General features: G+C 31.7%; 2 protein-coding genes across 2 annotated transcripts; both read left to right on the forward strand.

The window, feature by feature from the left end:
• Positions 1–22,413: 22,413 nt before the first annotated feature.
• LOC129611546 (sensory neuron membrane protein 2) lies at positions 22,414–109,507 on the forward strand. Its single transcript, XM_055524740.1, has 9 exons — positions 22,414–22,511; positions 33,666–33,823; positions 33,884–34,031; positions 34,089–34,226; positions 34,511–34,768; positions 34,826–35,264; positions 99,784–99,902; positions 108,970–109,095; positions 109,261–109,507. Exons 1-9 carry the CDS (start codon positions 22,440–22,442, stop codon positions 109,501–109,503), a joined length of 1,701 nt encoding a protein of 566 aa, XP_055380715.1. The 5' UTR covers positions 22,414–22,439; the 3' UTR covers positions 109,504–109,507.
• Positions 74,235–77,907, forward strand: LOC129611545 (uncharacterized). Its single transcript, XM_055524739.1, has one exon. It carries the CDS (start codon positions 74,508–74,510, stop codon positions 77,808–77,810), a length of 3,303 nt encoding a protein of 1,100 aa, XP_055380714.1. The 5' UTR covers positions 74,235–74,507; the 3' UTR covers positions 77,811–77,907.
• Positions 109,508–144,179: the final 34,672 nt, after the last annotated feature.

Genomic DNA, 144,179 nt, shown 5'->3' on the forward strand with positions numbered 1-144,179 from the left:
TGAATATTTTAACTCAAATTTTATATCTAATTTCTTGCAAAACTTATCCCAATTAGTTTAGTGATAGAGAAACCGCCTGCAAACGTTATCTCCAATAATTTGAGCTGCCATATCAAATTTCAAACCAATAGAATTGTGTTCACTGTCATATGGTATTGTTGTTTGACTATTATTAACATTCAGTGAATTTATCCTAGTTTCTGCGAAAACTAAATCTAAATAGGCTCCAGATCTTGGAATTGTTGGCAACTCTGAATAATAAAGTCTACATTTATACACTATTTTATTTAAATTTTACCACCTATTTAATCTTGTTCCCTTCTATCTATATTTGCATTGCGCCAAGAAGAATGCTTGGCATTCAAATCACCAGTGATAATTTAGAAATTATTCAAATCATTTAAGTTAAGTGTTGAAAATAAATTTTCAAATTCATCATTAAATCGATCATCAGAACCATTTGGAACGTATACCGATATAATAAAAATTGTTTTTTTTTACATTATTTCATGCTACGATACTGTTATCGATTTCTTTAATGTTTTTAATAGCAGCAACGGCACTGCTTGGAGATGCTTGTACAAAAATCATGGTACAATAATATTTTGTTCAGCTGATCTTTTAGTTGTTAATCAGGCATCGTCACAATTATAATTTTTATTAATACGTTGTAACACCAATGTTATCTTTTTTTCTTCTTTAGGTGTATATGTGTAATAATGAACATATGTAATAATATGCTATCTGTGCTTGAAATATGTTTTTATAGTCTGAGATGGATTTGGTGTAAATCAGAACATGGTTATTATTACGTTCTTTAACGAGAAAATTATTAATTTTAAGATTATTTTTATTGAGTTTTTCAAATAGAATACATCGCCATTATATAAATTTATGGGTGGCATTTTACCTAAACTTTTAGATTCTGTAAAATTATTTGTATTATTTACATTATTTTGCGTTTTTGTGTTTTTATTGTTATTACAAAAAGAATTACTGGAATTTTTATCATAGCAACTACAAGTGGGTTTAATTCTTCTTTCTTTATTTTTTTTTTTAAGTTTAACATAGTTGATAAAAGATTCTTTATCGTTCTTTGTTTCACTCACATTATTATTGGTTACTAGGTTTTGGGAAAAATATTTCAGTTGATTCTGATTGCATTTCTGCAATCAGAATTGACTTAATATTATGTTTTTGTTTAAATGAATTTGTAATCTATTTTTTTTTAATAAAAATTTAACAATATTAATTATGCCGTTGAAATTACTTGTACACAAGGCGACTGTTCAAGCTCGACAGAGAGAAGACAAATTATATATGTACGTATGTATGTACTTAAAATTACATTTTTATTGTTCGAGCGAAAAACTCTTAAATGATAAATTCTAATATATACATACATAATATGTACATTCATATATTTGAATAAAATTATTATTTTGTTTTTGTCTAAACAGTTTTTGTTTTACCGAATAAATATTTATTTCTGCACTTTCACCTTCATAATTTAGTAAATATGTGTTTAGGCTACGCAGTACCTTGAATTTGCCTTTATAATTCTTTATTTTATTCATATTTCGTACATCACTTCAAAAACCATGCTATTTTACATTGTATATATATAACCCTATTTCTGAGGTATCAAAAAATACGGGTACTTCTAGAAGGGCTAGAGTTATGAGACTAAACGCATTAGATAGGATTTTGCGAGAAGGGCCCCAGAAAAAGCAAGTATTTCACCCACCTTCACCCCGTTCCAAGATGCTTTGTGACCACTTTTTACAAAATGGTACCACATCTTATGGGTATAGTTTTTATTTATTTTTGGTAGTAAAAATATTGTATTCAAATTAATTTTTGGAAGTGTGAGTTATAACAAAAAGTGAACAATTTCTTAAGAAAATTGTTAGAGTCAAAAAAATCTACATTGTTTTATAACAAGTATGTACGTACGCATTTAGCTATGTATTCTTGGCGATCTGCTGCAAAATGTATTGGTAAGCAAAACATAAGTGTATATTCAATTTCTTGACAATATATTTTTAAGACAAAATTTTATAAGAAAATGTTATTCTATTGCATCAAACTTTTAAAAATAGGGTATTTTTAAAACAATTTTTAATTTGATTTGTAAGCGTAAAGCTTTTTTAACTTCGTTTTTAGTAAAAACAAAAAAAAAATAAAATTATGAAAAAAAAAGTTTATCTGACAAATTGCATTTTTCAGGGTTTGAGTCAGACCTTATATTCCAGATATTATTAGTATTATCTAATTATACATTTACGCATTTTTATTCGCATGCATTATAGATTCGAAATACATTCGTGCGTGGTAATTCTCTATTAAAATTTTAATAGAGAATTTTTTTTATGCGAATACAGTAATTGATCGCTTAAAGCGCTTATTATAATTGGTAATTTATGATTTTATGCGACAAACTCAAAACGAAGTTCTAAAATAAATTATACAAAAGATATTAGATCTCAAAGGAACTAATTATTTTGTTAATTATGTATGTGATTATTTTTAAGAAGTTTTCTTTTTTTAAGTTTTATATTATTATTTATTAAAACAAAAACATATCTTTATGAATATTACGGGTGTGTTTTTAAAGAAAAAAATCTGATGTGATCAGCACATAACCGACCGCATTGTATATTGTCTAGTTAAGTGAAATGGTTACAGAATATTATAAAAATGTCTTTTAAATGCTTCTTTCCAATTTTTAAGACATTAGTAACCTTATAGTTAACATACCTAGAAAAATGTAAATTTGGCTCTTAGTAGAGTTTCGCTTTGTACTACCCGAATTCCCTGAAATGCTCGCCAGTTAACCAGAACTCAAATATTAAATTTCAAGAAATTCCATCAATTCATTCCGTCGATATGGTGAAAAATGTAAAATCGGCCCGCAAATCAGTTTTCAAGCCCTGATCTTTCCAAAAAATTTACATGTTCATTGTTTTAATACGGCGAATTCAAGTATTAAATTTCAATGAAATCGGTCAATTATTTCTCTTTATACACGCAAAAATGTATATTTGGCCCGGAGTAAACGTCCAGTTGCTGTTGCCTGATTTCTTCCAAAACCTAGGAATTTTTGAGGACGGTCGAGAAAAGCTTATATATGAAATTTCAAGTAAATCGGTTGAATACTTTCTTCAAAATGTTCAAAAATGTAAAACAGGCCCGCTAAAAAGTGGAGTTCCCGAGGCCTGATATATACCAAAAGTTTATTAATCCGTGCCATTGACTTACATATAAAATTTCATCAAAATCGGTTCAGCCGAACTTGAGACACACGCGTGCACACACAGACCGACAGACCGACAGGTAACTGCTAAAAATAGCTTACTTACACTTCCCTACTATGGAGAAGTGCATTCCCACCAAACACTCGATATGTAAAACTTGTTGCCATCACATAACCTTTGTATGTAATTAAGACATAATTATTTAAACGTCAATAAAGTTCGTTAGCTAGCTCAGTAATTAGCTGTAACTGATTTTGGTCACTGGTTTTAATGTACATATTATACTGTTTTATAATTTATATTCCAAATGAAGTGCGTCCAATGAAACGCTTATACACACATAACTTCAAGCATTTAAATGTGCAATTACGATAAGAAGAGTAATCGCTTTTTTTAATACTTTTCCAAAAAAAATTGAAAAAAGCTCTTATTAGTTTTAGTCTTTCCGTCCGTCCGTCTGTCTGTAGGTGTGGTGTTTACAAAACTTCTGCACCCTTAAAGATAGAAAACTGAAGTCTCATATGTACATACATACTTTCTAGAAACTTGTTTCCGTAGAAGAAAATTTTTACGCCTCCCCCCACCTTAATGTTTATTGTTAGTGTGTTTTATCCGTTTAAAAACAAAATTTTTGACGTCGTTTTTTTTTACCCCAGGTTGTAGAAGTCTGAAATTTAAATAGCTCTCACACAACTAAAAAATAGTTCATTTCGTTAGAAGAAAATTTTTATCCACTTCCAGCTCTTCTCAAGTTATCGCCTCTAAAAATTTGTAAAATTTGAATTTTTGACATCTAATATTTCCGTAACTTTGAGCTTTTTCAAATTTCTATAAATGCAGAAAGATAGCGATAAATTCCATGCCGCTAAAAATATAATTATTTTTCTTAACTCACCTTATCAACCCCTAAAATCGAGAAGTACGTTAACACTTCTTTAATTCTTTTTTTTTTTTTCAAACATTGCATAAATTACTTATTCTAAATGTATGCAATATTAGAAATATATTCGTATGTAAATGAAACTAATTTTAATAATGTAAATAATAATGTTATACATATGCTCCTCCTAGGAGCGAAGTAGGATAAAAAAAAAATTAATAATATAATCAAAAGCACGGATTGTTTTTAAAAGCGGTATTTTCACTTGTTGAAGGGAAAAGTGCTACATTTCAAACAATTTGTTTGACCCAACTTTATTTTTAGCGCTTTTCCAAAAAATTTTTGAAAAAAAGTGCTTACTAGTTTCACTCTGTCCGTCCGACTGTCCGTCCGTCCTCCGTCCGTCCGTCCGTCCGTCCGTACGTGTGTCTGTTTACAAAACTTCTACACCCTTGAAGATAAAAAGCTGCAATTTTATATGTACATAGATTTTTACTAGAAACTTATTTCCGTCGAATAAAATTTACCTATCTCACCCCCTCTAAAAGTTATACCCCATATAAACAAAAGCAAAAAAATAGTACCTAGCTTCTTCTATCGCGGTATACCATTTCTAACCTTAAAAAAAAACAAAATGGCGGTTAAAATTTACCGTTATCTAAAATCCGTTTTTTACAAATTTTTGATGCCGTTTTTCTTCTACACCGTACGTTGCAGCAGACTGAAATTTTAGCAGCTCTTAGATATTCATAAATAGTTTATTTCGCTAGATATTCATAAATAGTTTACTTTTTCCCATATCCACCCCCTCTCAAGTTATCTCCTCTAGAAATTTGTAAAATATGAATATTTGGCACCTTATATTTGCGAAACCATAATCTTTTTCAAATTTCTATAAACACTAAACGGTAAATTCCGTGTAATTATAAATATAATTATTTATTCTAATAATTCCGTGTATTAAAAAATATAATTATTTTTCTTAACTCACACAATTAACCCTTAAAATCGAGCATCATGTGAACCCTTCTTTAAATTTATTTTCGCTTTAATTCAGACTGCATAAATCGTTCATCCTAAATGTATGCAATCCTAGAAATAGTTGCGTACATGAATGAAGATAATTTTAATAGTGTCGTAGGTATACATAGACTATATTAATTAAAAGCATTTTTTTCATTTGTTGAAGGGAAAAGTGCTACAATACAAACCATTGATTTGACCCAACTTAATTTATAATTCTATGTATACATCCAGTAAATAAAAATATGTGTCCAAATATGATATAGAAATCCAAATATGATATAGAAATCTAATATCTTATAAAAATCTAATCTACGTTAATATAAAACAAGACCTCAAACTCCCGATACAAAAAAATGTAGGCAATTCGTTTTGTGATTTTTTTGATAATTGCATAAATTTTCAACATCCGAAAGTTTTATTATTCAAAAGCAAAATTTTAAAACAAAACATAAAGCACAATTAAAAAGTGAAAACAGCACATATGTATGTATGTATGTTTATGTTTAAAAAAGACATAATTAGTCGCACCCATTTTTACCATTTCTTTTACATAAGTGACCGTTAAATCAAAATTACTAAATTGAAATTTCAAAATCACAAAAAATTGGTATTTAGTTTAAAAATAAGTCTTGTATAATAAAGAAAGCCTACAAAAAAAAATAACGCTATTAGGAATATTGAAAATTTTATTTAATTAAAGTTCGGTGGTGCGCTTTATTTTAATTACTTTTTTTATAATTTAAAGAATGTATATACATATAAACTTTTAATATTTACGATATAAAATTTATACACATAAACAAATACATTAATTTTTTTTTTTGATTAAAATTCTAATTGAGATTTATTACCAAAATAATTACATTTTGAATCGAAATTAAGAAAAAATCACGATTGGATGGGTAAAATAATACTTTCTGGCAACTCATATCAATTATCATTAAATAACTAAATATCGCATTTATATGAAAAAAAATGTGAAAAATGTGAACAAATATAACTTAACATAATAAAATTATTATGAATGTAATTAAAAATTAAGTAAATATTTATATGTATGTATGTATACATACTGAGTTTCTGTATCTTTATTAATCAATGTATTAATCAAGCTAATTAGTGCTTATATAACTGAAGAAAGAATCGTTTATTATTTTTTTAATTGAAATCAATTTAAAATTGTTTAAAAAAATAATCAAAAGATATAACATAACTAAAAAGCTACATTTATGTAACGTATGTATATTGTGCTAAATTACTTTAAGGAATAAAATAAAAAAATTATTTATATGTACGTATGTATGTACGATATTTTGAAAAAGCGCCATATACTTAAAAAGTAATTTTTATATTTAAAAATTAATTTAAACTTTTAATAAACTTCAATAAAATCCATTATAGAATTTTTATTATTAAACACTTTGTTTTAGTTAATTTAGTTACAAAGCGCTGTATATAAAGTTATTTTATTAAATATCTGGAACACTGCTAATCCAAAATTATAATGGTTAATTGTGTAATTTTGACCAGTATAATAGGATTTATCGCTACAATAATTGGTTCATTGCTTGGATGGTATATTTTTCCAATGATGGTTAGAAAAAAAGTCACAGAGGTAACAACCATTTCATTATTATGAATTTAACTTTGTGCTCTATATATCAAGCCTATTTAAGTTTTATTGTTAGTGTGTTGGTGTTCTATGAGTTTCTGTATAAATAAAGTAGTCGTGTGTGCTTGCATTGCAAGCCTCGCAAGCATTATATTCGTAGTTTTAAAATTGTGCTCCATTCTGTGTAAGATATTTTAAGTTTACTTTTTTTCTTCAAAAACACACTTAATATAAGAAAAAAAATAAATTAAATAATCTATTAAAAATAAATACCCCATTCGCAACTATTATCGCATACTACCCCATTCGCAACTATTATCGCATACTACATATTGATTTTTAATGGTAAAGTCTTTTTTTTCTTTTTAAATAAGAAGAAAATAAAATTACCAATAAAAAAAAAAGTTCATTTGACAATTGGCATCTTTCAGATTTTGAGCCTGAGATTACATGCATAGAAATCGTACACTATCGCATTACCCACAATATTGTTAGTAATAACTAATTATACATTCACGTCATTTATTCGTATGTATTATAAAATCTAAATACCAATTTACATGAATTATTTTATGCGTCTGCAGTAATTCCTTTGTTAAAAGGCTTATTGCGAGGTTCTAAAATAAATAACTCTAAAAATATTGGATCTTAAATCGAAAACTTCATTTGTTTAGTTCTGTACTTTTTTGTAATAATTTTTAAGAGATTTTCTGATTTTAAGATTTATGTTATTATTTATTAGGACCCCCGGTGGATTGGGTCACGAAATATCCGCAGTAGGGTATGTTTGTGGTAAGAGTTCATTAAAATCCAGTAGAAATCCAGACACGACGGACTCACAATGAGTGGCTCTCTAGTCTGCGACTGACCCCTGAGGGACGGCAGGAATTATATGTGCTGCCTTGCACGAGGGAATTATTCTCAAACACTAGGAGAAGAAAACTCCGAAATAAAACAAAACAAATGCAATGAACAAAACACATGGATTGTATACCCCACGTGGTAATCAAGTAATACTGGAAAATCCACATTCTTCGGAGGCTGGTCCCATGGATTCGGGGAGAGACCACTCATATCATAGTAGATTATAGTATCGAGGACCATGCGATCACCCCCATTGGTGATTGCTGACAAAAATAGTAGAGTTAACTCTGAGAAAAAATCTAATAAGTCTGCAGAAGACAAAAAAATGAAAACTCAAAACGGTAATATGAGCCGGCATCTTATACAGGAGAGTAAATTGGAGAATAATCGAATTAGAGAGTCTTTGTAAGGTGCTACAAAACGTGATTTGCATATTACAGCCATAGAATGTAGATTCAAAAAAACTAATAAAATCTGCATCAACAGAAAAGATGAACAAAGATGCGGAAATTATTGTATATGAAGCCGAACCGGCTAGTGAAACTGACTGGATCCTAAAACAGAATAATGCAAAGAAGCGAAAAATGGAAAAATCTCCTTAAATAAATTTAGAGAACACAGGAAAAAAATAATGAAACCAGTCCTAAAATGAAGGCTGAAAATTAACAAAGAAGCACAAGCCCCCTTCGGTTATTGAGCAATATTAAAAACTACTCTCACATAGTTAAGATACTAAAAGAAGAAAAAAAAACGTTAGGGTCAACATGGTAAATAATGACCAATTAAAAGTAAATGTGGAGAATGAAAATGATTGCAGATTGCTAACAATAGCTATAAATTAGGCCAGACTGGAGCGGCACACGTATGAGAATAACTTGCAAGGCCAGTTAAAGTTATGGCTGGAAACCTTCATCCATCGCGTGAGCCAGAGGATATAAAGAAGGAGCTCATTAAAACAGCCTTTAAATGTCTAGATGTTGTAAATAAAATCAAAAGGAAAAAAGAAAATGGAAAATATATTTCAGTAAAAATTTCCGTTATTAAAAAAATTTATGTTATCTTTTGACCATTTAACCAAAATCTATAAAACAGGAAACTTACAGCACATGAGAGTAAGAATTGAAGCTCTTAGATGCGGCGAGTCGATTCCGCAATACAAAAGATGCCAGAGATTTGGACACACACAAAAGTTTTGCCAAAAGAGGCTAAATGTGTAAAATGTGCTGGTAAACATTTGACAGCAGAGTGCAACAAGAAGGATAATTTTCAGCCCAAATGTGCGAACTGTAATGAAGCACACCCTACTACCTATCGGGATTGTTTGATTGCAAATGAATTTCCAAAAAGAAGATTAAAAAAGAATAAAACCATCAAAATCAAGTTAAATTTAATGAGGAAAGAGCTGCAGAAATTGCCAGAATAACAACACCTAGCAAAGTGTTAAAGGGAGTATAATATTCACAGGCGCTTCAAAGCAAAATAGAATATAAGAATAATAAGGAACCTGAGAACAAAACCCTACAAACGAAAAGAACTGACGCAGACATTATGCAAATGATGCATAGTATGTTGATTAGAATTGACGAGATCTCATTAAAAGATTATTAAACATGGAAAATAGATACACTGAGGAGTATACCGGGACACCAAAGAAATTAAGAAAAGATGTACGTAAATGAGGTACGTATAGTAACTTGGAATGCTAATGGCGTTCTTAATAAGAAACAAGAGTTAGAGATTTTTCTCTAAACGAGAAATAAAGATATTTCTTTGCTGTAGGAGGCTTATTTGACATATTATACGGGCCTTAAAATAAAAGGTTACGATTGCTAGAAAGCGGTATATCTAGGGAATCAGCCAAGAGAAGTTCATGCTATACTAATAAAAGAATGTATAGAACAAAATGAAGAATTCAAGATATAAACAGCTGAAATTCAGCTTATTTCGATAAAAATTAAATCGACTAAACAGGACTTTAGTGTTGGTGCTGTATACTGTCCACCAAATTGCACCATTAAGAAGAATACTTTTAAAGATCTCCTGTACAAACATGGGCATAGATATCTAATAGGAGGTGACTATAATGCCAATTATACAGATTAGGGTTCTAGAATCACCTCAATTACAGGTAGAGAGCTAAGAAAAGCTGTTCAAGAACTAGGTTGTTACTATCACTCCACTGGCACTTCTACTTATTGGCCTACTGACACTAACAAGATTCCTGATGTTATTGACTTTTTTTAACCAAAAAAATATCAGAAAACTTTCTAGGCCTTGATGATAATTATGATTTTAATTCAGTTTACTCTGTTTTTATATTAAAACTAAGTGAAAAAATAACTAGAACATTTTGGAATATAAGAAATAAACCCACTTTGACAAATGCCACTATAGATTGAGCGAGCTTTAAATACGAAATAATAAACATTATTGACGTAAATATCAATATACAATCAATGGAACAATTAGATTTTGATTTGGAAGGATTTCTTAAAATCACACAAAAAGCTGCATGGAACAATCCAAAAATGTCAAAGTACAAACCGTCAGCAAATAGCTATATTACAAAGGCGGCAAAGAGCAAAAAGAGGCTGAATTAGCAATCTCCGCCGGTGATGAAAGTAAATAGCAATTGGGCGAAGAGCAATATAAAGAAAGCCGAATTATTTGCTGATCACTTAAAAAGCATATTCACACCAAACGGAATAATATCAGATTTGAGCTTAATAAAGTCTATGGCAAATGAGGTAAGCATTATAGCTCGGCTTACTCAAGTAGAAATTGCGCAAGAGATAAGATCACTGAAGTTGAAAAACTCGCCAGGTTTTGATCTTATTAATGCGGAAGTATTCTTAGAGCTACCAGACGATTCATTGGTTTTGGGTATGTTCCTTGTGGCTTGGAAAGTCGCGTGGATCCGGAAATCCTTGAGGGAAACAAAGTCTTACAGGCACATTTCACTATTACTAGTGATACCTAAGCTTTTTGAAAAACTGCTGTTAAGGAGATTGAAGCCAATAATAGAAGGTAGGGGCCTTATACAAAACCATCAATTTGGATTTAGAAGAAACCATTCTACAATAGACCAGGTCCATAGAGTAACGAATATTATAGAAAAAAGCTTGAAAAATAAAGAAATCTGCTTTTCTATATTTCTAGACGTAACACAGGCATTCGACAAGGTATAGCACAAAGGTCTTATATTTAAGTTAGGGCGAATGATACCATCGCCATTTATAGCAATTTTAGAATCTTACTTAGCTGATAGATTATTTAGAATTAAATAAGACGCTGAATACTCCACGCTAAGAGAAATAAGAGCACGTATGCCTCAAGGCAGTATATTGGCCTCAACGTTGTACTTGTTTTACACGAGTGATTTAGCACAAATAGAAAATGTTACGGTAACCACATTTGCTGACGATACTGCTATAATGGCAGTAGGATCGAACATTGACGATTCGACAAAAAAATTACAGGAGGCAAGAAACAAAATAAGCTAGTGGACTAAAAATTAAAAAATGAAGTTGAATGAAGAAAAATCGGTGCACATAAACTTCACCAATTAGAAAATAGTAAATTCACCTGAAATGAACTTACATGGAACGAACTTGGCAATCCATAACTCAGAAAAATACCCAGGTATAACTTAAGATATCAAGCTAAGGTATAGAATTAGAAAATAAATATAGAGAAAATTATTGGCTCCTAGGTCGTAAGTCCAATTTGGCAATTGATAATAAGATAGTGATTTGTAAGATAGTGTCTACACGCATTCAACTGTGGGGTTGTGCGAAGAAGACTCACATTAAGAAAATTTAAACCTTTCAGAACAAAGTTCTACGGTCCATAGTATATACGTAACGGTGACATCCACAAGGACCTAGCGACTGCTTTGGTTGTAGATGAAATTAGAGGCTATGCTACAAAGCATAGGGCTCGTCTAGAACAGCATGTAAATATGGAAGAAGCTCAGCTGCTAGACAATGGCGTTATGACAGAAAGACTTAAGCGAACAAGACTTTTCGATTTAACACAAAATACTAATTGTCTTATGGAAGGTATTTAATTCCTGTACAAAAAACCAAGTTGATCTGTAGGACCAGTTTTATCCGTACAAAGTTTAGGTGATTTTTTAGGGTAGGAGTCACGCTCTCCCACTGCTAGAGAAAAAAGGCAGTTAGCGCCGTCCTTCTTCGTCTTTAAAGATTTTTTCATTCAATATTAGGAAAAAACATATCTATATGTATACTACTGCTTTTTGAAGAAAAATAAAGTTGGGTCAAACTAATGGTTTGTACTGTAGCACTTTTTCCTCCAACAACTGAAAATACTGCTTTTCAATACAGCCTATTTATACATACCACCCTATTAAAATTATTTTCATTCATAAACGAAACTATTTCTAGGATTGCATGTTATTTAGGATGAACGATTTATGCAGTCTTTGAAATAAAACAAAAATTAATTTAAAGAAGGGTTAACATAATGCTCGATTTTAAGGATTAATTGTGTGAGTTAAGAAAAATAATTATATTTTTTAATGTCATGAAATTTACTGTGAAATTTGAAAAAGCTTGCGGTTTCGGAAATATAAGGCATCAAAAATTCAAATTTTACAAATTTCAAGATTCTAAAAGCTGCTAAAATTTCTATAACTTGGGGTCTAGAAGAAAAACGCCTTAAAAAATGTGGAAAAAACGGATATTAGATAACGGTAAATTTGAACGGTAAATTTATTTTTTTTAAGTTTAACTATAGTGTGCCGCGATAGGAAAAGCAAGCCACTGCCTTTCTGCGTCAGAAAAATTTGAAAAATGAAAAATTTCACTGTAACAAATAGTTAAAAAATGGCACTTTTAGGGTTTTGTGGGATACAACTTTTAGAGGTGGGGAGATAAGGAAAAAATTTTGTTCTACGGAAATAAGTTTCTATTAAAGATCTATGCACATATAAAATTTCAGTTTTCTGTCTTCAAGGGTGTTGAAGTTTTGTAAACATGTCCACGGACAAACGAACAGACGGGCAGAGTGAAACTATAAGCACTTTTTTTCAAAAATATTTTGGGAAAGTGCTAAAAAGTAAACTTAAAATATTTCACTCACACAGAATGGAACATAAATTCAAAACTACAGATGTAATTGATAAGCAATGCACGCACACACGACTAGCCTTTTCATAATATATAAGCAAGAACAGGGGTATGTAATTCCGGAATGAAAATTCCAGTTTTCCATTGGAAAAAAACGAAAAAGAACCAATGTACATCAAAAAAGAATTTATCAGTTGAAAAACTGGAACAATTTGACGTTTATTGTTTATCAATATTTTACCCAATTTTATTTTTTATTTAATACAAAACTGCAAGAGACATCATTTTTAGTTATTTTAATTTTTTTAAAATCAGTCAGACCCTTGATAAAGTTTTAACCAGAAGCAGTATTGTTTAAATAAAACTTTATTTTCACTTGTTTTGATCTACATTATATAAACTTTTACATTATTAATTTTTTCTTAGTTTTAGCCATGTCAGCTTTTATCTTATAAATCATATAGTTTTGTTACAAAATTTTGGATTAACAATTTTTTTAATTCGTAAATTTAACATTTAAACAATTTAACAAATTTAAAAAAAAAAACTAATATATATGACATGTATTGTAAACTTATATACTAAACTTACATACTAAATCTTACAACTATTTTATAATCTAAATTATTATTAAATTTAAACTTTTATTTGTAAATTTTTTAATTAGATATCATTCACAAATTATGTTGTACATCATTCACAAATTATGTTATCCGGTTTTGGCAACTTATGTTTACCTACATTGCCTAAACCTAATATTATTCTGTTGGAAGAATTTCTTAAATTAAAGTAAAGCAACTATGTGGTGCAAAATTTCAATTTTAGAAATATATGGCAAATTTAATTCCATTCGCAAACATTTGTTTTGTATTATTATTTGACCACGCTGGACAAGCATATGTCAATAAAGAACGAACATAACTTTTATATATTTTTAATTTGTTCTCGGAGCTTACACTATTATGCTTTACCATTAGAGGATATAACATTCTCAAAGCAGTGTTGGCTTTTTGTATATTGTAACCAGAACAAGTATTTACCCACAGTCAACTTTATGTCGGATTTGCAAAGGTTAAATGGAGTACTAATGTCAACAGTGACAGTAATTGATAATTTTTTGCAACGAAAATTAATCAAAGACAATGAAAAAGTTTTTACGCTTAATGTAGTGTGCGAACAAGTTTTATAAATCATTTAATACCTTTTCATGTTCGTATATTAATTTCATTATAATTTTTTAAAAAAACAATTAGCATCAGAATTTCATTCATACTGAAATAACTTTATATGATATGTAATGTACTTTATATGATGACGAATATGTCTGACCTATAACTGTATACATAACTGCCAAGTTCCATAAATCTAAGTTTATTATTTTCGCGAATATTTAAAATTAGTTTTTGGAGTTGTATGGCAGCTACCCCAACATGTCAAGCCATTCCATAAAACTTCTAAGATATGTGTTACTTATAATTTGACACATGACTGCCAAATCTCATAAATCTATCTTTACTATTTGTCCGAATATTTAAAATGAGGTTTAAAAATTGTATGGGAACTACCTGAACCTGTCAAGCTATTACATAAAAACTTCGGGAATATTTTTGACCTATAATTGGACACATGACTGCTAAATTTCGAATTCTGAACGCAGAATTTCGCGCTCAGCAAGAATATATATGCATATCTATACCGGAGACAACTTCTTAAAGTGGTTACAAACTCCAAACCAAAGTTAATATACACTGAAAATAAAGAGTATGTAATTTTTGAAGGAACGCTACCAGTTAAAATATAATCTGTTAATTTTCCTAAGAAAAATCCTTCCATTAAAAAAATTTAGTTGAATTTGGTGAAAACAATGGAAGTTTTTCCTTAACAACGTAACTGAGTGCAAAACGACAAAAAATGGTAGTCCTTTAAATACATCCGTTGAAAGGCATAAATCATTAAAAAACAGTAAAATGTATTTTTGAACTGTCGTTTTCATTTAATACGACCAAATCAATGGAAGAAATGCTTTAACATGTTAAAGGAAAATAACAAACTTTAAGCTGTTAAGTGTGTCTGTTGAAAAAGTTAATTCTAATTAAAAAAGTATCTTTAAAATAAATAGCTTTTTGTTGCATGTTTTTATTAAATTGAACTCTTATGTTATTAATATTTTATTTCATTTAACATATTATTCAAATATATATTTACATAGTATACTTATTAAAACAGGCTTATGAATAATCGCTAACTGAAATTTCTTAATTAAGCAAGAACAAAAGTTCTCCAAATTGTAACAAGAACTTAATCGACTCTAATTTTCTAATGTAAATATTGTAAAAATATTTGGAGGTGTTTTTCATTTTAGATTTTCTATCTCGTTCCAAATTTATTTCGAAAAGAAAAATTTTTAGAAAATTCAAACATTTTCACGTTCATTTAGATATTGAATGTTCATGAAAAAATTTGAAAACAATATCCAACAGTAAGGCTGTTGATTTCGTTCTTCTATGTTGTCAATATAAGAATAATACATAAATAATATATAGATGAATTTAGAATTCAGGCAAAAATTTTTATTTAGGCCACAAAATGCAAGGTTGAATTTGTTTTTTTATCATGTTTTTTTATTAGATGGATTATCGATCAATTTAAAAGGCGTATTGACTAGCCCACCGATGTTTTTTCACTGATAAATTAGACGATATTAGAACGGATGTTTTTTAAATTGGATGTACTTATGTACATACGTACATATTGTATAGCTCGGGTATAACTCAGTTAAGTTTTCTACTTAAATAAAAAAAAAGTGTTTTTATATCCAAATTCACATTTTCTTCAATTCGTAAACCGGTTTTTTTCAAGAATTTATAAGCCGGGTTTTTCAAGAATCTGAAGAATAGCGGTTTCAAATTTTTTAAGAAGTGCAGTAAAGAAATATTTTGTAGTTTTTAAAGAAAATATTATTTAAAATGTCATTTGAAGTTAGAACCGGCTATTGGTTTTACGGATTTATTTTTATGTAAAGGACATAGTTCGCTAATTGTAATGTAACGAAACTTTTTTTTAGTTTCATATGCAGTGGCGAAGTATCTAACTTAATGTTATTTCTGTGTAGTGCTAAACAGAAGAAATAAATATATCTGTGTCATTCTACACAAACGTTCTTATTTGATATCCCCGAATAATTTTAGTAAAAAAAATAAAAATTTTTTAATTTTTTAAACTTCCTTAACTTGCTAACGGGGAAAAAAATATTTTTTATTGCTTTAATAAAAATTTTGTGATAAGTTACGATTTTGTCATTAGCGTGGCTGTCGCCAAGCCTGCTACATCAAATGAACATTTAAAAATTCGTTATTTTAAATTTTATTGTTGATTTCTAATAATTTCCAATGAAATCAGAATTGAACAAGTTTCTATGAGAGTATGCCGCATTTACAATGCTCTTTTTGTTTTTAGTTCAATTTTTGCTTTTCTAAATATATGTGAGCTAGAAGCGGTTTGTAAAAAATTAAAAAATGAAATTCAGTATCTCAGAGAGGAAAATAATAAGCTAAAATTGGAATCCAGCAATGTAAATACAATCAAAGAAATAAATACGGAAAAGGTTGCGACAAACAAAGTGTAATACTGCACAGACGAGGAGGATCTTGCTCGGGAAACCTTTTGGATTCCTAAAAGAAAAATCAAAAAGCGAGCAGCAGATATGCCACCTGAAATCATTCCTTAGTACAAGGTGAGCAAAATAAAAAAATGTGTGCAGATAATTGCACTACAAGAAAGATCAAACCCCGTCCTGTTATATTAAGCAATGTGGGGGAATATCCAAAAATAAGGAAAATGTTAAAAGAAACCAAAATTGACTTTAGCGGCAGCATGATGAATAATAACCAATTTAAAATCAATTTTTATCAAGAACAAGATTACAGAGAATTAAGAAAAAAAATAAATTAAACTAAAGTAGAATGGCATACCTACGAAAATAAAATTACAAGACCCATCAAGCTGATGGCTAGAGGCTTGCATCCTTTGTGCCAACCTGAAGATGTTAAAAATGAGCTAAAAGAGAGGGGCTTTAAAAGTATTGAAGTCTTTAATAAAATTAGAAAGCAGACTAGAGAGAACAAGATCACTATGATCCGACTTCCCCTATTTATGTTAATTTTTGAAAATTCGGAGGACATAAATAAAATTTATAAAATAGATGTACTTCAGCACGTGAAGATTAAAATTGAGTCACTAAGAAGGGATAATTTAGTTATGCAGAAAGTGCAGAAAATGTCAGAGATATGGGCACACACAGAGGTTTTGCCAGAATCTAGCTCAATGTGTCAACTGTGCTAGTCCTTATTTAATGATAAATTGTGGTAAGCAGAAAATCGAATGTTCAAAGTGTGCAAATTGCTCTGGGAGACATATTCTGAATTACAGGGGTTGTATAGTTGCAAAAGAATTACAAAAAAGGAAAAATATTACATTAAGTAAAAGAGTGCAGGAAATACAATATGCCCAAATGGCGAGGGGTGAAACATATAACCATACCAAAGAACGAAGAGATTGACTACCTCAAAAACCTTCACAAAGCAATACAAATATAATGCAAATGATGCGAAATATGATGAAAACTATGAACGAAATCTCATTTAGATTGAACAGATTAGAAGACAAGGATGATAATGTATATGTATGTACGCCAAAAACAACAAAAAATTATGGACGAAGATAAAATAAGAATTGCGACGTGGAACGCAAATGGCGTTCTGAATAAAAAGCGCATATTGGAAATATTCCTAAAGACCCAAGATATTGATATATATTTAGTAACGGAGACACATTTAAAACAGCAAACAAATATAAAAATAAATGGTTACATGGAATATAAAGCGGCGCATCCTAATAATGAATCAAAAGATGGTTGTTTTATTTTGATAAGGAATAATGTAAAACATAATGAAATAACTGAAGTAGAAAGAGACGATAGCCAATTTGTTGGTGTACGAATAGAGTCTTATAAACAAAATTTCGATGTTGGTGTACTTTACTGTCCTCCAGGACGTGTTATAAAGAGTGGTTCGTTCAAAGATCAGCTGAATCTCCTTAAAGAAAGGTTTATTATGGGAGGTGACTATAATGCCAAAAATATTGGTTGGGGCTCTAGATTGACATCAAAAAGAGGTAGAGAACTAACAAAAGCTACTAAAGAAATTGATTGTCACTACCAATCCACTAGTAGACGAACATATTGGCCAAGTGATAGAAATAAGATACTAGATCTGCTAGACTTCTTTATTGTTAAGAAAATCTCCCCAAATTTCATTAGTTTAGAAGCTAACTATGATTTGGATTCGGATCATTCTGCAGTTATATTAAACTTAACTGAGACACTTACCAAGAAACAAAATAAGCCAATGTCGATTAATAAATGCACTGACTGGACTAGTTTTGGGGAAAAGAGTTATTTTTAGTTGTTTTTTTTTTTGTTTTTTTTTTTTACAGAGAGGAAGGGTGAAAAGTCTCGAAAGGCGCTGTCAGATGAAAAGCAGTAGTGTGGAACTTCAATCCACTAAAAAACACCCTCCTCCAAATAAATTATAAAACTAGTCGGAAACAACTAACCATTAATTTTGCTCCAACCTTTTTAGGTCTCTTACGTTTAAGTTTCCTAACAAATTTAACTTAATGGAAATTTCTTCATGCAACTGCAGAACAGATGGATGACGTAATCAAAGGAACGAGTTAAAGGCAGAAAAATTAATTAAAACATTTTTTTCCTCGAACTGGACTCGAACCAGTGACCTACCGGTTTCTAGGCGGGCGCTCTACCAACTGAGCTACAGAGGCATGAAGAAATTGCCGAAGAAATGTTCTCTACATTGCTTTATACTGTAATCCAAATGATTACTAAGTATTTTGTTTACATTTGATTGCTATGATTGTATATACATGATGATACTATTGAAACACAATAACAAGAACATACAACTTTCCTAACAAATAAGTTTGATTGTCAACCAATCGAGCAGCCTCGATTTTGACATGATTGAATAAACGAATTTTATGATTGGCTGCTTGCTTTTTAATTTCGTCTGTGACACTTAGGATCGTGAGACCACCTGTGTATATCGGCATTACGGACATATCGGCATTACGGGCATTTACAATGTCCCGTAATACCTTATTTTGAAATCTTTGAATAGATTGGGTGTGAGTCTGCGCAGCGCAGCCCCATAACTGGATACCGTAAGCCCAGATAGGCTCAAATATTTGATTATATATCCTATATACAAATGTTATATCTGCCTCAAATATAAAACACTATTCTGGCTACATATATGTGCTGGCGATACTGCAATTATGGCAGTAGCATCAAATATTGGCGACGCCACAAGAAAGTTGCAGCAGGCAAGCAATAGTTTTGATGTTTGGACCAAGAAATGGAAAATAAATATAATATTCTGCAACAGTTTCACTTAACTAGACAATATACAATGCGGTCGGTTATGTGCTGATCACATCAGATTTTTTATAATATGGTATTTCAGCAGAGCTTCATATTAAACATACCATTCATGTTGGTATGCAACACTTGTATGCAGAAGATTTTCACAATTCAACAGGTTTTCAGTTACTGGCACTTAAAGTCACTCTCGACTGATTTATTTACTTTTTGAAATTGTAAGTATAACGCCGTGCCTATTCCAGATAGACTTGTTATTAAGTATTAATTGAAAAGCTTAAAACAAGAATTTTCTCATGAATACATTGATTGTAGTCTGTTTATATTTCAGAATCACATGACGTTTAAATTCAATAATTTTGAAATTCAAATTTTCATTTTTAAAAAATGTTAATTTTTTTAGGTGGTGTTACAATTTAATTTTTAGGGATGTGCAATCTAGTAACTTAAAGGTACTTATGAATACTCGTTGATTCACACTCGTTACTTTTTACTCGTTAATAGGTACTTGTAAAAAAATTATTTCAAGACTCTGTAATGAAGCTTAGTATCTTAGGAATCAGAAATCAGACAAACCTGATTTAAAAAATGTACTCCTGGAAGATGATAATGAACATCAATTTGTGAAAAAAAATTAAAACTGAAGCCGCTTGACTCTCACTTCTTGGGACTATTTTAATTTTTTGTAGTTTTTTTAGTTTCTATTACAAGTTTCTATTACAAACCTATGGTTTCCAAGATATAATTTTTTACTAAGAGAATATTGAAGTATTTACATATATTATATATATTTTAATAATTTATACTTACATATATTGATAATTCATAGTATTTAAGAGTAAAAAAAATTCAATAATTCTCTTCACTTATATATAAGTGCAATATTTTAATGCAATTAACATCATAATGTAATTTAAACAACAAAAATAATACTAGTTAGTACTTGGCACATGACTTGACAACATGTTAGACTATTTTTGTTCTACGAGGAACCAGTTACTTTGAATCCTTGAAGTAACGACTATTGAAAAAAAGAGTAGTTAGTATTCGTACATCACTAATAATGTGGTATATAATTCATTTTCCTACTTGATTCGTTTTTGTAGTTGTTGAGACGAATAAAGTACTACGAATGACATTTTGTACCAAATTTTTTGCTCTTCAAAGACGTCAAAAAATGTACAACTAATGTGTAACAAAAAATGTTGTGCTTTTGTTACAAAGCAGCTTGGCAAGTGGTGAAGGGAGTAGAGGCAAAGGGGCGGGGTGAAGGGGGTAGGCTGATAATTCTTGCTTTTCTGGAACCCTAGAGGCAAAACACTACTTAATGAATTTTCTCCGATGTCTCTAGCCCTCCTAGAAGTACCCGTACTTTTTGACACCTGAGACCTAAATGTATTAAATAAATTATGCAGCATTTCATTTTACTTTTATTTAACACTTTTCCAAAAAATTTTTGAAAAAAAGTGCTTATTAGTTTCACTCGTCCGTCCGTCTGTTCTTGTGACTGCTTACAAAACTTCTACACCCTTGAAGATAGAAAGCTGAAACTTTATATGTACATACATCTTTACATCAATCTGATATCTATCATACATCTATCTGACCATTAGTGCAGTGGTTATGGCACCGGCCCTTTAACCGAAGGGTCTCGGGTTCAAACCCCGGTCAGGTCACTATAAAAATTATATTCAATATTATATAACTTAATATGCAATACTAATAAATATTACACAAGAAATTTTCAAATATTCATAATATGCGATACTAAAAAGACTAAATAAGCAGTAAAATATTAATAAGCTGAAATATGTAATATAAATAAAAAAAAAAAACTACGGTAGGCTAGTCACCTACCTAGCTAACTCTCTATGACCATAGAAACTAGGACATGATAGATATTATGCACTAGCCCTATACTCCTTATAGGAGTGAAGAAGGAAAAATAACAAAAAAAAAAACATCTTTGCTAGAAACTTACTTCCGTAGAACAAAATTTTTACCTGTTTCGCCCTTCTGAAAGTTATACCCCCCAAAAACTCTAAAAATGCCATTTTCAGCTATTTATTGTAGTAGAACCATATGCATTTTTTAAATTTTGCAAACGCAGAAAAGCAGTGGGTTGCTTTTTCTATCGCGGCATATAAATTTTTGATGTCATTTTTCTCTTAAACCCCAGGTTGTAAAAGTCTAAAATTTTAACAGCTTTTAGACATTAATAAAGAGTTTACTTCGTTAGAAGAAAATTTTTTCCACCTCCATCCCCTCTAAAGTTATTGCCTCTTGAAATTTGTAAAATTTGAATATTTGGCACCTTAGATTTGCAAAACCGCACGCTTTTTCAAATTTCTATAAACGCGGAAAGAGAAAGTCAAATTCCATGTCATTAAGAAATATAATTAGTTTTCTTAACTCACACAATTAATCCTTAAAACCGAGCATTATGTTAACCCCTCTTTAAATTAAATTTTGATTTATTTCAAAGACTGCATAAATCATTCATCCCAAATATATGCAATCCTAGAAAAAATTTCGTACATCAATGAAAATAATTTTAATAGCGTGTTAGGAAAAGTGCTACAATACAAACCATTGGTTTGAGCCAACTTTATTTGGACATCACATAAATTTGACATAAAACTCATAACATTCGCTTGGTTATTAAACAACATTTTTTCAATTCAATATAATTAGTAGATATTACAAATTTATATTTAATTCAAAGTTTTTTTAAAAACAAATGCAAAACATAGTAGTAGAAATTCATAATAATTATGTAATTTTGAAATTCATTCAAAATTTTTTGTTATTAAACGAAAAAATATTGGTATACATATCTCAATATAAAACTATGTATGTTTTTGTTTTTTTTGTTCTTGCTTTTTACCTATACCATTATAGTATATAGAAGAAGTAATACATTATAATAATGTGTTTGTTTGTTTGGTGAGGGAGCGACAACTCAGCATAAATAAAATTTTGCATATATGAAACAATTTAATTATATTGCGTGTGAACGAGTGTTGAAAGAGCGCAAACATAATAAAAATCTTGATTTGTGATATAATTACACGTGTGCGAGTGTTGATAGGGAGCAATCTCAGGCAAATAAAAATATTGTTTTATAAAATAATTATATGTATACACACGAGTGTTGATCTTACACATTTTAGACAATATAAATTATGTGTACCTTTTTAATTTTGCATATTTTTTTTATTTTTGCGTATCATGTGTATTATATGTATGTTAAATGAGACGATTTCCCTTATGTATATGTACGATTGAATATATGCAGCTGTATGAAATATTAATCAATGTAAAGGTATGTACGAATTTATTATAGCATGTATATAAAAGGTAAAATTAATAATTTTAATTCTGATGATTAATATCATTCAAAAAACTAATTTATGCGTCCGTATTTTTAGTTTACTTTTTTCTTCAAAACACGTCTGTAATACATGTGTTTTTTCCTAATATTTTGCAAGATAAAACTTAAAATAAGAAAAGCTCTTAAAAATAATTACGAAAAAGTACATAATTAAACAAATAATTCGTTCCTTTGAGATCTAATATCTTTTGAGTAGTTTATTTTAGTTTGCGTTGATTCGTATGGTGGTGGGGATATGGAAATCAAACGATGATGACCCGTAATTTAGCTTAGCTTTGTCTTACGATGTCAACGGGTGCGTCAACGAAGGCTAACTTAGATACGCTGTAAACGTAAGTTTGCAATAGTACACGTACCTTAAATTAACAAATCCTGTTTAACATGTGGTTTGAGCAATAATTTTCGCATTTACACCAATGTATACTGTTATGAACTTTGTGAATAAAATGCATACAAAAAAGTTTACACGGTTACGTTAAATAATATCTACATACACATTGTGTTGTTAACCATTATAACAATATCATAAAAATTACACATATGCCAATAATTTATTACCAATCACATGAGATTTTTTTTTTTCTCAACAAAAAAAAATCTGATGTGAGCACACATAACCTACCGCAATATGTATTGTATAGTTCAGTGAAAGTGTTATATATAAAGTTCAGAATATTATAAAAATGCCTGTTAAATACTTCTTTTTATCCAATTTTTAGGCCATTAGTAAGCTTATTGTTAACATACCTACAAAAATGTAAATTCGGCTCTTAGTATAGTTTCGCTTTGTGCTACCCGAACTCCCAAAAATGCTCGCCAGTAACAGCCAGAATTCAAATATCAAATTTCAAAAAATTCCATCAATTCGTTCCGTAGATATGGTGAAAAATGTAAAATCGGTCCTCTGATCAGTTTCCGAGCTCTGATATTTCCAAAAAAAAATTATAGATTTATTATTTTAATACGAAGAATTTAAATATTAAATTTCAACGAAATCGGTTAGTTATTTCTCGCAAAATGATTATTTATATACGCAAAAATGTATATTTGGCCCCTAGTAAACGTCCAGTTGCTGACACCTAATTTCTTCCAAAAGTTAAGAGGTTTCGCGGACGGTTGAGCGAAGCCTATATATGAAATTTTAAGCAAATCGGCTGAATATTTTATTTAAAATGGTCAAAAATGTAAAACAGGTTTGCTAAAAAGTGCAGTTCCTGAGGCCTGATATATCCCAAAAAATTGATCAATCTGTGCCATAGTCAAAATAAACTTGCATATAAAATTTCATCAAAATCGGTTCAGCCGAACTTGAGATACACGCGTGCACACTCAGTTGATTTACACTTCCCTACTATAGAAAAGTACGTTCCCACCGAAAACTTGATATGCAAAATTTGTGGCCATCACATAATCTACCTATTGTATTCACAATACGGTTGGTAATTATGTTACGAGTACATATTGAATAAAATTTATTGTATGAAAGATGAACAATAGAAACCTTACCAATATTTTTCGTTTCAAAAAATATTGCTATTTTAAAATGGTAGCTCTAATTGTCTTAAATAAATTGAATATTTCATGATAATTAACATACATACAAGAAATTGAATTACATGTTATGAAAGATTTAATCAAGTAAATGTAGTAAAAAGGAGATTAAAATGTAAACGAAACTATCATATAATTTATGTAGATGTAATGATTATCATTTTGAATTCGTTTATTGAGAATTATTTACATTTCTTTATATTTTTATACCCGTACGAACTTATGTCCGAAGGGTATACTAAATTTGCCTTACCGTTTGTAACGCTAAGAAATAATGGTCTGAGATATAGACTCGAGTATATGTTGTTGATTAGCGTCGAATTCTGAGTAGGTTTAGCTTTGTCTGTCCGTCCGACGATAACTCAAAAACTAATTGAGTTAAGTTTACAAAATTTCCACAAATGATTTATTATAGTTAGTGCCAGAACCCTATTTAAATTGATTTTGATCGTGGTACTGGTTTAGGCCATACAATTTCCAAATTTATTTGACTATATCTCAGAAACTGTGAAAGCCATGCTGCCATGCAACTTCAAATGTTATTTGTCAATATCTCAGAAACTACAAAAACTGTGATATTGAAATTTCACACGAACGAATGTATTAGTAGGGGCAATGTGTTTGATAAAAATCGTTGAAGTTGCCTGGCTTCTTCTGGTAGCTGCCGTGCAAGTTCCATAGTAGTTTGGGCATATCTTAGAAAATAACATAAATTAAGAGCTTGGTCGTCTAACACGCTATTTTACTTGCATGTGAGAAGAAAGTGAGTAAATATCATATATTTATATGATGTAATTCTCGTGTGAGCAAAATTATTTTGCATGGCGTATCTCGTTTTCTCTAAAATGTATACAAAATTTATTCATTTTGTTTTTGAAAGTGAGACATTCAGTTGATAATTTAAGGAAAAATGTAAAAATCCACTTGAAAAAATAAGTAACCTTATTGGAAAAATGAAATGCGCATTAAACTGAGATTTATTATTTGAAAGTCAATAAAAAGTGAGTAAAAAAACGAGATACTTGATTAGGGTGTTAACATAGTGATATAAGTTTGATATCGAAAACATCTTTTTTAGTATTCTTAAGTTCATTTCAAAAAAGTTTTGAAAAATGAATTATTTTTTAGATTTTTCAATTACGAGCATTGTTAAGATTTGCAGACAAATTCCATTTTCTCACATGAAATTCAAAAATGGTTTTAAAAAATTTTGGAATTAGGGAAAATTCGCAAGAACTATTTTCCAAAATATTTAAATATTAAAAAAAAAATAATTTAATTTACCGTTTATTTCTATCATAAGCATAAATAGTTTTAGTTACGGCCAGTTTTGTGTGCCTACAAGTATTGCTTGCGTTTTTAAGATTATATAATATTGCATTCTGTAGGGTTTGCAATATTACCTATTCGGAAAATTTAATGTTATATGGATTTTTTTATTGTTTTACAATGCCATAATCTTTTGTCCTTTATTTCAAGTATTTGCCCCTAAACGTACATTCAAATGTCGCCAAGTATACATACGTACATAATATGAATAATATGATTTGAATACAAAATGCTCTTATTTTTTCAACAGACATACTTAAGTGAAAAAATGTGTGCTCTTGTTACTGATAAACAAACGTAGTTACAGTTTATTTAGACAAATTGAATTTTGTGTTATTATTATAAACGGTTACGTTTTTTGATATGAATTATTCAGTTTTTAACAAAACTCAGAATATGAGATTTTTGAAATGTAAATTTCAGTGGATTTTCTGTTCTCAAATTTATATGGAAATAGAAGAATTTCAAATATAATTTGGCTACTTTATTTATGACAGTCATATTGCTATTATCACAAATCATAATACACTAACTATTCCACAAAAAGTTTGTTATAGAAAAAGCTCGATATAATTCCAGTTCGATTTTTAATTCCATTGCCTCACTTTATATCATTTAAACCTTATAACTGCATACAAATAAAAAGCATAAATGCATACTTATGTAATAAAGCAAATATTTTTTTTATGCCATCATCTGTAACCCTGTCATATTACAATAATATGATGGAATAATCCTTTTTCATACCCCAGAAATATATATATATGTACATATCGTCACCTAAATATTAATTTGGTCCATACGCCATTGATCTGATTTCGAGAAAAACGACTTTAAAGTTTGAGATTAAATAGAAAAAAATATGCGTGCTGGAATTTTAAAGGGTATTCTGCTAACTTAAAAGTTCTTGAAGATTTTCTGAAGTCCTAATTTTTAATTTTAGTCTACATCCGCTATTTTTGAAGCTTTTTGTAGGAGGTGCACTAAAACGGAGTGGATATGGATAATTTTAACAGACTTAAATAATACATAAGGTTAATATTTATTTTTTTTTAATGATTTATACTTATATTTGAATCCCTTGTAGGAGTCGTCTGCGGTATAAGGATGTAAGTATATTCTTGCTCAGCGTAATGTTCTGCGTTGATTCAAACTTGTCCGTCCGTTCGTCAGACTGAATCGTTTTAACTGTTGCAGTTTCTTATTTTTTTTAAATAAAGCAATTAATTATAATTTTCTTGCTAATTTTTCACGATTTTTAAAGTCAACCTACTAAATTCTATATACCAAATAAAAAAAACAATCTTCTTTCTTTAAGAGCTTTTGTATTCCTTGAAACATTCTTAAATATAATTTTCATGTATAACAGCAATAACGTCTGTCCGTCCGTCCGTCTGTCCGTCCGTTCGTTCGTCCGCCCGTCCGTCCGTCCGTCTGTCCGTGTGTCTGTTTACAAAACTTCTACACTATCTTCTTAGATCTTTACTAGAAACTCATTTCTGTAGGAGAAAATTTTTACGTATCTCCCCTCCTCTAGAAGTTATAACCCCCCAAAATCCTAAACCTGGCTTGCTTCTTCTATCGCGGCATACTAAAGTCAAACTTTAGAAAAACGAAATGGCCGTTTAAATTTACCATCATCTAAAATCCGTTTTTTGAAAAAAATTTTTGATGTCGTTTTTCTTCTAGACTCCAGGTTGTAGGAGTCTGAAATTTCAGCAGCTTTTAGACATTAATAAATACTTAATTTTGTTAGATAATTTTTTTCCAACTCCACCCCCTCTCAAGTTATCGCCCCTTGAAATTTGTAAAATATGAATTTTTGACGCCTTGTATTTTCGAAACCGCAAGTTTTTTCAAATTTCCATGAACGCGAAATTTCTATAAACGCAAACGCAAATTATTTTTTAACTCACGTAATTAACTCTTAAAAACAAGCATTAAGTTAACCCCTCTTTATATTAATTTTTGCTTTATTTCAAAGACTGTATAAATCGCTCATCCTAAATATATGCAATCCTAGAAATAGTTTCGTACATGAATGAAAATAATTTTAATTGTGTGGTAGGTACACGTAGACTGTATTTAAAAGCAGTATTTTCACTTGTTTAAGAGTAAAGTGCTACAATACAAGCCATTGGTTTGACCCAACTTTATTTATTTTCTCTTTGGAAATTAAATTTGCTGTTGTAGTTTTAGGAGTGTTTAAAAAAATATTTTTGGAGTAGTCAATGCTTTTTTTTTGTAGCTATCTTATGTAAAGAGACAACCTTACAATCAATTTCCTGAAGTGAAATTTTATATTGAAGAGGTGTGTTGTTAGATTCAGTGTCTTTTTCGTACAAAATCGCTTTTATTTTTAAAAAAGCGAAATTAACTATATTTTAAAGTGTTACCATTTTAGTAGATTTCAAAATCCGTTGGCTTCATTTATATTATTGATAATTTACACTTTTTGTAATGCACTCTTTTTAATAAACGAATCAAATGAAGAGTACTATAAACTTCCACATTTTTTAAATAACGATCGATTGAGGAATGTACACAATCAACCATCTGTGTATTGGAGTGCCCAGGTTAAGAAAACTTTTGAATTATGCATTCCAAGTTAGATGTTACCCCCACAAATATTTTAATCGCCGTTGTGTTACTCTTATTACGATTTTGTGGTATGCAAGAATCGCTTCATAAAATAATTATTTTTACAAAAGGAAAGTCTTTACAAGGTTCATTTAAAATTCTTATCAAAGCATTTGTAATGTCGTTACCTGAACGACCACTATTAGCTTCTGTCCATATAGCGCAATATGTAATATTTTCTTTATCTGGAATTATAATAGTTCCCTTTAAATTGTAAACGTTAAGCTTACGTTTATAATAGAATACAGATGCGTTTCCCTTGGGCAAACCGAAAACTTTATGCATATCGTAACATATAACGCATGTATTGGGATCTATGTTACTTCTATGATCAGCTTCTCTCAGCTTTGCAGATTATTTTTTCTTGCTGATGTCTTTCATGTAATTGGTTTTCTTCTTCAGAAGCGTTGGTTTTATTTCGAAATATAAAACTTTTATCACATATATCCTTTCTAGCTTGTGGAAAGCGATATGTCATGTGTCCAATTATTGGTCAGATATATTTGTGAAGTTTTGGTTGAATTGCTTGACAGGTTCGTGTAGCTCCCATACAAGTCCAAAAGTTTATTTTAAATGTTTGGAAAAATAATAAAATCAGATTAACGAATTTTAGCAGTTGTGTGTACAATTATAGATCAGGTATATTTGTGAAGGTTTAGTGGAGTTGCTTGACAGGTTCAGGTACCTGTCATGCAATACCAAAAGCTAAAATTTTAAATATTTGGAAAAATAATAAAATCCGATTCATGAAACTTGGCAGTCGTGTGTCCAATTATAGGTCAGATATATCCGCGAAGTTTCTATAGAATGGTTTCACAAGTTTGAGTAATTGCTACACAACAACGAAAGGTGTAGGGTATAATTCAATCGGTTTATACCGACTGAAACGTTTTTACTTGTTTTAAATTAATTTTTGCTTTATTTCAAAAACTGCATAAATCGTTCATCCTAAATATATGCAATCTTAGAATTAGTTTCGTGTATGAATTAAAATAATTTTAATAGTGTGGTAGGTATACATAGATTGTTTTTAAAAGCAATATTTTCACTTGTTGAAGCTACAATACAAACCATTGATTTAACCCAACTTTATTTTATAAGAAGTTTTGAAATAGATTTATGTCGTATAAAGATTAAAATTGTTTCTTATTTGAGCAAAACTATTACAAGTTTTCAAAAATTTTATTTACAAAACAGAAATATTATCTCCGAAAAGGTTTAGGACCGCTTTAATAATGGGTTTTTTTGCTTTTGAGGCTTATCATTTTAAAACACGTTTTTATTATATTATAGTAGAGCACAGTAATTGGGACTAAATGTTAATTATATTCATTATATTTTTACTAAAGGCCTTTGTTCAAATAGCTATATTCAAATAACTATGTTCAAAAATATTGAAACAATATCCAGACATGAGGGCATGTGGTATCTACATCCATAAATAATTAATTTAATGAAAGTTAAAATTAGATTAGATAATCAGTCGTGGATTCACAAAGTATGATATCATTATAATTTAATCTGTAGGATTCGAAAATATGATATAATTAGATATGTAGTATCAGACATTCAAAATATATCAAGGCCTGGACACTCCTTTTTTGCAAATATATTCCTGTTTCCATATTGTAAAAAAAATGTTTTCGCTGTAGAGTTCGTGTTCCTTATTGTATTTCAAAAGCTTTCGGCGATGTAGTAAATTTCAAATTGTTTGGAAACCCATCTGAATACGCCCAAAAAAAGCGGAGTGCGCCTTGGAAAATTTCCCAATGATTTTAATAAATTTCAAAATTTTCTTTTACTTGACCGACAAAATCCTTCTGACAAATTCGTTATTGCATTTTTTGCAATTTTTTTTTCCAGTAAACCTATACTTAACTATAAATAATTTGAATTTAAATATCACTAACAATTAATTTTAGGAAATGGCAACCTAATTTTGAAATTTTATAAATTTCAAAAATGACAAATCACGAATAAACATTTAATGCGTTATGACATTACGTTAAAGATTGCGTTCCGTATTATTTTTTGAAATTATGCATTATTTTGGCCATCTAAGAAAGACGCTTAAAAGGTTTAAAAACTGTTTTTTTTAGAACATGGAAGACAGCCTATATGTTAATATTGCAAATGTATTTTTAGCAAAATGACACTTCTGAATCCTTTTTTTTTTTAAGATATAATTTTTGCCTATTTTCATTTTGAGTTTTCTATAAAAAATATTTATTAAAACCTAATTATTTTTATATTAAAATGTAAATTATGGTTTTTTGAGAACATAATGAAAAATTCAAACTTCAACTCGAAATCTTAAATATGTATAATTTTAATTAAATCAATTTTTGAGTTTCTGCCGCAATTTAATTGAGCCAACAAATGATGTGAAGCAACAAGTGTGAGAGAATTGAGCGCAAAAAATTATGATACATTGATGAAAAAAAATTGTGCTATATATACATATGTACATATATCTACAAGAAATAAAATAAATTTGATAAAAATTTGATCAGATTTTAAGTTCCAATTTAAGTTTGAAATTAGATTTGATTTTAAATTTTAAAGCATTATAAAATTAGAAAATGCTATGATTATTTTTTTCACACAATTTTGATTCGAAAATGAGCCGTTTCCAGTTGTCCTCTTTCATACATAGGAACATAATTAAAATATTATAGCGAAACCGTCTGAAGTTTTTAATAGCCTGATCATGCGTCTCACTTTTTTATTCACTTTTTATTCACTTTCAAATCAGAATTCGCAGTCATTTCTAATGGATATTTCTAAAGTGAAACACTTTTCCAATAAGATTACTCATTTTTTCTCAATTCAATTTTAGCATTTTTTCTCAAATTAACGACTGAACGTCTTACTATCAAAAACAAAATGAATAAATTTTTTATGCATTTTAGAAAAAAACGAGGTACGCAATACCAAATAATTCTTCTCACTCGAAAATTACATTACACAATATATGATATGAATATATGATATGATATTCCTCACTTTCTTCTTATTTTCCGAGTAAAATAACGAGATAGACGATCGGTCCCTAAATTTAATTACGAGAAATTTTAGGTAAATTAATGAACTAAGCTTACTACCACTGCCAACATAAGAAAAATGCATCATATCCCTCTGCAATGTGGTATGGAAAGAATAATATTATTTTTTTATATTAAATAATATTATATATGTATTTTTTTTATCTTCTAATATAACTAAACTTACATACATTCCTAAAAAGAATTATATAGATTTTTAACAAAAAAGGATATGTTATGGAATAACGTAATTTATAGAATTGTGAAGCATGCAAATATAATTAAAACACACACAGATAAATATGAAAAACATACATAAATACATGTGAATATATAAGTAATAATACATAATTAGCAAATTAATTAATGTCAAACGTACATATGCTTTCTGAAATTTTTGTATATATGTATACAAAAAACAACTTAAAACTTCAAAAAAAATTAGTCATCTTTTTTTCTCGTAGCATTAATTGAAATCTTAAAAAAATGAACAGGGTTTGGTAAATTTTTTTGAATTTAATGGAAAATAAAAGTTTAGTTCATTTGTTACTAATAAAGTGATCGTAAATCGACTACTAAATGAAAAGAAAAAGGTGTTTAATTCAACTTTATGATCAAAGTCGCCCTTGTTTCGTCAAAATGGCGCAGTTCTGGTAGAGTTTAAAAATAACGAGAAAAAATAGAGTTGACCTTGTCAACTCTGTGATACCCGTACGAATTTGTTATCCTATGTGCGAATAAATAAGCCATAACTGACTATGGTACAGACTATGACTTTAAGTTGCCGTATTACCATATTAATTTATGGAAAATTTCAGTACTGTATTTTTTAAAATACTGTGTGTACCACACTACTATTGAAGTTGTATGGCAGCTACCAGAAAGAGCCAAGAAATTTTAACGAATTTTGTCAAGCACATCGGCCCTACTAATATATTCGCTTGTGTAAAATATCAATATTACAGCTTTTATAGTTTCTGAGATACAGCCAAATAACTTTTGAAGTTATATGGCAGCTACCCGAACCGGTACCCCGATCATGTTCAATTTAAATAAGGTTCTGGCACTTACTACAATAAATCATTTGTGAAAATTTGGTGAACTGAGCTCAATTAGTTTTTGAGTTATCGTTGGGACGGACGGACGGACAGACAAAGCTAAATCAACTCAGAATTCGACGCTGATCAAAAACATACACTTGAGTTTATATCTAAGACTGTTATATCTCAGCGTTACAAACGGTAAGGCAAATTTAGTATACCCTTCGAACATACGTTCGTACGGGTATAAATGTGGAAAAAGATTGAATTTTAAATGTTTTTAAATAAAAATTAAAAAAAAATTAGATTAATGAAGTTAAAAAGAGCTTTTATATCTTCAATAAGAATACGATTAAATTCGTCAGCTGTGAATTGTCACTTCCTTTTAGAGTTCATATCTGTATTTCTCTCAGCTGTGGTTCAAACACAGCTTTAAGGATATTTTTTATGCTTAACTTAAGGTCCAATATCATTTCATAAAAAAGTTTAAATATGTAGCAGTTCTGTCAGTTTGTCAAAACCAATTTTAAATAAAATGGATAATAAAAATTATATTACTGAAAGCTTACAAAAAAAAAAAAAAATAAAAAAAATAAAAATAAATTATATATTAAGAAATAACGAATCTACTGCTAAGCTATTATACAAAAAATAGAGCACAAGAAATATAAGCTACGCTTGTATGTTTTTTTCTGAACCGCACTGCTAGATCTTTCCTTACCTTACGAATTTATACGGATATTATACTGGTGTACCAATTAAAATCCATATATAGCCATCCCAACGATAGCCGTTGTAGTCAATCAGTGAGTAATGATTTGAAATGAACTTGAGTTTTAAAACAAAAAACTTAAAAATATTGCACTTTTTCACGCTCCACTGTTTTGCTTTAGGACCTCTAGGAATCTTCATGAATAGTATATTTAGCATGAACATAGTAAAGTTCCGCAAGGACCGAGCTACATCTGTCATAATTAAACGTTCAATCCTATTCCTACGCATATAAACTTTGATAACCTGTTTTGATATCGCTCTCATGCATCAGCATTATGTATACTAAACAAGAAAAGTAAAATAGAATACGATAAACTGTCACGCTGTATTTTTTTTTTGGTTGACAACATTTTATCGCACACTTCACATATGATATCAAAAGCAAACGAACATATTATGAATATGCACGTATTTTTATTATCAATACTCGTATGCACATCAAAATCGTTTTCAGTTTAAATACAAATACGTATGTTTTTTTTATTTTTAAATAATCGTCTACTTCTCAGAATATAAAATAGAAGCGGATATATGTATGTGTGCAACACATACGTATATATGTTAATACTTATAATATGTTAATACGAATTCATATTTTTTATCGAAAAATATTTATAAGCTAAAAAAAAACTTATATAGAATTAGAGAAAAATATTTATAATCAAAAAAAAAACTTATATCGATATATATTTTTTTATATCTTCCAGAGCCTGCTAATAAGAAATGGAAGCGAACAATTCAAACGATTTGTTGAAACTCCTCAACCTCTTTCTTTTAAAGTTTATATATTTAACATAACGAATCCGGATGAAGTACAACAAGGTGCTATTCCGACCGTTAGTGAAATTGGTCCTTACGTGTATAGGTATTACATATTTATTTTATGTGTAAGAAATTTCCTAATAAATACTAATTTTTTATATAGGCAATACAGGCGTAAAATAATAAAAGAGTTCTCCAAAGACAACACTACAGTTACTTACGTTCAACAACAATTTTACATTTTTGATAAAGTTGCTTCCTTACCTTACTCTGAAACCGATAATGTAACTGTGGTCAATATGCATATGAATGTAAATTTAATTGGCTTAAGAAAAATTTGCGTTTAAATATTAATTTTAAATCCACAGGCATTTTTACAGGCGTTTGAAAGTGAAGCGAAAGACACCTTCCAAATATTTTTCATGAAAATTAATAAAACCCTAGAGAGGACACCTGGCGTCAGGCTAATAAAAAGAGTAGTACAAGGATTTCGCGGCAAACGGAAAGTAATTTTATTCAAATTTAAAAATTTTAGCATAGAAATTATGTGATCTAAATATTAGAAGTTGCAATTAATTAAAACAAAAATATTCTAACTAAACTTAGTCAGAATTTGCTTTATTAATTTGCGGAAATAAATTTAAAGAAAGATAATAATTCGCCAAAGAACTTTTTTTAGAATTTTTACTCCATCACTATTTCTTATGCAAACTCTTATATTAGATCAATATAGAAATGTATCAATTTTTCTTCACTATTAATATAAGATAATTTTTTTCATTTTCAATAGACTTTACTACATTCTCCCAAGGACCCCGCACTAGCTATTTTAATGAGACACATCAACGCCAATATTAAAGACATATTCAATAATCCAAAATCAATGTTCCTTACTACTTCTGTTAATGAGTACTTATTTGAAGGAGTAAAATTTTGTATTAATCCTACGGGTTTAGCACGGGCGATTTGTAATCAAATAAAAGAATATGGATCTAAAACCATACGAACCATGGAAGATGGAAGCTTATCATTTTCATATTTTCATCATGTAAGTGAAAACTAGTTTTCTGTAATATCCGTACGTAATTAAATTTAATATTTGAAGAAAAATCAAACTGAGAAAGCTTTGATTGAAGTAAATACTGGAATTGAAAACATAGAGAACATAATGAAAATTAAAAAATGGAATGCAAAAAGTTATCTAAATACATGGCTTAATGTCGTGTCCAATGAAACAATGAAACCTTCAATCTGTAATATGATAAATGGTACCGACGCATCTTTATTCGCCCCTTTTCATAAAAAAGGCGATTCGATGTACATCTTCAGTTCCGACATATGCAGATCTGTGCAGTTATTTTACGAACAAAATGTTATGTATTCAGGAATACCGGGCTTTAGATATTCAATTGGTGCAAATTTCGTCAATGATATAGGACCGGAATATTCTAACGAATGTTTTTGTATTGATAAGCTTCCAAATCTTTTCAAAAGATCGAATGGATGTTTATATTCTGGTGCTTTGGATTTGACGCATTGTATGAGTAAGTAATTTTTTTAGTTGACGCATTTAGTTTTCAACTGTATTACTAATTAAGATTATTGTATTTATTGATAAGTATTTTTGTTCTTTAATAGCTTCCGTATAGGAAAAATTCAGGTTTTTTTTAAAAAACATATTTGAAAACGCAGAAAAAAATCATATTAAATATAATTCAATATAATACAGTACAAATATAGATATAAATTCGTATAGCTTATTTGTTAGATTACGAGTTAGGCTTTGAAAATCGTGATCTGAGGTTAGGCCTTATAATTCCGAGAAATTTATATCTTAACACTTTGTAAGCGTGATAATGTTTTGTATCAGGAGATATGTAGGTTTGAATTCGTTAAGAAACTAAATAAATACCAAATTCGTTAAGAAACTAAGTACCAAATGTGGTGAGTTAGCTGGTAATATATATAAAATAATATAAGAAACCGCTATTATAACAATATCATATCATATAATATACCCTTATTAGACTATTTTCTTGAATTGTCAAAAGAATACACAATAAATGTACGCTTTTTTCCAAACCATGTATTTGATAAATTAGATAGATATTTTTTTATATTACACACCGACAACCGATGAAATAAAGCCCTCATATTTTTTTCTTATTGAAAACATTTTTAAAATAGAAAAATAAAACTGTAGGAATACAATAAAAAAAATCTGATGTGGTCAGCACATAACCGACCGTATTGTGTATTGTCTAGTTAAATGAAAGTGTTACAGAATATTGTAAAAATGTCTGTTAAATACTTCTTCCCAATTTTTAAGACATTAGTAAGCTTATAGTTAACATACCTAGAAAAATGTAAATTCGGCTCTTAGTAGAGTTTCGCTTTGTGCTACATACTCGAATTCCCTGAAATGCTCGCCAGTTAGTTGCGGTAACAACCAGAACTCAAATATCAAATTTCAAGAAATTCCATCAATTCCTTCCGTAGATATGGTGAAAAATGTAAAATCGGCCCGCAGATCAGTTTTCGAGCCCTGATCTTTCCAAAAAATGTACATATTCATTGTTTTAATACGAGGAATTCAAATATTAAAGTTCAATGAAATCGGTTGATTATTTCTCTTTATATACACAAAAATGTATATTTGGCCCATAGTAAACGTCCAGTTGCTGATGCCTGATTTGTTCCAAAAGTTAGGAATTTTCGCGGACGGTTCAGCAAAGCTCAAATATGTAATTTCAAGTAAATTGGTTCAACATTTTCTTTAAAATGGTGAAAAATGTAAAATCGGCCCACAAATCAGTTTTCGAGCCCTGATCTTTCCAAAAAATTTATATGTTCATTGCTTTAATATGAGGAATTCATATATTAAATTTCAATGAAATCGGTTGATTATTTCTCTTTATATACGCAAAAATGTATATTTGGCCCGTAGTAAATGTCTAGTTGCCGACACCTGATTTCTTCCAAAACGTAGGAATTTTCGCGGACGGTCGAGCTGAGCTTATATATAAAATTTCAAGTAAATCGGTTGAATATCTTCTTCAAAATGTTCAAAAATGTAAAACAGGCCCGCTAAAAAGTGCAGTTCCCGAGGCCTGATATATACCAAAAGTTGATGGATCCGTGCCATGGTGGAAATAAACTTACATATAAAATTTCATCAAAATCGGTTCAGCCGAACTTGAGATACACGCGTGCACACACAGACCTACAATACCATTGGTTTGACTAACTATTTGATGTATACTTTTAATACAACTTGTCAAAAAATTGAAAAATTTTAAGTTTAAAGCTTATTCATAAGACAAAGTTTATTAGTTTTTGCTAAGTTATCTGGATTAAATGGAGAACAAGTGTGTTCATACTATCTTCTCTATTGCAAAATTATTGGGGTATTTTTCATTACAAAATATTAGAACAAAAAGTGATATCAATACCAAAGATGATCTTTTAGCAGTTTTTTCTCATTTTCCGATTTCTAAGTTTCTCTAATACTTTTCAAGAGTTTGTGTTGTATGTTTGCTTATTTAATTTTTTTATTATTAGTGAGTATGTAATAATGCCATACATGTATATCGATATAATGTGATGCCAATAGACCTATATGGAATTAGTTGACAATATGAAATCGTACATCATACATATGTATATTTGGTTAAGTTCTTTATTCTTGTATTCTTGCTTCTTATATTTTTTAGCATTTTTCCAAAAAATTTTTGAAAAAATGTGCTTATTAGTTTCACTCTGTCCGTCCGTCCGTCTGTCCGTGTGTCTGTTTACAAAACTTCTACACGCTTGAAGATAGAAAGCTAAAATTTTGTGTGTACATAGATCTTTACTAGATTTCCGTAGAACAAAATTTTTAGCTATCTCCCCCTCTCTAGAAGTTATACCCCCCCAAAACCCTAAAAATGCCACTTTTAACTATTTGTTGCAATGAAACATAAGTATTTTTGAAATTTTTCAAACGCAGAAAGGCAGCGACTTGGTTCCCCTAGCGCAGTATACTATAGTTAAACTTTAGAAAAACAAAATGGCCGTTCAAATTTACCGTCATCTAAAGTCTTTTTTTTTTCAAATTTTTGATTTCGTTTTCTTCTAGACCCAGCCTGTAGAAACTTGAAATTTTAGGGGCTGTTAGACATTAATAAATAGTTCATTTCGTTGGAAAAAAATTTTTTTCCATCTCCACCCCCTCTCAAGTTATCGCTTCTTGAAATTTGTAAAATTTGAATTTTTGACACCTTATATTTCCGAAACAGCAAGCTTTTTCAAATTTCTATAAACACAAAAAGCTAACGGTAAATTCCATGGCATTAAAAAATATAATTATTTTTCTTAACTCACACAATTAACCCTTAAAATCGAATATTATATTAACCCCTATTATATTAATTTTTCCTTTATTTCAAAGACTGCATGTATGCATCATCCTAAATATATGCAATCCTAGAAATAGTTTTGTATATGAATGAAAATAATTTTAATAGTGTGATAGGTATACATAGACTGTATTTAAAAGCAGACTTTTCACTTGTTGAAGGGAAAAGTGCTACAATACAAACCAGTGGTTTGACCCAACTTTATTATTTTTGCTTTTATTCATCATTAAAGAAAAGAAATCGAATGAGATTCTTTCTGACTCGGTTTTTTCTTAAATAAACCTTACAGGAGTAAGCAAAAAACACATAATTTTCATAACTCTTAGTAGTCATAAGTGGTTTTTATTTTTCTTGCTTTTTTCTTTCTCCAATAATAACATTATTATGCAAACTTACATATTTCCCGATCAGAATGCATGGTAGACTTAACACAATATCTAAATAAATAATTTTGAGAGAAATATCGATCTGTCTGTCGGTCTGTGTATGCGTGTATCTCAATTTCGGCTGAACTGATATTGAAATAATTTTGCATGTGATCTTATTTTAGCTATGTTACAAATTGATCTACTTTTGAAATGTATCAGACCTGGGGAACTGGGCCTCTTCTCTGGTCAATTTTATATTTTTATTCATATAAAGAGCAATAATCAACCAATTTTTTTAAAATTTAATATTTGAATTCTTGCTGTTGCCGAAACTCACTGGTAAACTTTTCAGGGAATTCGGATGGCAGAGCGCAAAAGTGTGCATGTTAACTCTTTTTCTGAGCATGTTAACTAAAAGTTTACTTTCTTGAAATTGGAAAGAAGTGTTTAGAAGGCGTCTTTAAATCTTCCATAATACTTTCGCTCAACCAGGCATAGCAAATGTTTCCCAAAAGTGTCTCTGATGTAGCGCAAAAAAGTGGTAAATTTTTTTGAGATGGTGCAAAAAAGTGCTTAATTTTCAAATTCTGAATCAAAGATTAAGTTTTCAGTCTTTTTATATCAATTAGAGACCTAGATAAAGCGAACGTGAGATGTGTTTGTTAAGCGCTCTAATTTTTTTTGTAGATTGTGTTTTCAACTAAAACCGAAGAACATCGAACGTGTTGTCTATTACCTTCATTCTCTTGAAAAAAATGAGAACATATCAGTTACTCACAAAAAAAATTTCAGTTTAGTGGTTGCTCTCAAACCAAATGAAATCATGTTGCATAGTAAATTTCATATTCGTTTTTTTGTAATTTTTTATAATTTTTATTTTTGAAGTTTTTAATTCAAAACAGTTAAATAAAAAAAAAAGAGAAATAATTTTTTGTATAGGAGATTCATAAAATGCTCCATAACTCAGATATCAAAATAGATGACAATGATGAAGACGAAGAAAAAGTATTATTATTTAAACCCAGAAAGTCTGTTAATGAAATAAACGACGCTGATTTTAAAGAACGAATTTTTTTGTAAAAATGTTTTACAGAAAATAATTTTAAAGACGCCGCAATGTACTCTAAAATGTATGTTTTAAAAACTTTTGGAAACAAAATGTTAATATCGATACAACAAATGTCACTATAGATAAATAAAACATTTTATGAGAGTTGTATTATTTTGGGATGTTTGAAATTCCCCAAAATGCGTATGTGTTGGGCTAAAGCTACGCGAATTGATTGTCAAGAGACAGATTCATTCAACTAACAAGTAAAATTCATTTCGCAGATACCAGCAAACCCGATAACCCAGATACCAGCAAATTTTGAAGAATCCAGACAACTCCCCAAACCAAAAATTTTTTTTGTGCGATTTATGTTATTTTGGTACGAAAGTACATAAGTACACCAATACGAAAAGGTTTATTTAATAAAAATATTAATGTTATGAATTAAAAATTCATATTCAAGACTTTTTCTAATTTTCTCTTATTAACAAAATATTTTTCCATAATTAAGAATGTGTAAATAAATCTTATGCTTAAAAAACCATGTGAAAAAATCCAAAATAAAATATACATTACCTTTATTGATTTACTTTTATTGAAGCTATATGTAAAAAAATTTTGAAAAAAGAAAATTTGATCGAAAAAACCATTAAAATTTATTTCAAGAGAACATTCTTATTTAAAGTCGTTTTTCTCGATCAATTTTTTTACATAATTTTTAAAAGTCTGTACGCGTATAAATCTAATTTTTTGTTTTGATTTTGTTTCTAATTTTTCTTTTATATACTTACACATGTACAGTCAGTCAAAAAATTTTCATACATTCATGTTTTACCTTCAAGTCCCAAAAAATTAATTTTTTGAGTTAATTTTTAAAAATAAATCTAAGCAATAGTTTCTTTTGGATGTTTACAAAAAAGTTTATATCAAATTAAAAAATCTGATGTGGTCAGCACATAACCGACCACAATGTGTATTGTCTAGTTAAGTGAAAGTGTTACAAAATATTATAAAAATGTTTTTTAAATACTTCTTTCCAATTTTTAGGACATTAGTAAGCTTATAGTTAACATACCTAGAAAAATGTAAATTCGGCTCTTAGTAGAGTTTCGCTTTGTGCTACTCAAATTCCCTGAAATGCTCGCCAGTTAGTTTCGGTAACAACCAGAACTCAAATATCAAATTTCAAGAAATTCCATCAATTCGTTCGGTAGATATGGTGAAAAATGTAAAATCGGCCCGCAGATCAATTTTCGAGCCCTTATCTTCCCAAAAAAATATGTTATTGTTTTAATATGTTCATTTTATATGTTCATTGTTTTAATACGAAGAATTTAAATATTAAATTTCAATGAAATCGGTCGATTATTTTTCTTTATATACGCAAAAATGTATTTGGTCCGTAGTAAATGGTAAATTCTTAAACGTCAAATTTTACAAAATCTGAGTTGTCTGAGTTTACGGATACTCTACTACGTTTTTACTCTCAGTCAAAGTTTAAATTCTTAAACGTTAAAAAAAAGTCAATTAAGCGTCAAAATTGTAGATTTTTTTTTTACATGCAGACAGTCTGACGTAGTAATTCAGTAAATAAATTTGATGTGTTGAGTGACTATCATTACGTTAAAAATAATATAAAAAATATTTTTATTGTTAATTTTTAATATGTAAGTATAAAATTATTTTAAATCTAAAAAAAAATTTTTTTTTGTTTTGACGTTTACGGATGATCAAAATTCAAAGTCAATTACGGGTAAAAAGTTTACTAGATTTCTGTCCGTAAAAGTTTTAGTTTCAGACAGTTTGCAGACTAAAATCAAAATTTTGACGTTAAAGAATTTGCGGTAACGTCCAGTTTCTGACGTCTGATTTCTTCCAAAAGTTAGGAAGTTTCGCGGACGGTCGAGTTGAGCTTATATATGAAATTTCAAGTAAATCAGTTAAATATTTTCTTCAAAATATTGAAAAATGAAAACAGGCCCAGTTCCCGAGGCCTGATATATCCCAAAAGTCAATCCCAATATATCCCAATTGATCAATCCGTGCCATTGTGGAAATAAACTTACAAATAAAATTTCATCAAAATCGGTTCAGCAGACTTGAGATACACACGTACACACACAGTCCGGCACAGCGATAGACCGACAGGTTGCTAAAAATAGTTTATTTACACTTCCCTATTATGGAGAAGTGCATTCCCACCAAAAACTGGATGTGCAAAATTTGTTGCCATCACATAACCTACAATATACAATAGACACAATACGGTCGGTAAAAATGTTGGTACGAAATATTGAGATCTCCGCATTAAACAGAATTTTAAGCATAATTTTTAATGAAAAAAGTTTTCATGCAGTCATGGTATTTCAATAATTCAGACGATTCTGAGTTGTTAAAAAAATTTTCTTTTATTAGTATTCAACAATCATTCTATTATTGTGTTACCAGCGTATTTTTGTCTTGGTAAAATTAACGTTATAAAAAATACGAAACGGAACAGCAACTATTAAGCCACGAAATGGTCGACCAAAAATATTCACGTAAAAAGCGAGTTACTGTTAATATGGTAAAAAAAGAACCAAAAATTTTAACTCTTTCTATTCAGCAAAAAATGAAAGATTTAGCAGAGAAGAACTGCAATCTTCAAACAATTGGAAATATTTTACAAAATGCTGGTTTTAATTAACATTCGCCTAGAAAAAAAAGCTTTCGTGTGAAATATCAATAAAACAAAACGGCTTAAATTTGCTTAAGAGCACTGAAATAAATCGAATGATATTTGGAATAACGTAATTTTTAGTGATGAAAGTAAGTATTATATTTTTGGTAGTGATGGTCATTCAAAAGTGTGGCGAAAACGAAAATAAAAAAAACATTTTGGCAAAAACAAAACACGGTGACGATAATGTGATTGTATGAGGATGTATGAAAGCTGCTGGAATTGGTAACCTGGTTTTTGTTGACAGTATTCTGGACAAAGATGGGTATTTAAAAATTTTGAGAAATAATATAATATAAAAAAATGGGTTTTAATGTGCGATCATTCATGTTTCAACAAGTTAATGAGCCTAAACCTTGTGCGAAAATTATTAAAAAATGGCTAATTTTCAATGTGCCAAAGCATTTACCCCCACACCTGATCTAAACCCGATAGAAAATTTGTGGGGTTTATCGGAACAGTGTATTAGAAAACATGAAATTACGTCAGCAACATCGCTTAAGGGAATTCCTTTAAACGAATGGACAAATATAACACCTCAAGAGACTTGCAATTGATTGGTGATATGAAAAATCGTTTAAATACTGTAACAGCAGTAAAAGGCAACTCAACAAAATATTAATAACAATTTTTTACTAACTTTTTTTTGCAATAACGTGAATAATAAAATTACTGTATGAATAGTTTTTTGAGGTTATTTTTTGTTAATTTTTAGCACTTTTCCAAAAAAATTTTTGAAAAAAGTGCTTATTAGTTTCACTCTGTCCGTCCGTCCGTCCGTGGAAACTTTTTTCGTTTACAAAACTTCTACACCCTTGAAGATAGAAAGCTGAAATTTCATATGTACATAGATCTTCACTAGAAACTTATTTCCGTAGAACAAAATTTTTACCTATCTCCCCCCTCTAGAAGTTATACCCCCCCGAAACCCTAAAAATGGCCTTTTTGAACTATTTGTTACAATGAAACCATAAGCATTTTTGAAATTTTTCAAACGCAGAAAGGCAGTGGCTTGCTTCCCCTAGCGCGGTATACTATAGTTAAACTTTAGAAAAACAAAATGGCCGTTCAAATTTACCGTTATCTAAAGGTCTTTTTTTCCAAATTTTTGATCTCGTTTTTCTTCTAGATTCTAGTCTGTAGAAGATTGAAATTTTAGGGGCTTGTAGACCTTAATAAATAGTTTATTTCGTTAGAAAAAAATTTTTTTCCATCTCCACCCCCTCTCAAGTTATCGCCTCTTGAAATTCGTAAAATTTGAATTTTTGACACCTTATATTTCCGAAACCGCAAGTTTTTTCAAATTTTTATAAACGCAAAAAGCTAACGGTAAATTCCGTGAAATTAAAAAATATAATTATTTTTCTTAACTCACACAATTAAACCTTAAAATAGAGCATTATGTTAACCCTTTTTTATATTAATTTTTGTTTCTTTCAAAGACTGCATATATGCGTCATCTTAAATATATGCAATTCTAGAAATAGTTTTGTATATGAATGAAAATAATTTTAATAGTTTGATAGGTATACATAGACTGTATTTAAAAGCAGAATTTTCCCTTGTTGAAGGGAAAAGTGCTACAATACAAACCATTGGTTTGACCCAACTTTATTTGTTTTGATTTAAATTTTTGGCTAAATTATACTTTAAATCATTTTTTGTTATAACTTAGTACAGAAAATAGTTGTAAAAAATAAAATACAAAAATTTAATTGAATATTTTTAACGGTTTCAGATCTAAAACAAAAAATATACAGAATCATTTAATGTATGAAAACGTGTATAAAAAATTGCATTTTTAATGAGAAGTACACTTCTTGACAAAATACATAACGTAACATTGAAACTACATTTTGATTTTTTTTATCTCATAAAATTTTTAAAAATCAAAAAATTTTTTTGTCAAAATTTTAACGTTGAGTGCAAAAAAAAAAAGCAATCTCTCTTAAATAGTGCCAAAGTGCACAGTAGTGCAAATTACATTTTTAAAATTAATTTTAGGGTTGGATAGTGCTGGAAATGCACCGAAAAGTGTTAATTTGGTATCACTGTATATGTCAATATAAATTTCGTGAAAATGATTTTTTTAGATAGCTTAATGTGTAAATTATTTCTTCCTATCAACACAAATACATTTGAATGTGTATCTGGATTCGTATATGTATATGAAAATGGATTCTTATATGTATACGTATTGAATATGTGAAAACTATTGAACTTCTGTTGTTTTGGTTTTTTGGCACTTGTTATTTTTATTAAAATGAGCTCAGGCTCATTTTAATAATTGACTTCAGGTCAATTTATGAAATTTTAATACAAACGAGAAAAAATAGTGTTATAAATATGCTGTATCTGACTATGGGGCTGGCCATGACTTTAAGTTGGCGTATTACCATATTAATTTATGAAAAATTTCAGTACTGTGCTTTCAAAATTTCCTAAGATATGGCCAAACTAATACTGAAGTTATGCAGCAGTTACCACAAAGAGTTAAGGAATTTCAACGATTTTTGTCATCCATAACAGCCCTAACACTTGTTTTCACGAAAATATGTTATGGCTTCAATAATTTCTAAGATAATGTCAAATAACTTTTGGAGTTTTGTGGCAGCTATCATAAGCGCTCATTAGAGCTATCATTTTCCCGTATTTTATTTTTTAAGATTTCAGTATTTCAGAACATTTACTAGAAGAAGCAAAGCAATTTCAACGACTTTTATGATGCACATTTGTCCTAATAATATATTCGCTTGTACTAAATTTCAATACCACAGCTCTTCTAGTTTCTGAGATATAGCCAAATAACTTTTGAAGTTGTATGGTAGCTCCTAGAAGGAGCTAAGCAATCTCAACAACTTTTATCAAGCACATTGGCTCTAATAATATATTTGCTCTGCGAAATTTCAATACAACTTTTATAGTTTCTGGAATATACCCAAATAAATTTGGAAGTTGTGTCTTGAAGCGGCCTCTAGGGTTGGGTGTTTTCATTTCTTATCTGGTTCTTTCCAATACTTCTTCGTACATGTTGAGGTCTATTTTGTGAATCAGTTTGTAGGTTCCATCTAGAATTTATGCTATTCCTTCCTTTATGGTTGCTTTCGGTGATTCGTGTTTATAAATTTGCAGGGCTTTTGTTGCTGCCAATAACCAGAGCTAAAAGCTGAAAACAAAAAATTTGGTTAGGTGATTGCGGGTGAATTTTTTATGTGAGTTTTGTGAATTCTTTTCCCCAATTCGGTGGTAATGGTAACCCCATTATTTCTTGTTACTTGGTCTTTTTTCAATAGTGGTTTGCTGTTATCTTTGATTTGTTTATTGGCTACGTAAATTATTTCTCCAGGATAATATTCTTTGGGTGTTTGCCTTTTGCTCGCTTCCCTGTCCATTTTCTTTTTTGGATTTTTTTGAATTTTGGCTGTAATACTTTTCTTTGAAAGTCGTGTAGGTTTTGATAGTTGAAACGTTGTGTTCTTCCAAAAAAGATTCATATTTTTTCTTTGTAACAGAATGTATTCAGTTGTTATATCTGTTGACTGACATGCTTATGATTTATTTCAACGATATTTCTCTGTATTCTAGTTTCAAACACCTTGCCGTTTCCTCGATGGTTGATTGTAATCTTTCTATGGCCCCATTTACTTCACTTTTTTGAGTTGGAATCAAGTATATTTCGATTCCCAGGGTTCTTAGATAGTCTTTGATGATTGGACTGGTAAAACTTGGCTCATTGTCCATAACTTTCATTTTTGGCACTGTAAAATAGTGAAGGATCTTTGTCAGTTTTTGTCTTAGATGTATTGCAGACCTGTCTTTGATTTGAAAAATTTAACAAATTTTGAAAATTTGTCAATACAGGTGATAAACTTTTCTCCCTTGATTTGTATTAAATCAATGTTTACAATTGATGCTGGATATGTTGAAATGGGTGTCTCTTTGAGTTGAGGTTTGCTCAGGTGTCGATCATATTTGTTGGTGTGGCAGACTTCACACTTGTCGGTGTATTTTTTTACTAGACTTCCCATACTAGGAAAATAGTATTTTTCTAATATTTGTTCCTCGTTTTCCTTCCAATTACGACGGGCTCTCCTATTTACATCTTCCATTATTTTTAGCTTGTTTTCTTCCGGGCGAATGTTCTCTACAATTCTTTAAGTAATCCTTACTTTATAATACCGGAAATGCTCTCGATATACTTCTTGCAATATTTGTATATAGATCTCTGGAATTTTGATTCCAGTGATTGTTGAGAAGCTTATGTAATGTGTGTTGAAATTCGGATGCAGTTCTTCATAAGCTATGTTTCCATTTCTTACGCTAATTATTATTTGATTTCTGAATGAGTTTATAGGCCCTTCGCTGTGAGGTATCAGATCTGAGCTGTTTTCTTTGGCACTATGAGCCGTATCCGTCGATAAAGAGTCCTGAGGTTCGTTGTTTTCATCTACAGTATCCGCTGAGGAACTTCTTGTGTCTTCATAACTTAAAATGTTTACTTTGTTTTTAATCTGTATAATGCATCGGCCACCTTATTGGTACATTCAGGCTTGTAAAATATTTCATAATTGTATTCTTCGAGGCGGGCCTTCCAATCTTCCGATATCGACTTGAGACAAAGCGGCTCCTATTGCTTGGTTTGAAGCGTCTATTGTCAAGTTGAATGTTTTGTCGAAGTCGGGAAATATTAGAAAATCGGATGATGAGAGAACTTCCTTTAGGTCATTAAACGCTTTTAGCTCTTCTTGGCCCATTTTTATCTTTACCTTCTTTGATTGATTTGCTCTTATTTGAATGTTTTCTCCTCTATTAAGGTTTTGTGAGAAGCCTTGCAAATTGAGCAAATTCATTTATAAATCGCCTGTAATATGAAGCTAATCCAGAATAAGAAAAGACTTCAACTCTTTCAAATTTTCGGCTAATTTAATACTTATTATCGCCTTCACCTTTTTGAGGTCTGTTTTAATCCCTTTAAATTATGTAACCGAGGAACTCCGTTTGTTCTTTAAGAAATTCCGTTTTATCCGGCTTCACTCTTAAGTTGGCCTTCAGGAGCTTATCGTATACTTTTTCCACGTTTTTGAGATGTTCGTCTTCATTGTTACCACCAAATATAATTACATCATCGATATATATGTAACAAATTTTACCGATGTATTCCTCTAAGGCATCATCCACCATTCTTTGAAAAATTGTAGGCGCATGCTTAAGACCAAATGGAAGTCTTAAGAATTCATACTTGCCATTTAAAGTCGAAAAAGCAGTTTTCGGTATGTCACTGGTTTTCATCCTTATCTGATAGAATCCACGTGTTAGGTCGATTGTAATATAATATTTCGATTTGCCAAGGCTTGCTATTGTTGCGCTAATGTCTGGAATGAGATAAGTGTCAGCCACAGTAACCGCATTCAACTTTTTGAAATCTATAACCAGTCTGTATATGGGCTCGTCGGTTGCAGTTTTAATCTTCGCTTCTGCAGCTGTGTTAATTTCTTGGTTATTTATCGGTCGGAAGAGTTCAGAATACCTCTCTGTAAGTTGTTTTAATTTGATTTTAGTTTCTTGATTCAGGTGTTCACCTTTAGCAGTTATGTTGTTTACTTGCGATGATTACATTTCTTTTACAGGAATTTTTTGTTTGGATAAAGTAAATGATTTTTTCGGTCGATCTTTGCCTTTACTTCTTTTAATGTATCATCTCCTATGATTCCGTCGAAGCTTTTCAACGAATCTACTTATTTTGATGTTTGAATGCGTTCGGTGCTTGTTCAATCTACTTATTTTGAACAGGAATTGCGTTCGGTGGTAGTTCGGCTTTGATAAAATTTTTGTTAGCACCCAAATCTATAAGGAATTTGAGTATTTTTTGGCCTCTGGTTTTATATTCTAAGTATGGTAAGCTGTTACAGAAACTGTTGTCGTAAAATTTAATTGTTGTTCTTCATATTCTCCCCCTTGATATTTAAATTCATCGAAGTCTTCGCACTTTTGAATAAAGTCTTCGTATTCTTGTTGCTCTTCCTTCGGTTGCAGATTGTGCAGATTTTGATGCTCAATCGCTGTCCTGTTGATGTAGTTAGCATTTCTTGACATTATTGACCTCTCTACATCCATTCGTACGGGTGGCTTGGGATTATCGTTCAATTTGGCTTGGTTTTGTGGAAATCTATTCGGTGGATACCCATTGCTTCTGAATGTATTATGCTGATATTGGTAGTTTGTTAACGGTGGTTGATATCTTTTTGGAGTTTTAAATATTGCTTTATTTTTCGATAGCTGATTTACAAGAGAAACAATTACGTTGTTGGAATGTTTGGGATGTATTTGTACATTCCAGTAATTTAAGTTTTGAATCTCCAAGCAGGATGTATAGGCTTCGGACAAGCTTTGTGGTCGCTGTATTATAAGCATCTTTGAGAGATCGTTTTAAGACCTCTGACGAACACATCGAGAGCTCGGTTGCGATATGTCTCAATACAGTGACGGTTTCGTGGCCGTAGTTTTCTGTGTTGATTTTGTTATTTAATGAGCGAAAACTGATGATTTACTTCGGCATAAAACTCATCGATGATCTTGTTTTTTTGTGTTAGATTGGACATTTGGTGTTCCAATGTTCCTCTGATTTTCTGTTGAATGTGCTGTAGGATAGTGCGATAAATTGGTTTTGACTGTACTATTTCGTAGTCTCTCAAGGTGTTCTCTACATTATGTATCCACGAAACATAATGTGTAGGGCTCCCGACCAATACCTGCAATTCTTTTACAGCTTCGGAAAGTTTACATATGTCATTCAAATCTTGCTCTCTTTTTGGCCCTGTTAGTGATGATTCATCTGCCGCTTGTACCAGCGGAGTGTTTATGGTATTCATCTTTTTTTCTATTTGTGTTATTTTTTATTGCAGTTCCTTTATCATGGTTAAAGGTTTAATTGAGGATTTGTTGCTTCAGTTAGTTGTGTTATTGCTTCTTTTAGTTGATCCATTTTAAATGGTGATCTTGTATCTACTTAGTTTTTTTTGTTTTTAGTACTTTTCCAAAAAATTTTTTTGAAAAAAGTGCTTATTAGTTTAACTCTGTCCGTCCGTCCGTCCGTCCGTCCGTCCGTTCGTGGACACTTTTTTTGTTTACAAAACTTCTACACCCTTGAAGACAGAAAGCTGAAATTTCATATGTACATAGATCTTCACTAGAAACTTATTTTCGTAGAACAAAATTTTTACCTATCTCCCCCCCTCTAATAGTTATACCCCTCCAAAATCCTAAAAATGGCCTTTTTTAAATATTTGTTGCAATGAAATCATAAGCATTTTTGAAATTTTTCCAACGCAGAGAGGCAGTGGCTTGCTTCCCCTAGCGTGGTTTACTATTGTTAAACTTTAGAAAAACAAAATGGCCGTTCAAATTTACCGTTATCTAAAGTCCTTTTTTTCCAAATTTTTGATCTCGTTTTTCTTTTAGACCCCATACTGTAGAACTTTGAAATTTAAGAAGCTTTTAGGCATTAACAAATAGTTCATTTCGTTAGAAGAAAATTTTTTTCCATCTCCCCCCCCCTCTCAAGTGATTGCCTCTTGAAGTTCGTAAAATTTTAATTTTTGACACCTTATATTTCCGAAAACGCAAGCTTTTTCAAATTTTTATAAACACGAAAAGCTAACGGTAAATTCCATGACATTAAAAAATATAATTTTTTTTCTTAACTCACATAATTAAACCTTAAAATCGAGCATTATGTTAACCCCTCTTTATATTAATTTTTCCTTTATTTCAAAGACTGCATGTATGTATCATCCTAAATATATGCAATCCTAGAAAGAGTTTGTATATGAATGAAAATAATTTTTAGAATGTGTGATAGGTATACATAGACTGTATTTAAAAGCAGAATTTTCACTTGTTGAAAGGAAAAGTGCTAAAATACAAACCATTGGTTTGACCCAACTTTATTTTATATATAGTTTTGACTTACACTACTGTTAGCTGCATAAAATGTACTTATATGTACGTCGCTTTTACCCAAAGGATTTCCTTGTGGTTTCACCTTTAAGAGAATGACGTTTCTCTTACGGTATAACTGGATATTTTCGTATTTCTCCCGTTTGGGCACAGGCTTTGACTATCGCTAGTGTCCTACTAATCGTACTACAAATGTCGCAGCTTTTCGGTTGGTTGCTTCAGAAGAATTTTGCTGTGTTCCTGTGGTTACAGTTGTATCCTTCCTTGAGCATGTCCTTGCTACTCGGGCGCCAGTTAACGACTTCACAGCAATTCGTTATAAAAAATTTTTTTTTTTTTTTTTTTTTTTTAAATCAATTATTATTGCAACTAGAACCATTCGGTCTATCTAGCAATCCTTTCTTCTCCAGTTCTAAAAATCACGTTTGTTGGGCCAACATCCTGTGATGATTCCCCCGAATACCTCCGTTACACTTAAGATCAAGCAGCAAGATCAAGCGGCTTCCTGCGGTTTAGCCTTCTGAGGATATTTTCGTGATTATTTAAGATATCTACCATCTCATTATTTTCATGTTGACTCATCCTAGATTTGTGGTTCTTTGCCACCCTAATTATTTCATCTTCCACAGTTGGAACGTTTAGATCTCTATGCAAGGTACTGTTACGCACGTACCAAGGTGCTCCGACTATCTGTCTCAGGATTTTATTTTGCGATCTTTGGATTATGTCTGTAGTACTTTTGCTTGCGCACCCCCACAGTTGGATGCCATACTGCCAGATTGGTTTAATTACTTGGTTATATACTAACAGCTTGTTCTGGAGATTTAGAGTTGAATTTCTATTCATCAGCCAGTTCAGTTTTCTCATTTTTATATCGATTTCTTCTTTTTTCTTTCTTACGTGAGGTTTCCATCTTAATTTGGTGTCAAGCGTCATTCCGAGATATTTAGCCTCATTCGCATGGGGAATTGGCGCGTTATTCAAATATATATTCTCCGGATTTATTATTTTATTTGTAAAATCAACATGAACTGATTTTCCTTCGTTTAGTTTTATTCTCCATTTCTTGGTCCACACATCCACTAGATCTATTGTTCTTTGCAGCTTAGATGTACACTCCTGAATTGTATCTCCCACAGCAAGTATAGCCGTGTCGTCGGCAAAAGTTGCTAGCTTAGTTTCATGCGAGTTGGGAATGTCATTAGTGTATAAGAGATACAGAACCGGGCCCAACACACTGCCCTGCGGGACTCCAGCACTTATATTCCTCAGGCAAGAGTATTCATCTTCCATCTTAACTCTAAAGTATCTGTTCTCAAGATATGACGTCAGGATATTTCCAAAAGGTTCAGGAAGATTCCGTTTTATTTTGTAAATGAGGCCCTCGTGCCACACCTTATCGAACGCCTGAGCCACATCCAGGAATATAGTGGAGCATATTTTCTTAGTTTCAAAAGCCTCTTCTATGGTATTGGTTAACCTGTGAACCTGATCAATTGTACAGTGCTTGCTTCTGAATCCAAATTGATGATCAGGGATGAGCCCCCTCTCCACTATCACTGGTTTCAATCTAGCCAATAGTAATCTCTCGTACAATTTCGACATCATTGGAAGTAGAGATATAGGACGGTATGACGTTACATCATGTATTGGCTTACCTGGCTTTGGAACTAGGATAACCTCAGCCACCTTCCACTGTCTGGGCACGTATCTTAAGCGAAAGCTGCAATTTATAAGATGAAGTAGCTTCATTTGGGCTTCTTGAGGCAGTTCCTTTAGGATGACCGGAGTAACCAAATCGTAGCCTGGAGCTTTGTTGTTAGTAAGCTTTTTTATTTCGTCTCTGAGCTCAGGCATAGTTACTCTGCTGAGAGACACTTCACCCGCACTAGGAGGAGGGACAAGATCAATAGTCTGCGCCGTAGGATTAAATGGTTCAAATGTTTTTTCAAGGTGATCCGCGAAAATTGACACCTTCTCTTTATTGCTGCAGGCCCAAGAGCCAGCTGCTCTTATTGGTGGGAGTGAGGTTGGAGGCTTCTTATCTGATTTAATTGTCTTCCAAAGAGAATAATCACCATCTTTTTCAGCGGAGAGATTTACTAGTTTTTCAGCTAATGTTTCGTTTTTTACTATTTTCAGGAGTCTAGTTAATTTACTGTTCAAATAGTTTAACTTACGTTTATGCAGCGGGGATCTCGTCATTTGCCAAGTTTTACGAGCCTTCCTTTTGTCATGGATCAAATTACGAACTTCCAAGGGGTAAGCTATGGAATTATTCAACCTCTTTTCCATCGGTTTAGTATTGGATACTGCTGCTCTGTGTATATTATTTATGAATTCGTCAATTTCTTTTTCCAGTTGCCGAGGATTTTGCAAAGGAACATTAAGCTCAGTCATTAATGAAAGGTCAATCTTGAAATTTTCCCAATTCGTGGATTTATTTGTTAATCTTGGTGGGTCTTGTTTGAATATTATAGTTTCACTAATCGTCAAAATTATGGGTGAGTGGTCATAGGATAAATCATAGCATTCACTGATACCAATATAATTATTAGAAATGCCCTTGGTTACGAAGAAGTCAATTAGATCCGGAGATCTGTTTTGATCAGTTGGCCAGTAAGTTGGTCTACCAGTAGAATGAAAAGAACATTTCAGATCTAAGCCAGCCTCATACAAAGCCCTGCCCTTTGGTGTAATTAACCTTGAGCCCCAGTAGGTGTGTTTGGCATTAAAGTCGCCACCAAGGATGAAATTGTTTCCAAGTGCATTTATCATATTTTTATAATCATCTACTTTAAATTTGTGCTTAGGTGGGCAATATATAGCAGAGACTTTGAAGTTTTTGTTTTTGGTTTTGATTTTTATGGAGGTTATTTGCATATGTTCTAATTCGATTTTCGTGTCTTCGTCATGATTTAAATTACTTTTGATTATTATTGCTGATCCACCTCTGGCCCTATTTTCTGGATGCTCAGCATGGTAACATGTGTAATTTTTGATGGCTATGTAGGATTCTTTCGTAAAATGGGTCTCCGAAATCAAGCAAATGTCAATTTTGTTTTCACGTAGGCACAGTTCTAACTCATCTTTATGATTTAGCAGCCCGTTGGCATTCCACGTCATAATTCTTAATGTGTACATTGTCTATACTGGGATAATAATTTGATTCTTTTTTCTAGCTCATCTAGCCTTTTGATCAATTTTCCTTCAGTCAACTTTTGATCACTTATTTTGCTTAATATCAGACTTAAAGTATCTTCTAACGACATTTTATTAGCCGCAGTCACACGAGCCACTCTTGCATAGGACCTGGAATTACTACTCACGCCCCTCACTTCTGGTGTTGCGTCGATTCTCCTATTCTCTACCAATGGAGTGGCAATAGAATTCAGAGCAGGCGTGGGCTGGGCCATAATCACTGGGGTTCTGGAACTTTTTATGACAGGAGTTGCCCCGTATTTCATTGCAGTGCTCGAGCTCGGAAACGACTTATTGTTCGCTCTCCTTTTTATGGAATAATCTCTTTTCTTTTGAAGTTCACGTGCTACCTCACATCCCCTGTAGTTAGCCGGATGTAACCCACCACAGTTAGCGCATTTAGGTGGAAGGTTTTTGCTGAATTTACACTCACTGGAAAAATGATTTTCTCCGCACTTTACACACTTAGGTTCTTTCTTGCAAAAAGATCTCGAATGGTTGAAGCCCTGACATCTTTTGCACTGTGGGATAACTTTTACATTCTTTTTAATTGGTTCAATTTTCACAGTCATGTTTGCTATCGATTTTATGTTATAAATCTTGTCCACATTTTCGTTCTTATCAAATGCAAGCATAAAGAGAGGAAGTTTTATCTTATGATTCGTCAATTTGTTATTTTTGTCGGTTACTTTTTCGTTTCTCATAATATTTACTGCGTCACTTATTTTGAATCCTTGATTTCTTAAGTCCTGCATAATGTATTCTTTATCACAAGACCAGTGAAGTCCTCTTGCAACTACCCTTATTGGTCTCTCGTTCTTATTTTCGTATGTATACCATTGGGCCTTAATTGATTCCAGCTTCTTGACTAGGGCTCTGTAGTCATCCGAGCACTCTGTGTTGATCTTCCATATGTTATCCTTAATTGTGACAATCTTGAAGCTCTTGACCACTGTCGAGACAATCGCGAGAACATCTTTATATTTTTCAACACCCTCTATGTTAAATTTGATTTTCTATTATTATCGTCTTTATCATTTAAGTTTACGTTATCTTCTTTTGTGGTTAACTCTGGGGATGATCCGGCTTTCCGTTTCTTAACTTTTCTTTTAGTTTGAGTTATCCAGGTAGCAGTATCAGTGTCAAAACCAGACACTTCCTCCTCACTAGAGGGGAACGTTGTTAATTTTTTCTGCCCGATGTCACTGTCTGATTTCTCTTCAATTTTTAGTCTCAGCGCTTCCTTGAGAGACTGATTTTCGGAGCGCAAGTCCGTAACTTCCCTACTTAGGTTGGAAATTACGCCTTCAATTTTGTTCAATTTTAATTTCAGCTGTTCGTTTTCTTCCTTTACTAATTTAAGTGACTGATGGCTTAATAAGCTCAGACTATCATCACGACCACATGACGGTGGAGTTCTTTTAGTCAACGAACTTCTAGCGCTGATTGAGAGTTGACCATTGTCAACCGGCGAGGAAAATTTCTGCAACAAATGGCCCCCCCCAGAATCCATGGGGCCGACCTCCTTAGAGGGTGGATTTGGCAACATAGTTGCCTTACCACCTGGGGTACATAATCCTTTAGTTTTGTCCATTGCATAATTTTTACTTTGAAGAAATTGTTCACCTTCTTCCAGGTATCTAGCACATTTATACCGCGAGCCGCTTGCTGCAAGACAGACGCCCGCCCGTAGCCGCCAATTCTTGGACAGACGCTACAACCGCCAATCTCGTCTGCTAAACTGACCCACACTACACCACCTGGGTTGAAACCAGATCTTTCATGCGGGTTGCTCAGTGCGACAGGAGGGACCTCGTGAAGGTGAGATGTGGCGTTGGATAGAAGAGGCTAGGTTGGTGTAACAGCTTCCCACCAACTGTATTCGCATTCTATCCCGTTCTCCCCCCCTAAAAAATATTAATTTTTTTATAAAAAGACTGGAAGTCCACTTTATTATAATCGATTTAATTACACAATTAAGCTGTGTTAACTTAATTCTAACGGTATTTATACAATTGCTTATTAGTCTAAAATTCAGCGTGAGAAATTATAATTAATATTTTAAATTAAAAACAAAAGTTGCTGCTTAGCCTAAAAATCAGCGTGAGAAATTATAATTAACATTTTGAATAAAAAACTAAAGTTTCGAATTACTTTTTTCAAAAAATAAAAGTTCTATGATTGTGAATTTATGAAATGGGAAAAACTGTTCACTTCAGCGTCTGATTTTATTAATGCACGTTCTGTAGTATCTAAACTTATATACTTTTGTATGTTTGCGTATAAGTAAATGTACACAACTATGTTCAAATATGTAAATACTTATTTATATTTTATTCAAAAATTAGTTTGTTATTACGCCATATTTCCTCATTGAAAATATGAGGATCCATAAGAAAATAATAATTCACTATGCATTTGAAGTAAGCCAATATTAATAATAATATCACATATAACTAAAATATAACTCAAAAAGTCAACCTGTAGACGAACTGTGTTGTCTATTTTCAGTATACATATTTTCTTATGAAAAATAATTTTTAAATCCAATTTTCAAATCTTGTACATATATTTGTTTTTTTTTGTTTTTTTTTTTCTTTGGTTACAAATATCAATTCTTTATAAAAACGGGAAAAGTAGAGTTGACTGTGTCAGGAGCCAAGCAAATTCAACGACTTTTATCAAACACATCAACCCTACTAATATATTTGCTTTTGTAAAATTTCAATATCACAGCTTTTATAGTTTGTAAGATATAGTCAAATAAGTTTTGAAGTTGTATGGAAGCAACCAGACGGAACCAAGCAATTTCAACGGCTTTTATCAAACACATTGGCCCTACTAATATATTCGCTCGTGCGAAATTTCAATACCATAGCTTTTATAGTTTCTAGGATATACCCAAATAAATTTTGAAGTTGTATGGCAGCTACCCGAACCAGTAACCCGAAATTTGGTAAACGTAGTTCAATTAATTTTTAAGTTATCGTTGGGACGGATTGAAGGACAGACAAAGCTAAATTTCAGTTTTAAAACGTTTGATTGCTTATTTTTATTCCAAAGTTTTAGGTTTCTCAAGCGCACACACATGCAACTGTGTGGTCTCATGCAATAAAACAATCAAATTTCTATTCGAGAAACCACATTAACGTAATTTTCGATCCGAAGAAAAAAGAGTTAACAAAAAGATCTTTCAAACATCTCTAAAGATTTCATCACTAAGTCCTACCAAATACTCTTTATTCCAAATATCTAATTCAATTCGAACTCGCTCAGTTTTAATGAAGAACATGTACATACATACATAAGTAGAGTTGATATTGATAAATAAAAAAGTTTTCAAGATTTAAATTATTTTGGAAGTTATTTGGTGTGGTTGCCATAATTACTCACAGAATTTCATCTTAATTTCATTGATGATGATGGCACTCTTAATAAAACCGTTTATGCAAAAATTGTAGTTGGGAACTTGTTCCTGATATATAATGAGATTGCTGGTGAATCTATATGAAGTTTTTAACACAAGTACTTATTATATCCAGAAATTGTTTTTCAACTCTGAAAATCAAATGAACATTAACTGTACTGATTTTTGTAAAATTTCAGTTTTATCATAAAAAATTACCATAAATAACTTTTGAAATTGTGTAGCAGCTACTCACACTAGTATCCCTTGAAATTAATTATTTATCTTTCTTTGAGATTAAGTAAGCTTGATTAGATTAGCATTAAGCTATAGCTCGGAATTATAGGCAGATGACTACAAATTCTGAATTGACTACTAATACATATTTCTTAGCATTACAAATTAAAGGTAAAATTCATTATGCTCTACGAACATTAAAGCCGTGAGCTCATTTGTAATTGTATATGAAACAAATAGTCATCATTAGTTCACCATAGAACTATTTCATATAAAATATGAACAAAATCATGTTTATTAGCTCATTAAAGCACAACTATTGTTTATTATATGTACATATAACTATTGTTTATTATATACAACTATTGTTTATTATATGTACATATATACAAAATTAAAATAAATATTGAGCGTCAGTCATACGTTAGTATCTGATGTAACAATTATTACAAAATTAAATAATTAATGTTTAAAAAAAAATTTATTTAATTAAAAAAAAATTTAAATTTTTATTGATTCTGTTTGTTAATATAATTAATTCATATTTTAGATCAATAATAACGTTGTTTGGTTTTAACATTTTACTCTAAACATATATGATACACTAGGTATACAAAGTAGAAGTTTAGATTATTAACGCAAAAATAGAAAGGAGAAACTCAGTGAATAACTTAAAAGAAAAAAATTTGAGATAATTTTGATGAAAATCTATGTCGAGTTTGAACCTTTGATTTTTGGACCTTAAAATTATTTAAAATAAAGTTTAAGAACGATATCAATTTTTTTAATCAACCCGTTTATACATTTGCTTTATGTAATTTAATTTATGCTTTTTATACCCGTATGTATAAAGGGTATACTAAATTTGCCTCACCGTTTGTAACGCTAAACAATAATAGTCTTAGAAATAAACTTAAGTGTATGTTTTTGTTAAGCGTCCTAATTCTGAGTCGATTTAGCTTTGTCTGTCTTTCTGTCCGTCCCAACGATAACTCAAAAACTAATTGAGCTAAGTTCCCCAAATTTTCATAAATGATTTATTATAGTAAATGCCATAACTGGTTCGGGTAGTGACATTTAAAATTTATTTGACTATATCTTAGAAACTATAACAGTTTTGGTATTGAAATTTTGCCAAAGCGATTATATTAGAAGTTCCAATACGTTTGATAAAAGTCGTTTAAATTTCTTGGCTACTTCTGGTAGCTGCCATACAACTTCAAAAGTTATTTGGCTGTATCTCAAAAACTATAAAAGCTATGATATTGAAGTGTTTGATTAAATTTGTTGAAATTTCTTGGTTCTTTCTGCTAGCTGCCATACAACTTCAATAGTACTGAAATTTTACATGAATCAATATAGTAACTTAAAATTATGGTCTATCCCATAATCATCTATAACATATTTATTCGCAAAAAGAATAGCAAATTCGTACGGGTATCACGAATTGACACGGTCAACTCTATTTTTTCTCGTTTTATATTTGGTTTGACTGATTTTAGCGGCCATACTTATTTATCAAATTGTCTAACAAAAAATGGACGTTGATGTTCAGTATTTCAGAAATACAATTTTGATATTTTTATTAGCCAAGAGAAAATAGAATGAATTAATCATTGCTAATTATGAATATGAATTATGCAATTTTGCAAGTGCTTTTATACTTTGATATAGAAAAAAAACAGCTACTTGATAACACATAGAATGAGTCAATAAATACGAACTTGTATACATATAACTGTTCAAAAGTCGAAATCGTAATATTAGAAATCGATAAGTGTAAAATACCGAAAGTGCAAAGTATACAAAACTCTTTTTACCTTGGGACTGCTTGTATAAGCAAATGGGAGCATGTGAAAGTTTAATGCATTTTGCTAAAATTTCGTGTATCGTAAAAGTTGTTTTCGTACTAATTTCAAAAGAAACATTTATGTATGTAGGTATTTTCAGTTCTCTAGAAACCTACTCAATGGTGTATAGCTCTATACATATGTACATATTTTAGAATGATTCTGTGAATATGTAAGTAATGATTGAGACATTTATAAGTGTATGTGCACATGTATGTACACACGTGCATACATATATACATACTATATATATGCATTTATATACATAAATTATTTATATATACATTTTATAAATAATTCATGCTCAAATGCACAATTTTTATTCAATCACTTTTAAACTTGTTTTTAAAAATTAAGAAACAAAATAATTTTGACATTTTATTGTAAATAGCATGAAATAATGAAATAATAAAAATTAACATGAAATATTTCAATGAATGTGAATGGAAACATACATATTTAATAAAATTCCTTACGCAATTTCTAAAAAATCGTTTTACAGTTATAATACGAGTGCAAATATCAAAAACAAAGTTATTCACATCTGTGGTCTTATTATATTTTTGAATACAAACATTCTATTTGCACTACATAAATTATTAAAACTTTTTTCTCTACACTATGCGATGGTACTTCTGCACTCCATAAGGCTGGATTTTCTTGTTCGCTAATTTGGAGTAATATCAGCGAATGTTTGCAACTATTTGCCAACTCGCCGCATTCATCCCGCACACGTAAATTATTTGAAAATTTAAAAGTAGTTCATAATACAATCATTATTTATGTATGTATGTAAAAGCAAAATTTATACTTTCAAATTCATTAAAAATTTTAGCATTTTAAAGAAATTAGCATCAAATTTACAGAAGGTTCCAGAGTAACTTAAAAATCAAAATCTGATTTTCACCAATTTTGTCATTGTATACAATGACATAGGTCCTGTGACGACACCAAATTTTGGATATCGAGTTTTTGGTGGGAACACGCTTCTCCACAGTAGGGAAATGTAATTTGCTTTTAGAGAAATTTCGGTCTGCCGATCTGTGTGTGCACGCGTGTATTTCAAGTTCGACTGAACCGATTTTGATGAAATTTTATATGTAAGTTTATTTTAGCTATGGCACGGATTGATCAACTTTTGGAATATATCAGACATCTAGAAGTGGACCTCTTTGCTAGCCAATTTTACTTTTTTGCGTCTATAAATCAATAAATTTTCTTGAAATTTAATATTCAAATTTGGGATGTCAAAACAATGAACCCGTCAATAAATTTTTTTGAGTGCCGATTTTACATTTGTTACCATATATACGAAACGACTTGATGAAATTTCTTGAAATTTGATATTTGATTTCTAAACTAAAACTAATTGGTGGTTTTTTCAAGGGATTCGATGGCATAAAGTCAAATTCTACCAAGTGCCTAATTTATACTTAGGTATGTTAGCTAAAACCTTGCTAACTTCCTTAAAATTGAAAATAATGCTTTTTTAAAACGATGTAAACTTTATAAAGTATCACATTCTAAAAAGTTTAGTAAAAGCTCTTGACATTGCACACTTTTCCAAAATGCGTTCTATACGTAGTAGATACGTAAAATTAAAGTAAATTGGGTATCGAAAAAATCGAGCACGCTTTTTTTTACAAGTCATATAAATGTTGCCAGAAATAATAAATTAAATAAACTAGTATCTATTTTCAGCAAGAAAGTGTAAGTTATTAAGTTTTTTTCCTAAAATGCAGCATAAAAATGCTATGGCCTTAATGATGTGTTAACGGTTATTTAAAATTAACATTTGTACAGAACTTTAAATTCAAATTTTTAAACAAACGTTTAATACCGTACTTAAACTTTTTTTAAAGCAATATTGAAGTCACGGAGTTTCATTAAACTAGGCAAAATACATTGCGGTCGGTTACGAGCTGATCGTCTGAGATTTTCTTTTACTTAATACTTACAGCCTGATCGTGTATCTCGCTTTTTTATTCACTTTTTATTCACTTCCAAATCAGAGTTCTCAGTAATTTCTAATGGATGTTTCATTTTTCCAATAAAATTACTCATTTTTTCTCAATTCAATTTTAGTATTTTTTCAAAAATTATCGACTGAACGTCTTACTTTCAAAAACAAAGTGAATAAATTTTGTATGCATTTTAGAAAAAAACGAGGTACGCAATACCGAATAATTCTTCTCATTCTAAAATTACATTATACATGTATATGATAGTTACTCACTTTCTTCTCACTTTCCGAGTAAAACAGCGAAATAGACGATCAGGTCCTTAATGTAATTTTCTATTAGTTAATGATAAATCATACTTTTAGGAACCGCATGAATAATGGAAGTTGAAAAATCTGTTTGCTACAAAAAGTAAATTTATTTGGAAATGAAATTTAAAGCAATGATTTTATTTAGCATAATTTTAGTTCAGTTCCGTAAATGCTTGAAAAGTTACTTACAAATACATACATATACATATGTTAAGATTTTCTTTAAAAATTTTTGTGTAACAAAAACACATATTTCTTTTATACTTTCCATTATTAGAAACACAAACCAAAAAAATTATATATTCATTGTTTTAATACGAAGAATTTAAATATTAAATTTCAATGAAATCGGTTGATTATTTCTGTTTATATAAGCAAAAATGTATATTTGGCCCGTAGTAAACTTCCTGTTGCCGATGACTGATTTCTTCCACAAGTTAGGATGCTTTGCGGATGGTGGAGCGAAGCTTATATATGATATTTCATTATTTTCTTCGAAATGGTTAAATATCTAAAACAGGCTCGCTAAAAAGTACAGTTCCCGATCCCTGATATATCCCAAAAGTCCGTGCCATGGTCGAGATAAACTTACATATAAACTTTCATCAAAATCGGTTCAGCCAAACTTGAGATGCACGTGTGCACACACAGACCGACAGGTTGCTAAAAGTAGTTTGTTTACACATCCCTACCATGAAGAAGTGCATTCCCACCGAAAACTCGATATGCAAAATTTGTTGCCATCACATAACCTACCTATTGTATACACAATACGTTCGGTAAAAATAAATAGTATTCGAGTTTCGAAAATGTAGTGATCTCACATATTTTTAATTCGAAAAGTCGGAATAGGCTTAAATAATAATGTAAATTTTCTTCAAAGACATCAGATGTTTTATGGCATGTGAATATTAATGTCTCATTTGTTATTGTTTTGAATATTATATTTCGTCAGCAAATTTTCAAAAAAATATACATATACAATTTATCTACATATGTACTTAAAATTACATTTCTTATTGCTGGAGCGAAAAACTCTAAAATGCTAAATTCTAATACATACTTACATATTATGCACATACATATATATTTGAACAAAATTATTATTTTGTTTTTTGCCTAAACCTTTTCTTTATTTAAAATATTTAATTCTACATATTCACCCACAATTTTGAATATTACGTTTCGTTAGGATCTTAAAAAAGAAAGGTATACATTCATAATTTTGTATGTTTATACTTAAAATTTTATTTCTTATTGTTCCAACGAAAAATTTTAAAATGTTCAATTCTAATACATACATATGTTTGAATGAAATTATTATTTTGTTTATGCCTAAACTTTTATTTGAAAAATTGATTTCTGTTTGTTTATCCCCATGATTCAGTAATTATATGTTTAAAATTTATTTCTATATTTTCTGCCACAGTTTTGAGCATTATTCGATTCTTCTAGGAAGCTTTAAAAAAAATTCGTTAGGAAACTTTAAAAAAAATACACATATTTACATGCTAATGTACATACATATGTAGCTATTATAACAATATTTTGTTTAAATTTTTCTTAAACTTTTTTAATGATATTTATCTGTTATATGTATATATCATAAAAAAAAACAGAAAATGTAAACAAAACGAAGTAAATAAAAAAAAATTAAAATAATCCAAAAAAAAAGACAATATCCAGGCGAGCATAGATCTAATAATTTTCTGATTATCAGACTGTCATACTACTCAATAGGCTACGCAGTACCTTGAATTAACCTTTGTAATTCTTTATTTCATTCATATTTCATATAACACTTCAAAAAACCATATCTTTTTAACTTATATAATATATATAGCAACTTTTGAGGTGTAAAAAAGTACGGGTACTTCTAGAAGGGCTAGAGACATGGAACAAAAAGCATGAGCAAGAATTCCATCCGCCCGCTCGCCCACTTGCGCACATACGTTTGTTTGAGAATAAAAATTAAAAAAATTAAAATAACGTAAAAGTAATGTTTTAAAAAAAAAAAAGGAATTTGAGAAAGGAGCAGAAATAATTAATTTTTTATTTTCTTTTTTAAGCAGAAGCACATGCCCAAATACAAATTTTGAATATTACATATATTTGTATATTACATACATATAATTTATTTCACTCGAATTGACATGTTATGTTTCTTTTATGCAAAACGAAATACAAAGATATGTGCGGATGTGTACTGGAAAAAATTATGTTGACTGATTAACTATTTGGAATTGTTGTGGTTTTGTAGATTATAAATTCTTTGTTTAATGTAGCCATTGCCTATATTTTTGTATATTTAAATGGAAGTGGTCCAGAGGGTTAGATAAGGTTGCAAGAAAGGAATAAAAACTAACTAAAAATTATGTCTTCTTAGCAAAATTTATTAAATTTTCTTTGTAAAATGCAATTAAACGAGAAAAAAAAGAGTTCACCGTGTCAACTCTGTAATACCCATACGAATTTCTTATCCTATATGTGTGTAAATATGTCATAGCTGATTGTGGGACACACTATGACTTTCAGTTGCCGTATTTCCATATTAATTTATGCACAATTTCAGTACCGTGATTTCAATATTTTCTAAGATATAGCCAATATCTATATCCTACAACTATACAACTATTCAAGTTGTATGGCAGCTATCACAAGGAGTCAATAAATTTCAACGAGTTTTATCACACATAACAGGCCTTATAATTTCCTTTTTTTAATGGATATAACTGCAAGTTCACCAAATTTTATTTTTCAAAATTTCAGTACTGTAGCTTGAACAGTTTTTAAGATATAACCAAATAACTTTTCAAGTTGTATGGCACTTATCAGAAGCAGCCAAGCAATTTCAACAACTTTTATCAAGCACATTGGCTCTAATAATATATTAGCTCGTGCGAAATTTCAATACCACAACTTTTATAGTTTCTAGAATATACCCAAATAAATTTAGAAGTTGTTAGGCAGCCATCCGAACCAATTTATTAGGGTTCTGGCATTTACTATAATAAATCATCTATGAAAATTTGGTTAACTTAGTTCAATTCGTTTTTGAGTTATCCTTGAAACGGACGGACGGACAGACGAAGCTAGATCGACTCAAAATTCAGTCGTACCGGTATAAAAAAACATTATAGGCCTGATACAGGGATGTTAATTATGTACTGATTTACCTGTGTATCCATATTTATACATATTATTTGCTATACAACTATACATACTTTTGTATGTTTATGCATAAGTAAATACATACAGCTATGTTCAAATATGTAAATACTTATTTATATTTCATTTAAAAATTAGTTTGTTATTACGTCATATTTTCTTATAGAAAATATTAATTGTTCCACTTAAATAAGCAATAGACGTGCATGCTATTAACTCACTCCATATTAATATTTCCATAATCACTTTATGATTTGTGGTCCATAAGAAAATAATAATTCACTATGCATTTGCAAACCAAAATTAATAATAATATTACACTTAACTAAAATATAACTCAAAAGGTGGATCTATGGCCGAACTGTGTCGTGTATTTTTAGTGGTTCATATTTTCTTATGAAAAATAATTTTTAAATTTAATTTTCAAATCTTGTACATATATTTGGTAATTTCGTTTTTTTTTTTCTTTAGAAGAATAGAGTTGACCGTGTCAATTCTATGATAACCGTTCGAATTGCTATAATATTTTCGAATAAATATGTTATACCTAAATATGGGACAGACTATAACTTTAAGCTACAATATTAATTTATGCAAAATCTTAGTGCTGTTATCTAAGTTATGGCCAAATCTCAGTACTCAATATTTTCTAAGTTATGGCCAAACTACTATTGAAATTGTGTGGCAGATGACAGAAAGAGCCAAGCAATTTCAAAAAATTTTATCAAACACATTGGCCCAACTAATATATTCGCTTGTGTGGAATTTCAATACCACAGCTTTTATAGTTTCTAAGACATAACCAAATAACTTTTAAAGTTGTATTGCAGCTACTACAAGGATCCAAGCAAATTCAACGACTTGTATCAAACACATTGACCCTACTAATATATTTGCTTGTGTGAAATTTCAATATCACAGCTTTTATAGTTTCTGAGACATAGTCAAATAACTTTTGAAGTTATATGGAAGCTATCAGAAGGAGCCAAGTAATTTCAACTACTTAAATAAAATATAGTCAAATAAATTTTGAAGTTGTATGGCAGTTACCGGAACCAGTACCCGATTATATCCAATTTAAACAGGGTTCTGGCGTTTACTATAACAAATAATTTGTGAAAATTTTGTGAACTTATCTGAATTAGTTTTCGAGTTATCGTTGGGACGGACAGACAAAGCTAAACCTAGTCAGAATTCGACGCTAATCAAAAACATATACTTGAGTCTACATCTAAGACCATTGTTTCTTAGCGTTACAAACGGTATGCATGGATGATTAAAATATGCAATTCTTTCCAAAAGAAAACTGGAATTTTCATTCCATAATTACAGACTACAGTTCTTATTATATATATATGTATAGCTATTTTTAAGGTGTCAAAAGACATGGTACTTCTAGAAAGGCTAGAGACATCGGACAAAAGATAGGGTTTTGCCCCTGAAAAATATGATATCACATAATTTTAGTTCGAAAAATCGCAATAACCTTAAATAAATGTCTGCTTTTGTGAAAGACATCAAATGTTTTGTGGCATCTGAATATTAATGTTTCATTTGTTATTGTTTTGAATATTAAAAACTTTAAAAAAATGTATATGCACAAATTATGTACGTAGTGTTCTTAGTAATACTAATACATACATATATTTGTTCTTAGTAATTCTAATACATAAAATTATTATTTTGTTTATGCATAAACCTTTTCTTTATTTAAAAAAGAATTTACGTATATTTACCCCCACGATTCAATAATTTATAATATTTTTAAAATTTATTTCTATATTTTTTACCAGAGTTTTGAATATTATTCAGTTCTTATATTATAAACATCTTTCAACGTAAGATATTGTTGCAGTATCGTTTCATTAATGTTTTGGATTTCGGATACAAAATGACTCCAAAACTATGCCCTTTTTAACAATGTTGCTGCAGTTCTATATGTCATATCGTTTTACTCCAGCATCTGTACATGCAAAAATTATAAGTTTACATTCACATCATCTGTGAACAAAATAAATGGCCTTGTTTTTAAAATTTTATGTTTCCCTATTCTGCAAACGAGTTGAATGTTAATTACTATATACATAATGTATTGACATGCACATCATATAAATATTTTTGTTTTTCTATTCTAACGTAATAAAAATATAAGTGCATGTAATTAACGCAGAATCATCTTTGCTATTTAGGCTCATAAATAAAAACAAATAACGTTGGGTCAAACCGATGGTTTGTAATTTAGCACTTCTCACTTCAACAAGTGAGTCAACTACTGCTTTTAAGAACATCTGAAGCATCACTATATTTTTAAAATTACTTTTATTCATGTACGAATATATTTCAAAAATTGCATACCTTTAAGAAGGGTTATTTACTCAATCTTTAAAATAAACCAAATAAAATTGAAAGAGGTGCTAACTTAATGGTCGAAATTAAGCCTTATTTGCGTGAGATGCAAAGATAATTATATTTCTTAGTGGCATGAAATTTATCGTTAGCTTTGTGGATTTTTAAAAATTTGGAAAAACTGACGGTTTCGAAAATATAAGGTACCAAAAATTCAAATTTTACAAATTTTTCGAGACAATAACTTGAAGCAAATTTTCGGGACATATGTGTGTAAATGGAGACATCTTTGCTAAATTTGATATTAATATTAGTTTTTATTAAAAAGTAGTATTAGTTTTTGAATAGTTAAAATCTCCTCTTTGAGTTGTATGGCAGTCACCGTTGGCACAAAAGAAACAACTTGAGAAAGTTTGGTGTCGATTGCATTATTCACTTTTGAGTTATCGTGCGATCGGACAGATTGACGGAAATGTCTAAATCAACGTAGAATTTTACGCTGAGCAGGAATATACGAGGGTCACTATTTATATTTCGGGTCTAGCAATAAAAAACAAACATTTATCATTGGAAATGGTTTTATTGTTTTTCAAAATATTCCCCATGAAGATCAATACACTTTTGCATGCGCTGAAACCAATTTTCGTAGCACTTTTTCCACTCCGATTGAGACACCTCCAAAACATGGTTTTTGAACGCATCGACTGCTTCTTCAGGTGTTGAAAATCGTTGTCCACGCATTTTTTTTTTGATGTGAGGGAATAAGAAGAAGTCATTGGGTGCTAAATCAGGACTGTACGGCGGATGACCCATCAATTCGACATTTTGAGTGCTGAAATAGTCCATTGTTTCAGCTGATTTGTGAGAGCTTGCATTGTCATGATGAAGAATGATTCGCCGGCGCTTGTTTGTTTTCCTTATTTCTTCGAAAACTTTCGGCAAACAGATGGTGGTGTACCATTCAGAATTGACCGTCCTACGTTCCACTAAAGGTACTGTGGCCACATGACCGGTTATACCAAAAAAAAACGCGATCATTTGCTTCGATGTGCTTCTTCCACGAACAACTTTTGTTGGATTTGGCTCGTCTTGGAACACCCATACGGTCGATTGCTGTTTCGTTTCGGGCTCATATGCATAGATCCATGATTCATCACCTGTGACTATCTTATAAACGTCTTTTGATGCACCGCGATTGAATTTTTTCAACATTTCTTTGCTCCAATCGACACGAGCCTTCTTTTGTGCAATCGTCAAATTTTTTGGGATCCATCGACAACACACCTTTTTCACGGCAAGATGTTCATGCAATATCTTATGTACGCTGGTGGAACTAATGCCCAAGGATGCCTCAATCTCACAGTATGTCACATGCCGGTCCATCATTATCATTTCGCGCACAGCATTGATGGTTTCCGGCAAAACGACCGAAATTGGCCGACCTTCACGAAATTCATCCTGGAGCGAACGGCGTCCGAAACCAAACTCTTGGTACCAGCCATTTACAGTGGTTTTTGATGGTGCTTCATCACCAAAAGTCGAAACAAGTTGATCGAGACACTCTTGTCTCGATAATCCGCGCCGAAAATCGTAAAAAATCATCGCACGAAAATTTTCACGGGACAATTCCATTTTTTGACCGAGATGAATTTTTCAAGTCACTGTAAACAAAACAATTCGCGCTCGAATGACAAAACGTTCTGAGTGAAGTTGTCCTAAAAAATGTCAAACTTTCCAATGGAAGTGTCAGATTGCACCTGGCAGCACTAGTATTGCCAGGACCCGAAATATAAATAGTGACCCTCGTAATTACATGTCCATACTGGAGACAACTCTTTCAAGTGGTTACAAACTCCTTACCAAGGTGAATATAACCTTCAAAAAGATGCAGGGTATAAAAATTACAAAAATAAAACGTATTAATTCTTTTGCTGTTTTCATTTTTTAATTATGTTCTCTAATGTAGCGCAAATGCAAAAATTTTTAATAATTTTTTAGCGTATTTACGTTTTCGCACTGTAAAAATCAAGAGTTTAAAATATTATCTCATTGATTTCGAAATCAGCTATTATGGGCTACATTAGCTATTTATTATACATATAGAAGATTGTAAGTAAATAAATAAGTATCATATCAATTTAAAAATATAACAAAAATAATTAAATAGTGAGAGCCATTTTGTATTTAACGATCAGAAATTATCTTTTCAGTGAATATTTTAAGCAGGATCTATGTGTCTTTTCAATAAATACGATACATTGTGATATACATACATATGTACACAAAAGTGAAAATTGCACTTTAAAATTTATGTTCGTAAACAAATGTCGGAAGTCAAGTAAAATATGATAAATAGCGCAGTTGTGTTATTGAATGTAAATTCTGTTAAAGATAATATATATATTAATTGAATAATCTCAATAATATGTAAACATGCAATACAAGTTATATATTATTATGAAATTTTCAAGTTTTCGTGTAAAAATTTGGAAATAAGCGGAAACTTGAAAAGTTGTAAAAACACTTAGCTGCAAAGTGTTTCTCCTGACTAACCGTGCAAGTTTTTGTTATAAAGAAAAACGCAACTTGTTTTTTTTCAATTATTATTTATTTCAAACCTTTACATCTCTTAAACTCTTAGAATAAATTACTTTATAACTTTTTATAATTTATGATTATTCAATTTTTGTAATTTCATTAATTTAATTTTAATATTTGTAATTTAAAATTACTTTCATACATAATTTTTTACTTTAGTAGTAATTACTTTATAATATTCTTTACGACTGAAAGAACAATCAAAATGGCCGATAAGAAATTATTGACTTTTGGTTAAAAAGAATCGAAATATTTATATTAGTAGTTAATCGCAAAAGTGAGCTATATTACTTGTGAGAAAATTTATTTCACGATCAAACGTGTCGGGGAACAAATTAACAGTTTTGTTTATTTAGAAAAAGAGTGTAGTAAATTTTTTCATAGTCTGGTTGATAAAATATTTCGTTTTTATAAAAATAAAAATATTAAGTTTCAATTAGAAAATTTGTTATTAAATTATGGAAATGTTATTAAATTATTAATAATTTAAAAAATATGTACATAGATATATTTGTGTCCAGTTAAAGGTCACACATATCTCTGAAGTTTTGATGGAAAGGCTTGGCAGTTCCGAGTAGCTGCCATACAACTCCAAAATTAAAGATTAAATTTTTGGACAAATAATAAGGTTAGTTTCACGAAACTTGGCACTTGTTTGTCCAATTTCAGGTCAGATATATATCTGAAGTTCTAGTAGAATGGCTTGACAGGTTTCCAAATGTTAATATAAAATATTGAAAAAAATAATAGTATTGGATACATGCAACTTGGCAGTTGTGTGTAAAATTATATGTCAGACATATCCGTAAAGTTTCTAAAGAGCATTGTGACAGGTTTGAGTAATTTATGTATAACAATGAAATCTAATTCTAGATATTTTATTATAATTTTTAAACTCAGATTGTTAAGGTGCAGGATATAATTAAGTCGCTTTATACCAAAAAAAATATGCTTAAATATGTTGAAATTTTATACGTACATAGATCTTTACTCGAAACTTACATCTGTAGAAAAAATCTCCTCTTAATTATCTATCTCCTCTCCTAAAAGTTATACCCCTCAAAACCCTAAAAATGCCATTTTTAACTGTTTATTGTTATAAAATTATAAGAATTTCTCAAATTTTGCAAGCAGAGAAAAACATTGGGTTGCTTCTTCTATCGCATCATACCTTACTTGAACTTTAAAAAACAAAATGCCTGTACATATTTACCGTTATCTGAAATCTATTATTTTGAAATTTTTGATATTAGTTTTCTTCTAGACCTTAGGTTTCAGGAGTCTGCAATTTTAGCACCTTTTAGACACTCATAAATAGTTCATTTCGTTAAAGGGAATTTCTTTTCCATTTTCAACCTCTCGCAAGCTATCATGTTTTGAAATTTGGAAAACTTGAATTTTTGGCGTCTTATATTTCCGAAACCGCAAACTTTTTCAAATTTCTGTAAACGCAAAAAACTAGGGGTAAATTCCATTTTATTGAAAAATATAATTATTTTTCATAACTCCAGTAGTTGAAAAATGGCATTTTTAGGATTTTGAGGGGGTATAACTTTTAGAGAGGGGAGATAGGTAAAAATTATGTTCTACGAAAATTAGTTTCTAGTACGGATCTATGTACAGTTTTCTATCTTCAATAGTGTAGAAGTTTTATAAACAGACACACGGACAGACGGACGGATAGAGTGAAACTAATAAGCACTTTTTTTTTTAAATAATTTTGGGAAAGTGCTCAAAAGAAAAAAAATAATTTTCAAAATCTACGTCGCTTTTAAAAACATACTAAATAAAATCAGAATTCAGAGCCATAGAAAATACTCAAAAATTTCACGAAAAAAAATATTTCAATTAGAATATTTCGAAAACATAAAACATTAAGAATATTTTTTGTAACGTGCTTAGCTAACAATAACGTATTTCGGAAAATAACTTCAGCTTCATTGCCTGATAGATATATGTATAGCATTATATACTGAAATATTTAATATGATTTATTTTGACTAGTTTTTCCAATTAACCTTTTGCTCATAATGCTTTATAATAAAAAAAAATTCAGTTTATTTTATGTGAAAATGCAAAAATCATATATGTACATACATTAAAATAAATTTCTAATAAATGTAAATAACAAAATTCAGTGTTAAAAAATTAAAAAAAATTATATGTATGTATATATATGCATACATACTTACATGTATGAGAAAACATTAACTTATTTGATGTATTTTTTAAAATAAAAATATTTACACAAACTTTTCTATAACTTCATTCTCCAATTTTAGCCTCAATAAAATTTAAACTGAAGGACATTTAAACTGTAGTTCCCCACAAAGTTTCCTAATATCTTTTTAAAATTTTCTTTAAATAATTTTTTTTCTTTCTGTTTATTTTTTTTTCTTGTTCATTTTTAATCCTCCGAAACACAGAAAGAAGTTAGTTTCCGATCAACAAATCTTCTTGGGAATTTTTTTTCTACAAAATAACGCAAGTAATTTTCAAATTCCTTAACAATGGTGGCTACCATCAATGTTATCCAAGGGACCTTGTAAATTTTTAAATGCAAACAATTTTTTCTACATATATTATCATTATTTTATTATCATTTTAAACTTTCAAACAATTTTTTCTACATTTATATTTTATTTTCATTTTAAGCTTTCACACTAAAAGTTACATGTTTTTGTTTTTCGCAATTTTACAAAACGCGAAACTGAAATTTTTAAAAACGTAGAAAAATAAAATTTTTAAGCTCTCGGGTATGTAGTCAACAAATGATTCGGGATACAGATTTCGCACTTTGTTATATCATACCCTGTGGTGGGACAAGTTGCCTTTGTATTACTGCTTTCGACCTCTTTATTACAACTTTCTGTAAGGGTGAAGCAAACTTTCAAAAATAAGATTTCTAAAAGCTTTTCTTAAACTAATAAAATTATCATATCAATATCAAAGATCAAATTAAAAATTGCTAGTTGTCTCTTGCTTCATCATAAGTTAAGACGTCACAAGGTATAAAGCTGTTATCTCCACATTTTCGCTATAGTCCCATTGTTCTGATCTGGCCATGATTACATTTTTTTAATTCGCTTCACTTAATTTTCTCAGAAAAGCTCTTAAAGTTAAGAAAGCCTTATTGCAATTGCGCAAATAGATCGGAAAATAGTTAAAAGCAAAAGTAATTAAACCATTATATATTAGTTATGTTTACACCTGAAGTACTTGTTACGTTACTTTGCATTTAAAGTAACTGCACATAAGTAAAAACAAGTAAACACGTTTCAGTCGCTATAAACCGATTGAATTATACCCTGCACTTTTCGTTGTTGTATAGCAATTACTCGAACCATTCTATAGAAACTTCAGAAATGTCTGACCTATAATTGGACCTATAATTGGACACACGACTGCCAAGTTTCATGAATCTAACTTTATTATTTTTCCAAATATTTAGAATAAGCTTTTGGACTTGTATGGGAGCTACTCGAACCTGTCAAGCAATTCCATCAAAACTTCAGAAATATATCTGACCTATAACTCGACACACAACTGCCAAGTTTCATGAATCTGACTTTATTATTTTTCCAAATATTTAAAATTAGCTTCTGGAGTTGTATGGGAAGTACCCGAACCTGTCAAGCAATTCCTCCAAAAATTAAGAAAAATATCTGACCTATAATTGGACACGCAACTGCCAAGTTTCATGAATCTGACTATATTATTTTTCCAAATATTTAGAATAAGCTTTTGGACTTGTATGGGAGCTACTCGAGCCTGTCAAGCAATTCAACCAAAACTTCATAAATATATCTGACCTATAACTCGACACACAACTGCCAAGTTTCATGAATCTGACTTTATTATTTTTCCAAATATTTAATATTAGCTTCTTGAGTTGTATGGCAGGTACCTGAACCTGTCAAGCGATTCCACTAAAACTTCAGAAATATATCTGACCTATAATTGGACACGTGACTGCCAAGTTTCATTAATCTGACCTTATTATTTTTCCGAATATAAAAAATTTGCATTTGGAGTTGTATGGCAGCCACCCGAACGGGTACAGCTATCCCTTTTTAGAGAATGTGTAGAATATAATTGGACACATGTATACAAAATTTTATATTGATACTTGTATTAGTTTTTGAAATATTTAAAACAAACTTTTTGAGTTGTATGGCAGGTACCCGAACCCGTTGTCCGAATTAGTCCAATTACAATAGGGTTCGTCCTAGGCATAAAAGAAAAAACTTGTGAAAGTTTGGTGTCGATTGCATTATTCGTTTTTGAGTTATCGTGCGATCGGACGGACGGAAACTCCATACCGAAGTTAATATACCCTTCACGAAGTGCAGGGTATAACAAGATACTCGTATCATGTAACTTTTGTTTAGTTATATTTTCATCACTTTTCTAGATAGGTTGATTAATATTATGGTTCACATAATATTAATAAACTATTACTTACAATATAGTGTTTCTATTTATTTAACGTGCCATTCTAAATATTTACAACTGGTCAATTTTGATTATATCTACGAATACGGAAAATTTTACCTTCATGATCTTCAAAAACAAAGTCGCTAAGATTTAGTAATAAACTTAAGCACTCTTTTTAAAAAGTGAAATATTTTTTTATACTTACGATCATAAATTTGTTTTGTGTTAGATAAACAGTATCACTTACTTGATGATTTGAATATTTTTATTATAAATGTTTTGTCTAAACAATTAACCCGAACTTTAGTTCACGAACAGAAAAACAAGAATTAAAATTTTCATGCATATGAACATACTTCTAAAAGAAATAAAAATTTTTTCGCATAAAAAATTCTTTCAGTCTTCTATTAACGCTTATCGTGTTTATATAAATATTAGCATAAAAAATTAATAATCTTTTTCCAATTCATAGCAATTGAATACATAAATTATTTTTCAAGGTTTAAAAAATGACCAGATTTTCTAAAAATAAGTTGTTTTATCTTTAAGTCTTTATTGTAGGAATGTTTATTTGTAGTTCTTATTATAATTTGTATATAAATATATGTATATACGTGTTGTTAGACATTTGACAAATGAAAGTTAATGCAAGAATAACACAATTTTCGCAACCCATTTATAATTACCCAAAAAAAGTAAAAGCAAAAAAGATATTAATAATTCAAAATTAATATTCACAACCCGTTTGAAATTACTCGAAAATAATAAAAGCAAAAAAGATATGAAAATTTTAAAATCAATCATTTTTTCTTTATCTAGCCGAATTATGATAATAGCAAAATTTATAATTGCAATAATGCTATTCTTAATTGTTACCGAAATAAATGCGAAAGTATTTGAACGTTGTGAACTTGTAAAACTTTTATCATACGAACATAATTTTGCAACGGAGGATATTGCAATGTGGATATGTTTAGCTTTACATTTTAATATTAAAACAAAAAATTTCACTTTCATTACCAAAAATGGTTTGGATAATAAGTTAAAAAGCGCTTCTTTTGACATAAGTGATGAGTTTTGGTGTCCTCCATCGCGTAGAAATGGAATATGTGGTTTTGATTGTAAAAATTTAAAAGATGGAGATTGCGTTAAGTTTATGTTGGGCAAGCATAATATTTTAAATAAGTATAAAGATAATGCATTATTAATCACAAATAAATCTTGCAATACACATTTAAATTTATTCTATGATTGTTTGTACGAATTTAATAAAACAAAATCACGTAATTCCGTTAGCCGTGTTGGCAAAATTTATGATCGTTGTGAGCTGGCATATGAATTGTTTTATTTACATAAAATAAATATCGATCACATAAACACTTGGTTATGCATTGCCAATTACGAATCTCATTTCAACACATCGGCATTGGGAAGAATTAACATTGACGGTAGTTTCGACCACGGGTTATTTCAAATCAACGACGAATTTTGGTGTTCACCACCTGGAAAAGGCTTTGGTTGCAACTTACCATGCGACAAATTGCGTGACAGCGATATTAGCGACGATGTTAATTGCATCAAGATTATTTATAATGAACACAAGAAACTTTTCGGAGATGGTTTCAAGGCTTGGACCGTTTACGAAAGTTTATGCAAAAATAGGTCTGAGCAATTTAGTAAAGATTGTTTTGATTTAACTCCAAAACCAAATACTAAAGAAACATATACCACCGAACATAAGATATCCGAAAGGTATTATAATAATAATGCTAATGTTTCTAATATTACAAGTCCAAGACGTTTAAGAGACAGTATAAAAGGAAAAATTTTTACTCCATGTGAACTTGCAAACGATCTGCGTACAAAGTATGACATACAAGAGGATCATATAAGTGTTTGGGTCTGCATAGCTAAATATGAATCAAATTTCAATACATCAGCCATCAGTTACAGTTATCACGGTATGTTTCAAATAAGTGACGAGTTTTGGTGTTCGCCGCCAGGAAACGGTTTGATATGTGGTGTATCTTGTTATGACTTAGAAGACGAGGACCTGTCTGATGACGTAAAATGTCTAAAAATTATATATGACCGACATCAAAAATTAACTGGCGACGGCTTCAATGCATGGAGTGTGTATCCGGTATATTGCAGTAATGGAAGATCCAAGAAGTACATAGAAAATTGCGACAACAAAAATAGTGGCGTCGTTAAAAAATTTCAGAAAAACCCATTTTTACAAAAGTTATTGACACGCGAAAGTTCAAAACATATTCTCAATAAAAATGAGAACAACACACTTTTAAATAAATCTTTGATTTTCAATAAAATGATTACAACGGAGAGACCATTCCCCTCTCTGTGGGTTAGCAATTTATCAGCAAAAACGTACACAACTACCCGTACCTTGCAGTATAAAAATAATCCATTTTTAAGTAAGTTTTTCCAAGTTCCTAAGAATATTTTCTCAACTAGAGATTCTTCAGATAGCGTAGACAAAGGAGCATCAGAACAAAAAATTTCTACAAGTATTAGGACTAATATAGACAATAGTTCCCGAAACCAATATATGGGAAAAAATATATCGCACTATACGATTAGTATCAAAAACTTAAATCCAAATAATATATTTCTAGCTAAGTATATTCAAACTGAAAAACCTACAAATAATGTTACTCATATTCAAAAAACCAATGTTCACTCAAAAGAGGTAAGAATTAACAAAATCATGTTCGACAGAACAACTTTAAAACCAACTCAAGATAACATAACCAAAAGTTACTCCAGTAACTTACAATACATTGATTCAAAATATATAAGGAAATCAATGCTTTTAGAGCACACAACTATGTCATCAAATACTTTGAAATCAACTTTTGGCAGTTTAATACATGCATCGGGAATATTCAAAATCAATTATACGCCAACAGATGAAAAGCAAGAACTTTATATAACACCTTGTACTACTCCATTATTCCATATACAGAAAAATTCGACAGCTTTACGTTATGACATAGGTAGTATGAAAACTATTCCAAAACCAACAAAAATTACCCCTTTTGTTAAAAGTTCTACCAGAAAATTTTTCCAAAAAACTTCACCCACGGCAAAAACCACAAAGTTAAAAAAGGGTAATTTGAATGTTAAAATTTTCACCACATCAAAAACTCAACACAAAATTGAAAATATATATGAGCAAATGATCTCGACAACATCAAACTCTTTTAAAAATAGAAATAAGAGTAATAACAAGGAACATCGTTTTCAAAAACATAATCCAACACCAACATCATTGACAAAAGCCAGTACAAAACGTGTAACTATACAAATTCCTAAAATAAGAAGTACGACCGAAGCATCAACCCCAAAAAAAACTATATTTAAAAATGGAACTGAAAATAATATTTCTATTAATAAACCAAACTTAAATCATAAAGTAACAACCGGTCTCGAAACTACCAACAAAACAGAACTAAGTAGCAGATTTTTGGCTGCCAAGCAAAGTACCATTACTAAAATGAATTCTTTCATTAGCCCTTTTTCTAAGCAAACAACAATACTCTCGAACAAATTAAATACCACAGCAATCTCACAGTTACATCAAAACCATACAACCATAGTTATACCAAAATTCATAGGTACAAATGATAAGAAAACAGCAGAAACAAACACAAAAAATTTGTATATTTCACAAAAAATTCCAAAAACTACTCAAAATAATATTGCAAATAAAATGAAGCTTACATTTGGTTCACAAAATTTATTGAAGTCGAAGGTGTCAGAAAAAATTTTAAAATCACGAATAGTTGCTACTTTGTCTCCGAAAGTGAATCATTTTACTTCGTTAGAAACAAAAACAATAAAAAAACCGAAAACAATTACGAATCATTCAAAACAATTTATGTTTGGCAAAAGTACAATTCAACCGTTTTCAACAGCTGCAAGCTTTTATTCAAAAAATGAAAGTAAAATTCCATTACATTCCACTAAAAATGATTCTGTATCCAAAGTATTCGATTTTTACTTTAAATTATATGGAATAACAACCACAGCCGAAACTCCAAAATTAGGAAATGTAAAATAGCTGTATTTCTATTCTTCAATTTTATGCTAAAATTAGTTTTTAAACGAACTAAATTCAAATGTTACTTTTTCTTTATTAAATAAATTTGCTAATTGAATTGAAAACATATGGAAAAATTAATAGTATTATATTAAAAACTAAATATGTATTTTTGAATTAGTTCTTAGCACTTTTCCAAAATACTTTTGAAAAAAAGTATTTGTTTTACTCTGTTTTAATCTGTTCATTCGTCCGTGGATATGTTTATAAAACTTCTACACCCTTGAAGATAGAAAGCTGGAATTTTATATGTACATAGATTTTACTAGAAACTTATTTTCGTAGAAGAAAATTTTACCTACATCCCCTCTCTAAAAGTTACACTCACCTAAAACCCTAAAAAATCCATTTTTTAATTATTTATTGTAAAACCATAAGCATTTTTCAAATTTTGCAAGCACAGCAAAATAGGGCAAAAATGCAAAATGGCCATTAAAATTTAACATTATCTAATATAAGTCTGAAATTCTAACAGCTTTTACGCACTAACAAATAGTTTATTCCATTAGAAGAAATATTTTTTTAAACCTCCACCCCCTCTCAAGTAATCGGCAATCAAAGTTGGTAAAATTTGAGTTTTGGAAAATATAACTTTATTGCATAACTCACGCAATTAACGCTTAAAATCGAGTATTATACTAAGACCTACCCAAGTAACAATTTTTATCTCACAAGACTCTTGTAGAGCTATATTAAGAATTCTTTAAGAATATTACTTTTACAATTTCAGTCTTATAGAACACTAAAAGACCCTAATGAGATCTTTACAAGAACGAAAGAGCGCAATTACTAGAGTTATTAATTCTTGTAATGAGAGTTAAGCTCCTATTAAAAGAGTTTTTAAAGCATATAACTCTCATACTAGTTTTCGTATACGAAAACTCTCACAAGCCATTTATAATAGTATTACTAGAAAGAGAAAACAATACATTGTATAATAAATATATCGGTCTTACTTCGAACTTTATAAAAAATATATCTATTCCGCTTTTAATAATTACTTTTTTAACAAAAATTAAACAAAATATACATATGTAATCAATAAATAATTGTATGCAAATATTTAATATTATAAAATTATAAATATGGGAAATTAAAATAAATTTTTTGCCATGAATATAAAACAAAAAGTTGCTGGCATTAAAATTTTATTGATAAAAGTTGATATTGTACTTCGAAAAAAAGCAACGTCAACTAAAAATAATTAAAATTTTAAAAATTTTTTAACCCTATAACATCTTATTTCTTTTTTTTTTACATGAATTTTAAAATTTAAAAATTGTTAAATTGTTATTCAAATAAAACTATAATTTTACATTTCATTAACTTTAATTTAATAATTTCTGTACAAAAAAGAGAATTTTCAGTCTCATTAGGGTTAAAATTTAGGTAAGGAAAAATGACAATACTAAAATGGCCGTGCCTATAAAGAAATTCCTTCAAGAACAAAATTCTATAAGAATTGACATCTTATAAAAAATACCTTATGAGAATAAAAATTTTTTATGACTTGTTGAAAATAGTTTTGCTATGAGAGTAGCAGAATTTTTAACATTACAAATGCTAAGTCTTATTATAAGAACCTTATAAGAGTTGTATAAAAACAAAAAAAGAAAAAAAAATTATGACAGTATTGTAATGTAGTATGAGAGTTTTATGAGAGTTTTGGTCAATTTTTCAGGGTATTACTCTTGGAAATTGTTACACGGGTCATTAAATTTATTTTTACTTATGTCCAAGATTGAATACATTAATCATTCTAAAGGTATGCAATTTTTGAAATATATTTATATATGAATGAAAGTAATTTTAATAATGTAGTACAACGCCAGGTTGTTTTTATAAGCAGTATTTTCTCTTGTTGAAGGGTAAAGTGTAACAATACATGCCGTTTGTTTGACCCAATTTTTTCAGTATAATTACTCGATCCGTTAATTTGCTATTTGTATTTCAATAAGAACAAATTAGTTTTGTTAACTTAAAGCAATTATTTCCAATTATAAAAAATTTTATAGTTAAAATTAAATTAGAAGGGAATTATTTTGCAAGAACTATTTACATAATTACGTCAAGTATGTATTGCTAAAACTAAATAGAACGAAAATGAGGAGTAAAGCGATTTATCTTCACACAAAAGTTTCGCAACTAAAAAAATCTGATGTGGTCAGCACATAACCGACCGCATTGTGCATTGTCTAGTTAAGTGAAAGTGTTACAGAATATTATAAAAATGCCTGTTAATTACCTCTTTCCAATTTTTAGGACATTAGTAAGCTTATAGTTAACATACCTAGAAAAATGTAAATTTGGCTCTTAATAGAGTTTCACTTTGTGCCACCCGAATTCCCTGAAATGCTCGTCAGTCAGTTTCGGTTACAATCAGAACTCAAATATCAAATTTCAAGAAATTCTATCAATTAGTTCCGCAGATATGGTGAAAAATGTAAGATCGGCCCGCAGATCAGTTTTCGAGCCCTGATATTTCCAAAAAATTTATATGTTCTTTGTTTTAATACGAGGAGTTCATATATTAAATTTCAATGAAATCGGTTGATTATTTCTCTTTATATACGCAAAAATGTATATTTGGCCCGTAGTAAACGTCTAGTTGCTGACGCCTGATTTCTTCCAAAAGTTAGGAGGTTTTGGGGCCGGTCGAGTGTAGCTTATATATGAAATTTCAAGCAAATCGGTTGAATAGTTTCTTCAAAATGTTCAAAAATGTAAAACGGGCAAGCTAAAAAGTGCAGTTCCCGAGGCCTGATATATACCAAAAGTTGATCGATCCGTGCCATGGTGGAAACAAACTTACATATAAAATTTCATCAAAATCGGTTCAGCCGAACTTGAGATACACGCGTGCACACACAGACCGACAGACCGACAGACCGACAGACCGACAGGTTGCTAAAAATAGTTTATTTACACTTCCCTACTATGGAGAAGTACGTTCCCACCGAAAACTCGATATGCAAAATTTGTTGCCATCACATAACCTACCTATTGTATACACAATACGGTCGGTAAAAATTAAGTGATTTTATGAAATCAATCAAACCCTCCGTTAAAACTCAAATGAAAGTTTTTTAAAATTAATGACAACAGTAAAATTTTATTCTCTCGTATATAGGTATTAATATATATACTAAGAACATTTGTATATTGCAAAGGAAAATAGAATATGAGTCTACTAACACTAAATTAGTTTTGCTTTTTTTTTATTTAAAATTGAAAATAGGTACATATAAATTTTTATAAATAACAATACTTGTGTGTACGCGAAGACTTCTGCAATATTTAAAAAGAAAGCGTACGGCAGCCGTTTCTGCAGAGGTCGTCGTGTAAACGCAGATAATTTTTTTTTGATATAGTTATTCAGAATAATCGACTGAAATATCGTCAGACCTACCAATAGTGGACGATTTTGATCCAACCAAAAGGGCACCTGGATACTCATGAATCCTTAAACTATTTGTCATTTACAGCCAGTTCTAAATCCCGATAATATCTCGCAATATTCCTGACTGAAACTCCTCCATGCTGAGCCTGAAAATTTTATAGTAAGACATGAAAGTCTTTTCGGACAGCCTCCAATCTCTAACCAAATTTCTCACATTTGGGATTCCAAATGTGATGTCCAACACATATTCTCTTATCCTAGTAACAAAAGTCAAAACGTTTCCTACATCAAATATTTCTAGGTTCTCTGATATTAGGTATTCTAATAAAAACTTACTTCTGTTGTTTGTTTCCTTATTATCCACAAGGCCTGTGATGCGAATTATGTATTTGTATTTTGAAATATTAAAAAAAATTATTTTATTATATTTATTATATTCACAATCTTAATCTAGTTACATTAAAAACTTCTAAATTTAATTTTTTTTAAGAACTACTCGGACTTTTTTACAGTTATAATAATAATCATCTTCCTTACAATACTTTTACTTCTATTTATATTTGTGAGTTATCCTTTACTTTAATTATATTTTATAACACTTAAAATGGCTTAATTTTAACATGTGTTTCACCATGCTTATGATAGCTAATTTCTCCTTCTTTTATTTGTTTCGCTTCAAATTTGATTCATAATTTACATTAAATTTTTCAAATGTTATTTTATCAGTAAAATTTTGTTTTTGTTCATGATAATAGTATCGTTCTTTCTCTTTATTTTTTGATTAGAAAATTCATGATCTAAAATTTTTTTAATACTTTATTAAAATAGATTAATTCATTATTTATTAAATAAATTTTTCTGTCATCAAAATTTTGATACAGTTTAACATTTTTGCTAAAAAAGTGCTTATTAGTTTCACTCTGTCCGCCTGTCCGTGGACATGTTTACAAAACTTCTACACCCTTGAGAGAAAGTTGAAATCCAATATGTACATAGATGTTTACTAGAAACTTATTTCCATAGAACAAAATTTTCACCTATCTCCCCCACTCTAGAGGTTATATCCCAAAAACCCTAAAACCGCCATTTTTTAACTATTTATTGCAGTGAAACCATAAACATTTTTGAAATTTTGCAAACGCAGAAAGGCTGTGGCTTGCTTCTTCTATCGTGGCATACTATAGTTAAACTTTAAAATAACAAAATGGCTGTTCAAATTTACCGTTATTTAAAATCCGTTTCTTCTAGACCCCAAGTTGTGGGAGCCTGAAATTTTACCAAGTTTTAGGCACTAACAAATAGTTCATTTTGTTAAAAGAAAATTTTTTTCAATCTCCACCCCCTCTCAACTTATCGCCTTTAGAAATTTGTAAAATTAGAATTTTTGCCGCCTTATATTTCCGGAACCACGAGCTTTTTCAAATTTCTATAAACACAAAAAGCTAACGGTGAATACCACAGCATTGAAAAGTATAATCATTTTTCTTAACTCTTTAAATTAATTTTTGCCTTATTTCAGAGACTGCAGAAATCATAATACATAGTTCATCATAAATATATGAATTCCTAGAAATGGTTTCGTATATGAATGAAAATAATTTTAATAGTGTGGTAATTATACATAGACTGTACATTAAAGCAGTATTTTCACTTGTTGAAGGGAAAAGTGCTGCAATACAAACCATTATGGTTTGACCCAACTTTATTATTATAGTTGTTTCTTCATCTATTAAAATAATTTCTGTTTCAATATTTTTCTTAATTTAGAATTACCGAGAAATACACAGAGAAATGTATTGAGTTTCGATCATTTTAATTTACTTAAAGATTTCGCGTTTTCGTATTTATAGATTTTGTTATTAAAATTAAATATATGTAGTTCCCTGGACTGTCTCAATTTCTTTATATCCGTACGAACGTATGTTCGAAGGGTAAACTAAATTTGCCTTATCGTTTGTAACGCTAATTATACCCGTACGAACGTATATTCGAAGGATATACTAAATTTGCCTTACCGTTTGTAACGCTAAGAAATAACGCTCTTAGAGGTGTACGTCCCAACGATAACCCAGGGACTAATTGAGCTAAGTTCACCAAATTTGCACAAATGATTTATTGTAGTAAGTTCCAGAACCCTATTTAAATTGGACATGATCGGGGTACCAGTTCGGGTAGCTGCCATACAACTTCAAAAGTTATTTGGCTATATCTCAGAAACTATAAAAGCTGTAGTATTGAAATTTCACACAAACAAATATATTAGTAGGGCCGATGTGCTTGATAAAATTCGTTTAAATTTCTTGGTTCTTTCTGGTAGCTGCCATACAACTTCAATAGTAGTCTGGCACACACAGTATTTTGAAAAACACAGTACTGAAATTTTGGATAAATTAATATGGTAATACGGCAACTTAAAGTCATAGTCTGTCCCATAGTCAGTTATGGCACAACAAGATCAAGGTCAACTCTATTTTTATAGTTTGTAATTGAACTTCTTTAAACGTTCTTGGTACTTTAATTGCAAATATCAATTTATTATTTTCGAACCTATTCTAATTTATTAAAATCTATTCTCATTATTCCTTTATATGGTAATGTATTTACATGCAATAGTCCATTTTGGCAAAATTTATAATATTATCTTGAATGTTCTTCTATTAAAACTTCTTTTATTTAAATCGTTTAAAATTCATTGTTTACTATAATGTTTCTTGGTTTAGCAAATTTACTAATATGATTTTCAAATTGTTCTATAAGCGTAATAAGAGTTTTGTCTGTGAGATAATGAGCTCAACCTAATTTTGAAAATTTATTTACGTATATTACCGTTGGAAAGTTACGTTTCGTAATGGTATAAATATCAATTTGAATAATTTCATTTGAATATTTTGCTGTTTCTGATATTTTAAATTTTATTTTATAGGATTTTTGTTATACTTAACCTTCCTACACACATCACACTAATTAATTCTAGCAATTTGGGGTGATAAGCTCTTTTCTTTTATTAGTTATATGCTTTCTAGATACCTGAATGGCAACTTTCATTCACATGATAAAGAAATCTGCTTAACAGCTTACACCTACTTCTATTTCTTGTGCTCTAAATGAACATTTAATAAATTTTAATTGTTTTCTATTAATTTCTGCTTAATTAACTTTATCTTATACGTAATTCAATCTCAAATTCCTACTTATCTAATTTAAGCAAACATCTCTGATGCCTTGGGGATAAGTTTTTGCTTTATATTTTGCTTGCAAAAACTTAATTGAATGATGATCGTTAAAAATTTTGAATTTTCTCCCATACAAATAAGGTCTAAAATATGCCACTGCCCACATTATAGCCAAAAATTTTTTATTTGTCGCGGAATAATTACTTTTATGTCTGTTTAAAGTTTTGGATGTATGGCATATAGTATGCCAGTTTTGCGGTACTGCACCCTTAGCCGCATAATTAAAAGCCTCTATTAATAAATTGAAAGATCTCTCAAAATCGGGATATTTTAAAATGGGATGACCTTATATATGAGTTTTTAATTTTTTAAAAGCTTTTATAATTTAGATCATTGTTATTAACTTTTGTGTCTTTTCTTAAATATTAAGTCATTAGTACATCACCTAAAAATTCCATTTCTTTTCTTAAAAAATTACATTTTGTATAATTTGTATCTTTAATTGCATATTTTCCAATATTTTAAATATTTCTTTTATCGCCTTTATTTGTTCTACGAGAGAGGTACAAAATTTTTGAAATCGTCAAAATATAAAACACAGTTTTTATTATATTCGAATTATATTTGAATAATTCCAAAGGCGTCATAAATTCAATTTTCTTTTTGTCTTCCTCGCTTATTAATATTTTTCGGTATCCCTCTGCCAAAACTAATGTGGTGAAATATTGTGTTTTAACTAATTTATAATTGCATCGATATTTGGCTGTGGATACTTGTCATCGACAGTCATCTCATTCAACCTTCTATAATCGATCACAATTCTACATTTCTTTTTTCCCGAGTTATCATTATTTTTTTTTGGTATATTAGAACATCATTCTTCTCTGGATTATTTAATACAGCTCTTTCTAATTATTCCATAATTAAGATGCCCACAAATCGCTCATGCTAAACATATGTTATATAAATAGTATCGTTATAAAATAGTTTCATATATGAATAAGTAATTTTAATAGTATGGAAGGTATACCTAGATTGTTTTTAGAAGCAATATTTTCACTTGTTGAAGCGAAAAGTGCTACAATACAAATCATTGGTTTGACCCAATTTTTTCCGTATAATTACTCGACTCGTCAATTTGCTATTCGTATTTCAATAAAAATAAATCAGTTATCTTAACATTAGGCAAAATTTTAACTTCTTTCTAAAATTTTTTTAGAAAATTTTATAGTTAAAATTAATTTAGAAGGAAATTATTTTGCAAGAATTATATACATATGCCAAGTATGTATTGCTAAAACAAAAGAGAACGAAAATGAGTACTAAAGTATCTTCACACAAAAGTTTCGCAACTAAAAAAATCTGATGTGGTCAGCATATAACCGACCGCAATGTATATTGTCTAGATTAGTAAAAGTATTCTGGAAGATTCTGAAAATGCGTTTTAAACACTTCTTTACAATTTTAAGGACACTAATAAGCCTATAGTTAAAATACTTAGAAAAATGTGAATCTGGGTCTTAGTACAGTTTCATTTTATTTTGTCAGAATTATACGAAAAGTTCTTCAGTAACTTCTCGTAACAACCAGAACTCAAATATTAAATTCCAAGAAATTCGATCAATTCGTTCCGTAGAGATGGTAAAAAATGTAAAATCGGCCCCAGATTAGTTTCCGAGACGTGATCTTTTCAAAAAATTAACAGATATGTTATTTTGACACCTCTAACTTAAATATTAAATTTCAAGGAAATCGGTTGATCATTTCTCTTTATATACGCCAAAAATTATGTTTGGCGCTTAGTAAACGTGCAGTTGCTGACACTTGATTTCTTCCAAAAGTTATTAGGCGATTCTCCATAATCAGATCTCGCCCCTGGATCCCCTGAATTTCAATTTCACAGCATGATTCCAGCCCTATAAGATGTGTGTTGGCCTTCCCCCGTTTGCACGTCAGCTCTTACAAACATATCAATAGCCCACATCTCCGCCCGCAAAACACACGGATACGTTCACAATGTTCGAAGTCTCTCTTCTTGGGCCATATACTGCGACACCAGCCCCAACAAGCTGGTCAATGTAACAATCAATGTGTTACTTTATGGTGTGCCATCTCATCGGGTAACTCAAAGACTCACTTTTCCAGTACCTGCTATTGTTCTCCTATCAGGAAAAATTTCCCTCAAAGCTATAATTTTAAATTATGTTGGCCCTCCCAATCTCTTTAGTCCACAACGCTCCGTCTATTTGAATCGTTCTTTTCAAAACTCAGAACACTTATCATGGCGGCAGAAGCGACCGCCAGATGTAACGGTTTAAGTACCTTCAAGGCCATTGTTACGCACATTTTCATAGTTTTAGTAAATCAGAAGCATGCCAATTTTTGCAACTTTTCTAAGCCCCTTCTGATAGTGAAAGTCTCTTCAACTTCTCTAGACCGCTTCTGATAGTGTTGAGGAGCTCCATGCCATCGATTTCTAAGTCAAGATAGGAATTTCCACCAAGGTACGCATCATGAATGAGGAAGTAGCCGCACTATGAATGGGGAGTAGCCCCATGTTTCCATTACCATTGCTATTAGCGCAATGACGGCTCTTGTAATTACTGCCTCCTCATGCTTCTTCCACAAAAGCTCATCATGGTATGCATGCTGATCGCCACAACTACTCCCAGCGCTTTAAAAGTTTGAAAAGTTCCAATTATCCACCTCACGTTACGGTCAGTATAAATAAGTGCTGCCCTTCTCCACTCCTTTAAGCGATGTCGAGGCTACCACCTGGCCTTTTTCCAATGTTCTATACAGCCTTGCAGCCGCCCGTGCCGCTATGTCCCCACCCTCGATATGCCCTCACAGAAAGTCCTAAAACTTTTGTGCCTGACCCTACAAATTTACCTGCTATTAGTAACTAATTGTTTCCTATGTTTCTGGGCCGGCTGAGGGTATACATCTACTTATATGCCACAACAACAGTTCCACCCATTTCATTTAGAGCCAGTTCTAAACCCTCCAGGCTGATCCTGATAATTTTATAGTAAGACATGGAACAACGCACCCGATGAACAGGAACCACTTCTCCGTTTCCACTGACTTCTCTCGCCAAGTACGCTAATGCCATAACTATTTCAAAGCTTGTACCCCCAGTTTTGATATGATACGAGAAACTCACTGGAGATAGATTTTTTCTGCTACTTCGAGCTCTTTGGGATTTGCTTAGCTTCTCACCTGGTTCCCGACCTCCTTGTAATTGTGCCCGCTCTCAAGTTCTATGTTCTTACTTAAGCTGGAATCTCTCCTAGACAGAAAAAAAATGTAGGTCGATTAAAGTAAATTTAAGTATAAAGAAAGTAAAAAGAATTTTAAAACGTACTGGGCGATCCTGTATATCTAGTAAATGATAAGGTTCAATTTAACCCTTATGCTCTTATAATTTATTGAGTTTCTCGGCTCATTTTCTTAATCACTTTCATTCAAAAAACAAAAAATTTCGGGAAAGTCTTTCTTTTTTTATTAACTATTTGTTTTTAACACTTCTGTCTGTTAGACTAATTTTAGCTAAGTTAAAATAATTTTAGCACGTCTCGTCAAGTTTCGAAATATGTGTGTTTATACTATAAAATGTAGATAGTTTCGATTAAAACGAAATTTAATTTAATTGAATTTTCTCACTTTTTGCTTATCCTTTGAATAAAACTCTTGTTTAAATAATGAATATGCAGAAGAAGTTACTCCTCAGGTTCTAGCTGTTGAATGAGATCTTCTGGATGGATAATGTGATTCTGTTGATTCGATTATGTAACTACTGTATATAGTTGAGGCATTCAACAAGCTTTTAAAAATGATTTTTTTCTTTTCTATTATATGGATTATATGATAGTTCTTATTTCTACCAACCGTGTCGTATATACAGTTAGGTAGCTGATGTGATCACATAAAATTTTGGATGTCGAATTTTATTTATTTATTTATGTTTAGCTCAAACATTTTACATAACTTAAAATTAAAGAATGCATATACAGATATATATTTTTTAGACAGAACAAATTTTTGACTTAAAAATTAAATTTAAAAATCATACAAAATAAAAGTTTTTACTATTAATACTCCATTAAATATGAATATAAACAATGAAAAACTAAATCAAGAATTTGTTAAAATAAAGAAAAGGGTTATACTTAACTATAAGTAAATGGAAGCTTTTTCATCGTGTCTTTCTTCAGTGAAAAGTCAAGTCTGTGTTTATGTTTGTTGCATAAACGCAGCATTCTGCTGACAGGTTCATGTTTCCCATAATTGGTTCTATTTAAAATATCGGGAGAGATTAAGTGAGTTTTCATAAGCAGAAAAATGAATAACAAATCCGCAACGTGCCGTCTTTTGTCCAGTGTGGGTAGGTCAATTGAGCCTGTGTTCATAAGGTAGAAGAATGATGGGGTCTTCCCAAGAAAGAAGGTGCAGTGCGAACTTCAAAAATTTTTTTTGAATAGACTCAATCATATTAATATGTATATCGTAAAAGCGTCACCATACTTGTGAAGCATATTCAAAATGAGGACAACTTCTTTGACCAGCGTTTAATGAAACCTAACATCGAGCCTGATCTGTATATGATATGATTGTAGTGGTTTATGAATGATAACTTGCTATCGAAGCAAGCACCCAGGTCCATTATTGAATCAACTCGATTAAGAGCTTGGCCATTCAAAGTATAGTTTGTAAAAAGTGGCCGTTTATACCTAGAATAGCCCATTTGTGCACATTTACTTACATTGCTTTTTAGGTTATTACTTGAACACCACCAGTAGAAACGGTTAACATCATTCTGGAGATACATCGCATCATTTGCAGAGTTTATTTTTTTGAAAATTTTCATGTCATCAGCGTATATTAATACCTCACTGTGCGTTAACATGGGAACAACATCTTTAATTGAAATTATGAACAGCAGTGGACCTAAGTGACTACCCTGGGGTACAGCAGAATTAGACGAAAGAGGCTAAAAATTGCTGAACGAAAGAGGATTCTGTAAGTCCTACCAGTGAGATATGACTGTTCTATCTCACTTGACTATTCTTATCCAGGCTAAGAAGTTGTCAAGGAATCCTAAGAGTTTCAATTTTAAAATAATAATTTCATGTGGCAGTATGTTAAAGGCTTTGCTAAAGTCTGTGTAAATTACGTCCGTCTGATACCCATTTTCCATATTATTTGAGAAAATTGTCGTGGCTTCCACTAGATTAGTCACCGTGGATTAGTCATCATGCTGACGCCCACTAATGAATGGCATACAATGGAAATAAATGTTGTCATATACCATCAACTCAAAAACCTTAAGGAATAGCCGACAGTTTAGCTATAATTTCAGGAACTCCATCAGGTCCAGAAGAAGGACTAGAACCCAAATTGGAAAGATATTTTTCAACCGCAAAAGAGTACGTGGCAAAAATTGCAAAGGTAGTTTTAGGACAGTTATTAATGTGCCGAAAGTCGTCAAAATATAATTGAAAAGATGAAAAAGAGTAAGATTCGGCGAAAAAGTTGCGAAAAATTTCGGAAATAGTTTGAGAATTATTACTTGTATTCCCTTCGAATTTCAAGATGGTTGGATAATTTTCTCTTATGTTTTATGAACTTCCGAAAAACTTTGGGATTACGTATTAAGTTATCCGAAGTTTTATAGATATAGCAGTCCTAACGTTCTTTTGCTGCTTATTTAAATTGATCATACGACAATCGGAAATTATCATAGCCTCTGTCGCCTTTAGTGGAGAATATTTGCGAAAAAGTTTATTCTTTTTGTTGTGAAGTACCCTCAAATCTTGTGAAAACCAAGGAGCGCCAGAGCTAGTATTTTTAGTTTTCAACACTGGAATAAGCAATTCAAATGCAGCAAAAATGATTTCATAAAACTTACCCGCCAAAGACTCAATATCAGTAAAGTTAAATACTGAAAAAAAGTCGTAAGTAAAAAAGAGAAAAAGTCGTAAGTAAGATGGTTGGTCGTCAAAGCAATAAGAGAAAGATATCGGAGGATAATACATATCCACATTAACCAACGGATCCTGGACTATTATTGGTAAAGTATTATACCAATTGGAAGTAAAGGCTAGATCCAGTTGCCTAGATTGATGGTTTGTTGTTGAGTATATTTGTTTCAAATTATTTAGATGAAATGTATCTATAAAAGACAACTCCAACTCACTAGAACAATTAATTGAAATCAAAAATGGTTCCTCATCATGAGTCATCCACCTAATTTCGGCGAGATTACAATCTCCGAAAACAAAAATCTCCTCCTCCAGTTTAAGAGAATTGCATACATAATCAATTGCCGAAGAAAATTTTGCACATAACTCATTGTTTGATTTCGGCGGTATATAGCAATTGACTAGGAAATGCGTTTTGGAATTCAGCTCAATTTTAACTGCAATGATTTCAATATCATCAGAGTCTTGATTGTCAATTAATATTATTAACATATTATAATTATATGGCGATTAATATCCCACCTCCCTTTAGTGTGTGTCCCTGCAAGAGAAGTTCATGTCGGGCCTTTCTAAAAACAGAAAATGAAGAGTTGAATAATTCAAGATTATTGATGGAGGAGGACAACCAGGTTTTCGTTAGAACATAAATATCAAAGTCAAGAAGAGAAGAGTTAAACAGAACGATGTTAGTTTTAGTCCTTAGTCCACGAACATTTTGATAGTACAAAGAAAGTTGTTCCACAGTCTTTGTCATACTACTTCCAAAACCAGTTAATTGGACCAAGTTATAGTTGTTACGAAAGCTACTTCAATTATCTAGACGATTGGGATGCGGTCGTCGGAAGAAAATACTTGTTGTTTACTTATAATCAATCAATTCATATGGTTCCTAAATGTTTGGAAATCTTTATTACCACTGGCGGCAAGTATATTTAAAGTGACATAAAATTTTTTGAATAAGTTATATAAAATAGTATAGTCAGTGGGAAGGCCCTTACTTTCAGTAAAAACCTTAACACGTAATCTAATTTTACCATCGTGGTGGAAATTCTCCGCCGCGTTGTAAAGATATGCGAAGTACAATATAACATTCTCATATACAGCCCGATCTCTGAAGTGATATAGTACATAAGTACTATCGCAAACTTCACCGGATCTTTTGGTCATACGAACGTTTGGAGGAGTCAGCGGATCTACAAAGTTAGTAGGCGTATGTGTTTGCAGAAAGCAAACGTTGCAAGTGTTGGGTATGGATGTAGTAAATTGGGTGTTAGCTGTGAATGTTTTACTCTGAATGAAATTTGGGTAATGAGTTCCATTGTCAATTTCTTTGTTCTTGTTAATATTCGTATTATAGCTATGGTCTTTTTTATTAATTTTTATTATTATTATTGCTATAGAGATTTGTATCAGTATTATTATTATCATTATTATTATTATTATTATTATTATTATTATTATTATTATTATTATTATTATTATTATTGTTATTATTATTATTATTATTCTTATTATTATTATTACTGTTATTATTATTACTATTGTTATCATTATTATTGCTAATGTTATAGATATTGCTATTATTATTACTATTATCGTTGTTATCATTATTATTGTTATTATTATTATTATTATTATTATTATTATCATTATTATTATTATTATTATTATTATTATTATTACTATTATTATTATTATTATGTTATTATTATTATTAATAGTGTAATTATAGTTCGCTGGAAACGCACTTCTCCATGGTAGGGAAGCGTAAGTAAACTACTTTTAGAGAGGTTTTTTAGAGTTGGTCTGTCGATCTGTCAGTCTGTCGGTATATGTGTGCAAGTTATATATCCTCTTCCAGTATAGACAAAATTTCAATACTAATTAAGCGATACTTTTTATTTTGTTTATTGTGTTTTTCTAATTATATATCGCATTTCAATATAACTCAAAATATACTTTTTGTTTATCTCGTCTTGTTTTTTTTGATTATTTAAGTCACACATGTTGGCTTAAGCCGTCATACTAAGAGTTATGTTACGTAAATGATGAAAATAGAATCTAATATTACAAACATTTAAAATAATATTTTTTTTGTTTCTTGTATAAAATTTATGCATTGAAATTATCGCTTAATAAACTATCCCGTGTGAAAATATTTCAAAAAAAATAAAAATCTAATTAATAATTTCGTGTGAAAATATTTCTAAAAAAATAAAAATCTTAAAAAGAATTCTTTTCAACAAATTGGTTTCCTAATTTAAAATAAAAAAAGAAAAAAGTAAAAACAAATTTTGTTTTTAAATATTTTGTTTTTGTAAAAGCAAGGAAAAATTATAACTTGGTTTAATTTTTTCCTTTCTTAAATCAAGAGAGTCGAAAGGATTAAGTGTGAAACAAAGAGTTTTTGTAGCGAGAAAAAAGAATGTTAAATATTTTTTGAAAAGTGGATATATAATTAAATTAAGTTTTTATTTTTTTTTGTAATAATTAAAAGGAAAAGAAATTAATAAATAAAAATAGAAAAAATAACAATTAATATTAAAATTGTTTTTTAATAAATCGAAGAAAAAAAAAATTAATTAATAAAAAGTAACAGGAACTTTTTTGTGATTTGTTAAAATAACAAATAATACAAAAGTTGCACGCATGTAACTCAAATTCGGCTGAACTGGTTTTGATGAAATTTTATATGTAAGTTTATTTCGACTATGGTAAGGATTGGTCAACTTTTGGGATAAGGCCTCGGGAGCTGGTCCTTTTAACAAGCCTGTTTTACATTTTTGATCATTTTGAGAAAATATTCAACATATTTACTTGAAATATATAACCTTCATTCGACTGTCTTAACTTTTGGTAGAAATCAGGCGTCAGCAGCTGGACGTTTACTAAGAGCCGAATATACATTTTTCGGTATATAAAGAGAAATAATGAACCGATTTCCTTGAAATTTAATATTCAAATCAAAGCTGTTAAAACAAAACATCTATACACTTTTTGGAAAGATCAGCGCTTGGCAACTGATCTGGGTCCGATTTTACATATTTTACCAAATCTATGGATGGAATATTGATGTAATTTCTTGAAGTTTCATTTTTGAGCTCTAATTATTACCAGTAGTTACTGAGGAAGTCGCCATATAATTTGGATGGCACAAAATGAAGTTCCCTTTACCAAGAGCCAAATATACATTTTTCTAGGCATGTTAACTAAAAGCTTATTAGTGTCCTTAAAATTGTAAAAAAGTGTTAAAAGGCATTTTTATACTCTTCCGTAACACTCTCACTTAACTGGACAACACATATTGCGGTCGGTTATGTGCACACCACATCAGATTTTTTTCTAATATTATAATTTTAAAATTCTAATGATCAGAATTATTTTAATACAGAAACGAGCAGCAGAAGCGAAATGTTTTATTACAAATGCTTCCCGTTTTAAGGTATTTTTATTTTTATTAAATTAGAAACTTTTTCTAAAATTCGTCGGCAGTTTATTGTAAAAACGCGAAGCGAAGTGTCATATTATGCCTCTCGTTTTAAGATTGGTTTCATTTATGACAGGTTTGATATAACAAATAGCCTTACATAATGCTAAAAATGCAAATTTTTGATTGCTCATACATACCGACACCACAAGCGATTTTTTAATTTCGTAAACGCAGAAATGTAGTGAATAACTTATTTTACCTCTCAACTCCTACCTTAAAAAATCATCTAAACTCTCAACGGATAAACCCGGTCCTATAGACCAACAATTGCTTCTGCACTATCTTGGTCTTTCCGTACAGGAATCAAATACCTTCCATGAGGTCTTTTGTGGTAAATCGAAAAGTCTTGTTCGTTTAAGTCTTTCTGTCATAGCGCCATTGTCTAGCAGACGAGCGCCTTATATATTTACGTGCTGTTCTAGATGAGCCCTATACGTTGCAGCATAACTCCTAATTTCATCTACAACCAAAGGAATTCGTAAATCCCTGTGGATGTCATCGTTACGTATATACCATGGCGCATTTACCATGCCCCGTAGAACTAATTAAATTTACCATGCCCCGTATTCTGGAAGGTTTGAATTTTGCTAATTTGAGTTTTCTTGGCACAATCCCACAGTTGAATGCCATACAGCCATGCTATAAGTCAACATTTTATTATCAATTGCCAAATTGGACTTACGACCTAGGAATCAATAATTTTCTCTATATTTATTTTCTAATTTTATATGTTTCTTGCGTATATGCCCTTTCCATCTTAATTTGACATCTTAAGTCATTCCTGCTTATTTTGCTGAGTTATGGATTGTCACGTTCATTCCATATAAGTTCATTTGTGAATTCACTATTTTCTGATTGGTGAAGTTTATGTGAACCAATTTTGCTTCATTCAACTTCATTTTTTAATCTTTAGCCCACTAGCTTATTTTTTTTCTTGCCTGCTGTAATTTTTTTGTCGAATCGTCAATGTTCGGTCCTACTGCCATTAATGCAGTATCGTCAGCAAAAGTGGCTACAGTAGCATTTTCTATTTGTGCTAAATCAATCGTGTAAAGCAACGCTGGGTACAACATACTGCCTTGAGTCATACGTGCTCTTTATTTCTCTTAGCGTGGAGTATTCAGCGTCTTGTTTAATTCTTAATAATCCATCAGTTAAGTAAGATTCCAAAATTGGTACAAATGGTGATGGTATCATTTCTCCTAACTTAAATATAAGGTCTTCGAATGCCTGTGCTACATCTAGAAATGTAGACGAGCAGATTTTCTTATTTTCTAAGTTTTTTTCTATAATATTCGTTATTCTATGAACCTGGTCTATTGTAAAATGGTTTCTTTTAAATTTAAAGTGTTGGTTAGGACCCTATTTCGTAATATTGGTTTCAATCTCCTTAATAGCAGTTTTTCAAAAAGCTTAGGTATCTTTGGTAACAGTGAAATGGGCCTGTAAGACTTAGTTTCCCTTAAGGATTTCCCGGGTTGGGGCACCATAATTACTTCTGCTACTTTCCAAGCGCAAGGAACATACTCAAAATCTATAGCTGCATTCATGATTTTCATCAAATGTTTCAATGCCTCGTCTGGTAGCTGAATCAGCACCTCCGCAGTATAAGATCGAAATCTGGAAAATTTTTCAATTTCAGGGATCTTATCTCTTCCGCAATTTCTACTTGAGTAAGTGGAGCTATGCTATATTCGGAACAGATTCCACTAAACTCACATCTGATGTTATTCTGTTTGGTGCGAAAATGTTTTCTAAGTGATCAGTAAATAATTCGGCTTTCTCTATATTGCTCCACGCCCAACTGCCATTTGCATTTATCAGTGGCGAGCGTGCTTAATCGGTCTCTTTCCCGCCTCCATAAGGTTAATAATTCGTTTTCTTCGTAGCCAACAAGTTCTTTATATAATTTTCATATTTTGCCGATTTATGTTCTTGAATTTTTCTTTTCAGGCGTTTAAGGAAAGTCTGTTTAAAACATTTTTATTATCCTGATTACGCGAACGTTCTTTTTTCTTTACTATAGCTAATAATTGTATGAAATGATGGACTATCTTAAGTCAACAATAAATTTGTCCGTAAAGTCCCTTCCGGGTCCGGAAATTGCTCTAGAAATCTCTTTTTCCTTCATAAATTGTCACATATAGCTATGAGGCATACTTGAAATATGTGGCAACTAGATCAAATTCTTTCGAGTTTTATTTTTGGAGGTTCTAACATTCAAGGTTTTGACTTCATAAACAGGGTATACGGAAAAAAATATAGGAAAGATTTTAGCTAATTTGAAAATGTATTAGGGGACCATATAAAACATGTAATTCATTTGTAGTAGATGGCTCTATTTATATTATATATCTTTCTTTCTTTTTTTCAAAATACACAAATTTCAATATTTACTAATATTCTATGATAAAACTGGCTTCACATTTTCAAGATCCATTGCAAGAAATTGCTTTAATTTTGCTCTATTACTAAAGATCTTTGTAATAAAGGGTTGACTCTGCGGCAGGCAGGCAATCCTGGCTCCCACAGTGGAAGAAGGCAGACAACAGAAAGGCAGCGGTTGCACAAAGTCAGCCTACTAAGACTCGACACCTAAATGGGTCTGACTCTCTTCGCTGATGCCAATTCCACAAGCTCAGTAAGGCAGCTCCAGACCAGCTTGGATGTAATCTGAGCCGACTAGAGCGCCCTGCTATACTGTTTGAATATATAGATGGAACTGTTGTTATACCCGCTTTTTAAATTAACTCTCAGATAGATTTCAATTGAAAGTATTTCGGCTTGAAACACTATACACCCGAACCCACACATGCTCGAACCCGACTCAAGTACCGGGCCAATTCGATCCCACGTCCATCGATCGGCAAACAGAACTCTGTACCAGCAGTCGAAATTAAACCGTGGTAAATAGACATCCGACATGGTTGTTCTCAGAAACGACATGGCGCGAAACGGTGGAAGCTGGCCATATTGCCCCGGTCATGCCCAGGCAGGCCAACATCCGCAGCTTTTACAATTTGGCCCATACACCCGCTTGCTGAGCTTTACGGCGCCATAAAACTAACGCGTGGGTGACGATGGGCCTAGAAAGAGACTTATGCCGAAGATAACGATAAGTTATGGTGAACTTTAGAATCCTACCTTGTAACATCCGATTAATCCCTCTGCCCGTCGTCACCACAGTTGATGTGATATGAGGTGTTATCAAAAGCATCCTAAATATCAAGGAAGCAGCCTCTCGCGCTTCCAGTGAGTTTTCGATGACCTCCACTGTACTCGTACTATTACTGACATGGGGGCATGAAGGGACAGAAAGTTGCTTGGTTTCTTACCTGTCTTTGGAATAAACGTCACTTTAGCCACCCTTCATGCCTGCAGGATGTAACCCGATACGTAGCTGGCACGAAAAATTTTCAACAACGCTCTAGTGATATGTTGGAAACTTTTCTGCAAAAACGCAGGACACATCCCGTCATCACCTAGAGATCTGAAGAGACTGAAAGATAAAACAGCCCATCTAATCCTGTACATTGTTAACACCGGGCGGGAGCGTTGCCAGTCATCTCTCATGGGCCAAGATGCCGTTGGTTCAATGACCGCATTTCAGTGATCGAGGAATTTCCGAGTCAAAAATTGCGTTGAGACCAGGTCTGTTTTTTGTTCTCAGTCATAGAGCCATCAGGCAGTTCTATCAGACCAAGCGCGCAAGCATACTTTTTGGAAAGCACCCTGTGCAGATGCGCACTGCTGGGGAGTACATCAATGCCCTTGTGTTTTTCTTATTTCCTTATTGTATTTCGTGAGAAAGCTCCTTCCACGAGCCCGACGAGTTGGCCTTATTGAAGAGCTTTCTGGCTCATAGTTTAAGCCTCGAAAGCTCCTCATTCAACCACGGGCACTTTCTATTGCTTCGCTTCGGGAAAGTGGGACAGGTCCCATAATAGGCACTAGCAATAGTCGCTATCAGGGAATCGCTGGCCAATTCGATATCCATCACTGTTCTGACAGAAGCAGGAATGGATTCAACCCCATCCATGAGGAGCGTTTCGAGTTGACTCCAACCTACGGATTAAAGCACGCAGTACATTTCTTCTGCTAGGCCCGCGGAGACCATGATATCAAATTTAATCTGTCTGTGGTCGGACAGTGATGTTTCATTTCATATACCTATTCTAATGCCGACAAACCTAATGCAAAGGGTGATGTCAAGAGCTTCTTCCTCAGTTGCATTTATGAATGTCGGTCTATTTAGCTCATTTCCAGCCGTTAATTTGTTGCTATATATAAATTCAAGTACGCATTCAACTCTTTTATTCATATTATTGCTCCTACAGACGGAAGCAGTAATATGAATAAAAGAGCATTCTTCCTGTTTTACGCACCTGTAGTTTTTTCTCTTCCAGCTTATGCTCTGTTATTTCCGCCACAGGTCCAGCACTCCCTTTTGAAGTGGGAGTTCCATCTGTTTTAGCAGCAGCATTTAAAATCGATCCATGTTCTCCAGTAAAAAAGAAAATTAAGAAAAAGATGGAACTCCGGTTTCCGTAGACCTTCCAAAATGAAGCATTCCCTGCCCGTTTCTCTCTGGGTTGCTGTAGTTTCTTCAACCGGCGTGAGAAGAAATTCTTCCTCTGCGTCGGTCGAAATAGGTTCCGGTTCCGAAGACCTTGGACCACCGATAATTTTATTACCGGCCATTTTTTGCTGCCCTTGTTGTCTTTGTTTTCCTTGTTGCAGTTGTTGTCCTTATTGTTGTCTTTGTTTTTTTTATCGTTGTTATTGTTGTTTTTTGCTTTATTGTTTATGCTATTCCACTTTAACTTAGGGCGCCGGCTGACGTATATATATTAGGCTTAAGTTCACAAAGAAAGGGATTCGCCGCGAGACATGACCACGCCACGAATTTAAATTTGCTCATTTCAATTATCTTTTTACCCGCCGCTATTACTAGGAGTCACTACTTGGAGGTGACAGTAAGATTTTGTGTTTCAACACCCTATATATACATATTTGTATAATTTTTTACATTTATACACACAAATTTGCAACTAAAATAAAAATAAAATAAAGTTAGGTCAAAAAAATGGTTTGTATAAAGCACAAATTAATTTCAAGAATGGCTAACATAATGATCGATTTTAAGGGTCAATTGCGCGAGTTAAGAAAAATAATTATATTTTTTAATATAATTATATTTTTTAATATGTTAGCTTTTTGCGTTTATAGAAATTTGAAAAAACTTGCGGTTTCGAAAATACAAGGCGTCTAAAATTCAAATTTTACAAATTTCAAGGGGCGATAACTTCAGAGAACGATAAATTTGAATGGCCATAACTTAGGTAACGGTAAATTTCAATGGCCATTTTGTTTTTTTTAAGTTTAACTATAGTATACCGCTCTAGGGGAAGTAAGCCACTGTCTTTCTGCGTTTGCAAAATTTGAAAAATGCTTATGGTTTCACTGCAATAAATAGTTAAAAAATGGCATTTTTTAGGTTTTGTGTGGGTATAACTTCAGAGGGGGATAAGTTTCTAGTAAAGGTCTATGTACATATTAAATTTCAGCTTTCTATCTTCAACGATGTAGAAGTTTTGTAAACACGTTCGTGAATGGGCGGACAGAGGGACAGAGTGAAACTAATAAACACTTTTTTCAAAAAATTTTTTGGAAAAGTGCTAAAAAGTAAGAGCAATCAATGACGTACTAAGAAGAATTGCAAAGAAAACGATATAAAAAAGTTAAGTTTTGTAAATTAGAGCATAGGCAAAATATTGAAATTTTGAGAAAAAGTTTTCCTAAACAATCGTAATGATTTTGCGGCGATTTTTATTTTCATTGGCACTTTAGAATTCTAAAATCATTAAAAATTTTATAAATATTTTAGACGCTCCTGTAATTTTAACTCTACCACACATGTTAGGAGCAGCCAATGAATACAATACAATGGTCCATGGTTTGAAACCAAATATGAAGAAACACAAAACATTTGTGGACGTGGAAATCGTAAGTAATATTTCTTAGAGATTATTTCAGAATTTTTAATTAAAAATAGTTTAATACATGCAACCGAAATATCTAGGGTGCTCCGCGACTAGTTTTACAGCAACCACTCACTTGGTGATTTCTTTGATTTTTTTTAAGAAAAAAATTTGTTGTATTAGAGATGAAAGGATATTTGTCAATGTCACAATTTATGTGTTAAGTTTTTTATATTTCTATCGCTATATTCAAAGTTTTACTTCTATGTTCCTATAGAACACTAGTTTTTTTACAGATATTTAAAACGTTCCCTACACGAATTTACATTTTATCTAACAATAAAGTTGGGTCAAACCAATGGTTTGTATTGTAGCACTTTTCCCTTCAACAAGTGAAAATTCTACTTTTAAATACAGTCAATGTATGCCTATCATACTATTAAAATTATTTTCATTCATATACAAAACTATTTCTAGAATTGCATGTATTTAGGATGATGCATACATGCAGTCTTTAAAATAAAGCAAAAATTAATATAAAGTGGGGTTAACATAATGCTCGATTTTAAGGTTTAATTGCGTGAGTTAAGAAAAATAATTATATTTTTTAATGTCATGGAATTTACCGTTAGCTTTTTGCGTTTGTAGAAATTTGAAAAAACTTACGGTTTCGGAAATATAAGGCGTCAAAAATTCAAATTTTACAAATTTCAAGAAGCGATAACTTGAGAGGGGTGGTGGACAAAAATTTTCTTCTAACGAAATGAACTATTTGTAAATGTCAAAAAGCTGGTAAAATTTTAGGCTCCCACAACCGGGGTTCTAGAAGAAAAACAACATAAAAATTTTGAAAAAACGGATTTTAGGTAACGGGAAATTTGAATGGTCATTTTGTTTTTTTAAAGCTTAACTATAGTATGCCGCGATAGGAGAAGCCTCTGTCTTTCCGCGTTTGCAAAATTTGAAAGGTGCTTATAGTTTCACTGCAATAAATGGTTAAAAAATGGCATTAGGGTTTTGGGGGGGCATAACTTCCAGTAGGAAGATAGGTAAAAATGTTCCACGGAAATAAGTTTCTAGTAAAGATTTATATACATATAAAAATTCAGCTTTCTATCTTCAAGGGTGTAGAAGTTTTGTAAACATGTGCACGGAAGGACGGACGGACGGACGAACTAAGTGAAACTAATAATCACTTTTTTCAAAAAAGTTTTGAAAAGTGCTAAAAGGTACCCATTACGCGAAAACTATGAATGCAAAAGTGTATATATACTATTGATATTTGATTTTGACTTTTATTTTGAAAATGAAAACTTAGATTTCAATAATGCATAGTTCTAAGAAATAAAGCTAAAGAAACTTTGTTTTTGTATTTAAAGTACTTTGTTTAAGAGATTTTCGCCTAATAGACATATTAATCCTCAGATTTTTGCAAAATTGTGTTATAATAAAATGAGAATCAGAATGCAGGTGTCCTTTCTGCAAAGTTGAATGACAGAATGTAATTGTGAGTAAATGACGATTAAAGTAAAATTTATTTTTTTTTTTTTTAATTTTTACTTCGCACTTAAAATTCTCTGAAACTAGAAAAAGTTTTTGACGCCACTGATATACCTACCGTTCGAAGGATATTTTAATGGACTTCAAACGAATATAAAAAGTTGACTTTACCTATCATATTATCCCAGTTATTAACAAAAATGTATAGTTTAGATGGTTCAAAAATTCCAACGTCATATATGTTAAATTAAAACCAGCATCCTGTTTATATTAACTGCCCTACAGATATTCGCGATCAGTTTTTCCGTTAACACAATGGATTGGCGCAAGCTTACCAAATAATTCGCGAGCTGGAAAAATTTAAAATTGATTTTGAATAAGGAATGGAATATCGACAAATGGTTTACATTCATTTACAATATTAAATTCCAAAAGCGTGGGCTTTCGTGAAAAGTGTGAGCTGAGATCTCGAAAGCAGTCACTGACAATCAATTACATGAAATTGTTAAAAATTCACGAAAAAGTATGTCTACAGACGCCATGGAAAACCAATCATTATTATAAGTTAAAATATATTATTGGTTATTATAATTATAGGCTAAAATATTCGGTGTCAAATTTTGAATTTATTGATAATGTATGAAAGAAATAAAAGATCAAATGGAACATCAGTAGAAAGCCGAATCAGTGGGAAATATTTTGGAGACCTGTAGACGTGATAACAGTAAATTGTTAATTACTGATTACAAAGTTTTAATACAAAACATTAGATTTTATATTTACGGGACAAGAATTAATACTACCTTTTCTCCTACTTTTAGGTGCCAGTTCATAAGTGATTCTGTATGAGAGCGACAGACCAATATAAAAACCCTCAATAAATTCTGATAAACCCTTACAAAAGAGAAAAAAAGAGTATTTATGAGGTTTTAGGAAGTGAATCAGAAAATGATAAAAATATTATAGAAAAACTTATAAATTGTGATTAATAACGGTTGAATATAGAAAAAGAAAAAGTGAGGGCATGAAAGAATTGAAAAAATTTATTTAAAAGGTTCCTGGAAAAGTAATATGTAATTTTGTAATAGACGAAAAAGTATTCATTAGCACTGAAGGTAAAATTATGTTCATGTGTAACCTTTAGTATAGTAAGTTATTTAATAGAGGTTTCAATTATTATTTAAAAAGATTAATGTATTAATCACCCATATTCTTTAATTTAAATTATCTTAAAGTGATTAATTGAATTTACTTAAAGTAAAAGGTAAAGAAGTTATTCTTCAAAAGATTTGTGGGTTTAAAACAGAAGTTGAAAAATACATACTTAAAACTCCAAGTTTTAATAATAACTTCTTTACTTGGCGTATTTAGTTGAATAGGGGTGAATAATAAAAAAAAGCTCCACAGTACAGTAAGTTCTTGAAAAAAAATTCATTTTTGTAAATAAAATTTCTAAGAGGAGTGTTTATATACTAAAATTAAATCTTCTTTAAGTTAGTATAAAATATCGGGGAATTGTGGTAATGAAATAATATATTTTATGGTTTCAATAATTAAAATAGCACCACGTCCTCTTGAATGTTTACCATGGTTACCAGGGTGAGTTGTCCTATAGCATCCATAACTCAGCATATCCAAGTCCTTTCCCAAGTGCGTTTCTGGCAACGGATATTCATTAAAATTTTTAAGCTCTAAGAAAAACCTCCAACCTTAGAACGCCTTTGGCGTACCAATTCCTGCTTTATTTACTGCCATTTTTCAGAAATCGCTTCGGAGTTGCTATACACTTCAGTGTATCTATTCTCTATAGCAGTTACTCTCATTCTCCCTATTCTCTATAGGAGTTAGTCCATTTTGGAAGTAAGTTTTATATACTCACATGTGAGACACCATTTTTTACCTTATTTGATGTAAAAGCATTAATCGTTTTTGGGGTCCCTTCATGATTACCCAGGACCCGTTTAGGCCGATTCCTTTTCATTCTCCTTTTTATACCCTGCACTTCGTGAAGGGTATATTAACTTTGGTATGGAGTTTGTAACTACTTGAAGGAGTCATCTGCGGTATGGACATATATATGTATTCTTGCTCAGCGTAAAATTCTGCGTTGATTTAGACATGTCCGTCCGTCCGTCCGTCCGTCCGTCCGTCCGTCCGTCCGTCCGTCCGTCCGTCCGATCGCACGATAACTCAAAAACGAATAATGCAATCGACACCAAACTTTCACAAGTTGCTTCTTTTGTGCCAAGGACGAACCCTATTGTTATTGGACCAATTCGGACAACGGGTTCGGGTGCCTGCCATACAACTCCAAAAGCAAATTTTTTATATTCGGCAAAATAATAAAGTCAGATTCATGAAACTTGACAGTTGTGTGTCCAATTATAGGTCAAAGATATTTCTGAAGTTTTGGTGGAATTGCTTGACAGGTTCGAGTGGCTTCCATACAAGTCCAAAAGCTTATTTTAAATATTTGGAAAAGAAATAAAGTTAGATTCATGAAACTTGGCAGTTGTGTGTCCAATTATAGATCAGATATACCTGCAAAGTTTTAGTGGAATTGCTTGACAGGTTCCGGTACCTGCCATACAACTCCAAAAGCTAATTTTAAATATTTGGAAAAATAATAAAGTCAAATTTATGAAACTTGGCAGTTGTGTGTCCAATTATAGATCAGATATATTTGCGAAGTTTCAGTGGAGTTGCTTGGCAGGTTCGGGTACCTGCCGTACAACTCCAAAAGCTAATTTTAAATATTTGGAAAATAATAAAGGCAGATTGATGAAACTTGGCAGTTGTGTGTCCAATTATAGGTCAAAGATATTTCTGAAGTTTTGGTGGAATTGCTCTACAGGTTCGAGTGGCTCCCATACAAGTCCAAAAGCTTATTTTAAATATTTGGAAAAGAAATAAAGTAAGATTCATGAAACTTGGCAGTTGTGTGTCCAATTATAGATCAGATATACCTGCAAAATTTTAATGGAATTGCTTGACAGGTTCGGGTACCTGCCATACAACTCCAAAAGCTAATTTTAAATATTTGGAAAAATAATAAAGTCAAATTTATGAAACTTGGCAGTTGTGTGTCCAATTATAGATCAGATATATTAGCGAAGTTTTAGTGAAATTGCTTGGCAGGTTCGGGTACCTGCCATACAACTCCAAAAGCTAATTTTAAATATTTGGAAAAATAATAAAGTCAGATTTATGAAACTTGGTAGTTGTGTGTTCAGTTATAGGTCAGACATATCCGTGAAGTTTCTATAGAATGGTTTCACAGGTTTGAGTAATTGCTATACAACAATGAAAGGTGCAGGGTATAATTCAATCGGTTCATACCGACTGAAACGTTTTTACTTGTTTATAATTCCTTAGCCACTAAAGAGCCTCGGTAACTAACAGGGTGTGCCTCGTTACAGTGTGCGCACCTGGCCCGAAAATTATCTTACTTATTACATTCTGCCGTTATATGATTAACAGCACATTTAACATATTTAACCCCCCTTTGGCAAAATCTCTGTGTATGACCGAACATCTGGCATCTCTTGCATTGCGGGATGGATCCATTATTTCTAAGACGCTCAACTTTTACTCTCATGTACTGAAGATATTCTATTTTATATATTATATTTATGCCTTGGGTATCATCGAAGGACAATATAAAGAGAGGTAACTTTTTAATAGTATTTACATAATTTTCTTTTATTTTTTTAATTTTATTTATGGCATCTACGCACCTGAATCCCCTTTTGCATAAGTTCACATTTAATATTCTGTGGCTCACATGATGGATGTAGGTTTCTGACCATTACTTTCCATTCCAATTTGGCCTTATTAAGAGCTTTAGTTAATTGTCTATATTCATTTTCTTTTTCAGCATTGATTTTTAGTTGATAGTTGCTCATCATGTTTACTTTCATGTTAATACTTTTTTCTTTGAAGATCCTTATCAGCTACGTGTAATTAGTTACATTACTCACCGGTGGAGGTTTATGGTTTTTGAGTTGAGTATTCCTCTTTTGTGGAGATTTTCCCACCCTGGTGCTATTAATTTCTAGTGTCGGTTCCATTTCTAACGAACTCTTGGTTTTTTTCTTCTTTGAGTGTTTTTTGATTTTAAGAATTCAATCGGTTTCACTAGCCAACAGTTCCCCGTCTGTTTCATACGCGATCACATCTATTTGGTCTTTCTCGGTGGCATTTGAAACTGCTTTCTGCTGTCCCAATAATCTTAAATATTCTGCCTTAAGTTTGCAGATCTCTTCTTTCAGCTCCTTAGGCAGGTTCTCCAAGTCGCTTATACGCGAATAGATCATTGATTCCGGATGTAACGTCCCTTTTACCTTCAGAGGTCTTATTTTTGTTGAGACCTTCTCTCTATATAATCTTCTATGGTTTTTCTTCTAACTTCCCCCATAGGAGAAGACTCTACAACCCTTGAGCTTTTGGCAAACGGGTTCATTAATTTCGCTAGGTGATCTTTTTTTTTCACTGGCGACTTCTCTGAACGTCTTGAACATTCTGCCAAGCCCTCGTCGACAGCCGTGATCTCTGCCGATACTTTTGTACATATCCCTACCGCATTTACGTTCTTATTATTGGACCTTTCATTATTCTTTATATGTTATAATATGACGATTAACCCAACCAGGGTTTTTTCAAACGCCCCTCTGGGATCAAACGCAGACCAGGAAGACGTCTATTCTGGATCAGACGCGGCTGGATTATATCCGGATTTTAGTGGATTCGTATCACAAACATGCATGCTTAAGCTATTTCTACTGCCAAACCCAGCGCGGATAAAAATGACGAATTATGAATAAATAATACATGCAATATCATAACTATGCTCCATATTATTTCCATATAATAAAAAATTACGTTCCATATTATTTTTTGAAACTATGCATTACTTTGGCTATTTTAATTACAGCTTGCCATAAAAAAGCTTAGGTTTAAAGATGGTTTAAAAATTTTTTTCTTTCGCAATATGGGGGTCACTTAATATATAAGTATAACGTTTGTTACATTGATGAAAATAAACCACTATTATTATTGTTATTATATTTTGTTTATTTTTCTCTTTTGAATATCCCTTGAATATCTTAAAATTGGACAGCACTATAAAACTTTCTTGTCATATGCACATATCATCAAATGGCTCATTTTTTATTTCCCAGTATCACAAAGGCCTCTTCTTGGAGGAAGAAGAGTTCATATGGACTTCTTATCCACTTTCCAAGGCATTATCCCTCACGAAGCTTTTACTTTATGTGAAGGTGTTCAAATCATATTCGATAAAGTCATGATGCTACCGAAATAATGGCCCATGATGTATTGATCTTCTGCTTCGTGAGATAATATAGAGTGGCCAGTCATTTTAAGGGAAAATGTTTATTATACAGCAGCAATTTTGTTATGACTTCACTTTTGGCAAAAGTAAGGGTCAGTTTGATTAGCAGCTTTTTATAGTTGATGAAGGAACTACTCCGAATTTCCCTGCACTTTAACATCCACGGTTTATCCAAATCCCTCTTTCTTGCTTTCATCCTAGATGATTCTTACCATTCACCATTTCCGAGTAATTCCTGCCTTTTGTATTACAAGATAAAAACTTATTTCATAAAAATTTTTGAAAATCACATTATCAAAACTACTTTGCAACTTCTCCTATCTGGTCAAGAAGAACTTTATTTCAAGTTCTACGTAGCCTTCCGAAAAAACTTCAACATAAGATAAAATATTTTTATACACACGGACAAAGTCAATTGTTAAATGATGGCCGCAATTTTACTTACAATGAAGTATTGCAAGAAAAATTGCGCTGACAAATTGTCGTATTCGAGATAATTGCATAATTATTGGATATTAGAAAGATTTTTTTTTACTGGAAAAGTTATTTTTTCTGATGAGAGCAAATTCAACATTTACAGCAGAAACGGTCGAATTCAACATTTACAGCAATGACGGTCGAATCAAAGTGTGGCGAAAATATAACACTAAACTGAATAAAGAAAATTTATGTGCAACATAAAGGTGGTGAAGTAATGGTATGAGGTTGTATGGCCACATCTGGAGTTGGGGAGCTTGTGTTTATTGAAGGAACAATGGACAAGATGATGTTCATAAATATTCTTAAGGAAAATCTTAAGAAAAGTGCAATCAATTTGGGTCTTGGTAATCATTCTCATGTCCTTAAACACACTGCACATATTGTAAGAGGGTGGATATTATATAGTGTTTCCGCCACTCTAAAAACACCTCCCCAATCTCCAGATATCAATCCCGTTGAACATTTATGGGATGTTTTAGAAAAAAGGGTTGGAATTCATCACATTACCTCTAAGACCCAATTGAAGGATGTTTTAGCAAACGAATGGGCGAATATTTAACAAAGTATTACTCAAAATCTAGTCAATTCAATGCCTAACAGACTAAAAGAAGTTTTGAAACGAAAAGGAATGCCTACTTCATATTAGTTACTATTATTTTTTTATATATTAAGCTAAACCATGTTCTGTGCCTATAATTTTTTCGCACCGAATTTGCCTTAAAATTTTTATTTAATTATTTTTTGACATTTCGGTTACGAATTTAAAAATTTGTTATTACGTATTGAATAAAGAATGAATTAATGAACAAATTTTACTTTTAGTGTTTTTTGTAGAGTTTATATTTTTTTCAGAAATTCGGTTCAAACATAAAATTTCTAGCTGTGCTATACTTTTTTCGGTCAGTGTATTATTTCATGAAAAATGTTATAAACGAGATCTCACTTTTTTACTCACTTGCTTCTAAAACCCAGCCGTCCATTTTTGTAAATGAAATATTTAGAAAAATCGCCTAATGACAACATTATCCGTACAATATTTTGTAAATTCCCACAAAATTTCACAAAAGCATTTTCGCCGAAGTTCTATTTATAAAGTTATATCATAAAATTCATAATTTAAAGTCAATTTTTCTGTTACTTGTAATCAAATTTTGGTTTCCATGTTACCGAACTAAATACACCCATTGTATATAGAATTAAAATAAAATATTTATTTAACTTGATTACGACGTAGGAATGATTGTGACCCCGTCAAAAAGAAGTAGTGCTAGTCTATAATTATGTAATATGTAATATTATTTCATCTTAAGACGAGATATATGATATATGAAACCATATGACTGTAATGTACAACTTAAAGTTGAAAAGTAGAATTGGACAACAATTTTAACTTCAGCAAAGTTCTTGCCTTCAATAGATGTGAAGGAAAATTGTTCTTATATCTTAAACCTCCTATTATATCTATTTTGTAATCTAACTTATTTAGGACCAAAATACATTGGAATTTTTAAAACTGCTCTATTTTCGTTGTTTATTCGTTTCGTCATGTTTCGTGTTGTAAGTGTCGCAATATAAACGTTTTGAAGGATGAGAAACTCAATCTTGGATTGAAAAATTCAATTTTAAATTGAGTCAGTACCAATTTTCATTTCTTTGTTGCATATAAATTTCACATATAATTTTAATGTACTCGTACATTATGTATATAAATAAATAGTTTATATTATCCTATTTAGTATTTAAACAAATTCTTTTGCAGAACACAGGAATTCCTCTTAGAGGCGGAAAACGCATTCAGTTCAACATGTTTCTTAAACCAATTAAGAGAATTAAATTAACAGAAAATTTGCGAATATCACTAGTACCAAGCATATGGATTGAAGAAGTAAATAAAAATTTAGTATATTTTTGCAATTAAATTTTTATAACATTTGAACCAAAACACTATTACACACATTTGTTACTGTGTATTACATAATGTTTATTTAAAGTTGAATATATGTACTGTAAATTGATAGGTTTTAAAAAGAAACTTGTTTTTTCCTTTCAGGGCATTGCATTGAGTCCACAAATGGTTCGCACATTAAAATCAAAATTGATTAATACTTTGGATATATTGAACACTATATATCTAACAATATTGGTATCTGGAGTCGGTTTGACAATTATGTCAAGTTTTTTATATTGCACTTGTGGAAATAAAATAATTATTAAAACAGATCATTTTCCAAAAGTCGTGGATGCTCCCACTGATTTAAACAATGTTAAAACGAAAAAAAAACATCCAAAATAAAGAAATAGCAAATACAAAAATTGAATAAATTTTCTGCATTAAAAGAGTAATAAGAATAATTATCTAAAAAAAATTTTAACAATTTTCACAATAAAATATTAACAGAACACTAAATTTTCTAAAAACATATTACAAAAACATATAACTTTTTAAATATTAATAAATTTTGAGCCCTGTTTCCCATAGACTAAAATTTGTACCTTATTACATTTTGACGACCACTTTTATTTTCCAAGCACCAAGTATAATTAAATACCATCTTTTTGAAAAGATATTGGATGAACCACATTTTTTAAAGAATAAATTCATCAATATGTACATATGTAGTATATCTAATATTGCTGTGGAAGACATTTCCATATACTTTGCTTTTAAATCTATTAACATTGAATAGTTCGTTACATACTTAAAAAATATCAGAGAATAACATCTTACATCGTTTACTTAAAAAATGTTCATATGAAATAAGCCAGAGGTGCTCTTGATTTTCAAAAAAATTTTAATGATAGTTTTTAAATTTTAAGATAAAAAGGTAAAAGTCGAAGTTCACTCTTTTGATATAACAAGAATTATTTGGTTTTACTAATTTTTCTGTTATTACAATAAACGTGCCCGTAATCAGTACTCGTAACAAACAGATTTAAATATTTACTTCAATAGAATCTGGATAAGAGAAGTTTTGATAAAAAAAAACCTTTTTAGTTAAAAATATTTTTCTAGTTAGTAAATTTTCCTCTATGACCAGGATTCTTATGTACTCTATATAAGTGCAACAAATATTGTGAATTTTCAAATCAACAAATTGAAATTGTGAACAAAATTGTGTGAATTGATCACACAAATATTTATGAAAGCTGTTCATAAATTGTTCAGTTGGAATGGAAAAATTGGGCCTGCAAAATAGCATGTGTAAGTAAGGTGCTTTATGGAAAAGACTTCGGCAAGAAAAATGTTGTTTTAAGACGGCCCAGAGTTACGAGAAACTTAATAGCAGTTGAATTGGAGGATTTAACAAATCGATTAAAGTAACTATTCGATCTTTTATTATAAAATAGTTTCGACATAGCTAATACTTTAATAGCCTCTCAAACAACAAACTGGCATGTGTCCGATATAGTTTCAACATTTTCATTATTTCCGATCATTCTTGACTAGGTAATTTTTATCTAGCTTGGAACTTCATAGAAGATTTAAGAGGTGCCCCAAAAATTTAAAAGAAAAAGTATTCAAATGAAAATTACCGTAACAGCGACGGCTGCTTTAATTTCCTACCTAGTCTACAAAGACTACTGGATCAACATAAAATTTTTTTCTTAAAAGGATGGAAAAGACATTGCACGAGCACATAATTTAGCCTAAAACTCTATGCTCTACCACAAGATCTGATTCAGAATATGCAGAAGGCGTTGGGAGCCAAGCAAATACCACCTATCAATCTATTATAAATGTGGCTAAAAAGCGGAGTCGGGCTATCCACAGAAAGATTTGACGGGACTGTAATTGTAAAAATCGTAAATAGAATAAAAACAGAGAAATAAAAAATTTCAGGTCGTTGAGCATTTCAAATCAAATCCGGCTCTTTCTCATCATCGAGCATTTCAAATTAAATTCCACACTTTCTCATCGTCGAACAATTCAAATTATATCCGAAATTTTGTTATCAAATTTGTTGTTTTCTACACTGGCACTGTCCTAGCCATTTTCCTTTTATGATTTTTAAAAAATGTATAGAGTTTATATGAAGAAAAAAACAAATATCACTGTCCTTTTATGTTTTAAGTCATTTACATCTAAAAAATAGAAAAAATAAGCCAAGAAATATATTTATATAAATAAAGTTGAGAGTTTTATTTGGAAGTTTGCAAAAAAAATTGTCGAAAGAAGAAAATTTGCATTCAAAATAAATTTTAATAAAAATACATACATATATTTCTTAAAATTATAGAAAAACAATTGATACGGACAAGATTTTCTCATTGCCATTTAAAAGGGTACTAAGTTAAATTATGAAGAGAAAATCAAAATACATAAATTTTAAATTGAAAAATTTTTATAGAGTAAATTCACCAAACTCTTAGCATATTTTCCTTTTATTACAAAACTTTTCTGAAAACATGTTTATATCCAAGAAAACATTAGGTATTTTAAATAATCAGTACTAACTGAGAATTAACAAAATATCTTCGATAAGAACTTTGAAATCAGCCAAAATAGGATGTTTAATGAAAAAAAGTACGTTCGAAAGTCGTAGTATGTCTAAATTTCTAAAACATTGTCAAAATTTTTGTTTATATGCTGTAAAATTATTCCAAGTTAGAAAAATATCATAGCAAAGAAAAAAAATCTGATGTGGTCAGCACATAACCGACCGCAATGTGTATTGTGACCGCGTTGTGTATACAATAGGTAGGTTATATGATAGCAATAAATTTTGCATATCGAATTTTCGGTAGGAACGCACTTTTCCATGGTAGGGAAGTATAAATAAACTATTTTTACCAACCTGTGGGTCTGTCGCTCTGTCTGTCCGTGTGTATCTCAAGTTCGGCTGAACCGATTTTGATGAAATTTTACATAAAAGCTTACTTCGACTATGGCACGGATTGATCAACTTTTGGTACATGTCAGGCCTCGGGAACTGCACTTTTTAGCAGGCCTGTTTTACATTTTTGATCATTATATAAAAAGAAATATTTTGATCAGCGTATATAAAGAGAAATAATAAATCGATTTCCCTCAAATTTGATACTTAAATTCTTCGTATTAAAGCAATGAACATATTTTTTGGAAAAATCAGGGCTCGGAAACTAATCTGAGGGCCGATTTTATATTTTTTACCATTTACCTTTTTTGATATTTGAGTTCTGGTTGTCACCGAAACTAACTGGCGAACATTTCAGGGAATTCGGGTAACACAAAGCGAAACTCTACTAAGAGCCAAATTTACATTTTTCTAGGTATGTTAACTAAAAGCTTATTAATGCCCTAAAAATTGCAAAGAAGTATTTAATAGGCATTTTTATAATATTCTGTAACAACTTCACTTAACTTAACAGTACACATTTAATTTTTTGTGAAATACTTTTATAAATTACGATCAAACGACTTTGTTGACAGATAGTTTCATCAAATACTACAGCCTCAATAACATGCTTGCTTGTGTTAAATTTCTGTACTGTATCAACTATCGTAAGCGTTTAATATTAAAGATCGAATCCTATTTAAATTTCTGATATTCACTACTATAAATCATTTTTAATTTGGCCAGTTTTTTAATTTTTGGCCAGTTTAATTCAATTAGCTTTTCAATTATCGTTGGGATAGACTTACGGCCAGACATGGTTTAATCGACATAGAATTATTCGTCGATCAAAAACATAAATCTATATCTACATTTATGTTTATATCTCAAACCATTATTTCTTAGTCTTAGAAGCATTAAGACAAATTTACAATATCCTTAACAACGTTCATACGGGTGCGGGTTATTATATATATAATAAAAGTGGATGAGTTCATATTTGAACGATTGAAGCCCTAGTGCTGACATTTTACATATACGAATATATTAATGTAGTCATCATTTTCATATATAGTTCGTCGAGATTGTATAACTTTATACATAAGCTATCATACATCTTCAAAAATTATGCAATCGTTTTGAAATAATTAAAATTGACTGCAATTATAATAAAGTTGGATTGAATTAATTGTTTATAAAGTAGCACTTTTCCCTTTCAACAAGCACTCTTAAAAATACGAGTACATAGACTATTTGTATTTGTATAAATTTTTAATTTTTCCTTTATATAATGTAATATTTCTCTTAGTTTTTCGTGATAAATCCAGACAATTTTCTACACATCAGTTCTTACCTAGGACTAGGTTTTCGGGCTTTAGTATTGACTCGGGTATGGTTAAAAAATACCTGGATGGTCTTGCCTCATGTTTGCTTCCAGGGCGAGATGGCGTCCCCAGATAATTTTAAAGAATTGCTCTGCATCGCTGGTTGTCCGGCTAGCTTACATTTTTAATAAAACATATTTGTCGCTAGTTCTTCCATCTCTTTGGAAGAAAGAACTTATAACGCCAATACATAAAAGGGAGTCTAGGGCTTAATGAAACATAATTCCTTTTACGACCATTGTACGCAATTAATTATAAAAGTCAAAACGGTATTCTGAAACCCACTGTTACCAATCTGGTTGCGGCAATTTCAATTTTCAAACGTTGGCATTTCAAGACAAACGTTGGCATGGATTCAAGTCGGTTTCATATTTTCCTTACATGTGAAGCTGTAAATGCTAAGAAATGCCCTCTAAAAACATCAGCTCTGCCAACAAATCCGACTCTCACCTCCCCAAAGCTAGCTAAGATAGCTATCATAGTTAAAAGACATAGTTAAAAGAACTACCCAACTAGAACAGCTCTATATGGCTTTGAAAAACGAGGTTCTTCACCTGAGGACCGATGGAGCACGCCGAAAGAAACACTTTCAGTGACGGCCGCGTTCCGTCGCGAGCAGGCAGGCAAGTCTGTCCCCCACGGCGGAAGAAGGCAAACCGCAGAAAGGCAGCGGCTGCACAAAGTCAGCCCCAGATCCCCTCCGCGCCAGCCTATCGGCAACTTCGTTGCCCGCATGGCCACTGTGGCCCGGCACCCAAATGAGCGTCACTCTGTTCTCTGATACCAATTCCATAGATGCAGTAAGGCAGCCCCAGACCAACTTGGATGTAACCTGAGCTGAACGAAGCGCCAGCAGTGCAGCCCTGCTGTCCGAGAACACATAGATGGCGCAGTTTCCATACCCCCTTTCTAAATTGATTCTCAGACAGATCTCTATTACATTTATTTCGAAACAAAGCCTGGAACACTGTGCAGTTCGGGTCAAGGGTTGCATATACACGCGTGTCCGGACACCGTATACGCCCGAACCCACACCCGACTCCGTTTTGGACCCGTCAGCGTACCACACGCTCGAACCCGACCTAAGTACCGGGCCACCTAGATCACACGTCCATCGATCGGGAAACAGAACCCTGTACCTGTGGTCGAGGTTGTACCGCGGCAGACAGGTATCCGATATGGTTATTCTTAGAATCGGATCGCTCTCAATGAAGTCTCTGTGAGTCCTGTGGGCCAACTTTAGCCCTGCCTTGTCCTCGCCAGAGAGAAGTCGGTAAGTCACTAGCCGAGCTTCCTTCAATATATGGAGGTGCAGTGGCGGCAATTCGATCATCACCTCCAATGCAGGCCAGCCTCTGTAGCTTTTCCAGCTTGGCCCGCACACCTGCCTGCTGAGCCTTACGGCACCATACAATTGACGCATAGCTGACGATGGGCCTAGCAAGGGCCGTCTATAGCCACAGTGCTATTCTGGGACTAATTCCCCAGGTCCCCCAGATAAAGCCCCTACACGTCCACAAGGCCGCCATAACTCTCCCGATAACTCTATCTATATGGGTATTCCAAGAGAGACGATCATCCAGGGTTACCCCCAGATACTTCATCTCCCTAGAGTAACTAATACGTTCACCAAACAGAATTGGACTCGTTAATCTATCCCTGCTTCTGCGTCTGGTGAAGGCGACCAAAGTGCTCTTGCCTGGACTTATATTTAACCCAACGCCTTTGCACCACCTTTCCACAACACGTAAATTTTGCTGTAGAAGATCAGAAATAGTGCTCTCAAATTTTCCCCGCACGACGAAGGCCACATCATCGGCGTATCCCCAGACACGCGCCCCGGAGCGAAAGGGGCGAGAGAACCCCGCCCTGCGGACACCCTTTTGCAGCGGAGATGAAGAGTATATCGTCAGCTATGGTGGACTTAATAATCCTATCCTGTAGCATCCGATAGTTGGAAAATTTTCCAACAGTGCTCTGGCGATTTGTTGGAAACCCCTCTGCAAAAATGCAGGATACATCCTATCATCACCTGGAGATTTGAAGGGCCTGAAAGGGAAAACAGCCCATCTAATCCTGCCCATCGTGAAGACTAGACGAGATCGTTGCCAGTCATCCCTCCTTGGCCAGGATGCCCTCGGTTCAATGACCGCATTTGAGTGATTCCGAAGAATCTCCGAGTCAGGAAAGTGCGTTACAATAAATAATATTACAAACAATAAGTCTAATGACAGTGGTCATAAAGAAAAAACGTTGCACCACAAGCAAAACAGTTGAGGTCAATCTTAGACGCCTACTCAACAGATGAGGAAGAACTCGCCAAAGAAACAGATTGGATCCTAATGCAAAAGAGAAGCAGATTTCTTCCACCGTTATACAAATCTACAAATCTACAAAGAAAAAGAGGTCCAGTAAAAAAAGAAAAGCGGAATTATCTCCGGAAGTGGTCCAGTTGACGATCAACCCTGAGAAAGCGGATGTTCTTGATTCTAAAAATCGAGACGATGTCACGAAAAATTCTAGACCGCTTCCAGTAGTTATACGTAATGTGGTTGACTATAATCAAATAGAGTCAACATTAAATAAAGTTGGGTCAAACCAATGCTTTGTATTGCAACACTTTTCCCTTCAACAATTAGTGAAAATACTGCTTTTAAATACAGTATCTAAAAATATGTATATCTAAAATTAAAAATATTTTCATTCATTTACGGAACTATTTCTAGGATTGTATATATTTTGGATGGGCGATTTATACAGTCTTCGAAATAAAACAAATATTAATTTAAAGAGGACTTAACATATTGCTCGATATAAAGGGTTAATTGCGTGAGTTAAGAAAAATAATTATATTTTTTAATGTCATGAAATCTACCGTTAGCCACCTGCGTTTATAAAAATTGAAAAAACTTGCGGTTTTGGAAATATAAAGCGTCAAAAATTCAAATTTTACAAATTTCAAGAAGCGATAAGTTGAGAGGGGGTGGAGATGGAAAAAAATTTTCTTCTAAAGAAATAAACAATTTAGTAGTATCTAAAAGCTGCAAAATTTGAAAAATGCTTATGGTTCCATTGTAACAAATAGTAAAAAAGGCCATTTTTAGGGTTTTGGGGGGAGGGTATAAATTTTAGAGGGGGTGAGATAGGTAAAAATGTTGTTTTGCGGAAATAAGTTTCCAGTAAAGATCTATGCACATATAAAATTTCAGCTTTCTATTTTCAAGCAGGTAGAAGTTTTGTAAACATGTCAGAAATAAGCACATCAATTATAAGGTTAAAATGATAAATAACAAGCAATTTAAGCTTATGAATTACAGGAATCTTACCAGAGTCATGAATAGATCTGAACTAGAGTGGCATTTCTATTAAAACAAACAGGCCAGACCAATATAAGTTATGGTAAGAAATCTTCATCCCAGTTGTGCACCGGAAGATATTAAAGAAGACTTAAGCTCTACGAGTTACAAGATCTTAGATGTAACCAATAAAATTAGCAAAATAGAAGAAAATGGGAAAAACATTATATACCACTGTTTATGTTAACGTTCTCAAATGACGAGGAGATGAAAAAAATTTATGAAATCGATCACGTAAACAGGATGGAAGTTATAGAGGCACTTCGAAAATATAGAACCAGATTGTGTTAAATGTGCAGACAGGCACTTAACCGCAGATTGTAGTAAGTCAAGGAATACTGCAGCAAAGTCTTGCAATTGTTTGGTGGCTCACCCAGCAAACTATAGGGGATGACTTGCAGCCAAGGAACTGCAAAAACATAGGAATAACAACAACAACAAGAATTCCCACCAGCCACCGATGCAGTTCACTTCGAGAATAGTATCAAAAGATATAAAATATAAGTACATTCTCCAAACGAAAACCGATGACAGTAGCACGAGCAATAAAGCAAGGGCTAGTGACGTGAGGGTTTTGTATAAAATGCAAAATAAGATGCAAAATATGCTAGATATGATGGCCAAAATCTCTCAGAGGTTGAGCATTTTAGAGAACGAGGGAAAAAACTCGAATACTGGGTAATTTTAAAATTGCAACATGAAATTGAAGCGCTATTGCAAATAAAAGGGACATGCTTGAAGTTTTTCTACATACATAGAATATAAACATGTACCTCGTAACCGAAACACATATGATTTTAAGAAGCAGGATTCAGTTTCGAAATTATAGAAATTACAACTTTATCCACCCTAGAAATATAGCGAAGGGCGGAACGACGACAATAATAAAAGAAAATATAGTGCATCGTGATCTGCACCAGATGCAAACCGAAGAAATACAAATGACGGCGGTTCAGATCACTTCGACCAATCAGAAACTTAGAGTGGCTGCATTATATTGTCACCCCAGATTTAAAATAACGACAGAAATGTTTCAAAACGTTCTGGGTGACAGATTTATATTGGGGGACGACTTTAACGCTAAGCACACTGATTGGGGTTCAAGGCATACTTCAACCAGAGCAAGAGAACTTAGGACAGCAATTGACGGCGCGGGTTGCCTTTTTCACTCTACTGCGAAGCCAAAGTATTGGCTAACCTATGTTAATAAGTGTCCAGATTTATTAGATTTCATCATAATAAAACGGATTGCGAAAAACTTCATTGAGGTACATGATAACTATGATCTCAACTCCGATCATTGGTGTTATTCTTAAACTTAAGGAAAATATTGTAATAAAACGAGCGAAACCTGCGCTGACAAATGAAACTACAGATTGGTCAAGATTTCGTTTAGAGATTGAACGACAAATATATCTAAGGAAAAGAATAAGAACGACCCAGCACATAGATTTTTTTTTCAGCCGCAAAGACTCTATTTGCCTTTTTCCTCCGACAATGGGGGAGTGTGACTCCTACCCTAAAAAATCACCTAAACTCTGAACGGATAAAACTGGTCCTACAGAACAACTATTACCTCCGCGCTAACTTGGTTTTTCTGTACAGGAATTAAATACTTTCCATAAGGAAATTGGTATTTCATGTTAAATCAAATGGTCTTGTTCATTAAAGTCTTTCTGTCATAACGCCATTGTCTAACAGCCGAGCTGCTTCCATATTTACATGCTGTTCTAGACGAGCCCTATGCTTTGTAGCACAACTCCTAATTTCATTCACAACCAAAGGAATTTCTAAGTCCCTGTGGATATCACTGTTACGCATATACCATGGCGCATTTACCAGGCCCCGTAGAACTTTATTCTGGAAGGTTTGAATTTTGTTAATGTGAGTCTTCTTGGCACAACCCCACAGTTGAATGCCATACAGCCATATTGGTTTAATGGTTTGGCTATAAATTAATATCTTATTATCAATTGCAAAATTGGACTTACGACCTAGCCAATAATTTTCTCTATATTTATTTTATAATTCTATGTGTTGCTTCTTTATATGCTCGTTCTACCTTAGCTTGACATCTAAAGTCATTCCTAGGTATTTTACTGAGTTATGGATCGCTAGGTTCGTTCCATTTATGTTAGTTTGTGATGGATTCACTATTTTCCGATTGGTAAAGTTTATGTGAACCGATTTTGCTTCATTCAACTTCATCTTCGAATCCCTAGTCCACTGGCTTGTTTTGTTACTTGTTTCCTGCAATTTTTTTGTCGAATCGTCAATGTTCGCTCCTACTGCCAATATTGCAGTATCGTCAGCAAAAGTGGCTATCGTAGCATTTTCTATTTATGGGAAATCACTCGTGTAAGGCAGGTAACACGTTGGGCTCAATATGCTGTCTTGAGGCACACCTCCCTTTATTTCTCTTAGCGTGGAGTATTTAGCGTTTTGTTTAATTCTAAATAATCTATCAGCTAAGTAAGATTTCAAAATTTCTACAAATGGTGATGGTAACATTTGCTCCAACTTAAGTAAGGCCCCTGTGCCATATCCTGTTGAATTTCTGTGCTGCGTCTGGCAATATAGAAGAGCAGATTTCCTTATTTTCCAAGCTTTTTTCGTTATTCTATGAACCTGGTCTATTGTAAGATGGTTTCTTCTAAAACCAAATTAAGGGTTCGGTATTAGGCTTCTATTTTTTATTATAAGCTTCAATCTCCTCAATAGCAGCTTTTCAAAAAGCTTAGACATCATTGGTAACAGTGAAATAGAGACTTTGTAAGACTTTGTTTCCCTCAAGGATCTCCCGGGTTTCGGCACAATAATTACCTCCGCGACTTTCCAAGCACAAGGAACATACCTTAAATCCGTAGCTGCATTCATGATTTTCGTCAGATGTTCCAATGCCTCATCTGGTAGCTCTCTCAGTACTTCCGCAGTAGTAAGATCAAGACCTGGCGATTTTTTCAACTTTAGGGATTTTATCTCCTCCGCAATTTCTAATTGAGTAAGTGGAGCTATGCTGCCTGCTCCATTTGCGATAGATTCTACCAAACTTACATCTGAAGTTATTCCGTTTGGCGTGAATATGCTTTCCAAGTGATCAGCAAATAATTCAACCTTCTCTATGTTGCTACTCGCCCAACTGTCATTTGCTTTCTTTTTGCTCTTTGCTGCCTTCTATAAGGAATAATTCGTTTCCCTCGTAGCTGAAAAGTTCTTTATGTAATTTTTGAATGCTGCCGATTTACATTCTTCGATTTTTTTTTAAGTACCTGGGAAAGTCTGTTTAAAACAGTTTTTTCATTCTCCTTTCACCTACTAAATCAGTTATTTCTCGAGTATAGCTATTTTTTGTCGGTTTGTACTTTGACACTTTTGTATTGTTCCATGCAGCTCTTTGTATGATTTTAATAAAACCTTCTAACTCCACATCTAATTGCTCTCTTGATTGTATATTAATATTTACGTCAATATTGTTTATTATTTCGTATCTAAAGCTCACACAATCTGTAGTGCTATTTGTTAAACTGGGCCTAAATAACGTTTTAGTTATTTTTTCACTCAATTTTAATATGACAGCAGAGAGATCCGAATTAAAATCATAGTTATCTTCAAGGCTTAGCAAGTTTTCTGATATTTTTTTGTGCCAGTGGAGTGATAGTAACAACCTAGCTCTTGAATAGCTTTGCTTAGCTCCCTTCCTCTAGTTGAGGTAATTCTAGAACCCCAATCTGTATGTTTGGCATTATAGTCACCTCCTATTAGATATCTGTGTCCATGCTTGTACAGGAGATCTTTAAAAGTATTTTTTTTAATGCTGCAATTTGGTGGACAGTATACAGCACCAACACTAAAGTCCTGTTTAGTCGATTTAATTTTTATCGAAATAAGCCGAATTTCAGCCGTTTCTATCTTGAATTCTTTATTATGTTCTATACTTTCTTTTATTAGTATTTCACTACCTCCTCTTGGCTGATTGCTGGGATGTACCGCTTTATAGCAATCATAGCCCTTTATTTTAAGGCTCGTATAATATGTCAGATGAGCCTCCGATAGCAAACAAATATCTATATTTCTCGTTTTGAGAAAGACCTCCAATTCTTGTTTCTTATTAAGAACACCATTAGCATTCCAAGTTACTATACGTACCTCATTTACGTACATCTTTTATTAACTTCTTTGGTGTCCCCCTATACATCTCAGTGTATGCATTTTCTATTTTTAATAATCTTTTAGAGATCTCGTCAATTCTAATCAACATACTATGCATTATTTGCATAATGTCTGCGTCAGTTCTTTTTATTTGTGGGGTTTTGTTCTCAGGTTCCTTCATTTTCTTTTTTTGTGGGGTTTTGCTTTAAAGCGCTTGTGAATAAGATACTTTCTTTAACACCTTACTAGGTGCCGTAATTCTGTCTATTTTTGGAGTTATTTGTTCATTAAGTTTTACTTGGTTTTGTTTGGTCTTATTCTTTTTCAATCTTCTTTTTTGCAATTCTTTTGCAACCAAACAACCTCGATAGCTAGCAGGGTGTGCCTCATTGGAGTTCGCACATTTGGGCTGAAAATAATCCTTCTTGTTGCACTCTGCTGTCATATGATATCCGGCACATTTTACACATCTAGCCTCTCTTTGGCAAAACTTTTGTGTGTGTCCAAATCTCTGGCATCTCTTGCCTTGGGGAATGAATTTGCTGCTTCTAAGAGCTTCAATTTTTACTATCATGTGCTGTAAGTATTCTATTTTATAGATCTTGGTTATTTCTTCCAAATGGTCAAAAGATAACATAAAGAGCGGAAGTTTTACTGAAGTTTATTTTTCATTTTCTTTTTTCCTTTTGATTTTATTTACAACATCTAGAAATTTAAAGCCTTTGCTAATGAGCTCTTTTTTTATATCCTCTGGCTCACACGATGGATGGATATTTCTAGCCATCACTTTAACTGGCCTCGTCAGTTTATTGTCATACATATGCCACTCCAGTCTAGCCTTATTTATAGCTTTTGTTAGTAATCTGTATTCATTTTCATTTTCCACATTTATTTTTAATTGGTCATTATTCATCATATTGACCCTAACGTTTATTCTTTCTTCTTTTAATATCTTAACTATGTGGGAGTAGTTTTTAATATTGCTCAATATAACCAGAGGAGGCTTGTGCTTTTTTGGATTTTCAGCCTTCATTTTAGGGCTGGTTTCATTATTTTTTTTAACTGTCCTCTCTGAACTTATTTCAGGAGACTTTTCCGTTTTTCGCTTCTTTGCATAATTCTGTTTTAGGATTCATTCAGTTTCTCTAGCCAGTTCTTCCTCGTCGGTTTCATATACAATAGCTTCCGCATCTTTTCCGCATGTGTTGATGCAACACATAGATGATGGGGCCAAAAATTGTACAAAATTATTCAAAATGCAGCTTGGAGTAGTTCGAAAATAATGTCATTAGAAGGGATGGCATTAACTATCCTACACATATACTAGCAAAAGTAAGACAAGGCAGGCGGGCGAGAACGAGATGACGAGATGGCAGCAAACGTGTGATCCTACTGATAAAGTTAGAGTTAATAGTGAATCGCAGCAACTTAGACGCTGTATTAGAAAATACAAGGAGGATTCGGTTGCCAATTATGTTCAAAATTTGACGGCGTGTGAGAAAACCAATTACTCAATATGGAGGGCAACAAAGAACATGAAGCAACCCATCAAACATCTCGTTCCTATTAAAAACAAAGATGGAACGTCGGCGAAAACTGACAAAGACAAGGCAAATGCGTTTGCGGATTATTTGGCATATTCTATCCGCATGATAGTCAGCGCCTGCATGAAAATGAGGAATCTGTCCTTGTTGAGAATAGCCTGACCATTCCAATTGTCAAGGAAAGAGATGTTATAGAGGAAATCAAGACTCTTAAATCTAAAAAAGCTCCGGGCTTTGACCTAATAAGGGACGATATTTTGAAAAAATTACCCAAAAGGGGTATAACGATGCTTACGCGCCTAATAAATGCATGTATAAGGTTTAATTACGTCCCTGACATTAAGAAAGTTACAGAGATAATTATGCTGCAAAACTGACAAACCTATTGACAGCCAAACTTCTTATAGACCAATCTAATTGTCGCCGATGATCTCAAAACTGCTCGAGAAACTTTAATTGAGAAGGCTTCAACCTATAATTGAAAGTAGAAAGTCAATCCCGAATCATCAATTTGGTATCAACCATAGATCAGATTCATCGAATAACTGACCTAATAAAAAATTCACTGGAAGAAAAAACGATATGTTCTATCACATTTTTGGGCGTAGCGCAGGCCTTCGATAAGGTTTGACATTGTGGATTAATAAAACTTAGGCAATTATTACCTAGGCAGTATACTAACCTGCTCGAATATTGCCTGACTGATAGGGTATTTCGAGTTAAACAAGAAGACCAGTACTCTTCGCTTAGGGATATCAGGTTGGGGACACCACAAGAAAGTATATTGGGCCCGATATTATACTTGCTATACACGTGGGATATTCCTGAATCGGAAGAAGTGACAACAGCTACATTTGCTGATAATGCAGCAGTTATCGCAATAGCACGAAATGAAAATGAATCTACACAAAAATTACAAAAGGCCAGTGACGAGATCTCAAAATGGACTAGAAAGTGGAACATAAAACTTAACGAGGTGAAATCAGTACACGTGAATTTCACTTATAGGAAAATTAACAATTCATTTTCGTTTGGGATGAATGGCATCTCAATTACGTTTGCAAACACGGCGAAGTATTTGGGAATGACGTTGAACGCAAAGCTCAGATAGAAGGGGCACATAAAGAAAAAGAGATCTCAACTCGAGGAGGAAGACAGAAAGTTTAAATGGCTTTTGGCAAGGTGTTCTTCGTTGTCAGTATACAACAAAGTTTTTATATATGATCAAATATTTAAGCCTGTCTGGGCTCACGGTATTCAATTGTGGGGCTGCGCTGCGCATACTCATATTCGATCTATTCAAAGATTCCAAAATGAGGTATAACGAGGCATTGTAAACGTCCCCTGGTATGTCCGTAATGCCGATATGCACAGGGATCCCACGATCCTAAGTGTCACAGACGAAATTAAAAAGCAAGCAGCCAATCACAAAATGCGTTTATCCAATCAGGTTAACATCGTGGTGGCTCGATTGGTTGACAATCAAAACTTTGTTAGGAAACTTAAACGTACGAGACATCTCGAGTCAGTTCAATGTTTTTTATCTGGAACAATAAGTACTTAGTGCGCTACTGTGCCAGACCAAATCAAAAAAGTTGGACCAAAATTAATGGTTAGTCGTTTCCGACTAGTTTTATAATTTATTTTGAGTGGGATGTTTTTTAGTGGATTAAAGTTCCACACTACTGTCTTTTGTCTAGCAGTGTCTTTGGAGATTTGTCACCCTTCCTCCCGGTTAAAAACAAAACAAAAAATTTCTCTAAATGATGTGGTTTCGAAGCTGAAAGACAGTGGGGTCCTAATTTACACTGATGATATGAAAATTTTTAAAAAGATTACTTAATTAGCTGATTCCCAAGTACTTTAAAATGATTTAAATAACTTCTATGAATAGTGTTCCTGCATCAATTTAAAGTTAAACCATTTACCATGGCAAGGATGGAGGCACCATTTCATGGCAAATTGTTCTTTTAGTGGTAATAGTATGAGAAAGATTTTTGCTAAAAGAGACCTGAGAGTTTATTTCAACTTTAAATTGCCGTTTTTGAGCCATTAGAATTATGTTGTGGGAAAGGCAAGTTCCTTGCTGGGCTTCATTAAGAGATGGTTAAAAGAGTTTAATTACCCCTACACATTGAAGTCCCTTTACTTTTGTCTTGTTCGCCCTCATCTTGAATATGCATCGCAATTTTAGTCGACAATATACGATAATCACAAAAACAAAATTAAGGCTATTCAAAAAAATTTCTTAAGATTCAGTTTGTGTCGCCTTCTCTGAGAAAATCCCCTTATCTTGCCCCCTTATGAATGTAAAATAAAGATCATTGACACACCTTTGGCTAAAAGAAATTGCAGACATAACTCATTCCGCCCGACACTCTGAGCAAAATTGTCATTATCACTAATGTGAGATCTCGTTAGCCGAATCTCTTTGTAGTACCCTTTCATATTCATCAGGATTAATTATGGTACGAGTCGGTAAACAGAATGCTGCGTCTTGGGAACAATTACAAAAAAAATTTAGATTTTACAATAAAAAAAAAACACTTTAAAAAAGCGCCTTTATAGATTTAACAACTAGGTTTCGCTTTTTTTACCCGCACAAACGTATGTTCGAAAGGTAAACTAAATTTATAAACATACGTTCTATACTAAATTTAATATTCCTTACTGTTTTTTACGCTAAGAAATGGTCGGAGACACAGGCTCAAGTATATGTTTTTGATCAGCGTCGAATCCTGAATCGCTTTAAATTTATCTGTTCGTCTGTCCGCCCCTTCCAAGGACAACTCAAAAAGTAATTGAGCTAAGTTCACCAAATTTTCACAAATAATTTATTATAGTAAATGCTAGAACTCTATATAAATTGGATATAATCGTGGTACTGGTTCGGGTAGCTGCACAATGGTATTGACATGTTGCACAAGCAAACCCGTTATTAGGGCCAATATATTTGATAAAAGTTGTTGAAATTGCTTGGCTCCTCCTGTTAGCTGCGATACAACTTTAAAAGTTATTTGTCTACTCGTATTACTCAGAAACTATAATAGCTGTGATAATGAAATTGTACAAAAACGCATTGTTAATAGTAGTGCAAATGTGTTTATAAAATTCGTTGAAATTGCTTGGCTTCTTCCGGTAGCCTCCATAAAACTTCAAAAGTTATTTTGCTATATCTCAGAAACTATAAAAGCTGTAAAATTTCATAGAAGCAAAAATATTAGTAGGGTCAATGTGTTTCATAAAAGTCGTTGAATTTGCTTGGCTCCTTGTGGTAGCTGCCATACGACTTTAAAAGTTATTTGGTTAAATATTCGTTTGTGTGGTGTTGAAATTAGTAGGGCCAATGTGTTTGATAAAAATCGTTCAAATTGCTTAGCTTCTTCTTGTAGCTACTATACATTCAGCTACAAGATGCAGCTAAGCTAAATTATTTTCATTCATACACGAAACTATTTCTAGGATTGCATATATTTAGGATGAATGATTTATGCAGTCGTTGAAATAAAGCAAAAATTAATACAAAGAGGGATTAACATAATGCTCAATTTTAAGTTTTGGAATCGGACGGACGGACGGATGTACGGACGGACAGACGAACGGACGGACGGACAGACAGAGTGAAACTAATAAGCGCTTGTTTTCAGAAAAGTGCTAAAAATAAGCACATCAATTATAAGGTTAAAATGATAAACAACAATCAATTTAAGCTTATTGTAAATTCCGAAATGTATTACAGGAATCTTACCAGGGTCATGAATGGTTCTGAACTAGAATAGCATACCTATGAAAACAAACGGGCCAGATCAATAAAAGTCATGGTAAGAAATCTTCATCCCAGTTGTACACCGGAAGATATAAAAGAAGACTTAAGCTCTACGTGTTACAAGATCTTTGATGTAACTAATAAAATTAAAAAAATGAAAGAAAGTGGGAAAAACATTATGGTGCCTCTACCGCTGTTTATGTTAACGTTCTCAAATAACGAGGAGATGAAAAAAATTTATCAAATCGATCACATAAACAAGATGAAAGTTAGGATAGAGGCACTTTGAAAATATAGAACCATTCCGCAGTGTAAAACGTGTCAAAGGTATGGCCATACATATTTTGCCAAAGTGAACCAGATTGTGTTAAATATGGAGGCAGGCACTTAACCGCAGATTTTAGTAAGTCAAGGAATACTGCAGCAAAGTCTTCCAATTGTTTGGAGGCTCATCCAGCAAACTATAGGGGATGCTTTGTGGCAAGGGAACTGCAAAAACGTTTTATAGTACTAGAAGAGAATAGACTGAAAAGAAACAACAAAAAAAATTACAAATACCAATAAAGTGCAAGCATACTTATGCGTAAACATGAAAATCATCCAATGTGCGACTGTACACATTTTCTATGAATATTTTCTATGATTAACTCTATGTATATATACATATACACTTTGTATATACCATAAACTCCTATAATGTACAGGACATGTTAATGTTTTTGTATTTGTGTCTATTGAATAAGGTTGTACAAAAAATGAGACTAGCATTCTGTAGTCCATATATAAATTTCGTACGGGAAGGTTGTATCGTTGTGGTTGTAGCGGCAAAATAATTTTATTTGTTGTTTAAAATTTAATTTTAATTTAAATTCAGTGAATAATTTTATTAATTTTTTGTGTTATTAAATAAAATGAAGATTTATAATTCATATTAATTGAATTTTGTCTTTCATATAAACTCTATACATTTTTTGAAAATCATAAAAGAAGAAATCTGATGTGGTCAGCACATAACCAACCGCATTGTGTATTGTCTAGTTAAATGAAAGTGTTACAGAATATTATAAAAATGTCTGTTAAATACTTCTTTCCAATTTTTAGGACATTAGTAAGCTTATAGTTAACATACCTAAATGCTCGCCAGTTAGTTTCGGTAATAACCAGAACTCAAATATCAAATTTCAAGAAATTCCATCAATTCGTTTCGTAGATATGGTGAAAAATGTAAAATCGGCCCGCAGATCAGTTTTCGAGCCCTGGTCTTTCCAAAAAATGTACATGTTCATTGTTTTAACACGAGGAATTCAAATATTAAATTTCAATCAAATCGGTTGATTATTTCTCTTTATATACACAAAAATGTATATTTGGCCTGTAGTAAACGTCTAGTTGCCGATGCCTGATCTTTCCAAAAAATTTACATGTTCATTGTTTTAATACGAGGAATTCAAATATTAAATTTCAATGAAATCGTTTGATTATTTCTCTTTATATACACAAAAATGTCTAGTTGCCAATGCCTGATTTTTTCCAAAACAAAGGAATTTTCGCGGACGGTCGAGCTGAGCTTATATATAAAATTTCAAGAAAATCGGTTGAATATTTTCTTCAAAATGTTGAAAAATGTAAAACAGGCCCGCTAAAAAGTACAGTTCCCGAGGCCTGATATATACCAAAAGTTGATCAATCCGTGCCATGGTGGAAATAAACTTACATATAAAATTTCATCAAAATCGGTTCAGCCGAACTTGAGATACATGCGTGCAGACACAGACCGACAGACCGACAGGTTGCTAAAAATAGTTTATTTACACTTCCCCACTATGGAGAAGTGCATTCCCACCGAAAACTCGATATGCAAAATTTGTTGCCATCACATAACCTACCTATTGTTTACACAATACGGTCGGTAAAAAGAAAGATACTCTCTACGCAGTGGCCTTATACTTATCAGGGCAGTGACCTACGTATTTAGCAAATAAAAAGACAATAACAAAGAATACTCAAACATTTAGCAAAACAAAGAAATGTATATTTCAATTGAAATACTTCGAAACATAAAGTGTTAAGAATCAATTGTTTTTGTAATTTTTTTTAATTTGGGAAAATAATTCCAGTTTGGTGCCTTGGTAGGTGGCATTAATGGCATTTTCACATACATACAATAATAAGAATACTGTAATATTTTAAAATAAATGCTACAAAACAATATCTACATATATCGTACACAATTATACTTAAGGAAAAATGAATTAGAGCTAAATAAATTGTGGAGTGCCTTTTATTGTAAGTATTAATATATTGAAAATGTTCGCAGTTGTATTTCAACTCCAAATAAATTTAATCAGCTGAATTAGTTGTTAATTTTATTAGTTAAATTAAATTAGTTGAATCTATTTTAACTAAACTATTTAAAGCTAATTTTAAACAGTTTAATTAAAACAATATAATTAAATTTAGCAAAATATATTTAAAAAAATAATTGAAAGATTTTGCTTCTTTTCTCTCACTTGTTGAGGATCGAGTCCCTTAGGTCCTTCTCACACCGATCCATAACATCTTTTGTTGTACCCATCCCCACTTACATTAACATTACACCTAGGCCTACGTATAACAGGGGTCCGCAGCCATGAAACTTCCATCTGGGTTACAAAACTCCCTCTGAAGCATATCAGTCCTCGTATTCATACTAAATACGGTTTTAGTGCGTTCTTCTCTAGGCAGAGGTGGTGCTGTTGTAGCATTGTTACAGTTGGTAGTGTAGGTACAATGGGTTACTTTAGGTCTAAGACCCCATATCCTTCGATAAAACGTTGCAAAAACCCATAGAGCCCGAATGAGTCTATCGATGACTCCCCTAAGATAAGGCCTCCAGTTTAATCACTGCTTCGGGTCATCCCGAATTTTCAATTAGATTATATGTATTTTAAATTGTATGAATGAATTTATAAAATTTAAATACTCTGCCTGAGCATTATTGCTCCTTTGAGATAAATGTTTTCAATACATATATGTATTTGTAAATATTTAACTTAATTATCTTATATACATCTGTATGTATTACACATATTATGTAGGCCAGATAAAAAAAAATAAATACGAGTTTGACAATACTTAACAAAACAAAAACAACTAAAAAAAGTTTGATTTCAATAACAAAGTACTGTAAGCCCTCGAGATACGACACCTTTTAATACGACATTTCGAGTTGCAACTTAATGCAAATTTGGACCTTTTTACCGACCGTATTGTGAACACAATAGGTAGGTTATGTCATGGCAACAAATTTTGCTTATCGAGTTTTCAGTGGGAACGCACTTCTCCATGGTAAGAAAGTGTAAATAAACTACTCTTAGCAACCTGTCGGTCTGTGTGTGCACGCGTGTATCTAAAGTTTGGCTGAACCGATTTTGATGCCTTTTTTTAATAATCAACCGATTTCATTGAAATTTAATACTTCTTCGTATTAAAATAATGAATCTGTAAATTTTTTGGAAAGATCAGGGCTCGGAAACTGATCTGTGGGCCGATTTTACATTTTTTATCATATCTGCGGAACGAATTGATGGAATTTCTTAAAATTTGATTTTTGAGTTCCGGTTGTTACCGAAACTAAATGGCAGGCGTTTCAGGGAATTCGAGTAGCACAAAGCAAAACTCTACTAAGAGCCAAATTTATATTTTTCTATGTATGTCAACTATAAGCTTACTTATGCTCTAAAAATTGGAAGGAAGTATTTACCAGGCATTTTTATAATATTCTGTAACACTTTCATTTGACTGGACTGGGTTGTATGCTGACCACACCAGATTTTTTAATTCTGTTTGCGGCATTATTCCTAATACGACTTTAAAAATTTTTCAAATACTTTTTTCGAATTTCTTTATACGGATAGTCTAAAGCTGTCTAGTTCAAAATACTAGTTAATAAAGTTGGGTCAAACCAATGGTTTGTATTGCAGTACTTTTCCCTTCAACAACTGAAAATACTGCTTTGAAAAAGAATCTATGTATATTTTCCACACTATTAAAATTATTTTCATTTATATACGAAACTATTTCTAGGATTGCATATACTTAAATGATGAACGATTTATTCAGTCTTTGAAATAAAGCAAAAATAAAATTTAAGAGGGGTTACTATAATGCTCGATTTTAGGAGTTAATTGTGTGAGTTAAGGAAAATAATTATACTTTTAAATATCACGGAGTTTACCGTTAGCCTTTGCGTTTATAGAAATTTGAAGAAGCTTGCGGTTTTATTAATATAAGATCCAAATATTCAAATTTTATAAATCTCAAGAGGCGGTAAGTTGAGAGGGGGTGGAGATGGAAAAAAATTTTCTTCTAACGAAATTAATTATTTATTAATGTCTGAAAGCTGGGGTTTAGGAGAAAACCGGTACAAAAATTTGAAAAAAAACAATTTTAGATTTTATATAACGGTAAATTTGAGCGGCCATATTATTTTTTTAAAGTTCAAGTATAGTATGCCGTGAAAGAAGAAGCAAGTCACTGCTTTTCTGCGTTTGTAAAATTTGAAAAATGCATATGGTTCTACTACAATAAATAGTTGAAAAATAAATTTTTAGGGTTTTGGGGGGGGTAGGTATAACTTTTAGAGGGGGGGGGAGATAGGTAAAAATTATGTCTAGAAAGATATAAAATTATACTACATATAAAATTTCAGGTTTCTACCTACAAGCATATTGAAGTTTTGTAAACAGACACACAGACAGACGTACGGATGGACGGACTGAGTGAATCTAATATGCAATTTTTTTCAAATTTTTTTTGGAAAAGTACTAGAAATACGAACTGAAGTCATATACAGACTTTATTTTATTTACTTTTATTACAAAATTGAAATTTTGGTTTCGTTATTTTATTTTGTTGTCTTAAACTTTGTTACTTTAAAAAAAACAAGCTGGTGAATATGAAGCGGTAAGTAGACAAAGGGGTTGTTTAATATTATAATATAAAGCAGTTTGGCTAATTCACTTTTTGTTTTCATACTTTTTGCTCCCTTAAGCAACCATTCAAGTTATGACATAAATTTCTGACACTAAAAATGTGGCATCTCGAAAATGTGGCGGATGCACTTAAATTTTTTTCGGCTAAAAATTTCGGCTAAAAATTACACAAAGTGTACTGTTTAAAAACTCGACTACAATTAATTTTAGTTTATACAATTAAGTTTATTTTATGTAGTTAAAGAATTGCGTTAGATCAAATTTGCTAAATATGCAATTTTTAATATAAAATTTTCCGGATATATTTAAAATCTGATTTTAATAAACAACTCGCAACGTGGTTAAATTATTCATGTTGTCTAATCTTGATAAAGTGTTTTTGTTATTATATATATTGTACAACTCCCCCTTTGTTAAAGTTAAGATTTTACCGAATCTTTGTTGTTAAAATTTGATCCATCACCACAGTTGCTTTTACAAAAAGATAAGATTATTATAATAGTTATAATCAACACCGTTATGTTATTAATTTGATTTATATTTCTTCTTATTTCTAATACAATATCATTAAAAGAATAATATTGATTTAAAGATTTATAACTTAAATTTGAATTATAAAGTTGTTTTTATTTCTTTAATATCATTATAAAATGTTTGGTTATTTGTATTTATGACAAAATTCTAAACGTTTCTGAAGTAATTTCGGTTTAAAACAATCTTTCCCTCGTCACAATTTTATGTTAAAATTACGTCTTTTGCAAATTAGACTACTATACTGTCATCTATAATAACTATTTTAGTTTTTTTTTTGTTCTACAAAATTAAATTTTTTATTGTCCTACAATTTTTGTTCTGTAAACAAAAAATGCTCGCTTTAGTTTCCTCATATAGCTAATGGGACTTTTAACTTTTCATTTATTGAGATTAGGTTAAAAGGTATATTCAATAAAAATATTAATTTATTGGTTGTGAATCTTGAGAATTCTACTTTTAAATATCTGAATTTATCAGCATTTATCTTAAAATTGATTATTTCGTCATGATTTCAAAGAAAGGGGTGAAATTTGAATGTTCAAATTAGTTAGATGATTCTTCTTCTTCTTCTTCTACTGCAATCCATTAAATGAATGTCAGCAAAATACTATGTAATGACGTTTTGAATTAATTCTGCATATTCGTTTCTATTTTGAAATTTTCTAACTAGTTCCCCGATAGTTCTTATGCCAGTCTATTTCCTATCTAGCCGTATGTTCCTTAACCAAGACATTTGTTTCCTCTCAATGCCACTCTCAATGTCTGCCTTCAATTTTAACCTCAACGATCAGCTGTAATAGTTCGTATTTTGAGCCACGCATGATATGACCAAAATAAGCTAGCTTTCGTTGCTTTATTATTTTTAATAGTTTTCTCTCTGTGGTCATTCTTCTTAAAACTTCCTGGTTCCACACATGATCCACCCAAGGTATCTTGAGTATTCTTCAATAAACCCACATTTCAAATGCTTCTAGTTTATTGATCAATTTGACTTTTAGGGACCATGTTTCTACGCCATATAACAGCACTAACCAAATATAGCACTCCACGAAACGTAAGCGAAGCTTCATATTGATATTTTGGTTGGTCAGTACTCTTTTATACTTGTTGAACGCGTTTCTTGCAATTTCGATCCGGCATTGAATGTCTTTATCGGAAGTCCAATCAGTACTTAACTAACTTCCCAGATATTGAAATTGTTCCACTTTCTCTATTTGCATGTTATCCATGAGAATTTTGTTGTTGTTGTAGGGTTGGTTACTTCTGCTTACGATCATATATTTCGTTTACTTGGCGTTGATGTTAAGACCCAATTCCTTGCTATATATGTTCACCTTTTCACTAAGTGCTGTAAGCCTTCTAAGCTGTCAGAGAGTAAAGTGGTATCATCTGCATATCTTAGGTTATTAATATATGTTCCGTTAGCCTTTATACCAACCATTTCATCGCCTAAAGCTTCTTCAAAAATTTGTTCTGCATAAATATAAACAATAATGGAGATAATACGCATCCTTGTCGGACTCCTCTGCAAATTTTTATTTCATCAGTTGCAGGCATATTTTTAACTGGATTTTTGCATTTTGATTCCAGTACAAATTTATGATGCATTGTATATCTTTTTCATCAATATCCATTTTGCTTAATATGTCGATCATTTTTTCGTGTCTTATTCTGTTGAAGGCTTTTTCATAATCAATGAAACACATAAAAACATCTTTTTTGACATCTTTGCAGTTTTGAACTAAGACCTGAGTACAGAATAGAGCTTCACGTGTGCCCTTGTTATTTTTGAAGCCAAATTGTGCACGTCCCATGTTTGCCTCACATTTTTTGTGTATACGATTAAGAATTATTTTTAGGAAGATTTTTAATGCGTGGCTCATCAAACTTATTAATCTGTGATCGTTTCATTGCCGACTGTTGTTCTTTTTTGGTAGGGCTATAAAATTCGACTGCAGAAAATCTTTCGGAAAAACACCTGTATCATAAATCAAGTTAAATATTTTTTTGAGCGCTATCAAGTTATCGTCATCTATTAACTTAATTATTGCAGCAGAAATCTCGTCTGGGCCAACAGCTTTTTTATTTTTTGAAGATTTTACAGCGTTTTGAATCTCCTCTTTTGTTATTATAGGACCGGTTAATTTCCTGGTTTCGGATGGTACAACAAAATGTTCAATTGGTCTTGTTGTGTCCGAAAATAATTTTTCAATATAGTTTCTCCATGTTTTTTGTACTTGTATAGGATCACTTATTATTTGATTTTGTTCGTTCATCAGTGTTGAAGATTTAGACTTTCGATAAACACCTGACATTTCTTTAATTTTTTTGTGTAATTTGAAATGATCATGAACATGTTGAAAGTGCTCAATTTCTTCGCATTCCTTCTTCAACCAATTATTTTTTGCTTCTCTTATTTTTGATCTTATAATTCGATGAATTCTTTTATATTCATTTTCATTTTTATATCGATGTTTTCTTCGTTCCATTAACTGAAATATCTCTTCGGTCATCCATTGCTGCTTAAAAGTGAATCGTTTTGTGCCTAATACTCTGTTTTCTGTTGTTTTCAGAACATTTTTTGTTTGGTTCCATAATTCATCAACATTGGTATTATTTAAGTTTAACATTTTTAAATCAGTATTGATTGCGATGATAGATTGATTTTTAACATTATCATTATTTAGTTTTTCTAAATCTAGTTGTTTATGACGCGAATGTTGTCGTTTTTGCGTCAATTTAATTTTTAGTTTAGAAGATTGTGATTGTTCGGCACCCGGATATGTTTTTACTTTTGTTATTGATGTGCCAAACCTTTGATTTATTAAAATGAAATCAATCTGATTACGGACTATATTGCCAATGTCGTCCTGAGGAGATCTCCACGTATATAATCTTCTAGGTGGGAGAGAGAACCACGTATTTGTAATTTTCAACGATTCCCCTTGGCGAAATTGTATGAGCCAGTCTCCTCTTTCGTTTCTGACTCCCAAACCACATGGGCCAAGAATATTTTCAACTTTTCCAAGTCAAACTTTTGAATTAAAGTCGCCTATTATTAAATTTATTTCATGTGGTTTAGTAAGTTTTAACAATTCTGCGATCTCACTGTAAAAGCTATCAACTTCGTCTTTAGATTTGTCTGCTGTGGGCGCATAAACTTGAATTATGTTAATTGCTATTGGTTTTGCATTTATTTTCATGAACATTGTTCTATCCGACCGTGGAATGACTTGTTCTAAACTGTTAATAACCTTTTTCGAAACGATAATACCAACACCTTTTCTATGATTACTCGTATTGTTGCTGGAGTAGTAAATTTTGGCTCCTTCTGACAGTAATTCGCCTGGCAACCATGTTTCGCTAACGCCCAGTATATCGATGTTTAAACGGTTCATGTCTTTTATTGTGTTTGTCAACTTCCCAGCTTCAAACAGGCTATTAACATTCCACGTTCCAATTTTTAAAAATCTACTATTGCTTTGTTTTCTATTGTTTTTACTTGTTTTACCTCCGGGGATTCTTAGCACCTTCCTATTGCCGGAGGCTGAGGGCCGTTGGTTTTGTGTATTAACTATCATAGTATTTTATCTAGGGAAATATACTCTAGTGGTTTCCCCTTGCCTTCTAGAGGGTTTGCGGTAGTTTTCCTTCTTTATATATCAGCCGCGATCTAAATGGTACAGACGCTGTTTGTGGCCGCCTATTGTAGGACAGACGCTACGAAGCTATCGCTCATGAAACTACAATTCAATAGCGTAGCCCGCCAATCTCGTTTGTTCACTGACCCAAACTACACCACCCGGGCTGGTTACCGAATCTTTCATAAGGGTTGCTCAGCTTAGCAGGGTGAACCACGTGAAGGTGAGATTTGGCGTTGAGAGGCAGAAGCTGTGCTGATGTAACTGGACACCCCTCAGCTATGTTCGCTTGCCACTCCATTTTCAACCCCAGTTAGATGATATTGTCTTGAAAATTTTCGATAAATTTATTCATTTATTGTATTGTCCATCTTAAATCAAAAGCTGCGATTTTTAAACTGTTTTCGTTCACAATATTTTTAAACAGACTTTTCATTAGTTGCCCGTCTTGCTGAATATTTTTTAGTAATTCATTTATAGAGTCATTAAAATTATTGTTAATTTGTATTTGTAGACTTATGTTTTTTATGATGCTATTTTTTTTTTTTATTTTTCTCCACGGGGACCGAGGCCCTTAGGCACTCCTCACGGCGACCCATCTTTTGTGATTCCCATCCCTCCTACATTATCTCTATTCCTAGGCCCCTGACAAACCGCAGTATGGCAGCTACATCAAGCTGCGAGATCCTTTCCGGCGTCACGAAGCCCCCTCCCCTCGAAGCACCTCAGTCGCAGGGGAGGAACCGCCTCGCATTCACACAGTACGTGCTCCATGGTTTCGTCCTCTACCAGGCATAAACGGCAGACCTCATCTGCCACTCTGCCCATTCTTTTCAGGTGGACCCTTGAAAGACAGTGTCCAGTGAGAACCCCCACTAATGTCCTCAAAAATCGACGACTGAGCATGGTCAGACCCTGTCCCCCCAGTCCCAGGGGACGCACAAATTTCCTAGAGGGCGACACGCCCAGGCAGCTATCCCAGTGTTCAACTCTGGCCCGCTCCTCCCATCCACTGAGGAAAGGCAAGACCGTTGTCTTGGGCACCCTAAAGCATGGCTCCGGCCCAATGAAGGGAGCCGCCACTCCCTCCCTTGCAAGGCCATCAGCTCTCTCGTTCCCGTCCACTCCGTAGTGTCCTGGCACCCACATCAAGGTTAATTTGTTGTGGCTGGCCAAGGGTATCAATGCATTCTTTCAGTAGCCTTGATCCCACTACGTCAGACAAGAGGGCCACAAAAACAGCCCAACTGTCCGACATAATAAAAATTCTGCTCCTTCTCATGTTCCTTCTGATACATTCCAGAGCACACAACTCTATGACATATGTCTCAGCCTGAAATATCGATGAGCGGCGTCCGAAGGCCGTTGATACGCTTACGCCCTCACCGTACACACTCACGCCCATCCCTTAATTGGTTTTGGATCCACCCGTATAGAATACCATGACCCCAGGGCCAAGTTGTGGTCCCCCTGTTCCAGATCCTCCATTCAGCTAGATCCAGAACGTATGGGCTCACTATGTTTCTCTTACTCAGACCAAAGTCCAAGGGCATCCCCATGTTATGTGGGCAACCGATCTCCGCAATGATGCTTAGATGACCCCTAAGATCACCCGGTTTTGGCTCCCTGTATTGCCTTATCCGCAGTGCCTCTGTCATAGCCTCCCCCTTTAGGTGAATATGAAGCGGGGGCAAGCCCAGAAGAGCCTCCATTGAGGTTATTTCGCACGTTCTTTGATCACCCATTATGCCAAGACATGCGAGGCGTTGCAATCGAGTGAGAGCAGCCCACGCCGTCGCTTGCTCAGTCTTCTGCTACCATATGATAGAAGAATATGTTACAATTGGTCGATTAATTATAGTGTAGGTTCAGTAGACCATTTTAGGTCTAAGACCCCACGTTTTTCCATGTAGCCTTGTCGAAATTCATAGAGCCCGGGTGGCCCTAACTATGACTCCATCAAGATGAGGCCCCCCGTTTAGTCGTTGCTCTAGGATTACTCCCAGATACTTGACCTCCTTGGAAGGCTCAATGTTTAGTACCGCCACCTAGTAAATGGTACAATAACTGCTATTCCCGGGTTAATGCCAAGGCCCTCCAACTGCGTGCAGTCCCGTATGATGTTCAAGGCACCATGCATTCGGTCAGCCACGACATCATCGTACTGGCCTCTCACAACAACGACCAGATCGTCAGCATAGCCCTGTACTTTATACCCGCTATGAGACAGCTTGTACGGCAACCCGTCCATCACAATGCACCAGAGCAGGGGAGATAGGAGCCACACTGCGGGCAACCACGCATGGCTCAAACTGTAATCTTGGCGCCTCCCACACTGGCGGTAATATTTCGGGAGCCCAGCATGGTCCCGATCCATCCCAGGATGCCTCAATTCCCTTGCCTGCAGCCGCCCTCATTATTGATTCAAAAGAGATATTGCCGAAGGCCCCCTCAACATCCAGCAAGGCCGCAAGGGCTATCTGCATCAATTTTTCAATTTTGAATTAAAGACTTTATTAATTTCAGATAACTTTAAAAAATATAAAATTATGTATAAGAAATTAAATTAATAATAATTCACATTTTTTTTCCAATTTTTTTTTTTCATTTTTAAGACTATTAATAATTTAAACTAACTATCTACTTCATATTTTCTAAATAAGTAATATTTAAATATCAATTCTAATTTCTAAAATTTTTTACATGTTATTTCAGCTTACTTTTAAAAATATCCAATTTTTTACTATTTTTAATGCTTGTAGGAAGACTGTTAAACAATTTTATTGCATTACATTTAAATTATTTTGTTTTTTCGTTGTCCTAGATCTAGGTATATTTAAGTTTCTCCTATTTCTAGTATAATAATTATTTCTAGTATAATAATATATTTTTCTTTTTGTCAATTAATTTTGACTTAAAATTATTATTCAAAATTTTATAAATATATTTACATTTTTCAAATATGTATATTAGCTGATTTATATCAAAAGTATTGGTTCTGAGATATATTTCCTTAGTACTAGTTCTAGGACTAAATTTAAAAAGTGTTTTTAGTGCTTTATTCATTATTGTACCTTTTTGTTTTACATGAAATTTAGAACAGTGACTCCAGCTACATATGTATGTTATACCTGATTTTTGATAGAATATAGCCATTGTAAACAAGTTTAGCTGCGTGTGTTGGTATGCCGCCAGATCTTTTTATAGCCATGCTTATAGGGATGATTGTTTTCTTAAATTTTTTTATGTGGTGGTACCATCTCAGATTTTCATTAATTATCATTCCTAAATACTTGACATTATCAACATTTTGAATTGAATTACCTTTAACCTTAGTGTGATATCGTTAAACTTTTTTTAGGAGTTTTGAATATTATATAATTAGTTTTGTTTGCATTGATACACAATTCGTTGTAATCTAGCCAGCAGCATAAGGTTTTAAGATCTTTATTTAATATATCTTCTAATTCTGATAATAATTTTGCTTTTGCAATCAAATCGATGTCATCCGCATAAACGTTATAGTTTGATATAAACTTGTTTTTAGGTATGTTCATAATGTAAAGCAGGTACAAAAGTGGACCTAATATAGAACCTTGTGGTACACCCATTCTTATAGTTACTTCATCGCTAAATATATTTTGAATTTTAACATATTGCATTCTATTTGTCAAATAGGTTTGTAGTAGAGTATTTTAGAAACACCTCTTATTCCCATGTTGCTTAACATATTACAAAGTCTCTGTTGATTAACTACATTAAAAGCTTTTGTTAAGTCAACAAATACGGCTCCAACATAGTGCCCTTCATCTAGCGCATCATATATTTGTTCTAACGTAGCAGCAATAGCCGATTCTGTACCACTATTTTCCAAAAGAGCCATATTGATTCTCTTCAAAAGCTATTGTTTGTTTTATAAAATTTCTAATTCTTACGCTCAATGCTTTTTCATATGTTTTTCATATTGGGTTTAAAATTGAGATTGGCCTATAATTCCCACACTCTCTTTCAAACCAGCTTTATAAATTGGAGCCAAGCATGCCTTTTTCAATTCATCCGAAAATTCGCCGTTCATGAAACATTTGTTTATTAAGTTGGTTAAAGGCTGTTTCGTAATATTTACCAGTTCCTGTAAATCATTAATTGTAATATTATCCAATCCAGGTGCTGCATTTTTATTTAGGCTCATTATAATATCGTGTGTTTCCGTTTCTTTAACCGATGTAAGAAACATTGTTTTGTTATTATGTAGCTTGTAGATATTATCATTTCCCACTGGAGGTTTCTGGATCCCTTCCACAATTTTTTCCCCTATCTCATTGAAAAACTTGTTCATGGTTTATGCCGTCTCAAAGTCAGTGTTTGTTCTTTCTCCACTTTCTTTAATTACAGATATTAGTTGCTCCGATACTGCATCATTCTTATTACTTATTGCAGCGTTCAAGATTTTCCAAAGTTTTCTGAAGTCGTTTCCTGCTTTTTCGATCGCTAAAGTTATATGCTTATTTTTAGCTTCTTTTATTAACTTTTGATGTTTATTTCATCTACTTTCTCTTTTACAATATGACGTAATCGATCACAATCTGTTCTATGTATTACGTGTGTTTTCATAGGCAATTTTTTGTGCATCTCACATTTTAGAGCAACTATAGCTAACTGGTGATCTGATAAATTATTATCTTCTATTTTGTAACTGATATTGAAATTATGATTAATATTCGTAATTATATGATCTATTAAACTATTTGTTTGTTGTGTGAATCTTGTACTTTCAGTTTTGTTTACTATGTAATATCCTGCAGTAGCTATCATATCTTTATATTTTACTAATATTTAATAATAATAATGTTATTATTTTCAAATAAATTCAAGTTGCTATCACTAAAAAACAAATTGTCAGAATTATTTGTTAGTTTATTTTCTAAATATTCTATAAATTGTTGTTCTCTGCTGGGGCTTTATAAAATGTACTGATTTTTATTTTTGGTTTAGTATTTTGAATTTCAACAACCGTATAATTATATTTCTCTTTTTTACAAATTACATTAAAAGGAATGCCATTTTTCACAAAAATTGCAGTACCACCCCCCTGTTTACTTCTCCGCAATTATAAACCGCTGTGAAGTTAGGTATATTGTGTCAATCAATATATCCTATTTATCATATATCCACTCTTCCGTTAACACTACTACGTGTACATCCTTCAGTTCTGTAATCAGCGCCTCCAGTTCAAAAATTTTGTTCCTTATGCTGCATACATTCAGATATAAAAAATTTTGGTTGACAATTCCTATTATATTTTTTTAATTGAGTATTACGGAATACCTTTCATATAGTTTCCCCAATTCTCTCTTACTCTAGCAAGGTGTTCGCTATATTTATTATCAATGTGGCTTCTGTAATATTTTAAATCTTTCGTAACTTCTTCACTTGAAATCCCAATATTGGTATGGTATGCATAATATATTCTTTTCAAATCTTGATGTTGCGTTGGAAGACCCTCTTGATCAATTTCAGACTCGTTTTTGCCAGGCCATCATGGCAAATGTCATCTTGACCATAAAAATATGTTAAATACAACCTAACGTTGCCATATATTCTATGATCTCGTAGTCTAGAAAGCACAAACACTATATCTCCGTTATCGTATGCACTTTTAGCGAGTTTAACAATCGGCGGGCTCAACGGGTTAATAAAACTGTTGTTCACTTTCTGAAGATTTGCAGACCGATGTTCACTCTCTGATGACTTTCTGTCCTTAGGCTCTATTGTAGGGTTAAATGTCTCACCTTTAATCCAGTTCGCATATTTGCTTACAGAGTTCATATGTGTATTTTGGCTAACATTATCTGTACCTCTGTTACTTACATTATCTTTTTCTATTAACTTGTTATTATCATTGTTTTTATTTTTATTATTGTTGGTGTTATTGTTATTATTGCTATTATTATTGTCTTCTTTAATATTTTTATTACTACTAATATGACTGTTATTATTATTGCAATTATTATCAAGTTTTATTTTTGTACTTTTTTTTGACCAAAACTTGTTCAAAATTAATATTCAATTACATTATTACCATTAACACTCTGATTAAAGTTCTTGTTTATGTTATTATTATCATTATTATTAACAGGTTTTTTGTTTATTTCTTTATCTACTCGTATATTGATACTAATCTCATTTTTAGCACTTTTCCAAAAAATTATTTTGAAAAAAGTGCTTATTAGTTTCACTCTGTCCGTCCGTCCGTCCGTCCGTCCATGGACACTTTTTTTGTTTACAAAACTTCTACACCCTTGAATAGAAAGCTGAAATTTCATATGTACATAGATCTTCACTAGAAACTTATTTCCGTAGAACAAAATTTTTACCTATCTCTCCCCTTCTAGAAGTTATACCCCCCCAAAATCCTAAAAATGGCCTTTTTTAAATATTTGTTGCAATGAAATCATAAGCATTTTTAAAATTTTTTAAACGCAGAGAGGCAGTGGCTTGCTTCCCCTGGCGTAGTTTACTATTGCTAAACTTTAGAGAAACAAAATGGCCGTTCAAATATACCGTTATCTAAAGTCTTTTTTTTCCAAATTTTTGATCTCGTTTTTCTTCTAGACGCCATACTTTGAAATTTAAGAGGCTTTTAGGCATTAACAAATAGTTTATTTCGTTAGAAGAAAATCTCCTCCCCCTCTCAAGTTATTGCCTCTTGAAATTCATAAAATTTGAATTTTTGACAACTTATATTTCCGAAACCGCAAGCTTTTTCAAATTTTTATAAACACGAAAAGCTAACGGTAAATTCCATGACATTAAAAAATATAATTTTTTTTTTTAACTCTTACAATTAACCCTTAAAATCGAGCATTATATTGACCCCTTTTTATATTAATTTTTGCTTTATTTCAAAGACGGCATATATGCGCCATCCTAAATATATGCAATCCTAGAAATAGTTTTGTATATGAATGAAAATAATTTTAATAGTGTGATAGGTATACATAGACTGTATTTAAAAGCAGAATTTTCACTTGTTGAAAGGAAAAGTGCTACAATACAAACCATTGGTTTGACCCAACTTTATTATTATTAATATTGATATTATTTTCTGCATTATTTATTTCTTTATTAGACATTTCCATACACAAATTCTCATCACTGTTGCTTTTATAATTATTACAATTCAATTTGTTTTGTTATCACTAAAATTAGACTTCATATTAGCACAGTAGATTTTTTTATCTATCGATGAGTAAACATATCCTTCACGAGTCTGTAATTGCTAACACCCAATTTTTTTCTTTAACTCGCTTAATTTTTTCTTGCATGCTCGCACCTAGTTTAAACTTTTCGTTTGTCTTTTTGCAGTTAACGCATATTTTAGTTTCATGCTCCTTACCATCATTTGTTTTATGATTTTTCGTACATTTTAAACAAGCCTCTTGATTTTTGCACTGATTAGACTTGTGGTTAAATCCATTATATTTAAAACATCTTTGCACTTTAATTGCATCAAAAATCTTACATTGTTCCCAACCAATGTATAATTTTTCCATGCCCAATATTTCGGGAAAAGATTCCTTGTCGACCTCTATAACTGCATTTTGCATTTCTTTATTAAATTTCTTGACCGTACGCAAATTAATTATTTTTATTTCAGTATTTTCCAGTATTTCGTTTTGTTTTTTTAATTTTTCTAGTAATTCACTTTCACTAAATTTATTGTTCATGCGAACAATTTCAATTTTTGGCCTTATTTCTTAAGGTATTTTAATTTCATAAGTATCTTTCATTTTTTTTCCAATTCCGTTTTAATTTTTTCGCGATTTTCCTAAGAATCTGTTTCAATTACTATCATTCTATTAAATCTACTTCCACATTATTAATTCTCAAATTTTGTGGATCAACCTTTGTATTTAAATCTTTTTTCGTTTTATCACTCCTTTGTTTTTGCTTAGGTTTCATTATTAATGGAAAAATTTTTTACATAATTGGTACGGCTTGTTTTTTTCCTTTATTTGTTTTTAAAACATCGGCGAATGACACCGTTTGACCTAAATTGTTATTATTTGTTAAAATTTTTAAATTTGAGCACACTTTATCACTTTTTTTTATTGAATTCGTTAGTGAATCATTTTTCTGTATGCTTGTTGAGCAGTGCATTTAGTTTTTCACATTCCTTTCTAAACATCTCGGTGGTTGTAACCACTTTTTCCATCTCTTTTTAGCGCTTTTCCAAAAAAGTTTTTGAAAAAAGTGCTTATTAGTTTCACTCTGTCCGTCCGTCCGTCCGTCCGTCCGTGGACACTTTTTTGTTTACAAAACTTCTACACCCTTGAAGATAGAAAGCTGAAATTTCATATGTACATAGATCTTCACTAGAAACTTATTTCCGTAGAACAAAATTTTTACCTATCTCTCCCCTTCTAGAAGTTATACCCCCCCAAAATCCTAAAAATGGCCTTTTTTAAATATTTGTTGCAATGAAACCATAAGCATTTTTGAAATTTTTCAAACGCAGAAAGGCAGTGGCTTACTTCCCCTAGCGCGGTATACTATAGTTAAACTTTAGAAAAACAAAATGGCCGTTCAAATTTACCGTTATCTAAAGGTCTTTTTTTCCAAATTTTTGATCTCGTTTTTCTTCTAGATCCTAGTCTGTAGAAGATTGAAATTTTGGGGCATTTTAGACCAAATTTTTGATCTCGTTTTTCTTCTAGATCCTAGTCTGTAGAAGATTGAAATTTTGGGGCATTTTAGACCTTTATAAATAGTTTATTTCGTTAGTTGGAGATGGAAAATTTTTTTCC

The sequence above is a fragment of the Condylostylus longicornis genome, unplaced genomic scaffold (genome assembly GCF_029603195.1).
Source record: "Condylostylus longicornis isolate FDR11 unplaced genomic scaffold, ASM2960319v2 ptg000051l, whole genome shotgun sequence".
Lineage (NCBI taxonomy): Eukaryota > Metazoa > Arthropoda > Insecta > Diptera > Dolichopodidae > Condylostylus > Condylostylus longicornis.

Bases quoted from the DNA above. Each gene is read 5' to 3' on its own strand.
- LOC129611546 (XM_055524740.1), top strand. From the start codon at position 22,440: ATGAGACGATTTCCCTTATGTATATGTACGATTGAATATATGCAGCTG. The intron at 22,512-33,665 runs GTATGTACGAAT...TATATCTTCCAG, and splicing joins AAATATTAATCAATGTAAAG to AGCCTGCTAATAAGAAATGG. The intron at 34,769-34,825 runs GTAAGTGAAAAC...TAATATTTGAAG, and splicing joins CATTTTCATATTTTCATCAT to AAAAATCAAACTGAGAAAGC.
- LOC129611545 (XM_055524739.1), top strand. From the start codon at position 74,508: ATGAAAATTTTAAAATCAATCATTTTTTCTTTATCTAGCCGAATTATG.